The sequence below is a fragment of the Mytilus edulis genome, chromosome 12 (genome assembly GCF_963676685.1).
Source record: "Mytilus edulis chromosome 12, xbMytEdul2.2, whole genome shotgun sequence".
NCBI lineage: Eukaryota > Metazoa > Mollusca > Bivalvia > Mytilida > Mytilidae > Mytilus > Mytilus edulis.
The window spans coordinates 67,675,825-67,820,003 of NC_092355.1; the positions used below are offsets into that span (position 1 = coordinate 67,675,825).

The 144,179-nt window shown below is 31.1% G+C and overlaps 1 protein-coding gene, 1 long non-coding RNA gene and 1 pseudogene across 32 annotated transcripts; all 3 read left to right on the plus strand.

The window, feature by feature from the left end:
• Window positions 1-1,396: 1,396 nt before the first annotated feature.
• Window positions 1,397-107,464, plus strand: LOC139498970 (dual specificity tyrosine-phosphorylation-regulated kinase 4-like). 31 transcript variants are annotated; one of them, XM_071287580.1, is made up of 17 exons: window positions 1,400-1,525; window positions 5,649-5,747; window positions 21,536-21,601; window positions 23,000-23,111; window positions 83,915-84,049; window positions 84,838-85,075; window positions 85,671-85,834; window positions 88,206-88,342; window positions 90,718-90,858; window positions 92,034-92,172; window positions 93,563-93,644; window positions 94,058-94,291; window positions 95,858-95,987; window positions 96,783-96,979; window positions 97,624-97,743; window positions 98,695-98,729; window positions 104,622-107,464. In XM_071287580.1, the coding sequence occupies exons 2-16, from the start codon at window positions 5,713-5,715 to the stop codon at window positions 98,724-98,726; spliced, it is 1,962 nt and encodes a 653-aa protein (XP_071143681.1). In that variant the 5' UTR covers window positions 1,400-1,525; window positions 5,649-5,712; the 3' UTR covers window positions 98,727-98,729; window positions 104,622-107,464. The 31 variants fall into 31 exon arrangements, 30 of the variants coding, with proteins under 30 accessions (XP_071143676.1, XP_071143681.1, XP_071143684.1 ...); XM_071287583.1 differs by lacking the exon at window positions 98,695-98,729 and adding an exon at window positions 101,830-101,848 and having other exon boundaries at window positions 104,640-104,770; XM_071287579.1 differs by having other exon boundaries at window positions 104,640-104,765.
• A 9,208-nt stretch (window positions 107,465-116,672) lies between these two features.
• Window positions 116,673-127,788, plus strand: LOC139498981 (uncharacterized; annotated as a pseudogene).
• A 5,710-nt stretch (window positions 127,789-133,498) lies between these two features.
• Window positions 133,499-134,102, plus strand: LOC139497972 (uncharacterized). The gene is made up of 2 exons (XR_011657777.1): window positions 133,499-133,540; window positions 133,898-134,102. It is a non-coding gene; the product is annotated as an uncharacterized lncRNA (long non-coding RNA).
• The last annotated feature ends 10,077 nt before the right edge of the window (window positions 134,103-144,179 follow it).

Sequence of the window (144,179 nt, forward strand, 5' to 3'; positions counted from 1 at the left end):
ATTTTAATTTGTAAAGTAACCTTTTGTGAGGGACTTTGTCAAAAGCTTTGGCAAAGTCCATCAAAACGATATCAGTTTGTATGTTGTTTGATACTTCTTACATGGTAACAGAGCTTGTTAGTCTTAGCAGAGACACATATATAGATATATATATACAACTCGTCTAAACATCAACCCAACAATGTTAGATCTGTAAATTTGCTTTCGCAAATTTTTTGTTCTTCCCTCGCCGGGATTCGAACCCATGCTACTGAGATATCGTGACCGCAAATCGCCTGCACTGTAGCCGTCCCGCTAGACCATAACTTGAAATGAAGCTTTCGCCGGTGGCCGGGTGTTACCTTTCCACGTCAGTTTTAATCTAGCGTCGTACTACAGTACATGCTATATATACTGAGGCTCAGTATATAAGGCATGGAGACGGTTTTTTTTTACAGCCATCAGCTAAATTATCTATAGTAAAGGATTCTACAAATTAATGTAAGATACAGTCACAGAAAATAATTATATTTATAAGTACGTCTGAGCCAGTGACAACTCTACAACAGATTTATCCATCGGATCACCAACAGTGATGGTGATACATGACTACATGTACATTATGTATATACAACTCGTCTAAACATCAACCCAACAATGTTAGATCTGTAAATTTGCTTTCGCAAATTTTTTGTTCTTCCCTCGCCGGGATTATATATATATATATATGTCTCTGGTCTTAGTAGGGCGTTGGTCTCAGATTTTTTAAACCTCATGCATCCAATTCATCCAGCCCTCATCTTCTTCTTCGGAAGACTCAAGTCCACCCCACCCTATTTGCAGGGTCACCTCATTAAACATATTCTTTTAGAAATGTTTTAAAAATGCGTATTTATTTTAATAAAATATTGAAAATGTGTTAGGGTCACATCATTAAAAAATATACTTTTAGAAATGTTTTAAAACTGCGTATTTATTTTAATAAAATGTGTTAGGTTTAAATATGTAACTTTGTTTTAGTAAAACAAAAATAATAAGGATAAAAGGTAAAACTTGTATTTTCACTGTACAGATCCTACTGCCATAAGCTTAAACACTAATTAGATTTTAAAATTCAAAAAATGGATAAAACTTAAAATTAATAAGTTTAAAAAAAGTCAACTAGTTAAACATGTTCAAAGATAAAAATATGTAATAAAATTTATTTATGTCAGTGATGATAAAAAGTTAACATCAAACGAGGTTTTTCTTTAGATCATGTTTCATTAAAATCTAAAAAAAAATCATTAACTCATGTTGTTTAAAGATAGAACATTGAGGGTCTTACTGTTTAAAAAAACTGTAAGTTTCCAAATCGATTGAAAGATGATCATTACGTTCGTTTTCTACGTCATTTTTATATTTTAATCCATCGTTTAACCGAACCGGAAGTCTTCTCATTCAGCATCTCTCTCATGGCAACGCTCCAGCAGATCTGGACCAAACTCATTAGACTCAATACCAAACTGAAAAAACTTACATAGTGCCACATATGCAGAAACTGATAGTAAGATTGGAATAACTTCCTTATTTAATAGGAAAAAAACCACAAAAACCAAATCTTTTGAAAATTGTGTTGTTTGCTTTGTCAGTTCACAGTTGCTGTCTTGGGTGATCTCTACATGTAGTTTCACAAATTATCGTGTTATGGGCGTTTTTCAATAAAAACGTATTTTCTTGTTCCAGCCACTTAAAAAAAAATATGTTTGATCTTTGCAAGTAATTTTTTGTGCAGTCACAATGGTCAGTACATTGAATTAGATTTAACATTTTTAAGCAAAGAAACGTTTATTTTAGAGGGATTGATAAGATATTGACTCCTGAATGGTCCAAAACAACCAAAATGGCATGTCTCTAGACGCTTGTTAAACATTCATACTCTAAAATATTGTAAAAAAATGAAGAAATAAATGTTATTTTTACTTTACATAAGTTCTTTAATAATTCAAAAGTACAATGTATGTTCAGAGCCAACATATTTTAATAAACAGCTTTCAATATAGGATTTTTAATTTCAGAAGGGGTGTCCCTCACAAAATGTCCACTACGAAACGAAGTCATTAAAATTTGCCAATAAACAGTGTTATAAAATCAATGTAATTTTTGTTTTCAAGAGATATAAACATCTAAGGGTCTTACAAAAGAAGTGATATGCTTTTATAACGGCAATTAAATTGTTGGTAAGAAAAATTGAGCACATCAAATGGACCAGAGTGATACCGTATTTTTGTTAATGTCCACCACGAAACGGGTCAAATCTCCTTCAGCATGTTCAGTATCTGGTTTTAAAATGATGAAAAAAATATCAGTGTACAGCTAAATAAATGCTTTGATGAATACAATCAGTCTTGTTACTATTGCAATATAGGGATTGTGGGGAAAAAAATAAAACATGCGACAGGGGTTAAAAAATCCACTAGCCCGACCACCGGGACTAGATCATTTACGCCTCGGGCAATTAAAATGTGTAATCCGATATGCCCGACGGACTAATAACAAAAAATTCTTGACGTTTCCAAAATGGAAAGTGAAAAATCCCTTTATCACTATTCTGTGTTAGCCATTTTGATTCAATTAACTCTTCCGGGATTCCAAGAATTTGAACTGGTTTGTACAGGTCCTGTTGTACATATTTTAAAAATAGAACAAATAACTCTGGCATGTCTGGGTGGCCTGGTATCATGTGTTGATTGCAATTCTCGTACTTTAAATATCGATTTCTCATACCATGGCTTGGGGTATTGTACATTGCTTATCGTGTCGAGATTTCCAATTAACGGTATTTGGGGGTATGACGTATTGATTGGTATTGACCTGTCTTGAGCACGAAACCATGCAACAAAATATTTCTTAAAATTTAGTACGGGAACCCCAGGAACTTCGTCAGTTTCAACGAAAAACAGTAGATGAAGGGAGTAACGAGGCTGAAAATTCATCCCCCCAAAATGCTAAATACGACAGGAAAAGCCGCGGAAAAAAAATAATAGTGTCCAGGACAGCAGGGCTGTCAAGTCTTTAGCGCGAGACTCACACATGTTCATGCTTATTTGGCGGCATTTTCCTTTGATTTATTGTTTTTTTCTCTTTGATCTTTACAATTTAGCAAAAAAACCAAGCATTCACTTCCTGAAAAGTTTGCAGAACTGGGACACAATGATTCTCCTGGCAAGGTTGGCTGTTGCTGATGAAAAAAACAGACAATGCTCTGTGAATATTGCCGTTAGTTGCCCCAAGCACGCCAATAAAAAGTCTGCTTTGAATGTGGGAACAACTAAGTTAGGTTAAGCACCAAAAGAATAAATAACAGATCAACAAAAATTATCAAATATAGTGTATAATGTCTCCTTCAAAACAAAGGACACCCACTTTGTATTATGCAGCAAACTCTTGATTTTTAAGGCATACTAGGGCTAGCAGGTCAGTTTTGATGGACTAGCAGTTCTTCCAACAGGGCTAGTAAAGTCCTGCTGCCAATAAGTCCTGGGCTAGTTGGCTGTAACAAAAATTTTTAACCCCTGATGCGAATATGTCCCCTATTCCCCTACGAAACGGTCCCCTACTAAACAAGTAGGGGAGAAAAACGTTTCGTAGTGGACACAACCACTACCATGCAGTCTTTTTTTAATCTTTTTTCAATTATATTCGTTCAAAACAAATAACAAGGGTTAGTTTCATGTAATTTTTATTATGTTTTTATTAACATATAATAGAGTTGATGTCAACTACGAAACTTTTTGTCCACTATGAAACGGTTTTGTCCACTACGTAACACATCAAAATGTCCACTACGTAACATGAGTTGTACCTTCATATGTGAAGTACTGTCTAATCTTTAATGATAAAAATGGTTTTCCAATTCAGAAAAAAATGAGATTTTTCTAGTATTTAAAGTAAACAAACTGGAATGTCTATAGGAAACATTTAAAATTGCAAAAAATATGTGTGTTTAGAAGAAGTTTAGTAGGGGACTTTTGTACGAAACAGTAAATAATATCATTTTAAAGAATATTTAAGATTGCACTTTTTGTTTACAAACAGGTCTATAATAGAGGTATTCAAAATAACTCTTGAAATTAAATTTTAGACAAGTTGATTTTCCATTTTTTTTAAGGTCTGAAAGTTACGCTTTTATTGAAAAACGCCTTTATACTTTTAATCTATACAGTGATATACAATAGATTTATACTAAACACAAACCTTTAACCTAGCTTTAAAAAAAACCAGAACCCACTAAAATAAACTAGTGTATCAAGGCTTTTGATGCATGGAGTAACATCCTTTTTGAAGTTTTAATTCATAATGGCATTATTTAATTGTGGAACATAAACCTATTGGCTATAACTCAAATCATGTCTATCAGCGGATAGAATAAAAAAGAATAGAACTTTCAGAATATTGTCATTCTGCAGAATGTAATCATCCACTAATGTATAAAATTTTTACATTTATAATTACAAGGACCACATTATAATGTTATAAATTTATTATTGTGTAAACAGAAGAAGTTAATTATTGTTTCTTTGAACTTAAAACTATCTGATTTGATTTTTTAAAATTTTAACACATATATGTTTTCTGACATATTTTTTTTAATTTAAAAATATTTTTTTTCTTAATTTTTAAATTATTTAAAAAAAAATTTTCTAGTTCCAATGATACCTAAAATTTCATATAAGTATTATTATTGTATAGCAATATAATATTTCCCACAGAAAGTAACCAAAAGTTAGCGTGCAATAAATTCTAATATTGCACTAGTGCAATAAATCTTCAAAATTCATGACGTCATTAACAACAAAATCTTAGTTTAAACCAATTTTTCATTTTAAATATTATATTGCTATACAATAAAAGGGTTATTGCATGAATATTGGGGAATATTGTCCCTCGTAGAACATATATTGCACTCGCAAGCTCGTGCAATATAAAATTCTACTGGGGACAATGTTCCCCAATATTCACGCAATAACCCTATAGTATAGACAAATTGACCACTTTTAGAGTCACTAATGAATGGAGAGCCTTCAAAATATGACATCAACCATCAAAACTGTTTATTTTACCCTATATCATGTATATTAAAAGGTTTGATTGAACTTATACAGAACATTAACATTATTAAATGCAGATCTATCTATTAACAAAACGTCTATGAAATTTTTATCGCTAAATCAAATCTAATTGTCAATGATGTAAATAATCCAATTTGATTTGAATGACATTTGTTGAGGCATACAAACGATTTTACATGTTTACATATTGTCTGGACGTTAATAGTATTGATTTTAGAATTATCACCTAAATAAAAATAGTTATAAAATCAACTCATCCTCTGTGTTTATCTGACAGGTAAAAATTAACCTCCTTAAAAGTTCGGTGATTGTTAAGATCAATATTCAGATTCAAGGTAAAAAAAAGAAAATTCACCTGTTTAAAAAGTTACTGTTCATTAAGTCAGAAACTACCGTTCGGTTGTTATAATGTTTTTCTTGAGTAAGCTTAACTAAGTTAATTATCGTAGTTGAACAGTGAATGGAAATAAAATCACAGTTTAAAATGATATAATTGCCTCATGGCTTAAATGGAGTGATTACAACGCAGTGTCAATCTTTGCTTTGTTTATCTTGCAGCGGAATAAATAGAATAAAACTGACCAGTCCAAAAGATTCACGTAGCATGGCGAGGGGTTAGAGAATGAATCCGCGTGTGTCAAAACAACGTAAGAAAAGGTAGGCCATCATCATGTTTATCATATCTATATATTGATTTACCGTTAGCCACTTTAGGTGGAAAGTTTAAATTGGTTTTTGTATTGATTTTGGTTGTTTTGTTTATTCTTTAGATGACATTTTTGGTTAAAAATCAGATTAATATTATCTCTATTTCACGGTAATTAATAGATAAACTTTCGTAATAGTTTATTCTTAAATGAGTCTTTAGATTACAATTTTAGTCAAAATGCAGATAAATATCAACTGATTTTCACGGTTATTAATAGATAAACATTTTTAATAGCAGTGTCATTTTATTTGAAGATCTACATGGGGGTTTTTCATTTCTGTATTTTTTAAATTTTTAGGTTATTTTTCTGTATTCTTTTAATTTTTTGCCTATTATACTTGTAATTTTAGCCTTTAATTCTCTATTCTGTACACTCCATCCAGACCCTCTTAGTCTCATTATATGTCTTTTTGTAATTCTGAATCAACACAAATATGCTTATTAAATTTTAATAATTTCAAATACAGTTTGATTTTCATTTGAAAGAGTGACTTGAAAACTGGTGGTTCCATAAAAGCACTGTTAAGGATGTTCGCTACTCTAGTCTTTTTAAAAGACTGTTATAAATTGAAAGTATATAAATTAAGAAACTAAAAAAGCAGAAAAAAATGGAGGGTCCGTGTGCTTGTTTTCGAGATATAAGCCGTTGAAAATTTGGCGGGAAATAATTCTCTCTAGATTTTTCTTTCACTTAACACGAGCACCTTTTTTGTTTAAAAAACTATGAAAAAATAACAAGGATTTCATAAGATTTTGAAATATGGCTTTTTAAATAATATGTAATAAAAATATGAAAAGAAAAGTAGGGGTTAGTGGGCAAAATATTTTTATGTTAATACATAGATAAAACCAGAGGATTCTGAAAATCTGGCAAAAATTCAAAAAGTAGAGGAGCAAACATCCTTAAGTTATTTAGTATGAATTTTTGCACGAGTTCTTTCATATATATATATATATATATGGTGAATCTACATGTGTTTTCAGATTTAGGATTTTGGGCCATAAACTTGTTTTTTGAATTGGTCGATGTTTAGGTCCAAAGGGTTAAAAATTTAACTTGTATTGCAGTCTGCACCAAAAACTTTTTCAACTACTAGTCCGAAGACCAATATTCTGACATTTTTCTTATTGGTCCAAACAAAATTTTGCAAAAACTTACTAGTCCGAATGAAATTTTACTAGTCTGGGGCATCGGACTAGTGGCTAACCGTGCAGACTGGTATTGATTTCATAAAATTAAAAAAATAATTGTATTAAGATTTTTGGTTTTTGGTCTAATTAAATCTGTTTGATTTCCACAATAATTGAATGCACGAGGACACAGAGGATCTTTGATATCCTGAAAGGAACCATATTTTTTTTTTAGAAATACATGAACATACAAAATGTAATGAATAATAAAACAATAGTGAACAACTGATTATGTTTTTTCTAAATTTCCACAGTCCAGTGACAAACAGTTCATGCATAACAAAGTGGAAATTGGTAGATTTTTATCAAAAGTCTATTTATTTTCTAAAAATTGTTAACCAAATGGCATGCTTGTACAAAATTCAACATGTAATTTTGTCCCAAAGTATTATAACCCATAAAAGATCATTTCAATTTTACTTCAAAATTTATTACAAAAATTACTTATTAGAAAAGGAAGACAGGGTACACTTCTTTTGAATTTTTTACATGAAAGCAAGCCATTTCCAATTAGATATATTGATATAGATAAAATTTGCAAATTGAAATAAGATACATTTAAATTTATGTGTAAAGACTTGTAACAAAATCATATAGGATCTAAGTTAAAACAGAAAAGAAATAGCACTCATGATTATGCAGGAAAGTTAGAATATTATCACATAACAATATCAATATGCATATTATAATTGAAAAATTATATTAAAAAAATGCAGGAAGACGTGTCGATGCTCATCAGTAATATTTTCAAATTGATGGGTGGTTTTATATTATTCTACCACCTTGAAACTTATTTAATGACGCTGATAAATGCGATATATGTATACCACAAGGCGTTTTATACATTTAAACGGGTAAACAGTAATATCATTTACATTTAAATTAGTATATCCCATTCTTTAATTTACTATTTTACTAAAAATAGATTTATATGTTTAAAGTTTAATTAGTTGTAAGCCTTTTACCCTTTTAAAGAAGATGAAAGACTTTTTAACTGTCTTTCGTTCTATGACCAAGAAATATATTTACTGTTTTATGTATTAAGGAAAGGCTGATGGATGTTATTTATTATAGATAAGATTCATTAGTGTTTGATTGCTGCCCAGTGGCAAATATTTCAGTAATTAATATATCATATAATTTTAAAAATTTAAATGCATTTTGTTTTGCAATATCAGGCATTGAACACAAGATATGTGATTTTTTTTTAAGCCTCTACTGTGTCATAGGGTTACTCTTGTCTGTACGACCATACTTCCCAAAGTTTATTTCTGTTCTCAAACTTTAGTTTTTCTCAACCAAATGTTATGGAACTTATGCACAATGTTTTTAAATAAAACAACACATCATTAAAGTAGGAATTTTGGTTATTGTCACTTTAATCAAACTTGAGTAATGTCCCTTTATAACTTTATTAAAAGAGGGGGTATCATCACAGACACAGACTCCATTTATTTCACAAGGTTTGAATGTAAAAACTTAAACAAATAAAGAATGACAAAAATTTGATTCAAAGTCATGTTTATAGAATAAAACTTGTTGTTAGAGGAAAAATTTGGTCAAGTATGTGCACTTGAAAGTTGAAAAAACACTGAGGAGGTGTTAAACTCTTTTTTTTATGTAAATATTTTAGCTGTTACACCATACCATAAAAAGTGGGAAATAAGCATAAAAGTTAAGCTTTAATAATATGATATCGTACCACAAGATCCCGTTATCTAAGCTCTCAAAGTATTTATTTATCAATAAATGGTGATTTTTCAGATTACGTTTATTTTAACAAGTTTTTATGTCGGTCTTCAGACTAATATTGACATAACAGTGATCGAGTCGGAGAAATGGAAGGAAAAGATAGGCATTTCAATTGTACTTCAAATAGTCAAGTTTATTAAATTATCAGAAAAATGTGTCAGAATTCAAACATTTGAAGATATTTTTATCTCACAAGGTGGCTTTTGTTTGTAAGGTGAAATTAGGGGAATTTGTTAGGTAATAAAATTAACATAAACCTGGGAACAGAATGTCAATATATATGTTCCTGCATAAACATAGTCGCTAAATTAGGGGATTTGTTAGGTAATGAAATTAACATAAACCAGTAAACAGTATGTCAATATATATGTTCCTGCATAAACATAGTTGTTTAACTGTAGAAGCATTCTGGTTAGTCAAATGAAATTACCATAAATTCAGAAATTATTTTATGTTTTTAATAAATGGGGGAAACTGTGATAGTCAAGTATGATGACAGGTGCATGCATAATCCATGCATAATTTTCAGTAGCAATTTTTGAACAAAACTAAAACAAAGGATGAGTGATTTTATTGTTGTTGCATCTGAAGAGTCAGGCCACACTTCAAAATATATTGGTTTGCCCAAACCCTACCCAAAGGATGAGACAGTGGGTAGGTAGCTATGCATTTTTTTTTTTACACAGAAAGAAATTGAAGTATCGGATGCTTATTTGTCTTCATGCCTATCTGATTAAAAAAAACCTTCTCAAAATCAGGACAATAAAAGATTTTAAGTAGGCAGCTTTTTACTGGGTAGGTAGGGTTAGGGCAAACAACCCTATTCTTTTTTATGGCCTCAACCAGGCTTTCAATAAGGAGCAACAAACCCCCTGCAAATTCAAAATTCATCTTTAAATGGGGGTCTCATTGGGGGTTCTGATCCCGGATCCCGCTTACTGTTTTGTCAGATTCCTGTATCCCGCTTACACTATGTACGTAAGCAATTCTCATTTTTTTGTCATTTCCCAGGTCGCGCTAGACCTCATTTCCTGTTTTCACAACTCAATAATTTGACTTTAACGTGTCACGCTTACAAAAAATGGGCAATCCCGCGTCGCACTTAAACCCCAATGAGACCCACTAAAATTTTGAAAAGCAAAAACTCGATCAGTTTCAACTGGCTGTGTGACCACTTACATGTACTGGTTTATTGGATTTGTCTTGTATGAAATTTTTTTAATCAGAAGTACAAAAGTTCAGACAAGTTATTGATTAATTAAGCTCTTTTTAAATGAAAGGGGATGTTTGTGTGCGACACAGTGCATCTGTGAGCTGGGTAAAAAAATTGATTAAACATCAACTTAATAACAACATTTCCCTTGTGTTGCCATGTTGGAGGAGCATTTAAATTTCTTGGCCTTACATAATTTATCACAAAGATCTAAGGATATATTATCTCACACTTGCTTGTACCACATGTTTTAATTTGGTTTGTCAATGAGATCAACAAGATACATGGTCAACAAAATAGCCAAGGGACTCACTCTGAATAAACAAAATAGTCAAGGGAAATAACTCACTCTGAATAAACAAAATAGCCAAGGGAAATAACTCACTCTGAATAAACAAAGTAGCCAAGGGAAATAACTCACTCTGAATAAACAAAGTAGCCAAGGGAAATAACTCACTCTGAATAAACAAAGTAGCCAAGGGAAATTACTCACTCTGAATAAACAAAGTAGCCAAGGGAAATAACTCACTCTGAATTTACATCCTATCTAAATCTTTCTATAGATACCATACACAACTGAAGTAAGATTACATCATCTAGTTGAAAAAAAATGGAAAACAACACGTTTTATAATTTATTGCGTCCGAAGCGCTTTTCTGGATTTACCTTCATCAGGAACGCTCAAAGCCAAACATTTGAAATCCGAAGATGTATAAGTACCGAAAATCGTTGAAGAGCTTTATGTCAAAAATACCTAAAATAAATAGCCAAATTCATCTAAAGCCAACTTTGCCTGAGGGAGTTGAAACCTTAGTTTCATAATAATTTCAAAATTTATTTACAAAGATTATCTATGTAGTGTAAAGTTGTCCCTCTTTTACGTTGCTCAGAAAGTGTATATCCACTGTCACATATGAAATTTTATGTGTTTTAATCTTTAGAATGAACGTTCTAGATACAAACTTATCAATTGTGTTATTTTTCTTTCATTTCAATCCGTGGGAAAGTGAATTTTAAGAAATCTGGTAAGTCCTAGATTAAGGGTGTAAAAGATTATATATTGTATTTTATAAATTTATTTTTAATTTTATTTTGTACTCATGATGACAGTTTTCGGCATATAAAAAGTTGTTTTAAAAATATATCAATAAAAAAGGATCCATTTTAGGGCTTATTTATATTAGTGGTCTTGAAATAATTTATTATCTAGCTAAGAAAATGTATCTATATATACAATGTACAATATGATAAAATAATAAGACTGAACTGACTTGATAGCTTGGGACACTGTTAGGTATAATGAATATCCTATAACCCTAGAACACTGGTGTAAGTTGTTACAGCACAAGACTGAACTGACTTGATAGCTTGGGACACTGTTAGGTATAATGAATATCCTATAACCCTAGAACACTGGTGTAAGTTGTTACAGCTCAAGACTGAACTGACTTGATATCTTGGAACACTGTTAGGTATAATGAATATCCTATAACCCTAGAACACTGGTGTAAGTTGTTACAGCACAAGACTGAACTGACTTGATAGCTTGGGACACTGTTAGGTATAATGAATATCCTATAACCCTAGAACACTGGTGTAAGTTGTTACAGCTCAAGACTGAACTGACTTGATATCTTGGAACACTGTTAGGTATAATGAATATCCTATAACCCTAGAACACTGGTGTAAGTTGTTACAGCACAAGACTGAACTGACTTGATAGCTTGGGACACTGTTAGGTATAATGAATATCCAATAACCCTAGAACACTGGTGTAAGTTGTTACAGCTCAAGACTGAACTGACTTGATATCTTGGAACACTGTTAGGTATAATGAATATCCTATAACCCTAGAACACTGGTGTAAGTTGTTACAGCACAAGACTGAACTGACTTGATAGCTTCGGACACTGTTAGGTATAATGAATATCCTATAACCCTAGAACACTGGTGTAAGTTGTTACAGCTCAAGACTGAACTGACTTGATAGCTTGGGACACTGTTAGGTATAATGAATATCCTATAACCCTAGAACACTGGTGTAAGTTGTTACAGCACAAGACTGAACTGACTTGATAGCTTGGGACACTGTTAGGTATAATGAATATCCTATAACCCTAGAACACTGGTGTAAGTTGTTACAGCACAAGACTGAACTGACTTGATAGCTTGGAACACTGTTAGGTATAATGAATATCCTATAACCCTAGAACACTGGTGTAAGTTGTTACAGCACAAGACTGAACTGACTTGATAGCTTGGGACACTGTTAGGTATAATGAATATCCTATAACCCTAGAACACTGGTGTAAGTTGTTACAGCACAAGACTGAACTGACTTGATATCTTGGAACACTGTTAGGTATAATGAATATCCTATAACCCTAGAACACTGGTGTAAGTTGTTACAGCACAAGACTTAACTGACTTGATAGCTTGGGACACTGTTAGGTATAATGAATATCCAATAACCCTAGAACACTGGTGTAAGTTGTTACAGCACAAGACTGAACTGACTTGATATCTTGGAACACTGTTAGGTATAATGAATATCCTATAACCCTAGAACACTGGTGTAAGTTGTTACAGCACAAGACTGAACTGACTTGATATCTTGGAACACTGTTAGGTATAATGAATATCCAATAACCCTAGAACACTGGTGTAAGTTGTTACAGCTCAAGACTGAACTGACTTGATATCTTGGAACACTGTTAGGTATAATGAATATCCTATAACCCTAGAACACTGGTGTAAGTTGTTACAGCACAAGACTGAACTGACTTGATATCTTGGAACACTGTTAGGTATAATGAATATCCTATAACCCTAGAACACTGGTGTAAGTTGTTACAGCACAAGACTGAACTGACTTGATAGCTTGGGACACTGTTAGGTATAATGAATATCCAATAACCCTAGAACACTGGTGTAAGTTGTTACAGCTCAAGACTGAACTGACTTGATATCTTGGAACACTGTTAGGTATAATGAATATCCTATAACCCTAGAACACTGGTGTAAGTTGTTACAGCACAAGACTGAACTGACTTGATATCTTGGAACACTGTTAGGTATAATGAATATCCTATAACCCTAGAACACTGGTGTAAGTTGTTACAGCACAAGACTGAACTGACTTGATATCTTGGAACACTGTTAGGTATAATGAATATCCTATAACCCTAGAACACTGGTGTAAGTTGTTACAGCACAAGACTGAACTGACTTGATATCTTGGAACACTGTTAGGTATAATGAATATCCTATAACCCTAGAACACTGGTGTAAGTTGTTACAGCACAAGACTGAACTGACTTGATATCTTGGAACACTGTTAGGTATAATGAATATCCTATAACCCTAGAACACTGGTGTAAGTTGTTACAGCACAAGACTGAACTGACTTGATATCTTGGAACACTGTTAGGTATAATGAATATCCTATAACCCTAGAACACTGGTGTAAGTTGTTACAGCACAAGACTGAACTGACTTGATATCTTGGAACACTGTTAGGTATAATGAATATCCTATAACCCTAGAACACTGGTGTAAGTTGTTACAGCACAAGACTGAACTGACTTGATATCTTGGAACACTGTTAGGTATAATGAATATCCTATAACCCTAGAACACTGGTGTAAGTTGTTACAGCACAAGACTGAACTGACTTGATATCTTGGAACACTGTTAGGTATAATGAATATCCTATAACCCTAGAACACTGGTGTAAGTTGTTACAGCACAAGACTGAACTGACTTGATATCTTGGAACACTGTTAGGTATAATGAATATCCTATAACCCTAGAACACTGGTGTAAGTTGTTACAGCACAAGACTGAACTGACTTGATATCTTGGAACACTGTTAGGTATAATGAATATCCTATAACCCTAGAACACTGGTGTAAGTTGTTACAGCACAAGACTGAACTGACTTGATATCTTGGAACACTGTTAGGTATAATGAATATCCTATAACCCTAGAACACTGGTGTAAGTTGTTACAGCACAAGACTGAACTGACTTGATATCTTGGAACACTGTTAGGTATAATGAATATCCTATAACCCTAGAACACTGGTGTAAGTTGTTACAGCACAAGACTGAACTGACTTGATATCTTGGAACACTGTTAGGTATAATGAATATCCTATAACCCTAGAACACTGGTGTAAGTTGTTACAGCACAAGACTGAACTGACTTGATATCTTGGAACACTGTTAGGTATAATGAATATCCTATAACCCTAGAACACTGGTGTAAGTTGTTACAGCACAAGACTGAACTGACTTGATATCTTGGAACACTGTTAGGTATAATGAATATCCTATAACCCTAGAACACTGGTGTAAGTTGTTACAGCACAAGACTGAACTGACTTGATATCTTGGAACACTGTTAGGTATAATGAATATCCTATAACCCTAGAACACTGGTGTAAGTTGTTACAGCACAAGACTGAACTGACTTGATATCTTGGAACACTGTTAGGTATAATGAATATCCTATAACCCTAGGACACTGGTGTAAGTTGTTACAGCACAAGACTGAACTGACTTGATAGCTTGGGACACTGTTAGGTATAATGAATATCCAATAACCCTAGAACACTGGTGTAAGTTGTTACAGCACAACATAAGCTTGGGACACTGTTAAGTATAATGAATATCCAATAACCCTAAAACACTGGTGTAAGTTGTTACAGCACAACATATAAGATCAATTGAAAAGGCCTAATGTCTTCAGATTGTGATGCACGAAGCACACAAATTAGAATAAGACACCAAAAAACAACAAGGTATCTATCAGAATCTGATATACTCTCAGTTACTTAAAGCTTTTTTTCAAAATTAAGATATATATATCATAGTAATAATGTTATTTCTTGGGCACATTCCCTGTTTTCAGCTCTGGGATGGGTTTGTTTTTTCTTTGACACATTCCCTGTTTTCAGCTCTTCGATGGGGTTGTTATTTCTTTGACACATTCCCTGTTTTCAGATCTTCGATGGGGTTGTTATTTCTTTGACACATTCCCTGTTTTCAGCTCTGGGATGGGTTTGTTATTTCTTTGACACATTCCCTGTTTTCAGCTCTTCGATGGGGTTGTTTTTTTCTTTGACACATTCCCTGTTTTCAGCTCTTCTATGGGGTTGTTATTTCTTTGACACATTCCCTGTTTTCTGATCATTTTATGTAAGCAGCTGTAATGGCCTTCAATAAAGAGAAAAACACATATATTATTTAGTCAGCTTTTTTAAAAATATATGTACAAATGCATTGCAGTTTCAGATAAAGAAAACAAATTTATTCTGACCAAACATTTTAATATAAGTACTTGTAAGACATAAAAAGAAATTTGAAAATCATACATTTAGTTGAAATTAAATATATTTTTTAAAGTTTTTAAAACTTAAAACAATAAGCTTTCAAGTAAAAATAATTCGAACCCTGTATTATCCAATCAAGAGTTGCACAATATTTCATTCGGAATATTGAACTAAGTAAATAAAAGTACATCAATAAAAGTACATAGAACATGTACATCCAACTAAGTACATCAAAGTACATCAATAAAAGTACATAGAACATGTACATCCAACTAAGTACATCAAAGTACATCAATAAAAGTACATAGAACATGTACATCCAACTAAGTACATCAAAGTACATCAATAAAAGTACATAGAACATGTACATCCAACTAAGTACATCAAAGTACGTCAATAAAAGTACATAGAACATGTACATCCAACTAAGTATATCAAAGTACATCAATAAAAGTACATAGAACATGTACATCCAACTAAGTACATCAAAGCAATAACATCAATAAAAGTACATAGAACATGTACATCAAAGTACATCAATAAAAGTACATAGAACATGTACATCCAACTAAGTATATCAAAGTACATCACTAAAAGTACATAGAACATGTACATCCAACTAAGTATATCAAAGTACATCACTAAAAGTACATAGAACATGTACATCCAACTAAGTATATCAAAGTACATCAATAAAAGTACATAGAACATGTACATCCAACTAAGTACATCAAAGCAATAACATCAATAAAAGTACATAGAACATGTACATCCAACTAAGTACATCAAAGCACTTGCATCAACAAAAGTACATCAATCCAGTACAACAAGTACATAAAAAAATTACACCAAAGCAAGAACAACAAAAAAAGTACACCAAAACAGTACATCTAAAACAAGTACACCGAAACATGTACCCCAAAGCAATAACACCATAACAAGCACATTGCACATCAAAGTAATAACTAAATCAAACCAAGTACATTAAAGATATTAGTACATCTGAAACAAGAACATTGTTCATCAATGCATTTTATAGCTGACTATTTCCTCATTGTTGAAAGCAGTACAGTGACCTATAGTTAATTTCTGTGTCATATGGTCTCTTATGGAGTGTTGTCTCATTGGCATACCACATCTTCTTTTTTATATGTACATCAAGGTCAGTTTATCAAAACAAGTACTTTTAAACAAGTACATCAATACAAGTTCATAAAAAAAAGTTCATCAAAAGTAAGTACATCAAAATAAGTACACCAAAATAAATACAACAAAACAAGAAAATCAAAGCAGTCAGATTATAGCTCATTTTATTTCCGGCCTGGCATTTCAATACAATATGTTAAGGACATATGTATCTGATATTGCCTGTGTTTTTGATCACAGTGTCAATTAAAACTTTATTGTGGTGATTAGAATATGAATTACCACTCCAAATATTAATAGTACTTTTCTCCTGTAGTTTTAAGACCATTGGCTTGATATTGTGCTGGTGTTATTTAAAAAAAGTACTGAAAATGACCTGTTATAATTGGACCTGCGTGATTGGTTAACTAAATAAACTTTGAATTTACACTTTGATGTTTTCTAAGGGTCTCAGAATGCAAGTGTTTTTTTTTTATATACTTTGTAGGTTAATGTTTTATCAAAAGATTAAAGTTTAATATATATTGAAATTGAATATTTTTGTTTGACTTGATTATTTTGAAAAAAAAAGATTTTTGCACACTATTAGTTGAATTTGTTTATTAGCAGAGAGTTTTGAATGCACAATCTTAGTTAAAAACTATAATGCTATAAAAAGTACAATGTTATTCACAAAAATAAGAATTTAGATGACTTTTGACATTCAAATACCAGTGAACTGAAAATACTGAAAGGCCACATGACCTTTTGACATTCAAATACCAGTTAAGGACTGTACTTGTTGATGGGCTACATAAGGTTTTACTTACATTGTCTATTATCTGAAACCATGCTTCTAACATGAGATTTATACACTGCAGATTTTGTTATTTCCACTAGTTCATTCTAGCTTATTTTCTTTTTTTGTAGCAATATTGAACAGTCTAGTTTCTTTTTCATGCCGATTAGTTTTACTTGCTAGTCTTATATGATTGAAGCAAATGGAATACTCACTGCCATCCTACTTCATTTAAAACATAAATGCAAGGAAACATCTAGTAGTTTTCTCACTCTTATCCACTACCAAATTGGACAGGTGGAAAATACAAAATCTATTTGAGTTGTACTGTATATATACGAAGGGTTCTTTGAAAATGATCAGGTTCCTGTATGAACCTCACGTTGAAATGCCAATTTTTGATAGGTTAATACAAGGGAGACAATCTACACTATCTCATGGCTTATAAAATCTCATTACTCTTCATGAATCATTTATGCACTTTATTAGATATTAATGGCTGTTATGTACATGACATCTTTGTTTATTATTTGAAATTTGAATATTGAAGGACAATTTACTACTGAATTTAGTGTAATGAGATAAAGAAAACATATATCTGAGGCATGAGGGGTGATAGAGCAGACTGTTTTCCCCAATAAATATTTTCAACCTGGTTTGACCATGTTTTTTCTGGGTAACAATATGTGCTTTATCAACCCTTCAGCTATGCACTATTCATATAATTAAAATTGTATTTTATTCAAAACTTGAACACTTAAAACATACCAACACACGTTTTATTTAAAACTTACAAAATGTTTCAAAACACATAATTGAAATTTTAAATGCAACGATAAAACTAAACTGCAACCGGAAGAATTTTAATGCATAATTTAATCCAGAGATCAAATATCACAGCTATTTAAAATAATCAACCTAGTTTACTGGAAAAAACTGCATAAATTCATCACATTCAGTGGTAATAACGACACATTAATAATATTTATTTACAGAACTTGACATAATAGAATCTAAATTCAATCAATTTTGCCATAAAAAGAGATAAATCTAAGCTGTTTTATAGCCTCGTTCATTGATCAGGAGATTTGACGATATTCTGTACGCATTATTAAATCGGTAATATAAATGATGTCCTTTCAAAAAAATAGACCATGAAATATGCAAAGTGAAGTTCAAGAGCTTGGTTTATGAAGGAGTTATACTGAATGTAATTTAAAAATAAGAAGATATATGGTATGATTGCCAATGAGACAGCTATCCAACAGAGTCAAAAGGACATGAATGTAAGGAAGCATATAGGTGATGGTATAATGGCCTTCAAAAAGGGGAAAAACCCAATCTAATTATAAGGACAAACAACAACAATACTTGAACATTGAGCAAAAGTCATGATATAAGTCCCATAAGTCACTGTTTATAGACATAAACATACATTAACTTGTTTTGTGGAGAAAAAAAACCTGATGCTTAAAGAATTGTTTGAATCTTTATTGTTATATTTCAATTCTTATACATTTATATGAAGACTTTTGCATTGTGTTGATATATCTCGCTAATTTATAAGCTCACCTAGTAATAGGAGCTATTAATTGACTTCTACTTGGCATTTTTTGTTGTTGTTCTGATGTTTTATCATGGTATACTTCCTAAATCTTGTTCTCTTAAACCAATTGACCAATTTTAGAGCAGAAATTCCATTTCTGCCAAAATTATCATTGCTTTGTCTTTTGCTATATCAGCAGTATTAATTGGACTGTTCTTGTCAAAAGCATATTACAAACAGGATAAGTTTTACTGTGATGTTGTTTATAGAGCCCATAATTAAGTTAAGATACAATCCGTGTAAAATAAGGTTGCAAATCAATGTGTTTCGTCAGCTCAGTAGTTTTCTTTGGACTTCAGCTAATCGGTACCCATTTTAACAATTGGTTTTGTAAGTGTCTTGTACAGGTTATTCACACATCGTACCGTAATTAAGTCCACATAAAATCAGACTGTTACTGGTTCCTTTCAAGGGCAATCAAACTGGTCCTTTTCATTGAATGTTTTAAGATAAATTCTGTTTTTTAAGGAAGAGTAAACTTTGAAACTTTTTTAGTGTGGAATTAAAAGGCTTAATTAAATTAGATTTGTCACATAAATATTTATTTGTTGGTAGAAAGCAACTAAATTGCTTTGGTCCCAATTTTTCGACCTCACTGAGGATTATAGAAGACTGAACTCAAATGAAATCAATTAAAAACTATTAATGATGAAATTGGAAATGGAAATAGGGAATGTGTCAAAGTGACAACAACCCAAAGAGCAGAAGACAACCAAATATAAAAAAGAAGATGTGGTATGAATGTCAATGAGACAACTATCCACAAAAGACCAAAATGACACAGAAATTAACAACTATAGGTCACCATACGGCTTTCAACAATGAGCAAAGCCCATACCGCATAGTCAGCTATAAAAGGCCCCGAAGACTACCAATAATGAAACTATTGTTGTTGAATAAAACAATAATCTGTTCATTTAATTTAATAATTATCAATATAAATTGAGTTTTACATTTGGCGCCAGATTTATTAAAACCAAATTATTATTATGAAAATGAATAAGTTTTATTTTTTTTAAATTTCAGTTTAAAAATAGATGGATCAAAGATTTTGAATGGAAATTTGAATCTTATGATTGAGTATTTAAAAAGTAAAAAGTATGAAAAAATTAAAAATAAATTTCAATACATAATTTAATGCTAGCTTTTAAATAGGTTATTTTACAATTAGAACTGATGATGAACTGCAAAGTAAAATATTGGTTAAATCTTCATGGTGTCTTGTAACGATATAAATATTTCGTCTAAATTACAAACGTTTATTTTCGGTGTGATAAGAGGAAAATCCATATAGTTTAATTGTGTTGTGGCAGGATAAATTAAATATCATTGAAAAGATCCCGGTGCATTGATATTGTGTTGTGATAAATTATGATTTTAATGTTACTGTGTCGTCAATGTAAATTTCTCTTGCGATAAGTCAAGATCAATCGTAGATTCTCATTTTATGGATTGACATCTTAATAAATATCGAAAGGTAAATATGTATAAACTTTCATATAATCCTCGAATTTTTTCCAAATTTTATTGATGATTTATTATAAACTACCAAAATTTGTTTATACAGAATATTTGACTTAACTGACCTACTCATAAACAAATGGGATAATTGAACGAAATTGAAAACAATATATTTCTCTAAAAGTTTTATAAAAGAATACTTAAATTTCAAACAAACTGAAATTTCCCTCATACAATAGCAGAATCCACAGTGGAGAAGTAGCAAATACAAGTGAATATTAGTTTTTGTTTTAAATAATCCAACCAGGTTTTGAACTTATGACCTCTCACCTCAAGGCCACAAAGAGTTGCTCAGATATGACATTCCCATGATAAATGTCAAATGAGACTGATAACCTACAACACTTGTGGGAAAAGTAAAATTCAACCATTTTGGCATATCAAGCACAGATAATTTAAAAGTATGGAACTTTTTCAAATGATTTCTATAAAAAATATCTCAAAGTTGGTTTACGTTCTTTAACTTCAATTGCCTGAACCAAACATTATGAAACTTATTACCGAAAAACACTGTTTGGTGGCGTCACTTTAAATGTTCTTGAGTTATGCCCCTTAACAAATGGAAAAATTGCTGAATTTTTGTTTCTGTTCTATATAGTTTGTCTCAACCAAATGCTATGAAACTAATATACACGATGCTTATTGCCGCAAAATACAGATCCAGTTTGAATTTTGATGGTGTCACTTTTACTGTTCTTCAGTTATATCCCTTTATAACTTTATATGATATGCAAGCAGTCTGGACATCATCTGTGTCCCATGGACATTTCCCCATTTATATTAGAATAATATTATTTGATCTGTCCTACATTTGGTCAAGAAGCAGGGCATAAGAATATATTTCTGAATGGTGATAAATGCTAGTTCTAACATCTACAAGAATGTCAATTGAATTTATGTTTTTTTTTAAATTTTTATCCTATATATTTCTTTGATATTTAAAAATACTATGTCCAATGTTTATTTTTCATTTTCATTTTTTAGATACATATGTATGCACATAAATATTTCCAACTGAAAGTTTTGCATACTATACTATTGATATTTTCAGTAAGCTGAGTAAAATATAGAATATATAAAAATACATCTTTTACACATAGCAATTCAGTCATGGAATTGTATAGTTTAACTTGACTCCATACCTGATTGTTTTGTATTACCGGTATATATCTGTTTATTTATTCATTCATTAGGCCAGGGATAACATTCCCTGATGGCATCAGTTTCATCAGAACAACCTTGGACCGAGAAAAAACCCGGTATAGTAAATTGTTTACCTCAGTTTTGGTCAAGTTAAGAAAATATACATTTTGTCTTGAAAATTAATACATAATTGTTGAATTGTGTGTTCTTTTTGTTTTATTTCTATAACTAATTTACTAATTAATCTGTGAATCGTTTGGAATTGGTAAATACTTTTGCTTTTCTGAAAATTGCTGCAACAAGAGTTATTGAAGATTGCTCCTGATGGAGGTTAAAAGGAAGACTTCATGTTGGTATTTAATTGCTAAATATCTGCCATGAATGCAGCATTATGGATAAGATAAAAAAGTATGATTTAAATCCACTTGGTAGCTTTTTACGACCCGCTTATGGGCATTATGTTTTTCCTACTTGGTCAGTCTGTTTGTTTGTTTGTCTGTTTGCTTGTTTGTTGTGCTCTTCTGTCTGTCACACTTCAGGTTAAAGTTTTAGTCAAGGTAGTTTTTGATGAAGTTGAAGTTCAATCAACTTGAAACTTATAGTACAGATGTTCCTTATGATATGATCCTTATAGTTTTAACACCAAATTCGAGTTTTGACCCCAATGTAATGGTCCATTGAACATGATTTTCAAAGATTGCAATAATTCAATAGCTGGCCTGATAGAAGCAAAAATATAGTTTTGATTTGACCTACACTAAAAATTCAAATTGTGTCAAAACTCCACAATTTTAACTGTGGTGGAAAAAAGATTATAATAAGGTAAACATTAGAAAATGCTTGTCTACTAGTGGAGGTAAAATGCTGTTGCTAGTCAACACATCAGATGTTGATGTGGTTTAGCCTTTTAAATACAATGTGCAGTAATTTAAGGCCAATGATAAATGGCATGTTTTGCATTTAATTAATCCATGTTTTTTTTTTATAAATTTTGCTTAAATACTTTACTGAATAGGTCTGGACAGCTTTGTCATACATATAATGTCTTCCATTTAACTTTTTGGCTTTTAAAACTTTACCTCACTTTTAACTGCTGTCGTTTGACTTGTGCCCTACTAAGTTAAGGTTCATGTTCCCTTGAGTTGAGCCCATAGTTTTTATGTTATGTTATGATTTGTTTTGATTTATATTTCATACATTTTTTTCATGTTAATTTTTCTGGTATTTGTAAATTAGTGTATGATCAACATTAAAAAGATAATTTATTATAGTTTTCAGAAGAAATGATTTATTTCTACTTAATATGTTATTTTTGAAATTATTAATTAAATATTTTAGAAAATAAGAATGGAAATAAGGAATGTGTCAGAGAGACAACAGAGACCCAACAAAGAATGTAAAACAGCCCTGATTTTTGAAACATTGAACTCAACTTACTGAAGACTCCAACTCAAAGCATATTTTGTATATAATAATATTTTGTTTCATTTTCCATTTGATTTCTCTTTTTCTAGGATACGAAGAATGAAAGATCGTTCCAAGACAGAATCACAAGCCAAACCACTGAAACCACTTCATCTTCCATTCATTGTTCCACTTGGTATCACTCAAAGTATACCTGAATTCGTAAGTACACCAACAATATTGTCATCTTCCATTCATTGTTCCACTTGGTATCACTCAAAGTATTCCTCAATTCGTAAGTACACCAACAATGATTTTCACAGCAAAATTTGCCTTTTACTATATTGTGTATTTGAATACATATAGATGCACCTAACATTTGTCAATCTTGGAGGCAGACATATCTATGCCAGGCTGGTCAGAGAGGATCATCAATCCTTTAAAAAGGAAAATAGTAAGGACAAAGCTCAAATTCAAATTGAAGTGCACAAGTTTAGAGATTTATAGATTATCATTGGTTATCTTAACGAGATTGATTTTTCTCGCTTGAGCCGGTCATGGCGAAAGCGAGAAAAGCAATCAAGTTGAGATGACCAATGATAATCTGTTTATCGCTATTTTACCTATGACGATGTTGTCAATTTCATATCAATTTCATTAGCAACGCCACGTGGCTCCTTAGTTTCTAGCCATGGTTTTCCATCTCAAGCGAGTAGAATGATATGAAAATTATCACAAGAATAGATCAAAGGAAAAAAGCACAAAATAGCGATAACATTGTTTATTGCTACATGGAGAATTATATTATTTGTATTCTGATATCAAAGCACCACTGATACGTTTCTCGAAATGAATACAATACTTAACACAATAGTCCTTAAAATGGCTTTAACACACAATGTGTGTAACCATGGCAACTTATAATGCAATCCTAATGGCTTACATTTTATATGTTAAATAATAAAATTTCCAATTTACCTACAATGTAAATTCTGTTACGAGGAACAAATGTATGTGGCCAGTATAACACAAGTTTATGATGAAAAAGTATTTTTTAATGACCTTAGCTACCAAACAATGGTCTAAGACAGTTGGTATACCAATTACCAAGGTCATAAACAATTTGGAACCTCTAAACTAAAAGATAAACCTTATATATATATTACAGATCATTATTAGTTTTCATTTTCATTTCAAAATTATTGAAATTTGAACTTGAAAATTCACATGAGTAAAATATCTAAATTCGGTTTAAGGTTCAAAAAGGTTATACCATGATGCACTTTATTACCAGGGTGTATACTAGTAGTTTAATAAAAAAGAATTCAGTCATGATTTATTACACACGAAATTGATTTGCAACTTATTGAGACTATTTTTGTATTTGAATGGACGTGGATATACGTTTACCCAGCTACCTGTTTATCTATGGACTAATAATAGTATAGGATAATTAGAAGTATTTAAAATGGAATATGATCCCAAAATAATTGAAAATAATGTTAAAGATTTGCCCAGTGTCAAAGAATTGTATTATTATTACGAAGATCTGTGAAAGATTAAATTTTTTGTTAAATTTAAGTTGATATACCAGTATAATAATTATATACATGTATATATACTAAGCAACATAAGCAATGGTTAAAACCTATGATTCAGTACTAACTAATTTGATATTTAATCTAACCTATCTAAAGCTTGATTATGTTAAGCATGATTGTAGTAACTAGTTTGATGAATTTTCCATTCTGAAAGTTTCATGTAAAAGGGTAGATAACTCTGTAATTTGCTATCATTCTAACCAAAAGTTATCTAGATATTTCTGGAATTACCAGACATGCAGAAACAAAAGACTCAAGATGAGGATCATGACTTAAAATTGGGATGGTTGGGTCAGTTTTTTTCACCATGTTTTGAAATTCTTCTAAATCTTAAATTCTTTACAAAGAAAACTTATGATTAAGATTGATGGTAAGTCATAAGCAATTCAGAATACTTACGATCAATCTTAATTGGAAGTTTTTTTGTGAAGCCGCTCTTAAATGTTCCATTATTGTTAGAGTTTCTGTAAATTCTTCACTAATTGGTGCTAGGATATCTCGATCCATCTATGAAACGTTGATATCATAATATGAATAAAAAATGGTATGAAAATGTTTGACGTTTCAAAAGTCGGCTATGTTTTATTATCATGATTATTGAGTTTTAAATTTCGATTTGAACTTTGTGAAATGTTTAATATGTAATTGCTATATAACAATGGGATGATGTAATAAATCTCTAAAACCAAGAGTGGAGGATTATTTGTTCAAGTGTTGTAAAATCGTTTTAATGCACCAAATATCATCTCAAGTGCAGTGAATTGCACATTTTATAGTGCTTATATATGTACAAAACATGTTGAGAACCCTTACATAATACCACCTACAGAATGCAGGGACTAAATTAAAACAAGATTTCTGTTTATAATAATGATGACATTGACCCCTCGTGGGTATGCAAAAAAGTTTTACAACTATTAAAAGAATGAAGACATATGTTACACTGTGGTCTGCTTTTAACAATTAGATTGTCTGAGGAACTAGATCAATACTAAATTTCTGTTTATAAAAAAATTACAATGCCCCCTCATGGGACCAGAGTATGCACAAGAGTTTTAAAAACTTATATATATTTATGTGCACATTTGCTATTTAATTATATCTCTCTGTCTGTATTTGGCACAACTTTTTTGTTGGAATTTTGGGTCCTCAATTCTCTTTAACTTTGTACTTGTTTGGCTTTATAACTATTTTGATCTGAGCGTCACTGATGAGTCTTGTGTAGACGAAACATGCATCTGGCATATTAAGTTATAAACCTGGTAACTTTGATAACTATTAAGAATGCATTTAATATTTTGTATAAGCTTTCTTTGCCTTTAATAGTCCGTTATTTGATATCAAGCAATTTAAGACACAAAACTGTAGTAATGTTTTGTTGAGGGTTGAGGTCAAATTCAGACCTCTGCGACTGAGTGGTCTAAGTAGTGCAACCACTGTATCACTAGCAGGTCAACACTGAGGTTGCCCGTTCTATTCTCGCACATAACATGTGCTTTTGACACCAATCATAATTGACTAGGATTGTCAGTGTTTGTACAGAGGGTTATTCACCAACCAGGTACTCTTCAGGCACTCAAGCACCCTCCACCAATAAAAACTGACCACTCAAGAGTTCCATTTAAACATCATTCCAGCAGTCTCTTTTAAAGTCTTAGCCAACTACTATCAAGAAGTCAGTTTGCTTATCATTATTCAGGAATGTTCAAAAATTTTTATTGTTTTTTAGGATACAATATAAAAGGTACAGGAAAATCAATCCCTTGAATACAGTACATATCTAATCAGTTATAATTTGTTGACCTTCGGGGAAGTACTTCATTAACTGGGTAGTCTTGCAGCGATATTGTACATGTGCTGTTGCAGCGTTATAATTCAGATAGCCTTTTTGAGCAAATGCCCCATAAATCAATCACCAATGAAATACGTAGTAACAGATTATATTTTGTTAGTAACAGATTAGATTTTGGTAGTAATAGATTAGATTCGGGTATCATTTCAGCTATTGACAGAATTTTTGCTTGCTGATATCTTCAGTAAGTATTAGTTTCAAACCATCACTGGGTTTTGTGTGTTATCACCAAGACACTATATGTTCTAATATGGTTATTCAGGTATTGTGTTGTAACGCTGTTAGAGTGAGAGCAATGAGTTTGTGATACCATGCTATAACCTTATAGAAATTTTTTATGGCCCACCTAGGGGCATTATGTTTTTCAGACTGTTCGTCTGACTATTCGTCTGTCTGTCTCACTTAGTTTAAGTTTAAACATATTTATTTATAGTGGATTGGGAAACAAGCTTTGCAACTTATATTAATCCCTTTCCACTTTGCAAGTGCGAGTGCTGCCTTGTAGCGGCATTAGCCTGCTCTTTTTCGAAATCTACAAGGGTGTCAGACTGTCTTTAACGTGCAAGAGATATGGCTCTCTCTTAACACGAGTCAGCCATTTATCGTTCCTGTCCGACGTACTATCATCGTTTCCTCAAGACCATACTCGCAAATGGTGTCAAGGGAGAGCTGAAAATTAAGTCCATGAAATATTCATCCCAGACGGGAATCGAACCAGGAACCTTTGTGTTAGTAGTCTGATGCACTAAATATAACCACTACACCACGGCTCTCTCAAGTTAAAGGGTTTGGTCAGGGTAGTTTTTGACGAAGTTGAAGTCCTGAATCAACTTGAAACTGAGTACACATGTTCCCTTTGATATGATTTTACTAATTTTAATGCCATATTTAGAGCTTTTACCCCAATTGCACGGTCCACTGAACATAGAAAATGAAAATGTGATTATGCATCCATGTACTATGGACACATTCTTTTTATTACTATATATATTGGACTTCAATACAATGGACAAGATAATTACTAACATTATCTTTTTTATTGATGTATATATAGGGATAATTTAATACAATGAGCAAGACGACTTTAAATTTACAGATTCAAATTTAACAGCTAATTTTCTAATGCATGTAGAGCAAGACTTTGGTTAGCGTGCTTGCTTTGTTTGTATATTGTACAATTATATTGGGATAACGTCCAATTAAATTTAGATATAATATATCTATATATAGTTATATGTCTATATATATTGTTTGAAGATGTCATTCTTCAATTACAAAGCTTGATTAAACATTTATACAAACAAAGCAAGCAAGAATGTGAATCAAAGTTTTACTCTACAAGCATTAGGAAATTACAAAAATGTAGCTGTAAGGTAAAAATCTTGTTAAAAGATGTTTTTCAGTCTGCAATTAAGTCCGTTTCTTAAGATTTATTGAAGTGCCCCTGTGAGATGATAATGAATAATTCATGAATATGCATGAACATTTCATGAACTGTTCATGAACAGATTTCATGAACAGTTCATCATATCTTCATGAACATTTGATGAGCAATTCATGAACTGAAAATCGACAGTAATGTTCATGAACTTTAATGTTCATGAACAATTCATGAACAAGAAAGGTTCATGAGCATTTAAATGTTCATGAACAACAATGATCATGAACCCTTTCTTGTTCATGAATTGTTCATGAACTTTGTTCATAAATTGTTCATGAACATTGAAGTTCATGAACACTTAAATGTTCATGAACTTTCTTGTTCATGAATTGTTCCAGTAGATTCCACTGGAATTATCACTGGTAAATCCACAAACTGATTAACTAATATAAAAATTATGTGTGATATATAAACTTCTCTTCCTTTCTGTAATTCAAAACTTGCTGTCTCTGTATTTCCAACAATAATTGCTGAATAAAGGTATTAAAATGGAGTCTGCATAAAATCTGTTTCATATCATTGCTGGCAGTTCATATTTAATCCCCTAAAAGTACAAAAATATCCACAAAGAATCAATTGTTCAAGAGGTAATGATTGTATGAAGCAATACATTCAATAGAAACAGCATTATGCATCTTAAATTGCATTGGAAGTTTAAGTTAAACTCAAATTTAGTACCCCCCCCTCTTTAACCCTTGAAGATGAAACTGGCGACTTAAATTATTATTAACGTTTCACCAAGTTAATTTACGATGAATATTATTCACACAATTTAATTTCTACATATCAGATTATCATATATACCCATGTACCATTTACATGTCGGATTACGATATGTCTGTTATGAATGTGACAACAATATATCAATTTATCATTCTTCATTAATTTATTGTCTGCCTAAACTTTCTGATGTTTTGCTCAGATTAAAATCCTAAATGTTTTATATTGCCTCAACAAATTGTATTTCATAATCATTATATGTTAAATCAAATACTTATCTGAAAACATCTGCGTTTGGATTCTCCATTTTTGTTATCCAGCGTAATCATATGACGTCATATTTGCAAGTGCGTTTAAGTCAAGGTGTCAATCTCGTCCCATATAATATCGGCCCGAAGTTGATTCGTCCCTGTTATGGTATTTCAGTGAACTTCTCAAAATCGGTCGACCGTTGGACTACGGAAACAGCCGATTTGCGGGGTTTGCCGGTTTGTAAAAATTTAAAATCACAAGAGTTACTTCCCCTTAATATGGGTGTTTGAGAATGTTTTGAAAATGTATTTCACTTTCATTAAAATATACGTTTTCCTTTTAAAATTTTAGTTTTGTATATAATATCTATCTTAAAATACAGCTACAACTTCTATTTCATCTTATTTTATTTTTTTATTTTGCAGGAATAAAAAAATAAAAACACCATACATTTATGATATTTCACGAATAATTAGCTAAAATGTTCTACTCTGAAAGGTCCAAATGGTATCTTTGATACTCATTTATTCGTGTGATGTAAGTTATAACTGTTACACCTAGTGATTCATCAAAACTTCATGACCATTCATAAATACTTTTAATGAACATTTCATGAATTTTTATGAGCAGCTAGTGATTCATCAAAACTTCATGAACATTCATAAATACTTTTAATGAACATTTCATGAATTTTTATGAGCAGCTAGTGATTCATCAAAACTTCATGAACATTCATAAAATACTTTTAATGAACAGTTCATGAATTTAATTCATGAACCTTCATTTATGAATTATTTATGAATTTTCATGTACCATTCATGAACATTCACGAACCATTCATGATAGTTCATGAAGTCATGAATTTCTTCTCGCCGGGGTGCTTAATGTGCTTCTCAAAATAGAAAATAGTTATTAGTATCTTAGATAATTTGAATTTGTACCTATAAATTTCATTTTTTGCTAGTCTATGCTGACATTTACTGTCAATATTCTTATTTGTAGATAGATTTAAAATTTTCATCTTGTCATGGCCTTTAACATTCAGTTGTTGTTATCAAGGAGAGTTGCCAATGTGATTTGTAAAAGCTTTTAGGCCAGTTTTTTTTTTAAAAGTTTTATATGACAGTTGTTAACTTTGCATTTGTTTGATGTGTTTGAGTTTTTGATTTTGTCATATGCATTTTATACATGTTTATAATTAAGTGACTTTTCATTTTGTCATTAGATAAGTGACTTTTCCATTTTGAATTTTCCTTGGAGTTTTTTATTTTTACTTTTTTAGCTAGTAATTAGCTTTTCTCATCACTTGTCTTCCGTCATCCGTCGTCCGTCGTTGTTAACTTTTACAAAAATCTTCTCCTCTGAAACTACAATGTACTTGGCCAGATTTAACCAAACTTGGCCACAATCATCACTAGGGTATCTAGTTTAAAAAATGTGTTTGGTGACCTGACCAACCAACCAAGATGGCAGCCATGGCTAAAAATAGAACAAAGGGGTAAAATATAGATTTTGGCTTAAGACTCTGAAACCAAAGCATTTAGAGCAAATCTGACATTGGAAAAAATGTTTATTAGGTCAAGATCTATCTGCCTTTCAATTTTCAGACAAATCGGATAACCCGTTGTTGGGTTGCTGCCCCTGAATTAGTAATTTTAAAGAAATTTTGCAGTTTATAGTTATTATCTTGAATATTATTATAGATAGAGATAAACTGTAAACAGCAATAATGTTCAGCAAAGATCTACAAATAAGTCAACATGACCAAAATTGTCAGTTATTGCCCTTTATAATCAATTTTTATAAAACCATTTTTCTAAATTTTTAGTGATCTTTTAACTTTTACAAAATGTTTTCCTTTGAAACTAACTTCTGAGCCAAGTTCATTATAGATAGAGAAAATTGAAAACAGCAAGAATGTTCAGTAAAGTAAGATTGACAAACACATCATCATTACCAAAACACAATTTTATCATGAATTCTTCTTGTCTATAATTTGTGTCCTTTGTTTGCTTGCACATAGACCAAAGTGAGCGACAAAATTAGCTCTTTAGAGCCTCTAGTATCCCCACTTAAGATACCTGTAGGTTGCATTTCTGTAAATATTGACAATGCAATTCCCATAGGAACTCCTTTTACAGCTAAAACTGTACCACTTTTACTATGAAGTTTTGAAAAAAATCTTATCCTTTAATTGAAAGTTCATATGCACTACAATTTTTTCAAGGGTCAAAATATACGGCTGTGCGGCGTATTTTCAACGTTTGTATGCCCTGATCTTTTCAGAGTTTAAACTAACACTAATTTTCTTAACTACCCCTACCTCCAATGAAGGGTTACCAGATTTCAATGTAAACAATATTCACATGTATATTTACTGGTAACATTCCCAAAAAATTATGTACTGATAATGCATTAAGAAATTTTGACGCCTTCATGCTGATACATTATAAACAGTTTACCCTATTGTAAATTGTAAAGTTGTTAAAAATGTGAAAAGTGTAACACTCAAGTGAAGTTGATTGTAAAGTTTTATCAAAATTAAGACATTATAAACACTTCAGTTCAGGGCTTCCAAAACAGTCATATATTCCGGTCATTTGTATAATGTCCGGATGGGCAAAGCATGAAACGGTCATATACTTTTTAGTTTTCAAGGCTTTTTCAGTCATTTTTACATAATTCACGATCTTTTTGACCCAACCTTTTGCCTTAAACATCAACACATTTCTGGTCATAAATGTGACATAATGATTAATTACTATCAAAACAACACCTACTTCAATACTTTCTGATTTTAATCCAGGCTAATTAGTAGTTGGACAGCTGAAATCTACCTGTTCAGGTGACAGGTGAACTATGTTCAGTACCGGACATCGTATAAATTGATCGGTTTATTCACAATTATTTTCAGTTCTTGTTTATTATCATAACCTGTACTAAATATTACATGGGAAAATCACAGTCGCCAGTTAACACTGAGGTTGTGAGTTCAAACCCCGCTGGTGCAGGTACACTCAACTCCAATCTTTATAGACTAGGATTGTCAGTTTTACAATCAAAGTCAGTGGTTTTTTCCGGGAACTCCAGTTTACTCCATCAATAAAAACTAGCCACAAAATAGCCTAAAAATGGTGCACAAAGTGGCATTACAAAAATAAATAAATAAAATCAAATATACCAGGTGGTGTAAGTAGTTCAACTACAGTATTATAAGTTATCTACAGATATAAACGTAGATAACGAATTTATCCCCGGTTTTAGTCCGAATCGGGCGAGTTTTATTGAAATTCAGGTACAAAATGTAACGTGAAAACAACGTTTTTTTCATTATCTAAAAAGTTTTATTGAAATTTGGAAATTTTACATATTTTTTCTGGGGTGTAGGGTTCTACCTTTGGTAGAACCCTACAGGTAGTGAAATATAGGGTGTTTTTTAATACGGAGACAGAGAAACTGGATTGAGTCAAATTTGGCGCTCAATGCACAGTAAGAGTTACGTCATAGATGGTGTGATGTCAACGTTGGTCATTTGCATATAGCTAGTTCAGTAGTCCCATTCCTTGAAAATGTGGCAGAATATAAGTGATGCATTTAATGATATGAGTGTAAATGATTGGCATAATAGGACAAAATCGTTAATGATTTAAATATTTAATTACAAACATAATGGATAATCTACAGAATTCAATATTTCACAAGGTGCAATCATGGAACTAAGGAAAACTTGCGTGAAGTTCCCCGGGATAATGGTTAGCCAATTTCGGGGATATGGGTTAGCAACACTCAGGGTCTATGGGTTTTAAAACTATGTGCGTTAACCAATCAAGTTCCTAGATATATACTAAGCTGGGATAATACTCTTTCTGTGTCAATACAACCTTCAAGTTTAGGAGCGGCCTTTTATATTTGAAAATTTTGATTTTTATGACCGGGCCATAATTAATATTAGCTGAATGGAGGAAGTGTTACCCTTGACAATCCTTCTGTCTTTCTGTATTTCTGTCTGCCTGTCTGTCCTTTACATTTTTAGTTCCCTCAATTTAACTTAAGTTTTCCTCATCCATATTTAATGAAACTCATGCACATTATTCTTGCCAAAACTTGCAGACAGATGTTAAATTTTGTCAATTAGTCACATAGTCATGCTGTTCTAGAGTTATGCCCCTTTTTAAAATACTATATAATATGATGTTAACAGGATTTACCAGACACAACTGCTTTCTGGATTAGGGGTTGCAGAAAAAGTGAACTTCGTTTAAAAATGTGTATTGATTACATAATTATATGAACTATAAATTAAAGGAAAATTGTGCCAAAACACTGACATTAAGAAGCTATATTGTTTCAATAGTTATATCACAACTATTTTTATTTAAAATTGATAGTAAATTGGCCAGATAAAAAAAACCTAAAATCTTTAACCAATTTTAAGGTGTTACCAACACCTTGACTAAAATTATTTTGGCTTGTCTAATTTTTCATAATAAATTATATTTTGACAAAATATTTACTTTGATCCTTTGACAAAAATATAAAAATTAAAAAAAACTTGAACCACAAACTTTAATGGAAAATATTCACTTGATATATGTATTTATCGCTATTTTGTGCATTTTTCCTTTGATCTTTTTTTGTGATAATTTTTCATATCATGCTACTCGCTTGAGATGGAAAATTATCGCTAGAAACTTATTGAAGGAGGCACGTGGAATTTATAATGAAATTGACAAAAAATTTTACAATGTCCTTATAGGTAAAAAGTGATAAACAGATTATCATTGGTTATCTCAACTCGATTGCTTTTCTCGTTTCGCCGTCCTGGCTCAAACCAGAAAATCAATCTCGTTGAGATGATCAAAGATAATCTATAAATATATATATGTATATAGCAGTTTGACACTAATTTGGATCATTGCAGGAGAAGCTTAATATTTCCTTAAAAGTAGAAGGTGTTTAAAGTGGGTCTCATTGGGGTCTAAGCGTGACGCGGGATTGCCGATTTTTGGTAAGCGTGACACAGGAAAGTCAAATTATGGTGTCGTGAAAACGGGAAATAAGGTCTAGCGGAACCCGGGAAATGACAAAAAATGAGAATTGCTTATGTACATAGTGTAAGCGGGATATGGGAATCTGACAAAACAGTAAGCGGGATCGGGGATCGGAACCCCCCAATGAGACCCCCTTTAAAAAGTTCAGCTGTTTTCACATGCAGAGTTATCTCCCTGTAGTTTAATGTACCACCTTAACCCTGTGTGATCCTACTTCTTTTGACCCCCAGCTGTGTCTTGGCTATAAACCTTGTATTTCAACCTGTTTCTATAAGCCCTAAGGGATGAACTGACTATAAAGCCTATAATACATTCGGTTACCGATCGTAAGATTGATTAAAAATCAGTTTCAATTACAAAGTAAAAAACAAACATTCACTACCAGTCTTTTAAAGGTAAAAAAAAGACTAATTATGTCATAAAACAATGTCACGTTCTAGCCATTGATCAAGGCTGTACAATACGGTCGAAATGACTTGGAACGACTGTTTGTCAGGCGAACATAGTTAATTATTTACTGGCTAGACAATTAACCTGTATAAATGGCAGTTAAATTGGCTTGGACACTAATTGGTAGATCATAAAATGGATTGAATTGAATTTCTTTGGAATATTTTACCTGACTTTATAAGTAGATATATTGAACTGAGGAAGGTAAAACTAATACTTCCAGCAAACATCTGAGAAGTATGATACCTTATGTTAAGAAGTTTCTGTCTCATATGACAATTGTCCTTGACCTTATTGTCAAGGTTGAGCTACTGCTGTAGAACAAAATTAAAAGTTTTTTGTCAGGTGAATATTTCCTTTATTATGAGCAATATAATTACTGTAGTATATGGGTTCCTTGCACCGTCTAAATGTAGGTCAGACAGGGTTCATTCAGTCTGGCAGGTTTCATCTGACCTTGACATAATTTTTAGATTAATTGTTCAATGTTATTTTTTGTTTTGTTTTAGTGGTCTATTTTTCGAGTACCATAACCAATACATCAAATTTATTTGGTGGATAGAATGATTGTAAGATGTACATGTAGGTCTAGCCAGGATCATATGATCTTGACCTCATTTTCATGATTCATTGGTCAATGTTTAGATTTCGTGTTTCGGTTTCTTTTTCAAAAACTTGAATTCTAAGGAACTGATCAGTTTTTATTGGTAGATGGAATAATTGCAAGATGTACATGTCTGTCTGGCAGGTAGCATTTGACCTTGACTTTTATTTTCATGGATCATTGGACAATGTTAAGTTTCTGTGTTTTTAATTGGTCTGCTTTTCAATTATCATAAGTAATATTTTATAATAAGAAAATTTTGAAAGTAGAAATGTCTGTCTGACAGGATTTATCCGACCTTAACCTTAAGCTTATTATCATGGATCTTTGAAAAAATGTTAAGTTTATGAGATACTTGTAGTAATTAAAGCCTTTATCTTTATGGTTAATCATAAAATCAATGGTCAGTAATGTATTCGAAACATTTCAACATGTGCTCTCTAGTTTTTATTTCTCAAAGTTCTCATTAGTACATTAATTACATATCTGTATAAAAAGTACTTCTATATTCCACAAACCACTTAACAACAAGAAGTAGCATGATGTTGACTTTTATGCAATATACCAAACAGAAAGTCATCAAGGATTGTCCAACATATGCATCACATATTTGTCACTGGGCCTTAAGCAAAGGACAATCAATCCTGCAATATACCAAACAGAAAGTCATCAAGGATTGTCCAACATATGCATCACATATTTGCTACTGGGCCTAAAGCAAAGGGCAATCAATCCTGCAATATACCAAACAGAAAGTCATCTAGGATTGTCCAACATATGCATCAAATATTTGCCACTGGGCCTAAATTTAGCAAACAGCAATTAATCAATTTAACACATTAGGATAAGAATTTTTTATCATGTTTTTCAAAAAGAGATTAACTGGAAGTAGTTTTTTTATTGGCCAGATTGAAACTGTTCGCCAAATGAAAAATTGATGCGAAATTAACATTTATCATTTATTGATCATGTTTATAATTAAACTATCAAAGAAAAAGATTTACTGGCATCTTAAATTGTAGTTAATTCATGAGTGAGTACTCAAAGTAAGTGCAAATGCACTCAGTGAATAAATTACTTGATTTAGTATGCTCTGTTTAATGGCTAACGTTCATTGGTTCATTAACCAATACACTGAATGGCCTGGAGATAAAATGGTATTTATTGAAGAATTCTTTAGAATTATCAAAAGTTTTAAGGTCTACCACAAAAAGAGATGTTTCTTTTGTACCTTGAAATTGTTTGTTTACATGAGTCATAAAAAAAGCAATAACACCTTGAAAACTAACTTGTATATTAACATTGATGATAACTGTGACTTTTTTATGGTGTCATAAAACAGTACCAATAACATGATTAGGTACACAAAATTGATATTGACAATTAATTATCAAATAAAAATGACTTGCTCACATGCAGGAATGAAATGGTACAAAATGAGACAATTATCGCAAGGAATATTGTACTTTTTATACTTGTCATTTAATACTCATAAACTGATGTCATAGTTAAAACTGCATTGGACAGAAAGATCTTTCAATCTTCAACAACTCACCTGTCCCCATACTTTATATAACTTGACCACGGCTTGTGTGTGAAAATGTCCAGAATCTCAAATTCATGTAAGCAACGAAAACTTTGATCAATAATGCATTGAAACTATTTTATTTGGAAAATGTACTACTTTCCAGTGTGTTCATTTTTAGACCAAGCCCGATTTGATAATACAGTGAAACCTGTTTAAACCGAACCTCTTCGGGACTTAAGATTGTGTTCGGTTTTGGCCGATGTTCCGTTTTATCAGGTTCACAACACTTACACTTTGATATGACAGTGCTTAAGAACATGTTTGGTTTATACAGGTTTCGGTTTATGCAGGATTCGGTTTAGCCAGGTTTCACTGTACATCCAAATTATTTTTGCAAAGAATTCAGCTCTAAAGAACAGCAACACATTAGTGCTTTGTATTTCTATGTTTTTTTGCTGTGTTTGTACTGATTTTGTGTCATGGGTGGATTATACCCTCATATCCTTTCTATTTCTATTGAGGAATGAACAAATTGGATGCTAAAGAAGGGTTTAATCAGTTCAACATTTATAGGTTTCACATACAGGTAGTCTTGATTTAGCAGTAGGATGAGCGTTTTTACTCCATGATTATTTAAGCATCACCTTAACATTTGGATGAAGAATAGCAATACATTATAGTAGTATTAACTTTTAATGTTCTTTTTATTTTTTATTTTTTCAAGAGCTAAAAAATGTTTAATTCATGACACTTAAGTTTGCTGTTTCATACTCTTTGAAAAACATTTCAAAGAGTACACTAAAATGCTTTATTGCATAAAGTCGTGGACATTAAAGCAATACAGAGCATTATTTACCCATATATATGCCTTTAGATTTTGAATAGGCGAATTTACATACCAGGTCCTTTGTTTTCAATTATAATGTCTTCCATAATTGAATTTAAGAACTATGATCATAAAAGTGGTTAAATAATTATTAAAGTCTTAATTATTAATAAATGACCATTAATGGAACCATATGGTAACTAGCATTGTCAGCAATTCTATGCCATAATACTATATTAAAAATTAATTAGGTATTGTTGATGACGATTTTTGCAAAGTGGTTGTTCTATGCTCAAAGTAGTACGACAATAGTCAAGTTACCATAAAATATATGGGAAAGCAATAAATAAAGGAGTGGGTTTTTTTTCTGTAGGATTTGCATGAGAAAATTTATTGGAAGGTTAATGATACATTTTTGTAATATAGTCATTTTGTACTAAGGAAACTTGGTTGAACATTTTCAAAGATTTGGACTCAGTGGACTCTTAATTTCAGACACATTCAGACAATATTCAGAAAATACACTACAAAAAACCTGAACCAACTGAAAGTTTAATCTGATTAAGAGATCGTCTAGAAAATGCATGAAATGCTTGCCACTGGACATTAAGCATCCAACAATCAATCAATTTGATTTTTACTGAATTTTGAAAGAAAGTCATGACTTATATTTTATGTGACATTTATGAAATTACATGAAAGATAATATTGGATATTTACAGGAATCAATTGATTTAAAAATGGGAGAAGAAAAAAATTGTGTTTTTGACAGTGATCCCCTCTTGAAAGATTACTGATTAGATGTATGTGTTTATAATCTGTGATCTTTGTCTTTAGAAAGTTTATTGGTTAAAAATACCATTTAGAACAATCTTTCAGATTAATGTTTTTAAAATCGATAACTTTAGAATTAAAAATCACATTGAATCAGCGTTTCAGAAAACTTTAATGGAAAAAGTTTATTTAATATTGTTTGCTATATGGATTTAGCTATTTATTGTAGCACTTGTGAATAAAAATTGTGGTCAAATATTGTCTGTCTGAGTGTAGATGGCCTTGCTTTTAATGTATTTTCCGATTATTGAACTCTACAGGTCAATACATTAGTGTCTGAGTTTAGAGCTTGATGTTTAGGACAACAACATCTGGGTTGTAAAGTGTTGATTCTAAGCAGTAACAGAGATTTTATGATATATGTGATCTTCCATGAAGTATTAATTAGCTGTATATTTTAAAGAACCTGCAGTGAAGCAGCTTTTCGAAAGTGTTGATTTGGAATGGTTAACTTTAGTTTTGGAATTTTAGTATGTTTGATGTTTTGTGACAGAAATGTAATGCTTAAGACTCAAAGTTACAAAAAAAAACAGCTGGAAAAAGTACAGTAACGGAGTAATTGATAACTTTGTCGTTTGTGTTAAGAATTATATTGTTAATGAAAAAAGAGGAAAAAAGGGAAATTTAGGAACAGCAAGTTACTGGACTATAATACACCTTTATTTTGTGATGTCTAGAATTCAGTATGGGATACCAGTTTGTAATGAATGAAGAGTCACAGGTAAAGTTAATGTCAGTTGTTTAAAAATAATAAAAAAAAGGGGGAGATGTTTCATTTCAGTTTAGTTATCGTAATTATTCTGTTTCAAGACTTTATTAATCTTGTTTTTATTTTAAAAATTTTTTGAAGCCTGCATTTAAGTTTAGAATTGCATATTTTAGTCCAAATATATGTACAAATCTGTGGATGGGTTAAAAAGAATAAAAGAATTAAATGGACCAAACAAATAAGAATAGCGTGATAATAAATTGGATGCCAAAATAATGAAAAATAAAGTAACAAAAAAAAATGATGCGGTTCTAAATGAATAGAGATTTTAGGTGTATGCATGTTTATATTTATATAGTTGTAGGAAGTTGAACAAAACTATACTCAATAAATTTAGGTGAAACATTGACATTGAAAAGATAGAAAACAAAATATATTCAAGAATTTTGTATTTTGAGAAATTTGTTTGTACTTGGAAAATTGGTCGGATGTTTTAATCGATTTAACTATTGAATTTTTCCAACAAAACCTGATAACTTGGTTAATGTTTTTTCAGAACTTGGTTAATACTTGTTTTCCTGTAATTTTCTACCTTTATCAATGAAAATCAATTTTTGGAACCTTCCTGGAATGAATTATATAGGAGAGCTGGATTCTGTATAAAAAATACTGTCTGACTTTATTTTGTAATTGGTATTTATAAATAATAGAAAATGGGTGTGGGAAAAGTATGGTAGGCACTTAATGACATATCTGATCCATAATGAAAAGTAAGGAAAGCATTGCATGACATATCTGATCCATATTGAAAAGTAAGGAAAGCATTGAATGACATATCTGATCCATACTTAAAAGTAAGGAAAGCATTGAAAGACATATCTGATCCATAATGAACAGTAAGAAAAGCATGGCATGAAATATCTGATTCATGCTTAAAAGTAAGGAAAGAATAGAATGACATATCTGATCCATACAAAGAGTAAGGAAAACATTGAATGACATATCTAATCCATACTAAAAGTAAGGAAAGCATTGAATGACATATCTGATTCAAACTGAAAAGTAAGGAAAGCATTTTCTGACATATCTAATCCATACTAAAAGTAAGGAAAGCATTGAATGACATATCTGATTCATACTGAAAAGTAAGGAAAGCATTGCATGACATATCTGATCCATACTGAAAAGTAAGGAAAGCATTGAATGACATATCTGATTCATACTGAAAAGTAAGGAAAGCATTGAATGACACATCTAATCCATACTAAAAGTAAGGAAAGCATTGAATGACATATCTGATTCATACTGAAAAGTAAGGAAAGCATTGCATGACATATCTGATCCATACTGAAAAGTAAGGAAAGCATTGAATGACATAACTGATCCATACTGAAAAGTAAGAAAAGCATTTTCTGACATATCTGATCCATACTGAAAAGTAAGGAAAGCATTTTCTGACATATCTGATCCATACTTAACCCTTTCAACGCTACACAAAAAAATTCGAAAAATGGCTGCTGCTGCTGCATTTTTTTTGTGTTCATTCATTAGAACAGTATATTCCTTTTCAGACTGCTGTATCTTTTTTATTATAAGAGATACAGAGAAAGTTATTGCATGACAAATGCTCAGGAGAGTATGAACTGTAATGTTAAGCAGCTATTTCAGTAAATTTTTTATCAGGTTACCTGCATTTTCAGGTAATTAACAGGTAAAAGGTGTAATTTATTACATTTGTGTTGAATTTTGAAATAAAAACTACTTTTAATTTTTATCTATTTTATTGTTTTATCTGCCATATAGTAAAGAAGACACCAATAGCTCGATTCCGTAGCGTATTGCACCATACACAGCGTATTATGTAATCGTGGCACAAATCAGTGGCTCCGTCCTCAAAATTTTCAGTCAACCTCAGTTTTCCCCCTTTTTTCTACGTCTCGTAATGATCGATAAAAACATATTTCCCACACAAAATTAAATGTAATAATCACATTGAGATAACAAGAAACCTTTTAACTAATCCTCGTTGTCAGTTTCGCCGTAGAAATCCTGAAATATTCCCATATTTACAGCTTCGTTTCCGATTTCCCCCATTTGCATTTGTCAAAATAATGTTTTTTATTTTCCTTCTACTGCATGATTTTAAAATGAAAATTGCCGGGATTTCAAACGCAAATGAGACCTTGTATATCCTCGATTCATACAAGGAAAAATTAGAGAGGACCCAAATGAAAACCGAATGGTTTAAGAGTCCTGATGAAAAATCCTTTTCATCGCGGCACATGCCGCAAATAGCAGTGGCGGATGGCATATGTCATCGCGGCATATGCTGCGTACAGCGTTGAAAGGGTTAATAGAAAGGAAAGCATTGAATGACATATCTGATCCAAACTGAAAAGTAAGGAAAGCATTGAATGACATATCTGATCCATACTTAAAAGTAAGGAAAGCATTGAATGACATATCTGATCCATACTTAAAAGTAAGGAAAGCATTGAGAGACATATCTGATCCATAATGAACAGTAAGAAAAGCATTGCATGAAATATCTGATCCATACTTAAAAGTAAGGAAAGCATTGAATGACATATCTGATCCATACTTAAAAGTAAGGAAAGCATTGAAAAACATATCTGATCCATAATGAACAGTAAGAAAAGCATTGCATGAAATATCTGAGTCATGTTTAAAAGTAAGGAAAGAATAGAATGACATATCTGATCCATACTGAAAAGTAAGGAAAGCATGGAATGACATATCTGATCCATAATGAATTAACAGTAAGAAAAGCATTGCATGACATATCTGATCCATACTTAAAAGTAAGGAAAGCATTGAATGACATATCTGATCCATACTTAAAAGTAAGGAAAGCATTGAAAAACATATCTGATCCATAATGAACAGTAAGAAAACATTGCATGAAATATCTGAGTCATTCTTAAAAGTAAGGAAAGAATAGAATGACATACTTGATCCATACTGAAAAGTAAGGAAAGCATGGAATGACATATCTGATCCATAATGAATTAACAGTAAGAAAAGCATTGCATGACATATCTGATCCATACTTAAAAGTAAGGAAAGCATTGAATGACATATCTGATCCATACTTAAAAGTAAGGAAAGCATTGAAAAACATATCTGATCCATAATGAACAGTAAGAAAACATTGCATGAAATATCTGAGTCATTCTTAAAAGTAAGGAAAGAATAGAATGACATACTTGATCCATACTGAAAAGTAAGGAAAGCATGGAATGACATATCTGATCCATACTAAAAGTAAGGAAAGCATTGAATGACATATATATCTGATTCAAACTGAAAAGTAAGGAAAGCATGGAATGACATATCTGATCCATAATGAATTAACAGTAAGAAAAGCATTGCATGACATATCTGATCCATACTTAAAAGTAAGGAAAGCATTGAATGACATATCTGATCCATACTTAAAAGTAAGGAAAGCATTGAAAAACATATCTGATCCATAATGAACAGTAAGAAACATGACATATCTGATCCATACTTAAAAGTAAGGAAAGCATTGAATGACATATCTGATCCATACTTAAAAGTAAGGAAAGCATTGAAAAACATATCTGATCCATAATGAACAGTAAGAAAACATTGCATGAAATATCTGAGTCATTCTTAAAAGTAAGGAAAGAATAGAATGACATACTTGATCCATACTGAAAAGTAAGGAAAGCATGGAATGACATATCTGATCCATACTAAAAGTAAGGAAAGCATTGAATGACATATATATCTGATTCAAACTGAAAAGTAAGGAAAGCATGGAATGACATATCTGATCCATAATGAATTAACAGTAAGAAAAGCATTGCATGACATATCTGATCCATACTTAAAAGTAAGGAAAGCATTGAATGACATATCTGATCCATACTTAAAAGTAAGGAAAGCATTGAAAAACATATCTGATCCATAATGAACAGTAAGAAAACATTGCATGAAATATCTGAGTCATTCTTAAAAGTAAGGAAAGAATAGAATGACATACTTGATCCATACTGAAAAGTAAGGAAAGCATGGAATGACATATCTGATCCATACTAAAAGTAAGGAAAGCATTGAATGACATATATATCTGATTCAAACTGAAAAGTAAGGAAAGCATTGAATGACACATCTGACCCATAATGAAAAGTAGGAAAGCATTGAATGACATATCTGACCCATACTGAGAAGTAAGGAAAGCATGGAATAACATATCTGATTCATACTGAAAAGTAAGGAAAGCATTGAATGACATATCTGATCCATACTGAAAAGTAAGGAAAACATTGACTGACATATTTGATCCATACTGAAAAGTAAGGAAAGCATTGAATGACATATCTGATCCATACTTAAATGTAAGGAAGGCATTGAATGAAATATTGGTACTTTTTAACCGGATTTTTGTGACAAAAATGTCGGTTATTGATTTGGGGATGTACGGCGGGCGGGCGGTCGGGCGGGCGGTCGGTCGGTCGGGCGGGCGGGCGGTGATCAAATGTTGTCCGTGCATTAACTCATGAACCGTTCAACCGAAGCTTTTAAAATTTTAATATGTTGTTACTGACAACTAAATGAAGGTCAAGTTCAATAATGGCGATTTTGACTTTTACCGTTCAGGAGTTATGGTTCTTGAAAGATTGAAAAATGGAGTTTCCAGTCGTGTCCGTGCATTAACTCATGAACCGTTCAACCAAAGCTTTTAAAATTTTAATATGTTGTTACTGACAACTAAATGAAGGTCATGTTCAATAATGGCGAGTTTGACTTTTACTGTTCAGGAGTTATGGTTCTTGATAGATTGAAAAATGGAGTTTCCAGTCGTGTCCGTGCATTAACTCAGGAACCGTTCAACCAAAGCTTTTAAAATTTTAATATGTTGTTACTGACAACTAAATGAAGGTCAAGTTCAATAATGGCGATTTTGATTTTTACCGTTTAGGAGTTATGGTTCTTGAAAGATTGAAAAATGGTGTTTCCTGTCGTGTCCGTGCATTTTCTCATGAACCATTCAACCAAAGCTTTTGAAATTTTTATATGTTGTTACTGATGACAAAATAGAGGTCAAGTTCAATAATGACGATTTTGACTTTTACCGTTCAGGAGTTATGGTTCTTGAAAGATCGTAAAATGGCGTTTCCATTCACGTTGTTGCATAATTACTCATGAACCATTCAATCTAAGCTTTTCAAATTTTAATATGTTGATACTGATGACAAAATGGAGGTCAAATTTGATATTGACGATTTTCACTTTCACATTCATCAGTAATGGTTCTTGTGATATTGCCAGGACACAAAAAAATGTTAATAAATCCGGTTTGCTGTCGTTGTGACAGCCTCTTGTTATTTGGTCTTTCTAAAAAGAAAGAGAAGCATTTAATGATATATCTAGCTTATGTTGTCATTACACCCAGTCTTGCTCCTTCATTACGTTTGCTTCCCTCAGTTTTCATTGGTACTCTTGATTTGTCTTTTAAATTGCTTTTTGGTAAACTAAACTGTTACCCTAATTTTATTAAAAGACAAGCATTAAATTTTGACTTATAACAGGTCCTTTCTAAAAAGTAAAGTGAAGCATTAAATGATATTTGGTGAAGCCACTAAGAAAGTTTTGATGTGAAAAAATGCTTTACGATTTTTATCCAATTATATTAAAAAAATCCTTTCAGCTTTAAATCTCTTAAATTAGTTTTATAAAAGAAAATATAACTAAAATTTTTAAGTTTTTATCCCTGATAAGTCCCAAATAAATTAAGAATATTTTTTTATGATCTGTTCTCATTTCCATCAATACATAGAAAGGGTTAACAGAAATTATCATCATGTCCCCAGTCTCCATCTACAAAAAAAAAATCATTTACAAAATAAACATAGCAACATATGGTCCAAAAAGCTATAGTGACTTGATGCTTGTTCACACAATAGAGGGTCAAACAAGTTTTATGATTTAGGAAGTTAAATATAAAAGGTCAGAAGGTACTAATATTCATAATTTTGTTATGAGTGGATGTCCCTGGAGATATATTTATTTAACTATCGAGTTTATCTACCATTCAAACACTTATTCTATCTTAATTGATAACTTATATGTGATAGAAGAGTTGACTTAGTGTTGGAATGTACCTCACTGGTCTTTTGATGATTTACCAATTGAATAAACTCCCAAACTAGTCTTAATGAAATACAGATCTGGTGTCCTCCATGCTTTGCTTACATGAGGATCTGATGTTACATTTGGTTCTTAGTCTTTCTGTTTTAAAGACTTGATTTTGTGTGTTGATTTGTTTTACATTTGTCATTTCATTTCATGGCCTTTTATTGTAAGCTGACTATATAAGAATGATGAGCAAAAAATAAAGAAGGCTAAGAGAAAGAAAATGGCATCAAAAATTAAAGAATACACCAATGAATTCTTGACCCTTGTACACAGGTTGTTATCGGTGTCAAAATGTCTACAAAAAGTTTGTTGCTAAAGTTAAACAGGCATATATGTCCATGTGTTAACAGTTAGTTTTTTGTTCTTAGTAATATAAGGTTACTTATATACTATGTATATATACTGCTCTTTGGTCAGGTTAATGTCTCTAACTGACACATTCTCAATTTTATTAGTAGTACTTATATGAGTCATATCTGTACAGCAAAGGTACTTATTACACTTTTAACTGCATTTAAAGCTTACATCATGTTGATGGCTAAGTCAATAAGTCACTTTGTTATGAATACATACTTATGTCAAGGGGACTATTTTTATACAAAGAGTGTACATATTGGATTAACGATAACATCTAATCAAACAACAAACTTAGTTAGGATGATATGAACTTTTAGCTTTCTCTTCTAAATTTTTTCATATTTTTCATGATGATGCAACTTTTATAGCTGTTTTTAAGGATGAGTTTTCTCATTGTTGAAGATTGTACTGTTACCTATAATTGCTTTGTAATCTCCACACATTTTGAACTTTGGTGTATTATAAGTTGTCTCACTGACAATCCTACCACATCTCTTTATTTTTATACGCCCCTCAGCACGGTCCACATGTTGCACCGTAACGTGAGAATCGCCTATCCAAATTTCATGAAATTTAAAATAGTTGTTTCATATGATGGTCAAACGATATCTATATTTTTTTAGTGAAAATAGTATTTAAACTTTTTGAGTTATGGGACTTAAACTTAAATACTTAATAACTAAAACAGCTAGCTATTGGGGTGTGTTTTTTCACATGTTGCGCTGTATCTCACAAATGATTTATGATTATTGCTTAAAACTTTACAAACTTTTTAGTTATATTAATCCAAAGATCTGCTTACTTTTTGGTAATGATTCAAATTTTTGTTTTTGAGTTTTTTATTAAAAAAAAAAGGGGGGTGTTTCACATGTCATGCAGTATATCAAAAACGATTTATGATTATTGCTTAAAACTATACACATTTCTTAGTTATATTAATCTAAAGATCTGTATAATTTTGATGATGATTTAAAAAATTTATTTAGAGTTATTGAGTTTTTTGTTAAAAAAAGGGGGGTTTTCACATGTTGCATCGCATCTTAAAAACCGTTCATGATTATTGCTTAAAACTTTACACACTTCTTATTTATATAAATCATTAATCTAAAGATCTGTTTACTTTTTGGTGATGATTCAAAATTTTATTTTAGAGTTTTTTTTAAAAGTTTTTTTCACATGTTGCACTGTATCTCAGAAACTATTTATGATTATTTGAAAAACTTCACTCACAAAACAAAGGGTGTATCATGCGCTCATAGCGCAACTGTTTATTATATTTCTAATTTAGGTTGACTTAACTTTTCATCTTTTCTGCATTGGCTAGAGGTATAGGGAGAGGGTTAAGATCTCACAAACATGTTTAACCCCGCCGCATTTTTGCGCCTGTCCTAACTCAGGAGCCTCTGGCCTTTGTTAGTCTTGTATTATTTTAACTTTTAGTTTCTTGTGTACAATTTGGAGTTAAGTATGGCGTTCATTATCACTGAACTAGTATATATTTGTTATGGTGCCAGCTGAAGGACGCCTCCGGGTGCGAGAATTTCTCGTTGCATTGAAGACCTGTTGGTGACCTTCTGCTGTTGTCTGCTCTATGGTCGGGTTGTTGTCTCTTTGGCACATTCCCCATTTCCATTCTCAATTTTATATGTACAAAAGTGTTCATGTTCATGTATACATGTATATATAAGTTTTGAAATATGAATTAAAAAAAAAGATCAGAAATACTTAAATGAGTCACAGTATAACCCTTCATTCTGAACATGCATGAAATATTTGCCACTGTATGTTATTACCAAACAACAATCAGTCAATTGCAGTAACCCATGGGCCAATAAATCAAATAACCAAAAGAGAAATGAAACAGAAAGTATTATTATTTATTTAGTTGTGGATAGAAATTTTCATGATTTGTGGTGCAGCTTGTGGCTAAGATTTCTCAAACAAATGTAAATTTCAAAAAATTGTAATGAAGATATCATGGTTTATTTTTAAGCTGCTTTTTAGGGTTATTTAATAGCATTTTAGGTTGCTCATTTGTTTTTATATTTGCAAAAGTTGTCTCTCTTTTGAAACATATTGGTTTTAGTAATAATTACTATTGTGTTTCACAGTTTTCAATTAGTGATGTTTTAGAATACTTAATTACGAGTAATGATAAATTAGATAGTAAACTATTAGATTTCACAGATTTCTCAGGGCATGTAATCATACCTGCCAACTGTCACTATTTGCGGGGGATTTCCCCATGGAGGCTCCCAAATGGAAATTTTGAAACAGCAATTTTGTCCACAATTTTATACAAAACAATTAATTTTACAATGGCTAAAGGCTTGTAAAAGTATGAAGAAGCCAAAAAACAACATTAAAATATATTTGAAGGCCCCCTTGGAGGTTTTATGGGACTGTGGCAGCCATTTTGTACGTAAAACCCCATGGGCATTTTGAAAAGTTGGCAGGTATGCAGTCGGAGTAATGGGTTATTGTCTAACCTGGAATACGAGATGCTGTTGATCAGCAAGCAAATAATTTGTAATCCCCATTCAATATAACATACATAATTTGATGACTGTATAATATGTAAGTAATATTTAAGGTTAATAAAACGACTGGTGCCACATGTGGAGCAGCATCTGCTTACCCTTGTGAGCAGCAGAAATCACCCCTGTTTTTTTGTAGGGTTCGTGTTGCTTATAGTCTTTAGTTTTCTATGTTGTGTCTTCTGTACTAATATTTGTCTGTCTTTTTATTTTTAGCCATGGCGTTGTCAGTTTATGTTCTATCTATGAGTTTGACTATCCCTCTGGTATCTTTCGTCCCTCTTTTGAAACACATTCTTTAAGTTTTGGCTACTCATATACTGTGAGTAAATTGCATTGCTAGTCTTCTATTCCTGTGAACCACAACCCTTGGCAGGAAAACTGGCAATCTAAATCAATTGGAATCAAAGGCACTTTCCATGTACAGAATAGTTAACAATTACTTTTTAAAAAGAAAGGTCTTTTCACTTTAAATTTACTCATGCAAATATAAATATGTTAAATATTGAATTTCATTTCAATCTAATTTAATAACTTTTTTTTTTTTTTTAGATATATGATAATTTAGAATCTAAAAACAGAATTTGAGTTAAGGAATAAAAAGTATGAAAAATGGGACACTTGTCAAAAGACTTTAGATATTCAACACTTTGACTGTCTATAAATATTCCGCTAATTGATTTTGCTGTAATACGATCGTCTCCAATTGTGTTTTGTTTCTTACTAAACAAAATATTAAAGACTATAGCCATAGGGAATTTTTGGACAAATGCAGTGAAATTTGTTTATTAATTTTCATAATATGTTTATTCCTATTTGGATTTTGTACACAAGATATTAATTTTCACTTGAGAGAATACATTGTTCGAGAAATCATGATGTGAAATTTATTATTGGGAATTATGACTTTATTAACAATACAAATATTAATTTTAAATTTGCGATAAATTATTGTGTTTATTCAGTGAAACTAAAATCAGTTGGTCATAATACATTATTATTGAATGTATTTAAATGACTTAAGAAAAAAACAACGGGGAACTTAATGTTGACATTTCTTTTGGAAATAAACAATAAATATTTCAAATGGATGAAAACTTAACAAAATTAAATACCGTTAGAGAGTAGAGGTAAATTAGCACCATGAAAATTTGACTGTTATTTAACGAATTCAATGATTTTTTAGCGTGCTAAATAAGAAATATGGTGTTTGGATAGTTTTATATTAAATCACACATTGCTACTATAGAGTTTGGTAGCTTCGGTTCTAGTGAGGATTTATTGAGATATACATATGATAACATGTATAAGACCTCCTTATAGCTTGAAAAGTTCAAGTGATTGAGAAGAATTGTTTATTGGAGAGGCAAATATTGAAAAAAACTCTCTTAAATCTATTGCCACGATACTGTAAAAACGAGGACTGTTCACCTTAAAATGTGCTAGTATTGGAGTTAAAAAGAATTGGTGCTGAATTGAGGAATAAAATGATTTAATTGTATTCATTCTTTTGACTCAGATGCTGGATATTTACATCCCTTTGAATATTACTGCTTTGAAGTTAAAGTTTATTTTTTGTTTTGCAAAAAATCGGGACAGGAAGAGCCTTCATCTGTTTGAAGAAATACTGTTTACTATATAACCTCCAAACTGACATGTAGAGGGACTCGGTCACTTCAGTGAATCTAATTAATGGAAAGAAATTCAGGCTATTTTATGGTTTGATATATGTAAGCTGAATATCTGTAGGTTGATTATTTATTGAGAAATTAATAACAATTTGACAATTGTCATTTGAATTGTAAACAATAACCATTAATTTTAAAAGTGCGTGGATTTGACTTTCAAATACGGAAAGGTCAATCTTGATTTTGATTGATTGCTATCAATGAAGTGTACAGAGTACAAATGTATCATTTTGTCTTGCATATATATTCGGACTCTTAGATAACTGCATGCCACTATTTTAAGCACTAAAAGACAATAGGGCTATAGGTATTTACCAGTTAATGGATTTTACAAGCAGAGAACTTTAAGACGTTTTTAGCAAACAATTGGAATTCATAGATTTTGAGTCAAACAGAAAGCCTCTAAGAAAAGCAGGGTGCGTCTGACTTTTTTCAAGCAAGGAGCTTAGAGAGTAACTCATCCATTGAATTGGAATAAGATTAAGTTTGTGCAGTTATAATCAGTCAAACAGAAAGTCTCTAAGAAAAGCACTGGTCTGTCTGATTTTTTTAAGCAGGCAAGTTTTGACCAAACTAAGATTTGAATGGTCAAATGGTCAGAAAGATTTAAGGACTAAAAACTTGTCAGATTAGTTGTTGCAGACTTTACAAGCAAGCTAGACATTTTTTGTGATATTTAGGGTTGGAAAGGGTGCAGACTATTCACAAATGAGGATAATACACGACCAATAACGGCACCTTAAAAAGAGATTTTCACTACTGGTACCTATTACTCTATTGCGTGTTTGGTAGCAGAGCTTTTTTGTCTTGTTACATCTTATAAAGTCTTATTATTCTAAATATTGCTGTTCGATGTGAGCCATGCAAGGCTATGTCTATTAGACCATACTTTGACCTATAATGATTTACTTTTACAAATTGTGACTTGGATGGAGAGATGTCTCATTGGCACTCATACCACATCTTCTTAATTATATCTATGGAATTCATGGAACAGCTGTCTCTGATTATATAAATGTTCAAGAAAGAACAAAAAGAACCAGACATGCAAATTGCGATTAGGTGATAATCTTATAGTGTTGTTAAAATAGCGGTAACCTTTTCAAACAATCTGAAGCCATAGATTATTAATTTCTTTACTAGGAGTTTCGGAGAGAAAAAATATTAATTTTATTGTTTGACTTTTGTTGAACTTTTGACTTGTATAAATAAAAGGCTTGCAATCTAAATTATGAACTTGAGCTGTGAAATCTGAGAAACAAGCATCTTAAGACGAACATGCAGTGTTGTCAAATTTTCGTTAAATTGTATTCATTATTTATTAAGAACTTGAAACTTTTGTTGACACTTATTTAAATGTAGGAATTGTTTAAACTTGTCTGTTATAATCAATTTTATAATAAATAAAAGATATAGAAGATTCCATAAAATTTGAATATATTTGTACTCAAGAAACTTTGAATTGTTTAACCTGTTAAATAAGGAAACTAGTCTAGAATCGACAAGAATTCACAGCATGACGTGACTGTCACATATAGATTTTAATTTTACAGTTTGCTTTTATAAACAACTAAAATTATCAGAGAAACAAAAATGAGTGCAATCAATTGCAGCCAACACGCTCATCCTTTCTCGGTTGAACTCTGTAAATTTGGACCACAGTTGAATTGCAGACAGAAACTTTGACAAAATGCTAAGAAGCGTGGCACAGATTTTGATCCCAAATGTTTTGCGACAATTTGATGATAATAATTTAAATATGAAAACACATTCATGTAATTAAACATTTGGATGAGGGAATTAAAATGTGCTGACATGCATCCATTTTGGATAAGACATATGACACTGTTTTATATGAAGATGTACTTTGTTGTTCATGCTATTGTGAATTAAATTAACTTGGATATCTATTGGAAAATACTTTTCAGACATAATATAGTGAAAAAAAAACTATTTGACAAAAGACTTTGCGATGTGGTCCTCAGTATGTTAAAAATATGGAATATTCAAGAGCATCAACTCAATGATTATATTCCGGGAGTGAAAACTTTTCATGAATGAAAATGCATACTTTTATTTTGCTGATAAGATAAAAGTTAATTACTACAAGTGTTAATTTAGAATTGATTGTCTCTGAGTCATCAATAATGGGAGCTTATGTCCAGTATTAAATTTTTGACTCTTCCCACTACTATGGGAAATGCTGCAGGAAACCAGACTCAATCATCAACCCAGGTTCTTCAAGTCCAGCATGTACATGTATGGTTGAATGTAAGTGAAAGATTTTTACTAAATTACAATTTGTAGCCTTTAATAAATTTATGTTTCTTCTAGAAGCATAGGCAGATGCAGTGCCCCCCCTTTTTGGGGTAAAAATTTGGTTGATTATATAGGGAATCACTGAAGCAGGACTGGAGCTGCTCCCCCTGTAGGTCAGTCAGCGGTGCCCTCCTTATGAAAACTTCTGGTTCTGCCACTGACACACAGTGCACTGACAAGTAACTGAGATGTAAGTAGTTGACTAATTCATACAAATGCTAATCTAATCTTGTATGACAATGGCTGTCAAAGACAAAATATTTGATTCTGTCACATATGTTTTCAATTACCTATTACCTTTGCTGTATGAAAGCAACGCAAGATGATGGAACTTTGTGGTTGAAATCTTAGGGTGCAATCAACAGTTTTTTTCTATGACCTCATATATTTTGAGGAACCATGCATAAGTGACCCTTAGTGGTGGACTGATTAATAAAGATACTTGTATAAAACTAGATATCACTGGAATCAGAATGTTCTCTAGTTTATAATGAAATAAAAATAAAGTGTACATTTAATAGTATAAAAAAATAAATTTCAGAGAAAATGGGAAAAACATTGCCTAATCAATCTATTAGCTTAAAAAACCTGAAATCAGGTCATGTGCACACCCACTAAGACATGATGATACATGCACATTTTTCATAATCAAAACAATGAATTTCATTAATTTTTACCTATATGGTCTTTCAAAAAATGCATGCTTCAGGGTATGTTTGCCTGCTCTGAAAAGAGCTATAATTTGGCTGCAAATAAGTTTTCAATTTTCACTGCCAAAAAAAACCAGGATGTTTACAGTGTTGTCTCCCCTCAAAACATATATATTTAATATAATTTTCTAAATTATTTTAATCATTCAACTTGTTTTAATTGAAGTTAAAATTAACATATTTTTACAACCGATTATATTAATACAAACAATTACAGTGACTTGACTGTTAGTGTTGCTATCCACCAATTACAACTCATTCAAAATTTTGACCAAATTGCAATTTGTTTTATAAAATCAAATTGTTCAACTGGTCAGAATATTGAACAAATTGTTCAGTCAAAATGTGAAAGTGCAAGGTGATAAAATAAAATATACTTACAATCCTATAAGACTTTAACTCCACTTTAATGATGTTATTACTAAATTTGTCTATCAATCTGTATAGTTATATTATAGCCATTACCATACTAAAGGTAAAATGTTTTATTTTGAATTGCTATAAAAATGTCCAAACTAAGCTTTTATATAGTTTTTCTTTCCAAAAGGATTTTATATTTATAAGAATCATATATCATTTAAAATAATACATCATATATTCAGTAAAAAACGTGCGAAATAACAATATGCTATTGATAAGTTTCCTTGGGGAGATAACCTAAAATACTATTCTTTTGAATAAAGACTTTTTGAAACCAAAAAAGATTATCTCCCCTTCCTACAAACATATTGCAATTTCACAAATATTTTACTGAATATGAAATGTTTTTATTCACATAATGTGTGATTCTTATGAATATAGAATACTTTTCGAAAGAAAAACTATATAAAAGCTTAGTTTGGACATTTTTATAGCAATTAAAAATAAAACAGTTCACTTTTAGTATGGTAATGGCTATAATATAACTATACAGATTGATAGACTGATTTAGTAATACCATCATTAAAGTGGAGTTAAAGTCTTATAGGATTGTAAGTATGTTTTATTTTATCACCTTGCACTTTCACGACTTGACTGTGGTTTTCCACAGCAGTTGGTTCAAATTTCTGACCAGTTGAACAATTTGGTTTAATAAAACAAATTGCAATTTGGTTAAAATTTTGAATGAATTGCAATTGATGGATAGCAACACTTACAGTCAAGTCACTGTAACATGATACTTTTTCACTAATTATGTTGATAAAAGGGACTTCCCTCCATGTCTATTTTTAGTCGGGGAATATTACTGCTAGTTTTTTTATACAAACTGTTCATAGCACCCTTAAGTTGACTTGAATATTTGAGTTTAATTGCCCTTTAAGGCGAAGTGTACGTAATTAAACTACACAATGGATTTTTTAAAAATTTTACATGTAGATTCTGCTTGGAAAAATAAATCGGAAAATAAAATAAAAAAAGGGGGTAACCGTTTTCGTTTTTGAGATACGAGCTGTTGAAGTTAACAGCATCATACACCAAAATTACCAAGGATATATAGGGAAAATCGTGAAATTCGGCAGGAATTGTTACATTTCCAAGATTTTCTATTATATTAGACAATCGATTTTTTTTTTAATTTATGAGACGATTCTAAAATGTCTGAGGAATCGATTGGTGCAAAGAAAGTCCTTAGCAACCGTGCTACTTTTCAAGCTATACCCTGTTAAAGTTGAATCTTGAGTGTAAAAAAACAAAAAACAACAACGTTATTGACGTCGCTGTAATAGTTACGACGCTTCATATAGTTCTATACTTGTATGAAATATATACCGTTTTGTTGGAGTTCGTGTTGCTCGGTCTTTAGTTCTTTATGTTACGTTTTGTGTACTATTGTATTGTATTTGTCTTTTATATTCGGGTGCGTGCGGAGATCGCCAAGCTAGAAAACGGTTGACATTTTCTTTATTATGAACTAGAACTATTTTCGACCTTGGTGCCTTATTTTTGTTAAAATCTAAACACTGCGGCGTGTTTTAATAATAATAATAATAATAATAATAATAATAATAAATTCTTTATTTAAAGAGGGTAACTCAATTAGAAATAGTCTAATTTTCATTGAGGCCCTCAAACAAAATACATGCATCGGCATACAGTTAACATTCATACATTCATACATTAATTTACAATATATATTACTAGTATATACACAATTCAATCATTGAAATATACAAAGGGTAATAAATGACAATATTTGATATAGTTTTGTTAGAGGAAAACAAATTAGTTGACTTGCATATAATTTTCAAGAAAATGATTATAACTATGTTTCTTGAATAATTCCACATTAGGACATTTCTTTATTTCGAGTGGTAAATTATTCCATACTTTGGTTGCAGAATAATGAAAAGATTTTTTATAAAAATTTGTATTTGGTCTTGGAACAAAAAGATCATTATTAGAGACAGATCGTAAGTTGTGGCGTTGCACATCATCAATATTTAGTATTGCTAAGTAATCAGGTGTTAGCCCATTTACAATTTTATACATTAGAATTGATTGTTGGTATTTTATTCTTTTGGTAAAAGATAGCCATTTTAAAGAAGAAAACATGAAATTAGATGGAATAGAAATATCGCATTCCAGTATAATTCTTGCTACTCTTTTTTGAAGTTTTATGATTCTATCTGAATCTTTTTGTAATAAATTTCCCCAAACTGAACTACAATAGTCTATATATGGTAGAATATATGCATTATAAAATAGTTGCCTTGTGTGTATTGGCAAATATACTTTAATTTTATATAAAAGTGATACTTTAGATGAGATAATTTTACATATACGATCAACATGATCTTCCCAGCTTAAATTTTCATCAATGTCTATTCCAAGTAATTTGAAAGAATGGACATTCTCAATACATGTTTCGTTGACGGTAATACATAATTCTGATAGTTGTTTAAGTTTTTGTTTTGAACCCATTTCATACACTTAGTTTTTTGTGCATTGATTTTCATACTGTTATTGTTACACCAAGATTGTATAGCATTTAAATCATTTTGCAATATGCTGTTTATTTTTTCAATGTTTTTTATCATGAAAATGCAATGTTGAATCATCAGCATATAAATCCATATTGGATTGTTTAACATGAAGTGGTAAATCATTTATATATATTAAAAATAACAGCGGACCTAAAATAGAACCTTGAGGCACTCCATACTTTACAAACGATTTATCAGATTTAATGTTAGCGTATTGGACTTCTTGTTGTCTGTCAGACAAATATGATTTTATCCAATCTATTATATGTTTTCCGATATGATAAAATTTTAACTTTTCTAGAAGTATGGCATGGTTAATAAGGTCAAAAGCCTTACTGAAATCTAAAAACACTGTACCAACTATTTCTCCATTATCTAAATATTTTAATCATTCGTCAATTAGTTTAGTTAGCGCTGTTTGGCAGGAATGACCTTGTCTGAAACCTGACTGGGCGATATGTAACAATTTTTTATTGTTAAGGAATTCATATAACTGTGTACATACATGTCTTTCGAAAATTTTAGATATGGTATTCAAAATAGAAATTGGACGATAATTTGAGGGAATATCTCTTGGTCCTCCTTTATGTATAGCAGTAATACTCTTGCAAGTTTTAATTTTTGCGGAAAACGATTTGAAGTTATACTTTTGTTTATTAAAAAAGTTAATGATGGGGATATTATTTCTGCACTTAACTTTAAAAATTTGGGACCTTTTCCATCTAAACCTGCGGATTTATTAATATTAAGATGTTTTAGTTGAGAACACACCTCTCCAATGGAAATGAGTTTTAAATGAAAATTTTCAGTTTTCTTTAATTTTTCACTAGTAAAATTTTTCAAAATCTTTGTTCCCATAAAACTCATTTCATCAAGGTCTCTTCTCAGAATATCAGCCATCTGTCTGGCACAGGATAACAAATCAATATTTAAGTAAATTTAAGTTGTGTGGTAATTCTTAGTACATTTGGGTAAATTAATCTTATCTTTGTGCCGCATAAGCATCTCTATAATTCAACACATCCCTGAGCCACGACATTATATATTTTATGCATTGCATGCGCTTCTTTTTATCACAATCCAGACTGGCTAGTAACCGTTGTATAACTTTTACACGTTTGAAGACGAATATTTGCGTGAAACATTTTTGTATGATTTTTATTTCTAGAAATCAATCTGAAATCTACAACAGTCCTTTCCCGAAAGTCGGGCTAGACCTTTACTTTTATGTGCATTCGGGATTTACACAAATTGTAACCCTAATAATTCAGTCGTATTATTCAGCTAATGTACGAATGCTACATTTCTCGTGTGGGAGAAAATCGAACATGGAAAGGGCTTGAATTATTCGAGTTACTCAAATTGAAACTCGGGAATATATTTCTAGCTGTTCGGAATTCGCGGAAACAAATGGTTGTTTTTCGGCATTACGGCATTGAATCAATAGAAATACCAATTTTTTCTTTTAACAAATTCGAATACCAGTCAGTTCATTGGACTTTAGTTTGAAATAGGGGCGGTAATCCATTCATTTTATCCAATCAATTTGGGGAAGGGGGGGGGAGTCAACATTGATAGCCAAAATCCTTGAAATATTCGATAAAAAACCGTTGAATGTAAATTATATGAACTCCAAAGTCTCATATTATGAGACTAGTAAACCACAGGCTTCTCAATTCTTGTATGATCATGAACTAGGTGAAAACCTAGAGCTGATCGAGTGCGAACCTCATGGATAATCATCGAGGTCGTTAAACACCCCTTGCAGTAAACTTGGGTTAAATTTTAAAAAAATCCAAATGTAAAAGTCTGAACACATTTCACCTCTCATTCCACTTAATATTAAATTGCAGTTACAAGTATCACAAACCTTCCCTGACCTCTTTTCTTTAACCATAATAGAGGGAGGAGGGATGGAGGGATCCAGATCCCGAAATCCCGGGCTTAAAAACACGACATCCCGAGGTCCTGAATTTAAAAATAATTAAATCCCGACTACCCGAAATTCGGAAATAGAATTCCCAGATCCCGAAAGGGTCAATCCCGAAATCCCGAGCTTAAAAACACCCGATCCCGGAGTTCCGATAAAGGTCCTACCCCCCCCCCCCCTCCCCCCGTAATTCTATATTCTATTCATTCATAATCTTCAATTGAGACTTGATACTTCAAAATTACATTCTCTAATTTTGAATGATACACACAGGCACAATAAAAGAAAACAGATTTCGCTATATTTCTCTTCGAAATTGGAATTTGTGAAAGAAGAAATGACATGTTATATTTTATCTTACATGTGCACTTTCAATTTCAATATGGTTCTAAATTTAGATTTAGTTTTCCCATAAATTGCGGACGGAATAGAAGACACCTGTGTTTATTTTCTGCACATGTAGAAAAAGTTGAAAACTGGGAGTTGAATGACATATTTTTTACTTATTTTAAGATAAATGTTAGAGTGAGACAACTTTCAACCTACTGAATAATTTTTGGGGCCTAGTTTGTTTATTTTTTGTATGTTTTCCGTCTTTGTTCTTCCGACCTGTAAGTGTTGCACTACTAGTGGTCAAATTATTCTCTTGTATCGTCTGATTTCCGAATGAATATAAATCATGTCCTTAAATTTTCAATTGCACAAAATACGAACATTTCAACGTATTTTTAATTAGACAATTAAATTCACACGTCTTTCATTAATTATTTGTTACCTATTATAAAACTTTACGTTGAGTACTGTGTTTTTCGTTCAAGACTACGGCTTTTTAAAACGATATTGTTGGGTCAATTCAGGTTTCATTTTAATTAATTTGATATCAATAGAAGAAAAATTGTTACATGTTCATTTGTTTATTTGTTTATAATTTTGTTGTGAGGCGTTTTTTCTTTCTGTTGATATCATAAACACGAAATGCCTTCTCCTACGCGTCTAAAACAAAAAAAAAAACCAAGTGTTTTTAAGCCATGCAGCACACAGAACAACGTACAGAATGCTGTGATTTCTAATTGGAGTTCAGTATTTAGATAATTTCTATAAGGTTTAAGACAGCATAGGAGTGCTTGTTGGATTCATTATAGACCGCAGAAAGTAGTTTCTCTTTCGTGTGTCCTTTCTTGGAGTAAGGGAGATAACTTGCGTAACTAACGACGAACGTTTTTAATCCCGTATTCCGCTAGAGGCGTGCAATTACGTACACTTCGCCTTAATGATAATTTTTACCATTTTTAGCTCACTTGGCCCTCTTAGTATTTCGCATCACTTGGCGTCCGTTTTCAGCTGTCGTCGTTTTACAAAAATCTCCTCCTCTGAAACTACAAGAAAATGAAGGTGGAATTTTTTATAAAGTCATTCAAAAGAATTTCACTCCAAATTGAAAGTATTCTCAGGCCCTTATTATAATCCCAATCTATTCCACAATGACCTGATCTCTCGTTATAACTTCTTTACAAGTAAATTAAACTCTCGATATGTGAGATAAGTAAACACAATCTTTATAATGTATATTGTATGTCATGAGCATTATAAGTCAATATGAAGTTGGGGGATGGTCAGGCTCTCTTTAGAGCCTCTAGTTTTAAATTTTGATGTAAATTGTCCAAAAAGCAGTACACTACATGTATTACACTGTTAATAATCTTATTGAGAAAAAAGTACACAGGAATTTTTTAAATAGTCATTCAAAAGAATTTCACACGAAATTAAAAATATTCTCAGGCCTGAATAATACTCCCATGCAATGATTAGAGCCTCTAGTTTTAAAATTTGGATGTCAATTGTCCAAAAAGCAGTACACTACATGTACTACACTGTAAAAATTCTTATTGAGAAAACATACAAAGGATTTTTTTTAAAAGTCATTCAAAAGAATTTCATTCCAAATTAAAGGTATTCTCAGGCCTTAATTAATAGTCCCAATCTATTCCACAATGACCTGATCTCTCGTTATAACTTCTTTACAAGTAAATTAAACTCTCGATATGTGAGATAAGTAAACACAATCTTTATAATGTATATTGTATGTCATGAGCATTATAAGTCAATATGAAGTTGGGGGATGGTCAGGCTCTCTTTAGAGCCTCTAGTTTTAAATTTTGATGTAAATTGTCCAAAAAGCAGTACACTACATGTATTACACTGTTAATAATCTTATTGAGAAAAAAGTACACAGGAATTTTTTAAATAGTCATTCAAAAGAATTTCACACGAAATTAAAAATATTCTCAGGCCTGAATAATACTCCCATGCAATGATTAGAGCCTCTAGTTTTAAAATTTGGATGTCAATTGTCCAAAAAGCAGTACACTACATGTACTACACTGTAAAAATTCTTATTGAGAAAACATACAAAGGATTTTTTTTAAAAGTCATTCAAAAGAATTTCATTCCAAATTAAAGGTATTCTCAGGCCTTAATTAATAGTCCCAATCTATTCCACAATGACCTGATCTCTCATTATAACTTCTTTACAAGTAAATTAAACTCTCGATATGTGAGATAAGTATAAAACACAATCTTTATAATGTATATTGTATGTCATGAGCATTATAAGTCAATATGAAGTTGGGGGATGGTCTGGCTCTTTAGAGCCTCTAGTTTTAAATTTTGATGTAAATTGTCCAAAAAGCAGTTCACTACATATACTACACTGTTAATAATCTTATTGAGAAAAAAGTACACAGGAATTTTTTTAAATAGTCATTCAAAAGGATTTCACTCCAAATTAAAAATATTCTCAGGCCTGAATAATACTCCCATGCAATGATTAGAGCCTCTAGTTTTAAAATTTGGATGTCAATTGTCCAAAAAGCAGTACACTACATGTACTACACTGTAAAAATTCTTATTGAGAAAACATACAAAGGATTTTTTTTAAAAGTCATTCAAAAGAATTTCATTCCAAATTAAAGGTATTCTCAGGCCTTAATTAATAGTCCCAATCTATTCCACAATGACCTGATCTCTCGTTATAACTTCTTTACAAGTAAATTAAACTCTCGATATGTGTGATAAGTAAACACAATCTTTATAATGTATATTGTATGTCATGAGCATTATAAGTCAATATGAAGTTGGGGGATGGTCAGGCTCTTTAGAGCCTCTAGTTTTAAATTTTGATGTAAATTGTCCAAAAAGCAGTTCACTACATATACTACACTGTTAATAATCTTATTGAGAAAAAAGTACACAGGAATTTTTTAAATAGTCATTCAAAAGGATTTCACTCCAAATTAAAAATATTCTCAGGCCTGAATAATACTCCCATGCAATGATTAGAGCCTCTAGTTTTAAAATTTGGATGTCAATTGTCCAAAAAGCAGTACACTACATGTACTACACTGTAAAAATTCTTACTGAGAAAACATACAAAGGATTTTTTTTAAAAGTCATTCAAAAGAATTTCATTCCAAATTAAAGGTATTCTCAGGCCTTAATTAATAGTCCCAATCTATTCCACAATGACCTGATCTCTCGTTATAACTTCTTTACAAGTAAATTAAACTCTCGATATGTGTGATAAGTAAACACAATCTTTATAATGTATATTGTATGTCATGAGCATTATAAGTCAATATGAAGTTGGGGGATGGTCAGGCTCTTTAGAGCCTCTAGTTTTAAATTTTGATGTAAATTGTCCAAAAAGCAGTTCACTACATATACTACACTGTTAATAATCTTATTGAGAAAAAAGTACACAGGAATTTTTTAAATAGTCATTCAAAAGGATTTCACTCCAAATTAAAAATATTCTCAGGCCTGAATAATACTCCCATGCAATGATTAGAGCCTCTAGTTTTAAAATTTGGATGTCAATTGTCCAAAAAGCAGTACACTACATGTACTACACTGTAAAAATTCTTACTGAGAAAACATACAAAGGATTTTTTTTAAAAGTCATTCAAAAGAATTTCATTCCAAATTAAAGGTATTCTCAGGCCTTAATTAATAGTCCCAATCTATTCCACAATGACCTGATCTCTCGTTATAACTTCTTTACAAGTAAATTAAACTCTCGATATGTGTGATAAGTAAACACAATCTTTATAATGTATATTGTATGTCATGAGCATTATAAGTCAATATGAAGTTGGGGGATGGTCAGGCTCTTTAGAGCCTCTAGTTTTAAATTTTGATGTAAATTGTCCAAAAAGCAGTTCACTACATATACTACACTGTTAATAATCTTATTGAGAAAAAAGTACACAGGAATTTTTTAAATAGTCATTCAAAAGGATTTCACTCCAAATTAAAAATATTCTCAGGCCTGAATAATACTCCCATGCAATGATTAGAGCCTCTAGTTTTAAAATTTGGATGTCAATTGTCCAAAAAGCAGTACACTACATGTACTACACTGTAAAAATTCTTACTGAGAAAACGTACACAGGATTTTTTTAAAAAGTCATTCAAAAGAAATTCACTCCAAATTAAAGGTATTCTCAGGCCTTAATAATAGTCCCAATCTATTCCACAATGACCTGATCTCTCGTTATAACTTCTTTACAAGTAAATTAAACTCTAAAAATTTGTGACAAGTAAATAGATCTTTATAATGCATATTGTATGACATGTGCATTAAGTCAATATGAAGGTCAGCAATGGTCAGGCTCTTTAAAGCCTCTAGTTATAAAATGATGTAAATTGTCCGAAAAGCACTAGTACACTATACATACTACACTGTAAAAAAAACTTATTGAGAAACGAAGGTGGAATTTTTTAAATAGTCATTCAAAAGAATTTCACTCTAAATTAAAGATATTCTGAGGCCTTAATAATAGTCCCAATCTATTCCACAATGACCTGATCTCTCGTTATAACTTCTTTACAAGTAAATTAAACTCTCGATATGTGAGATAAGTAAACACAATCTTTATAATGTATATTGTATAACAGTGTGCATTAAGTCAATATTGTTATTGAACAAAAGTAACTGTTTCTCAATGTTGAAAATTTCGGTTTTATCGAAGTAGATTTCTTTGTATTTTGACAAATTAATTTAAGGGGTGTAAATGGGCCTGGGAACAACTGGAAGATCATCTCATTCAGATAATTATTAAACATAGTTTGAATGTACTGTCAAATTTGTATTGCTGTCTTTAAAGACAGGGGCAGATCCACCCTGCCATTTTCAAAAGTGGGGTTCCCCCATGCCCTTCCACCTGGGATCTTCAACTGAGAGATTAGCATACAGCCTTAGTTGCGATCATGATGATAGACCCATTTGACTTTACATGCAATATGTCAAAATTTAATTATTACCGTACTCCAAAGAAATGGTATTCTTACCGATATCTAAGTTTGAAGATGATCAGACATTCTTCACCAGTGAGGGGCCTAATGATGGCCGAGTGTGGTCTTAATAGTCGAATTTACCCTTAATTGTTTCATTAATACCAGTTGCAAACACTGAGGTTGTGAATTTGAATCCTGCAAGTAGACGGACGCTTATTTTAATTGACTATGATTGTCAGTTTTCCTACTGAAGGTTGTTTGGTTCTCTACAGGCATTCTGGCTTCCTCCACAAAAAACCATACCGCCACAAAGTAGCACAATAGTACTATTAGTGGCATTTAACACCAATCAATCAATCAGTCTACTCTAAATTTTTCAAATGGCAAAAAATTATACAATGGAGTTGTAGCAATAAGAGGAATCAAGAATATATATGCAGGTTTTTTTTTTTTTTTAAATTTCACTATTTAACTCATTTAGGACTGTATTGTCTGTAATGTTGCTAATAAAGCTAGTCAATGTAAAGTCAGTAAGCTACAAACACAACCCTAAAATTACTAGGTAATTGGTTGAGATAATTTAAGCACTCTGGTTTTGTCCTAGTGATTTGATCAAACTTTCAAACATTTTGAATTTAGACATTTTATTGACTTATATCTAATTGTCAGAACAGAAAATTGACTATTGGGTATAGGTTTTAATCATTGTTGAAGGCCTAATACAGTGTATAGGTTTTAATCATTGTTGAAAGCCTTAAAGTAACCTATAGTTGTTAATTTCTGTGTCATTTGGTCTCATATGGAGAGTTGTCTCCCTGGTAATCATACCACATCTTGGTTTTTTTTCAGTTTCTTTTTAAACATGTGCAGGAAACACTAATTACTTAAAAAAAAAAAAGAAAATGTGGTATGATTGCCAATAAGACAACTCTGCACAAGAGACCAAATGGCACTGAAATACTAGACCATTTCATTTTATATGCTCACTTTAAACTATGTGTATGTGTATTGTAGTTACATTATATTGTATCTATTAAATAGAAGGTATGGGAGGGATGTGGGTGGTTTGATATAACGAGGACTAGACTATGAAGTTTAAATTGTTATTTTGATGTATCAAGGTCTCCAATACAAAGGAATTGAAACATGTTAGATTTAAATCGTAGTTTTAGTTGTGTTTTATATTTTTCAAACACAATACTTATAATTTTTCAAATTTTATGTCTGAAAAAGACATCATTTAAAGTAATAAAAATGTCCCAATCTTTTCAGTCTAGGTATTGATCTTTGTGAATATGATTCTTTTTTTTTTTTCTTTTTTTTTATAGATTTAATTCAATTTTTTTTTGTTTGTTTTTTTTGTTTTTTTTGATAGATTTCAATTTGGCAAAGTGCAGAACATCTAGCTATACATTAATTTGTTTTACATTTTTTTTCATTTTGGACCTTTTATAACAATGCTTTGCAGTATATGGGTTTTGCTCATTGTTGAAGGCCATAAGGTGATCTAATTAGTTGTTAACTTTGTCATTGTTTGGTCTTGGGACTGGTCAATTTTGTCTTTTTGGCATTCATACTACATCTTTGTACTTAGATTTTTTTGTGAATATGTATTTGAAAGATAAAAAAAAAATTTGGATATAAATCCTACCTTAAAAAATCTGTCCAGAATTCTGATTCTTGACTCCTCCAGTCTGGTTTTTTTTCTAGATCTTAAACTGTCATATGCAAAATGTATTTACATTTACTATTATTAAATATATATATTGATTAAATTGATTTATAATTTTGAAAGAATGATTAATCAATCAAGTTTGACAGATGTATTAATCACTACTTACAATTTATTACACATTTGTTGTTTTTGACAGGTTATTGATAATCTTTAAAGGATTAATGAGATTAACATCTAATCAGGCTTCAAATGAATAATGAAAATAATTTATTATTTAAGTAAAAAAACATCACCCCCAGTAGATTGAAAGTTATTTTAATTCTGAAAAAAAACAAGCAATTTTATCCGTTTAAAAAATAAAAGTTAATTTAGTAAATTTATGATTGATGAAGGTTAATTTAGGGACGACATCAAAAGATCGATGTAGGATAAAAAAACTTAAATCGAATTGGTTTGGGGATGGGGGGTCAACATTGCTACAAGTTTTGTTAATCTAAAATCGATTTTACATATATCCATATAGGTAAATCAATTTTTCCCAAATTAAGTTAAGATGGGAACTTGGGGGGGTAGGGGGTCAGCGAAAAAACTATGTGAATTAATTTTTTTTTATCCTACATTGAACTTTTGATGTCGTCCCTAAGTATTAACTGCACCTTCGTTTTTTTTAAAAGAATTATTTATTTAATTACTGGTTTTCCACCCACGGTAACAGTCCAGACTGGTACTGTTTTCATTACCTGAGTATTTTATGATTGATGAATCGTCTCAAACAAAAAGAATTACCCAATGAGAATGATTGGCAGGTTTTGATTCTACAAAGTTATAATGTAATTGTGTTTTACCAACATAAAGGAGATAATTAAAACACAAGTTTGAACATTCAAAGTTTATTTTTTTCTAATTGATCACTAAAAGTTTGGAAGAGGATAGCCTACCTAAACATCACTTTAATTAATGCTCCTGAGATCAAAGGAACTCATGTTAAAAAAATAATCTTGAATTTGAGTTTTCAAATGGTTAGAGGAGCGGTGCCTTAAGATTGAAAATATATAAATGGTTATCCTTCAAAGGGTTTATACTGCATATTTGGTAAAAAAAAATATAAAGTATTCAAAGTGCTGTATTGACAATAATTTAACAGCCTGTTGTCTGTTACTGAAGTGTAGTAATTTGTTTCTTAAATTTTGTAGCCAGTCACTGTTTTTACTGCTAGAGGGAAATTTAACTTGCAATATATATATATATATATCCTTGGACATGACTGGCATAAGTACAATTAATGCATTAACAAATTGGATTTTCAATTATATGACCTTTAAAAGCTCAAATTCATGCTGCTGCTGGAAATTTTTACCTTAAAAAAAATGATTAAAAAGATTAATGGTAAATGCTATTATGATTTCAATTTTAAGCTAAATCAAGGTGTGCACAATATTTGTGATATATTCCATTATTGGTGAAATGGTGTTTAATATTAGTTGTGTTTTTCATATCAAAGAATAGTGACATATTATTATCTTAAGAGTTCAAGAACAGCTGTGTTTTTCATGACTTTTCATTACTATAGAGTTCAAGATAATAGCAATGTTTTTTACAACTTTGGGATCTATCTAGCTCATGATATGTCATTATTATAACTGATACAATAGAATGTGTGCCTAACTATTAAATGTTTGATGTATTGAAACATGAAAAATGGCAGAAATTAAAAGCAATTTGAAACTTTAATGTGTTTAAAAGTTTGACAATTTAATTTTGAAATAATATAATTTGACAATAAATTATATTTTTAACCAGCGTTGGAACATAAATTTTGCATTAAAGTGCATTACTGGGACATACATTTTAGTTGGTAATTTAAAATTTTACACAAGTTGGTTTTGTTTGCATTATAATGAAAAGAAAAATGAAATTATTAAACATAATTTCAAACAGAGTGCATTTAAGTACACTTAAATTTCAAATCACGCTTTAACTAAACACTTCAAAATATTATATATGATGAATTGCGATTTCAATAATTGAAGTGCAACTGTAGAATAAGTTATGACATATATTGTCATGCTTTTGGATAATTGGATGGATTTTAGTGAGATTAGGTATGAAGAGGCTTTAATAAAGTGTCAGTGATAAATAGACGAATTAGAAAATAAAGAAAATACGCCAAATCTTTTCATGTCACTGTAATATAGTGCGATAATAGAGAAAAGGACAAGACAACTTTTAAATGATCAGAAAATTGTTCAATTTTTGAAGAGATAATTTTTCTTGGCCGATTGAAATTGAGGATTTTACATGTATACAAGATGGTGAAAACAGAATTTCCAGATTTAACTGTAAACTTTCGGAGTATAGACCTAGAGGTGAGTGGCAAGCAAAATCATTTTAATCAAATGAGTTGTTTTTCAACTCAATAAGAGTTTTCGTTAAATTTTTCAGCAGAATTATTTTTTATCAATTACTATAAGTCCATCCAAGTAGGCGTCGTAGGACAAGTGGTGAGGGGGATGCCTTAACAGGTATCAATGTTAATGAAAAAGTTAACATGGTATACTTTGTTGTCAATAACATAAATCTAGTTGTTAATCTGAATCTGAAAATAAGATGTGGCCGTGTCAGTGAAATGACAAAATACTAAATCTGAAAACTTGGACAATGGACATTATGGACAGAAAACTCTACAAGGACAACTGCTGACCTTTTTTGCTTAATTATCAGTGGCAAATATTATATGCAATTGTTTGGGACAACTGGGGCTTACAGTCAAAATACTTTATAGTATCATTAATATTATCATACTCAGACAATTCCCCATACCCCTCAGACTTTTTGATCAGCAAAAAAGATTAGATATATCAAGTTTATTATGACTTATGTGACTGAAGCACAGAAATTATTCTCAAATCTCATAATTAGTTTTATGGAATTTTGCCCCCCCCCTTTTTTTTTCCAAAATCCTGGATGCATCCTTATTTATTCACGTGCTGTTTGAAATGTACATAAATTTTCCACTTTACAATTATGACGACAAGGTCAGAGTAATCGTAAATAGAGATTTGAAGAATTATTTATATCCTAATTAATTCCATTTAATTCTCATTATCTAACTTTCCACTTTAAAGAATAGAAATACTTGTATAGTTTTTTAAAAAGTACAAGTATGGGGTACCCGAGGGAATTTTCCACATTTTACTCTTATGCAATTTTTCATTTTATTCTAGAATTCAAAATTAAACACCAAAAATATTTGATAACTGCAAAGAATAATAAAAATAATTTACTATAAGTTGCAAAATATCCATGTAAATGGGATGAATTTAAATTACAACCACTAAAGATGTAAAAAGTTCAATGGCAATTTGAATTGATATGTGGCCCAATCTCCCATTTAAGAATTTTGATAACATTTTTAAATTAAAATTTGTCTTTTTTTCTAAGGTCCATTTGTCTAAGCCACTTTACAATAAGGCCTATAATTTTTTTTAGATAAAAAGTAATATATATAACTTTACAGAGATTATTGATATTTCCAGGTAAATTACATAAATTACTTTCTATAAATAATTAAATTATCCTGTCATGGGCCCTCTTGAGAATAATACTAATCTTGTGTAAAATATAATCCTCTAAATCTGTATTATTGGTTATTAAATATTTATATTTTCAAAAAAACTTGGAGAAAAACTGTTAAAAAATTGTGATGACATGATGACCTGACAATATAAATATGCACGAGACTATTTATAGAAAGAAGGTAAGACACGTACTTCATTGGTGTTTGTTTGTTTGTGAAATCGGCAGAATCAGTATTTTTTTTTCATGTGTCCAATCCAATGGTTGTTAAGGGATTTACCCATTGTGGTTGTTCAACTCAATGCTTTTTTTTCAAACAGATTTCTAACAAAATTTGTGTATAATAATTGTTATATCATTTGAATATATAAAGGTAAAGATATAAAACAGTTTTTTTTTAATTTATATATATTTCATGAATTTTAGTTTACTTGCAGCTCTAAAATTTTTAAATCAGTGACAGTTCAGATAATTTGTAGGGGTAGGAGTAAAACATTGTAAATCATATGGACTTCACTGTTGAAAGGTGATCCCCCCTTATCCTCTTTTTAATCAAAGAGGACTCATGCTAGCTGCATCAAATATTCCAAAAAGGAATCTTGTGTTTTTTTAAACTTCATCGATACTTTGATTTTTATTTGTTTTATGATATTTTTGATTTCGCTTCAAGTTTTTCTAATTAAAGCTTTTAAAAATAACAATATACTTTATAATTGCTCATGGAAATATGTACAAGTAAAAGATAACCTTTATGAACTGAGGTGAGGATTTTTGGAAGATATGAGACACTCAGGTCACCATTAATATTTTTTTTTCTAAATTACTGTGGATTCATATTATTTGTTGGACACCAAATCTACTGTAAATGAGACTTATACTTATTCAGTAGTTTGTTTTTCTGAGGTTGCATGAGTTCAAACCCTTTTGTGGTAGACCTGTGTGTAACAATTGACTTGAATCTTAGAAGACTAGGATTGTTGAGCTCTCCTGCAGTACGTCCATAATTCTCTGCCAATTAAAATTGACCACCACAATACAGCTAATAATGCTGAAATGGTAATAAACACCAATTAAACCAATCAATCGGTCACATTGTTAAGAATTGATTTTTTTTTGGTAATGATTATAAATACTTCAATCAAGTGTATCTTTAAGTTTTGTAAGAATCTCCTGGCAATTAAGAAAAATTTCAAATCATGCATAGCCCAAAAAACCCCATCATTATAAGTTAGCACCTACCTTACCATCATATTTTGAGGTTAAAGTCACATCCTGAGTTAGAAATGGTTGGTCTTTTGATTTCACATGTTTGATCCAGGTAATTTAAAAAAATTTATATTAACATGTGATTTAAGAATGATAGCAAATTACAGAGTTAGCTCCCCTCAATTGTAAATTTCTTGTGCTTTTCAAACAAATTAAGAAATCAATTTTATATTCATGCACCATATTATTGATTATGAACATAAACTAATGTCAACTAGAGTGGGTTTTTGTTTCTCATGCTCTTGCAACTGCCAAATTCTATAGGCTACTAATATTGGCACTTTAAAATGATTTATGAATTCAAGTTTGTAGCAGTTCGTAAAACGATTGAAAGATATTGAGTGTGTATTTATTTTGGCTAACCCTTTTAATGCCAAAAAAAGATCCTTAAAGGGGAACAAGAGGATACACCAGTAAACTGTATAATTATATGCTGTAATTGTCAACTTCTGCATGTAAATTCAGAAATTTTGTGATGTTTTTTATTCTTGGAAAATTGGGATGGAATACGATTTATTTGTATGCAACATTTTTACTGAATTTGCAAGATTTCAGATTTTTTTGCCATATAAAAAAAAATCACCTAATATCAATTATATTCAATTCCAATTCAAATATTTATTGTCATATAACTCACACCACATCTTCCTATATATCTATAAACTCTGAACAATAAGTTTGTGACAAATAATATAACATACACAAAATACATTTAACTTAAACAATTAAAACCATAAAAACAAAAAAAGTAAAAAAGCAAAACAATTATCTATCTATATGATATTATAAATATATTTTATAAATAAATCAAGAGTCCCCAGTCCTCAATTCTAATGCTAATTATAAGAACACAATAATTTTTAATTCTGACTTTACAGTACTAACAATATAGGCATTTCTGTTTAATTATAAAGATTACAAAAGAAAAAAATATCATAATTGGCAAATATTGTGAGAACCTTTTATAATTTATTGATTTATCTGACCCTAATTTAGAATAGAAGGAAGTTCTCCTAACTATGTGACCTTGGTGACCTTTACCATGACTTTTCATGCACCTGTTTTTATAGTGAGATGTTGATCAGAATAGTAGAACTGTTGGAGATAGACCTTTTGTCATTTCTTAGTTTTGTTAAAATGATATATTATGTCAGATAATTATCAACTGTGGTGCTTAAGATCAGGGACTTTCTATGCTAAGTGTAGAAAGTCTCTGTTAAGATTGATCTTTTAAGACATAATGTAAATAATTTGAGAAGTTTCTTTCAACGTAAACAATTAAAATGAAATTGAAACACCATAAGGGTAACAACTAGGTAGTATATAAGGGGTATGAAGAATATAAATAAAGGTGAAAGAACGCTATTTATAGAAGAGGGATTTCCGGACGGTTGAGTAGACTATTTCAGATTTTTCTGAAGTTTTGATCACTTTTTTTCGACAATGGTTCTAAAATCAGTAAATAAAATATAATATTTGATTTATCATTATTTAACAGTCTATCATAACATATTTTTCATAAAATCCGTTTAAATGGATTCTACGAGCAATTTAAGGTTATCAGATTTAATTCCAACTATAATGCATTCTGTTGACTTTAATGATTATTACGGGCGCTTGAATCTAATCTGATGGAATAATAGAGATTTACAAAATCGGTGATCAATTTAGTATTCAAGATCAACATGGCAGCCGCCAAACTGATACAACAGCATTGTTAAATTCTATAGTATCTGTCTCTATCATCATATGATATGTATATATATATTTTTCATAAAACTATGCCCAATGTTTTGAATATATCTCTTCCATTGTATAATTATATAGCGTGAAAAAAATCAAATTGAATAGCCATAATGATCATCATTGTTATGGTCCAATTATATGTTAGATAGACTAACAATTCCTTCTAGTTAAATATTTATATTTTAGTCGTTGAGCTTACAACTCCTTTGAATCGACAGTATTGCATAAATTAGTCTTTGTTTTCATTGCAATATGATACCTCAGTAAATGGTTTAAATGCTGATTTTGGATGTATCATTTCCGAATAGTTAAAACGTACTATGGATAATAATTTAAAGTCGTTTAAAAGTCACTTAAAATTTTCGATGAAATATTAATTAAAGTGGCTGGTTTGTTCTTATGGACTTCTATTATTTAGTGCTTGGATATGTTTTTTGTTACGGAAAGAAGAAATAAAAATGACTTTGGGAATATGATATATCGTTACCCGTAAAAGGAAGGAATATATAATTAATTGAATTCAGAATCACGATGGCAGGTCCAGGTTTTTCAGTTCCATTTGATTCTCCTCTTATGAGGCTGCCTATGGTGAATAAAAATCGGAAAAAAATTGCTCTCTCTTCGGACGCAGTGATTAAGGATAAGATCATAGCAGCGCCACCTAAGGACAAAATAACAATAGAGAAAGTTCATGCCGGAGAAAAAATTGTACCGGCAGAGAAAGTTTTTATGCCACCTGGTGTAAGTTTTAATTAGATCTATTTTAATAAATCAAAATAAATTGACAGGGACATTGGTCTTGTTGTAGGAAGTTGGTTTTGAAAAATAGTAAAAATCATGCAAAATTCAAATATTGTGATAAAATTGAGAATGGAAATGGGAAATATGTCAAAGAGACAACAACCCAACCAAAGAGCAGACAACAGTTGAAGGCCATCAATGGGTCTTCAATGCATCGAGAAAATCTTTCACCAGAAAGTGATCCTCATCCGACCCCTAAATACTACATGTATGGCTTCAAATGTTCATTTCTGTCAACCAGTTGCAAGATGTGTGTAGTCATGAAAGGAATGAGTTATAAATTATTTTCCGTTGACTGTTTTAAATTAACAGGACAGATAATTGACATCCATTTTACAGTAGATTTTGTAGGATATTATTTGAGTTATCTCCCTTAAAAAATGAGTTTTATAATGCATTCTATAGAATTTTTAATTAATCTGGTAAGGGTTCTGAAAGTCCAGACATTGTTTGCACACTTATTAAAGTCTTTTGGTGAGGAGATTTACTCACTTAATCTATGTATAGGATTAGAAAAAAAAGAACAGAAAGAGGGAAATATATTTATCTTACCTCCTATACATTTCCAGGAATATGATTGGTTAAAAGCGTCCTCGTGCAAACCGTGAATAATTGATATTAGGTTAGTAGGGAGGCGGGGCTTATCTCATACACGGTTAGTAGTGGAGTTACATCCCTTTATATTCCTTATAAGGTAAGAAGGGGGCAGGGCTTATTTCATACACGGTTAGTAATGGTGTTATGGCCCTTTGTAAAACACAAAACGGTACTGAGAAAATATCTTAAAAGTTCCAACAGACAAAAATATTGATGATTAAGATTGAAACAAATTCATAAAACACATTTAAACCTTACAAGTCGTTATTGTTGGCGTCTGTTTTTGTAGGATCAATGGAAGTATTTTCTTAGCGCTAACAGTATTGAAGACTTGCTCGTTTTGAGAATCACTAGTCTTAATTTCACGCGTTAAGATAGTCGGTAAGATAAATTCGTTGCATAGTGTGCTAGTGACGTAATATGGAATTTACTGACCCCATATATACCGTATTAGGTCACTAGCCCACTATGTAACTAATAGTATTTGTGTCTGCCTCTGTCAATGGGTAAAATAAACCATAGAAACTAAGATAGCTGCCTTATTTAATCATAAAGTGTCCTTTATTGGTCAATAAACCTTCAAAGTATATTGTATCCGATTATCTTACTTGGAAAAACAACAAAGCAAGAAAAACATTTTTTTCTGCATTATATAAACTAATTAACATTATAAACGAAGATAGAAAAATCTAAAAAACTTTAACTTAAATGATTAGTACATGTAACACATTTGGATATTTTCTATTCTATATAAATTTGTAAAATATTTGGAAATACAATAAGTAAATGAACTAAGTCTTACTTAAATATACTCATAGTTTAAAAGATTTAATCGGAGAAAGCTATCAATAAAATTTAAGTAAGCTTAAAACCTACTATGTAAAATCGTCAAATGAACCATGCACTTATACAAGTAAGCTGTATGCATAATTGAAATTAAACATTTCTCAGACCTTTTTATGTGGTATCGATTTATAAATATTTATGGGAGGTCAATTGTATAACACAAAAAAATATTTTGTTCTATTTATTTCTTTGAAGTTGTGAAATTATGTCAGAATTTTATTTTTCAGCTCAATTGTTGGGTTATTATTTATACTTTTAAAAGATAGATTTTATTTTCTTCTTTTTTTTTTAATCAATATGGTTTTGGTATTTTGAATTAACTTAATTAAGATGTTTTAAAATGATTAATCAATTGTCCAGCTTTGAAAACTTTGCACAATCAAGAAGAAACTTGGCCCCAAAACATCTGACCACTTACAATTTTGGACTTGCTTATGCCATGGATTGTTGGGGCTGTCTTCGTTGGGACCTGAGCACAAACTTGAAATTGCTCACTTCAGTGTCTGCCTGACATGAAAAATATGAAACATTTCAATCCAGAAAACTATCAGCCTGATTTATAACAAAATATTTTTTCAAAAAAGAAAATTTGACAGACAAGGACCAATTAAAATTAATCCTATTTCCTGCCCTTTGATATAAGTAAAACATCTTCAATGAAATTAATAGACAACAAGTGTGAACCCAAAATCATTTGTCTGACTAGTATAAGTAATGTTATGTTTTTCTTTATTTGCCTTTCCTATTATCCTGTTTTACGATTACAAATTTATTATACAATTACATGTTTAACTACTTTAATGGACCCATTAAATAACAACAAAATTTAAAAATCAAAATATTTTGACATGGAATTGAGAATTGGTGTTAAATTTATAAAACACTTTATTGTCCAAATACATCATGGCACATAGTCATTTATGTTACTTAATTGTTATGGAGGAAAATAAATAAAAGGGATTGTGGGGTCCGTAAGGGATATAAAATGGAAACCATGCATTTTGCTCACCTGGGTCACTGGACCTTCAGCATGGGGAGCTGTTACTGCTCACTTGGTTTGCAGGACCTTCATCATTGAGCTGTTTTTAATTGCTTAAAGTGTGAAATGTATTATTGAATGTTTTGGACAGTATCAGGATTGGAAATAATAAAAGGGGGATCTGAAAATGAGAAAGATGAAAAACTTTCTTCTTTTTTATACTGACCTGCTGCAGGGGGTAAGTCCAAAATAAGTTTTAATTCTGTAACTTTAGTTTTGCCCCAAATGTTATAAAACTCTTATAATATGCAATGCTTTTTGCCAGAAAACACAGATCCATATGAATTTGGGTTTAGTCACTTTTACTGTTGAGTGACGTCCCTTTATAACATTATATGTAAATGGGCTCTTTATTATTATACATTGGATTTTTTTTAAATGATTTTCAGTTAAGTAGTGTTAAGAATGTTTGGACATGTTTAAGATATAGTTGCTTTTAAAAAGTAAAAAAATACACAAATACATATAAATTGATTTATATTGAGAAAAAAAACCACACAACATTTTCATAGCACCAGTTGGTTTTTCACTGTTTTCTGGTATACAAAATATTTTTTAAATTTCTTTATGCATTGAATCTATATAATTAGCAGTGAATTGACTAATTGTATCTATCAAATCATTCAAATTCATTTAACATATCGCAAAATGAAATGAAAAAGAACTCAAATAAACTACAATTAATTGAAATATACGTTGAACTAGCTAGAACTGTCAAGACATGTTTTTACTTTTAATAATTGCTCTTATCCTACCTTTTAACAATAAAACATTAATGAATTACACATTTTAAATTTTACAAAGACCTTGGTTTCAGTGACACATCAATAATACTGATTTAAGATAAAATTTCTTTTAAATTGTGGTATTCAGTTTACTAAATAAAAGCCCTTTGATTAATATCTGAACATAATTACTAAGCTTTCTAATCTAAACTCTTTAAGTGACAATTGATGAATTCGGTCAATACACATTTTAGATACTGATGACCGTGTTATTTTGACTGCAGGTTTAAAGATTTCAAGTGAGCCTTTAATTACTCGCCTAAATTTGATGTGTATCAATTTAAATATTCCTTTTTTGTAGAAAAAAATACCAATTTCAACAATAAGGATATTATATATTGTCACATAATTGTGGTATATTATAGATATAAAGAAAAATATACAGAATTTAAAATGAATGAAATATTTGATTGATATAAAAAGTGACGGTTATTAAAAATTTAAAAGATTTTAATCTACAATGATCTAGAGGTAACTGACCTTTTACAAATTTATTAGATTTTTTTTTTTTAGAGCTTTACATATTTTTCAGACTGCTCACTCATGTGATAGTCTATGGTTGAAGACTGATCTTTAACAATTCTTACGTGCTGTCTAAAAATCAGGCAGTGGTGAAAACATAAAACACTAAACTTGACATTAATTTAAGTTCAGAATGTAAAATGAGGAATGAATTCTACCATTTGTTTCATTTTCCTGTTCTGGTAATTCAAGATATAATTTGATTGAAAATTAACATTTGAGGGGAGATAACTCTGTAATTTGCCATCATGCTAAGCAAAAGTTAGCTAGATATTTCTCAAACTACCAGACATGCATGGCAGAAACAAAAGACTCAGCTACCATTTCTAACTGAGAATGACTCAGGGTCCTTCAAAGTAGGATGGTAAGGTTGGCATCATTTTTATTTCGACCAAAAAATACACTAAACTATATATATCTTTCACTTTGCATTCTGAAGTTGTTGTGATGGCGCTATAGTTATCAAACTTTGTTGTTTTATAAATGTCAGTGGATTGAAATAGTTAGATTTTATTAAACTATAAAGGACATCAAGTGAATCTTTTTTTTCTAAATAATTTTTCACAAAATTTCTGGAGATGAAACATGAAATAACAGAAATATTAAGAATCTATAGAGGTAAATTTTAGATGCTTTTGATTGGATATTAACTGGTTTAAGAATTTTCTTGATTCCATTAGACATTGTTTGAAATAATAACATTATTCAATACAAATCACAGTGTATTTAAATCAACATAATATGATTTATATAGTATAAATTAACATTTAATTTTAATCAATTAAAATCTTCCAAACTTAAAATTGTCAAGGGAAAAAATGTCCACTGGTCAAAATGCTATTAAATTTAATCAAGAAAACAAATAAAAAATCCTACTTAGTGCCTCAAATATTTATAAAAATCCTTAAGCAAAACATTGAAATCTTTGAATAAATTTGACAATTTGAATATTAACGTGGACACATAGATCTACAGATCCGTCAATTAAGTTCCGTCAAGTGGATAATTCGTCAATTGTTTCTGTGTTAAATTTGGAAGCGTTGGGCATCTTGATGTTAATTAATGTGTATAATTAATACATTGTGATCAGCGATAGATTTTAAACTTGAAGTGGTGTAAGGGATCGTGGGAAAAAATTAAATAACGGACCACTGATGTAAATATGGCAAGATAAAATCATGTGTTTTGTTCTTAATTCCTTGTTTACAAAAACGGAATAAAGGAATATTTGAAAAATAAAACTTTTGTATATGGAAGCTGAATATAACTACAGATCAATATTTTAAAGTTTTCTGGCTTTAAAGTTTAAAAAAATTCTTGAATGATGACTGCTTGTGCATTTTGTAGTAGTTTTGCACATGATTGAATTTACATATGAGGAGTTCAATAGTGCTTAATAATTAAATTTTGTCTTCATTTTCTACAACAATTTGCCAGTGAAAATTTTAAGGAGTTTATAACATCTTGTTGACAGTAAAGTTGGGAACAATAATTGAAATGATATTCTTACTAAGAAAAATGATAGTTTAACAATAACAAGAAAAAAATTTAATTGGAGAAAGTTTACAGTTTAGTGCTTACATCAACTGTTGAAAACATCCAATGTGGATTTTACAAAATTAGTTGAAATCGTGAGACTAAGGATAGATTATCAACATGCAGATGGACTTTGCTACACTGTTAGAATTAAGGGATCTTCACTCAGCCCTTAAAAGACACAATGCAATCAATGGAGGCTTCATGTTTCAGAAAGTTAAGGTAATATTGGTCATTTTAAGTTATAGTATTTGAATATAACTGTCGTAATATATTTCAAAATTAATTTCTCCTATTTTGTCTCCTCTTAGACTATTCAGGAGGTTTTGTGACAGGAATGTAAATAGCTTTATAGCTTGCTGATCAGTGTGAGCCAAGCTTTTAAGCTTTATGATATATCTTGCTGTTCAGTGTGAGCCAAGCTTTTAAGCTTTATAATATATAGCTTGCTGTTCAGTGTGAGCCAAGCTTTTAAGCTTTATAATATAGCTTGCTGTTCAGTGTGAGCTATTTGTTCCCATGTTTAAGTTTGTAGGGCTTAAGTTGAGGAGACTGGGGTTAATTGGTGGTTGCAGGTATGGCCCATAGTGTAAAAGTTTGTCCAAAAAGACTAATATTGATGGTAGTACTTCTTGCTGTTTTATTTATGGTCTTTTGACTTCTATGGGTAAATGATATTTTGTTAAGTCTCATGGTTGTTCATAGAATTATTAATCACCTAAAGAGTCTTAATCTTACTCTATCAGACTTTTTGTGGGTAAATGATATTTTATTAACTCCCAAGGTTGTTCATAGGATTACAAATCATTTATGGAGTCTACTTTCGATCAGACTTTATACAAATTAACCTCACAAAATTGAATTTATCCATATTAGTGTCATGTTTAAATAAATATTGATATTTTCCAATGAAATGAGACAAAGTATGGTATAATCCCTTGTTGTGGGGTTTATAGTAAATATATAAAATAAATTAATAACAGAATAAGATATATAAATTGTGACACTTTTAACATTTAAAGCTGTGATTTTGAAACATTTAAGATTTGTCATTTTAACCCTGTATTGTGTATTGACTGGTTGCTCGAGGGCTGTTAACTTTCATTTTGTTTTGTGGGAAGCACTTGATGAAGTCTTTATAATTTGTTGTCTTCTTTTAAGGTGGTACCTAACACTACAGGAAGATAACTCTGTAAAATCAGCTGAATGTTTTAACTACGTTCTGTTGTTAAGAGAATATTAAGCTTCTCAATGATCAAAATTAGTGTTTGTCAAACTGCTATACAACCAGTGTAATTTTTCTGATAAAATGGTTGGTTCAAATGTTTTGAAATTTTTATTTTTTTGTCAAAGGGCCAATTTGAAAGTAAATACTTTGTCAAAATTTTATGAAACTTAAACTAGCCAAATTGATTTTAGTGAAAGTGTTAGGTACCACCTTAACAAGTTCTATTTGCTTGTTTTGCCACCGCTAATAATTATAACTCCATCTCCTGTGGAAACATTACATAATATACAGATATAACAGATATAACAGCTGCTAGGTGAAGGGGGCATTAACTGTTTCCCCTTCTGTCAAGTATGTCCCATAACCTTTTTATGCCTCCACCGTAGCATAGGGGTCATTAAGTTTTACCCTTGTCTGTCTGTATGTACACTCATCCGTATGTCCATACATTGGTTTCTGTTCTCTAACTTGAGTTTGCCTCAACTAAATGTTATGAAACTTATACACAATGCTTATTAGTGCAAAACACAGATTTATGCCCCTTTAATTTTATAAATAGAAAAATTGCTGAATTCTTAGTTTCCGTTCTCTAACTTTAGAAGTTTGCCTAAAACAAAATGTTTTGAAACTAATTATACAAGCTTAATTCTTTAAGGACTCTGGGATACATGATATATTTACTGTGATCACCAATTCAAAAACAAATATTTTAAAAAGATTTACTACCAAATCTCTTCTTTCCTTACTGTACATTCTAAGCCAGCCTTTATTTTGTCTATTCATTGAAAACTCTAATCTCTTTCCTAAAAGTAAATGCACCAGTAAGAGCTGCATCCATTTATAAAGCCTTTTCAACTTACAAATAAAAAATGTTTTATTTCACCACTCAAAAGTACATGTACATGTAGAAAGCTTAAAAATCGGTCAGATCTTATCTACAAATTTCATAATAAGAAGTCGATCATTAATTTCACGGAACATAATTATAGACTTTATAAGTCACATGGTCTGGCTAAAGGTACTTCATGATTGTTTAGATTTTTTGTCGGAAAACAATAGTTTAAAATACACAAGTTTGTTATTTAGCTGATAGTACTCTTAGCCATATTATTTTACATTTTGTATTAAATTTGGCCTCTATACATAGATTAACGAAATTTTTGTTTTCAAACTTTGCATTAAAGGTTAGCTGAAATTCAAGCTAATTATTAAAAGTCGGTATCAACAATTAAAATGCTGTTATCCTTTCTTTAACAATTAATTTATGGTTCTTTGGGTAAAATATGAAATTATAGGAACCTCCTTTGAACATTCTATAGAACAGCCAATTTTATCTTTCAGTTGCTGTCATTTAGTTTTTACAATTAATGAATTTCCTATTAAAAATGGACATAGGTAATAAAAAAAAAGTAAGAGCTCCAATATCTTGTGACTTTAAAAACTTTCTTTATCAGGAGAATTGTCATGTTTTCCAAGTGAATGAATTTTTTCAAAGAATAAACGGCCATTTTAATTGATTCTATTTAGAATGACCAAGAGGTAGTTAGTTACATTTTACCTATTATACCTTTTTTTAATGACTAACGGAAGTTCAGATACATTTTACCTATTATACTACAAACATTAAATACTTTTTACGAGATACTTTGATATATGTAAGTCTTTAATGTATGTGGTTCTGAGCTGATAAATGTTTTTTTATATTGCTTGTTATGAGCTGTTTTGTGTAGGTTAATGTAAAAAGTCACTAGAGTAAGTTTTATATTTAATTTAAGGTATTTAAAAAAAGATTTTATGAGGGGGTTAGTGCATCTGAATTTTTTATGTAATTTTAGTTTTTTTTTAGTTAAGGTGAATTTCCCACTGAATGACCCTTATAAAAAAGAAATGAGTGTGCTATATCTTTCTGCACTCTTTGAACTCCTCTTACAGTAGATATTTTTTTTGTAGAACAGTTGTACATAAGATAAATGAGAGATTCGCATATGGAAATAACTTGATTTTTCTTATCAATTTCTCAAAATAAGTGCCAGCTAGTGGTTATACATGGACTCCTCATAAAGTATTCAACCTTTGTATTTTGCCAAACAATTAGCAATTTCAGAATCTCATGCATTCTGGGTAACATTTATCAAAACATTTCTATAGCAGAGTGGGATTCAGAAACAGAGGAGGGTCCCTGGGGGAAAATTTGATCAATTATATAGAGAAGCACTCAGATGCATGACCTGAGCAGGCCCCCTCTTAAACAGTCAGTAGGCCCCCAATTTCTGAATCCACCACTGCATTATCCTTCAGATGTGTGAAGATGTCGTCAAAGGAAAATTTCTAGTTTTAAATAAAAAAAAATCTTTTTAACAATTTTGAAAGGGGTTAAATTTATTATATCTAGACTTTTTCAACCTGTCAAAATTAAATTTATATTAAAATAATTTTAAAAAAGGTCTGTATATAGGAGATTAATTAGTATTTTAGCAATCATATAGTAACAGGTACAACAAATCATGTAAGATTTTGTGATACATTTGTTACAAGTGCAGTCAGCTGTTAGTTGAATTTAGACAATGTTAATGATCTGTGGACCTCATGGTATTTTGGAGTGGGTCTTTTTTTAAAGGTGACAATTGTTTGAAGTTAGGGCTGTTTGATTTTCAATTTCATTCAGTATTTAATGTTAAATTTAACAGTATAATGATTTGACAATCTTTTGATAGATTGAAACAAGTTGGTATTTTAAGTCGGTAATTGTTAAAGATTGAAGCTGTTTGAACGTTAATTTTACAAGTATTTGTTAAGTAGAAAGTTAGGGTTGATACAAGATTTTATTAAATGATGAAAAAAGGAGCTTTTGAAGAACGAATTAAAAAATTTGAATTTTTGACACTGGGCATGTTTGACAATTAAAAGTTTTACAGTGGTCATTTGGTTGTATTGCATTTTGAAATTGACTACGAAATGATATGGCCTTTATTTGAAGAGAAATTAATTATATTTGAATGTTAATTTCACAGGTGGTTGATAATACTTGAAGAATGATGATGCAATTAACTTTATTGAAAAATGCTTAAAAATTAACTCAGAGCTACAGGGGGAGAATTCTATATCAATTAAAAGTATATAGAATTGAAAAATTGAAAAAAAAAATAAGAAATTTGTTAATTATTAATATTTGACCATAAATATTTGTAGTCAATTTTTACATTGCAAACTTCTACTTAATATATAAATAATGAAGAGAAAGGGACTAATGTTGTCTTTGAAGTTGGAGATATGACCCCGCTCCTTCACAAGGCAGGACTTCAAAGAAAGATTTCCAAAAGGAATAAATATAAGAAGTTTCCACCCATATTTGATGAGTTAATTAACACCTTTGAAACTGTGTTGTTAAAAATTGCTAAGAAAAAATCGAAGTTTATATCTTGGGTTTAATTCAATACAAAGAAACATGCTTCTTGAAAGATAACTATATTAAATCCATTCTAAAGTAAAACTAGTGTAACTTTTTTTTTCTGAGCACAACATCTTGCTATAAACAATATAAAAAAAATCTCACAAAAATCATTAATAACAATTAAGACTGCAAAAGATTATTGAATTTAATATCCAATTATAGTGCCATAATATTTGTTCTTGCAGACCTCAGACAGACGTCCATAATTAAGTCTTAACATCTTTTATGCTAGGTTAATGTACCTTAAAATTTTAATTCTGACCAGTTCACCAAGTAAATTCTTCGCTACGATGTTTCATTTAATCTTATAAACTGAACACATGCATATAGGCAGAAAGTACTTGGTCTTAATTTAACTTTAATCCAATGGGTTTTGATTTAATACTATATTGGCTTTGTTGAACACATAAACGTTGCTAATTATTATATTTTAAGCCGTAATCAATTTATTTTGGTGCGATAAACTGTGTCGTGATTTTGGGAACCTAGTGCCCATTTTGTGTGTATCAATATTTTTGACCAAGGAAAAAGTGTTTTTTTTTAAAGGAAAACAGTTATGTGGGATCATCTGTGATCAGGGTTTTCTTTAATTGATGTGAATGTGTATTGCTGTATAGAAAATAGGACCTTTTGTGTGACAACAATTTGAACGGGGAATATTTTATTATTTTCTTTTTGGTGATTTTTTTAAGACAATTAAAGTTCTTACGGGATATATTGTAGATTCATCAAGCAAGTGTAGTGAATGTTTGAGAAACAAAAAAATGGTCAATTTACAATTTAATGTGTTTTAATTCTGAAAATTAAGAAGCAAGTGAAAAGAAAGCAGAAGAATTGATCTGGAAGTTTTGAATAATGTATTATTCAGAAAATTCTACGAAAAATTGATATGAGAATGAATGCTTTTATTTCTTGATGTGATAAAGAAATACGCTTTAAATATAGGGATATACCATAATTATATTGGACTTAATGAAAAAAAAACATTTGTTATATCACAATCTTTAATAAGACAGTTCAAATTCTGTTATTAAAAGGAGATTGTTTTGCTGTCAAAGGGAGATAACTCATTTATAAATAAAGGGTTGTTAGTGAAGAAATACCTTACATATTAGCTTCAGCAAATCTACTGGAGTATGACGGTAATTTATATTTAAATTAGAAAATTTGAAATGATGAAAAGTAAAAAAAAAGTAGAAATATAAGACAGATGAGTTAGAGGCTTATATTTCTAAAAGGAGTAAAAGGTGTGCATATTGCACTTTGTGAAAATACTCACAGTACAGAGATGTTTGAAATCTTGTGAATCATTGACTTTTACAAGTATTTAGAAATGGAATAACAATTTCAACCTCAGGAAATGCATGAATCTGCGTTAATTGGTTTATTCAATGGCTTCTCTGGAGTGGCATAATTTATGTATGATGTACCATAGTTTACAACTTTACATGTATATATGAACAAAAATATTTCATAAACATTTATAATTTATACTTACTGTCACGGAGTGGGATGTACATTATATACAATAACCTTAAAATTTCAAAGTAAATAGAATCTAGATACCACAATATCATGTCCATAATGATATTTATCCTCTGGGGATACTAAAATTTCAATTTTTAATATATGAAACTTGCCATGCACTTTAGATAATTCAATTTTCAAGAGTGAATGGTATTAAAAATTAATAATTAGCAAGTGATAGAACATGTTTCATTAATGATTGAATGCAAAATTTAAGGATAACAATGCAGAATAGGTTTGGTATGTTTGGTTAGTTGAACTGACTGGTCTGAATGAGAGAGGATAAGAACAATGTCTATGCTGTAAATCTCAATATTTACTGTCCACTCTAAGCTAAGACAACTTGGAAAAACAGTAAGTAAAAAAAAATGTATGGATGTATATCAGTTAAACTTTTTGGAATTTTGAGTCTTCAATGCTCTTCAACTTTGTACTTGTTTGGCTTTATAACTATTTTGAACTGAGCGTCACTGATGAGTCTTGTAGTAGACGAAACGCGTGTCTGGCATACTAAATTATACAACTTATTATATATAGACTTTATTGTATTTCAAATAATTTTTCTTTATATTTGCAGAGCCCCAGTCAAGGCCATAAAACACATCGATCACTTGGTGAGGGGCGATATCAATCACAGATAACAGTCAACAAACAGCAACCAGTGTCTCATACACATAATAAACAACACAAAAATACAGTCCATACAACAGAGGTAAGGGGAGATAACTCTTATTGTAGAATCGTTTACTAAGATTGGCCTTATTTCAACGAAGAATTATATATGCTGATTAATAATTTTGTGTCAGCTTGTTTGTCTGTCTGTCTGTCTGTCTGTAGCACATATCTTTCACATTTTGACCATTTTCATTTTTTAACATTTATTCAATCTTATATGATCAGGTGGAAGATGTTTTTGTTGCTGCACTGAATGCACATGAATTCTCTTGCTCTTTGAAACATTTGGGTGAAGTTTTATGTGTTTTTATTCAAGGGGACTTCAAATATACTCAAGTTAATTGAAATTTAAAATTAGCCAGATACAATTAGTCATCAGATTTAGAAATGCATTAAACAAACAGGAATTTTACTGGGAGTGTCAAATACCTCAATTTATCCAGGTGTTTAATACAAGAGTTTGACACAACTTTAGGTTCAACTGTATATATATATATATATATATATATCTTCAATATATCTTATAATAAAGGGTTATTGTATGATCGATATTGGGGAATAATGTCCAGAGTAGAATTTTATATTGCATGAGCTTGCGAGTGCAATATATATTTTACTAGGGACAATATTACCAAATATTCATGCAATAATCCTTTTATTATATAGCAGTATAATATTTGAAAGTAAAAATTTGTTTAAACTAAGATTTTGTCATTGATGATGTCATGAATTTTGAAGATTTATTGCACGCTAACTTTTGGTTACTTTCTTTGGGAAATATTTTATTGCTATGCAATAATATTCTTTTCTATCTCTTTATTTCAGAGTGGCAAATTAGTTGCTACTGTTGCCCCAACAACGACCTTACCTCACCTTGGTCAGTCACATGACCAGAAACACTCCCACCATCGCCAGCATCATGAAGACAACACACTACCTCAACTCAATAAACAACAAACTTCAGACTCAAACATCACAAGACAGAACTCATTTTCCACAACTGGTACCCCTGACAGAGCGAAACGGGACCAGTATGGGAACAAGTTGCCAATGACCCCTCAAGGTCAGTTTGATAGAGATTAGAGTACAGACTATATTCAGAAATTGGTGAAATATTTGAACATTTTTTATGGATAAATTCAAATAATTGTTTATTAATTACTCTTGAGACTTATTTTGATAGTCTTTCAAGGAAAATTTTGTATAGATATTTTTACCATTTTTTTACAGAGAACATTGAGTTGATATACTTTACTGATGATGATTTCCCCATCATTGGTAACCTGCTAAGTAAAAAACCTAATGTAAATGTAAAGCAGGTCCAATTTGAGTCCCAATTGCTTGTTATTTTTTGTTGTTTTAGAAGACACCTACTATGCCGGAATCATTTATTTTTCGTGGGTACCAATTTTCGTGCATTAATGAAAACTTGCATATTTGTGGATATGTAAATTTGTAATTTGGGCAAATTTTACATACATTCCTTTAGAAAATCTGTATTTCGTTGAACATTTAAATTTGTGGTTCCCCTGTCCCCATGAAATCCATGAAAATTGGTATCCAACGAATATTAATGAACCCACAGTATGCTAGTAAATTAGTTGATACATGTATGGTTTATGATGTAAATGATTTATCATTATTTTTCTAATTGACAGAGGCCTTAAAGCTATACAGGGGTAAATTGTCTGCATTTGAACAAACAGAAATTTTAGATTATCCAGAGATATGGTTCCTTGGATTAGAAGCCAAGAAGATAGAGGGTGTTCCGGGTGGTGCTCAAAATAATGGCTATGATGACGAGAGTGGGTCATATATCAAGGTGGGTGACATTTGGTGTTGGAACATTCTCACCTTGTGGCTTCAAAATTTAATAGATTATAGTACTAAGGCTCAGAAATCAACCAATCAAAATACTGGATTTTGGTGTTTCCAGTTCAAGTTTTGCACTCCAAAGTACTGAGTTAAATTTTATGTTACTTTCTATTCAAGTTGTAAGTTATGAAAACATTGATCATTTGGGAAAAATGGCAGACTTTGTACTGACACATAAAAATAATATACTCTGGATCCACTTATTATACCCCGGCTTTGTAAACCCCCGCTTTGAAAAAGGGGGTATACTGTTTTACTTCGGTCTGTCCATCCACCCATCCATCTGTCAGTCCGTCCGTCCCTGAATATTTTCGTCACATTTTTCTCAGAAACTACTTGACAAGGAATTCTGAAATTTGGTTTCAGGGTTATATAAGTCAGTTAAACTGTGTGATGCGTTTTCAGATTTATCACTCAACAACTTCCTGTTTACGGAATACTTGTATCACTTTACACATAATAGCTAAGTTGAAAATTTTCGTCACATTTTTCTCAGGAACTACTTGACAAGGAATTCTGAAATTTGTATCAGGGTTATATAAGTCAGTTATACTGTGTGATGCCTTTTCAGATTCATCACTCGACAACTTCCTGTTTACGGAACACTTGTATCATTTAAAACATAATAGCTAAGTTGAAAATTTTCGTCACATTTTTCTCAGGAACTTCTACACAAGGAATTCTGAAATTTAGTTTGAGGGTTTATATAAGTCAGTTATACTGTCTGATGCCTTTTCAGATTCATTTCACAGGGTATTGCACAGTTTGATTTAAGAAAAGAAAAAAAATCACCAAAAATTTAATGCTACAACTATAAAATGTTTTATGCTATGAAAACGATAGTCTGTGTCATAGAGATACTTATATTTCACAGTACTGTTAGAACATTTTGTTGACTACCATACTTTACATTAAGTGTATGTAACATGCATGAAACTAGAAATATATATTGCCATGCTTAAGATTGAATGTATGATAAAAAAACAAGGGTGTTTATAGTAATCGATATGATTATTTGAAACAGATCCTTGGTGACCATATAGGATATAGATATGAACTAGTCGAAGTTATAGGTAAAGGGTCATTTGGTCAGGTGGTTCGAGCAATTGACCATAAACGACGTATGGATGTTGCAATAAAAATCATTAGAAATAAAAAGAGGTACATTTTTGAAATTTTGCTTGGCTGAGTAGATAGATAGTTAGATGCATCTTGGAATGACAAATTTAAGAAAAACAAATGCCTCATAGGAAACAAATTTTGAATACCGGGATTGGTATTTTTGAGTAAAACTTACACCCAAAAAAAAAAACTTTTGATGAATTAATATGAAAAGATATCACTTGCAAGAAGATTTAGTTTACACTTCAAGTTGTTCAAGACATGTGGGTAATTTCAGTGTGACTAAGGATTTTTTTGAAAGAGCCTCTAATCTTAAAATGAAAAAAATTCTTAAATTTGTCTAAGACTCTGTACTCAGCTTGCCAAGCACATGTAGCATCAGTTTTGCTTTGAAATTCATCACTATTTTACCAGACCATCATAGCTTTAAAAGATTATTCTACCTTGAATTGTCAAGTTATCTCCCTTGTTTTTAGTAGAGTTATCTACCTTGAATCACATGGTCTGATGAAGTTATTTATTTTGCACATGTTTGAATTTGAACTGTTTAGATCCTATATAGTGTGTGTATCTGTAGGTAGTAAACCTAGCCTTGCATGGTTGTAAATTTGTAAGAAGTAGATTTTAGGATTTTTTTCTTTAAATTGTTGTTGAAATTAATTTTTCAAAAGCCTATTTAAATTTCATTTTAAGCAAATGGCTTTAAATGCATATTTGACAAAGATTAAATTCTTCATCGAAAAAGTTAAGTTAGAAGGAATTTTTTTGTTATGTTTGTTATTTATGCCACATAGTGGCTCAAAACATTATCAGAATTAATATAAAAAAAAGGAGGCGGGGGGTATTTAAGTCTAGATACATTTAGAAGCAAAATTGGTTAAATTAGATTTGACTTAATTTTTTTAAGCTAGTTTTAGGGCCAGACAATTTCAATTTTTCAGAAGTAAAGAGTAAATTGACAGAATAGACAAACAAAAATGATTTTAACTTTCCCATGAATAGGAAAAACTTTTAACTTTGTGCATGATTTTTTTTTCAATCCAAAATTTTTATTTTTTTTTATTTAAGAATTAAAATATGAAAGCTAGGTGTCATTCTTACCAATCCATACATGTATATATTGTATAACTGCTTTAGTACAACCATAACTAGGCTAGCCATACTAACAACGCTTTCTCTATATCTATGCACTATAGGTTATGCATGATCACATGGTTTACCGGTATGAGATTTTAGAAGTGCTTGGGAAAGGGTCGTTTGGTCAAGTAGTCAAGTGTTACGACCATAAAACTGACCAGATGGTAGCTGTTAAAATTATACGGAACAAAAAGAGGTAATATACACTTGTGGAATATAGGATGTAATTTGAGTTTCGTTTATCTCCCTTGGTGACCATTTTGGAAGTCAAACTAGTTTACTTTTCTTCATCTGGTTCAAATTTTTTGAAACTTTTATATTTTAGTCAAAGGGTCAAAGTTAAAGTTTTGTCAAAATTTTATGAAAATTAAACAAGCCAAATTAATTTTAATCAAGGTGTTAGGTACCACTGTCACGGAATACAAGTAAGTTCCTTCATAATATAAGTTCCAAAAGGATGAAATATTCTGGAATATTATTTCCACAGGAACAAATATTACAGTATATGTTCCTAACGGAATAAATGGTATAGAATATTTGTTCCAAATGGAATAGGTATTATGAAAATGTTTATAACAAAGTTTCCAGTGGAACAAAAGGAGCTTGTTCAGGAGCATTTATTCTACAATCTAGATTTCAGTAACACAAGATGAGTTCACTTCAAATTATGAAGGAATTTCTGCATACAGACCTCCAAAATGATGACCCAAGGGAAAATAATCCAATCAAATTATGTAAATTGAAATCTATCTTTTAATCTTTGCCAACTTCATCACAGTTGTTAAGTATATAGTTGTGAGTTATCTGTCAGTTTTAATTTATAAATTCAGAATATAACAAGTTAGACCGTTAGAAAGTGCAATTTGCAGTTTCAGACTCTTAAAATATATATATTGGACCATTTGAAAGGTCAAATGTGGTGATTTTGTCTTAATGAAAAATTTATTTTTGAAATGTTTTATTTTGAAGAAGAAAAAATGTTAATTCCTGTTGATATCATAGTTAGGCTGTTAGTTCTGATCTAGAAATATACATTTTTTAAGGAAGGCATGTTATATTCCACCCTGCATGCATAAACATGTTATTCCTATAGTTATATATCAGGTTATCTTTCATAGATAATGTCCAACTGTTTTTTTTTTTTTTTTTTTTTTTTCATTTAGTACTTTTTATTTTTAAAGAGAAAGAAAAAGAATAAAAACAATATACATTTTCATCATACTTTTAGGAAGAAATCTTTTATCAAGGTTTCAATACAGTACTTACCTGAGTACTAGATTTTTGGTCTTAAAAATGGATTAATCCAAATTATATTACTTATCATGCTTATATATATGGACAGTAAAAATTACTTGCATTTCCTTAACTTAAGTTACTACTGTAAAAATTCTCAAATGTTTTGGTGTATTTGTTATTGCAATATTTAAAAAAATTGACAAGCATACAAGATAAATTATGGTACATGTAATTAAAACTAATTTATTAAAAGAAAATTCTTAAAATTGATAATGCTACAGGTATTTAATTAAAAACGAGGGACATTAATTTTTAGGGAGCAACCTTGCTCATTTTGGGAGAAATCCGTTTGCGCCAAAAATGCGTCCTTTTGCGCCACAACTTTTTTTCTCCAATGCTACGTTTGCGCCACCTGCTTTAAAATTACATGGTATCATTTGCGCCAAAAATAAAACATACGATTGCGCCAATTACAAGAAAAATGAATTCCCTCCACCTTTATTCTGACTTAGAACCGGCAGTTTACACGGCAAATGTTTCCTTTTCTGAAACATATCTTCTTCTTACTGTTGCTGCTTGGGTATATTTCCCAAATTATTGTATGTAGTAAGTAGCTTGTAACTTCACTTTATTGTCCAAAAAATACAAAAATAGAAGGATGAAATGCATTAAACAGTTCAATGTAATTCTTGTGGAATGCTTCTGCTCCATTACTGATATGTCTTGCGGTAGATACATGTAGTTTCAGCCCATATGCATGGTGTCATCAACATATGTGACTAAAACATAATCAGCAAATGCTTCTATGTTCTTCTCTTTTGGCATATCTTGTATTCAATATTCAGCAAAGCAATAAGTTTTCTTCTCCCTCTATATATGGACTGTCTAATGCATTTTAAGTCATTTTTCTCCAGATGCTCATCTACATGGTGAAATATCTCCGATCATATGATACTTTTTAAGCCAAAAATAAGAATAAATATATATTTATGATAGATATGTGCATGATGTGTACAGGTAAATTGGCGCAAATGAACTCCGAATATTGGCGCAATTGATACATTTGGAAAACAAAATTTGGCGCAAATGATATCCCTGAAAAACAGTAATTGGCGCAAAGGGACTGCTGCCCTCATTTTTGCATTAATTAATGATTAATATTCAGAATTTATAATCATTTATTTTGATAATCATACAGAAAAGTTTCTTTTACAGTTCAAGATATGGGACTAATAAGGAATTCAATAAAAGAAAAAATTTGTTCTACCTTTATATTGCTTCATATAGTAAAAAAGAAATTTAAGAAATTACTTTTCATTGCTATTGTTATTGTAGATTTCATCATCAAGCCTTAGTAGAAGTTAAAATATTAGATGCTCTGCGTAGGAAAGACAAAGACTCTCAATATAACATCATACATATGGGAGAATATTTCTACTTTAGAAATCATTTGTGTATCACCTTTGAACTTATGGGGTAAGTATATGAAAAGAAGTCGATATGAAATGATGGCCAATAAGACTACGATCCATAGAATTCAAAGAACAAAAATATAGGATCTTCAACAATGAAAACACTATGGCATTCAACAATGAAAACGGGCAATTATTCTAAGTTCCAATACTACAATACGTTTCAGCAAATTAAAAGTATACGTTTCTGCACTTTATATTTACCTGGTAAATTATAATTGAAATATTAAAATGCTCCATCTGACGATAAATGCATAAAGTTTGCCGATTATATATTGCAATTTGATATAGATGGCAATTTGTTTTTCGATAGACATCACGTGTTGGCTACAACTATTCTTCCACAACTGATTTATGAGCACACATCAAGATATATTAGATTAGAACTGACTTTTGAACATACGTTTTCATACATATTAATGATGAAATTCACTTGCATGATATGATGACCTTTAACTTAATAAATATTTATTTTTTATTGTGGCTTTGCTTTCGACAGGTATTCCTTAATTATTTGCGGAAAGTAATAATTTGTTTTTTCCGGAATAGTTACTTTTTTTCCGGAAACGTCATCTTTTTAATACGGAAAAGTAGTGCCAATTTGCGGAAACGTAAAACGCCGATAAAAACACTATGACCTTCAACAATTAGAGAAACCTATACCATTAAGTAAGCTATAATACATAGGATGGGTATGATAAAATGTGAATCAACTCAAGAGAAGAATTATGGACAATCATGATGGTTTGTTCCCATGCCTGTTTTATAACCATCAAACAAATCAAGAGTACTTTAGGTCATGCCTATTTCACTGATTTTTTGTTATATAATATCCCTTTATTAATTGCTGAATTTGCTGTATATTTTCAAATGGTGGGCATCTGTGTCCAGTGGACACATTCTTCTTTTATTTTGGAAAGTTTGGAAAATATTTAGCGTTGAAATAACAAATATTGAGCAGGTTGGTTGTTATCACTAAGATAAAGAAAGAGAGAATAAAAATTAAAAAAAAACATCAGGAAAACTAACAATGAAATTGCTATATTAAAAAAAGACAAAAAGAGACGAACAAAAGTCCAAAGAAAATATAAGATTAATCATCCAAAACTCAACACAAAATTGGTAGTGAACTTATTGTTAAGAATATAATTGATTAAAATCATTTTATTTTTATTTCAGTATGAATTTATATGAATTGATAAAGAAGAACAACTTCCAAGGATTTAGTATAGCTTTAATACGTAGATTTGCCTTCTCTTTACTACAATGTCTTAAGTTGTTACAACGAGACAAAATAATCCACTGTGATTTAAAACCAGTAAGTATCACATCAGTAAAACCATGGACCACTGGGGTCAAATCAGTTAAACTATGAACCACTGGGGTCAAATCAGTAAAACCATGGACCACTGGGGTCAAGTCAGTAAAACCATGGACCACTGGGGTCAAATCAGTAAAACCATGGACCACTGTGGTCAAATCACTAAAACCATGGGCCACTGGGGTCAAATCAGTAAAACCATGGACCACTGGGAATCATGGACCACTGTGGTCAAGTCAGTAAAACCATGGACCACTGGGATCAAATCAGTAAAACCATGGACCACTGGCATCAAATCAGTAAAACCATGGACCACTGGGGTCAAGTCAGTAAAACCATGGACCACTGTGGTCAAATCAGTAAAACCATGGACCACTGGGGTCAAATCAGTAAAACCATGGACCACTGGGGTCAAATCAGTAAAACCATGGACCACTGTGGTCAAATCACTAAAACCATGGGCCACTGGGGTCAAATCAGTAAAACCATGGACCACTGGGAATCATGGTCCACTGTGGTCAAGTCAGTAAAACCATGGACCACTGGGATCAAATCAGTAATACCATGGACCACTGGCGTCAAATCAGAAAAACCATGGGCCACTGGGTTCAAATCAGTAAAACCATGGACCACGGGGGTCAAATCAGTAAAACCATGGACCACTGGGGTCAAATCAGTAAAACCATGGGCCACTGGGGTCAAATCAGTAAAACCATGGACCACTAGGGTCAAATCAGTTAAACCATGGGCCAATGTGGTCAAGTCAGTAAAACCATGGGCCACTGTGGTCAAGTCAGTAAAACCATGGACCACTGGGGTCAACTTATTTGATTGTCATTTTTCCAAACGAATGTCAAGGTTCTCTCTGAGCACCCTGGTTTCCTGTACCAATAACCTTAATGAGGGTCACCATACATTAGACTAGTCACTTCATTACTGTAAATTAACTATATGCAAATATCTGTTTATGATTGTATTGGAATTTGTGTGTGAGGGCCTCAGGGAAGATTAGTTTATTGTAACTAACTGAGTTTACCCTCTTAAAATAAAGAATTTATTAATTATTATTATTATTAGATAGCTAATAAAGTTGAATGTGGCTTCAAACACCATTACTCAATCAATCAGTAAAACGAAGTTAAGACAAAACAATTGATGTAGGAATGTATTTCTTTATGTATAAAATAGTTTGGTGAGATAAAAAAATTGTTTGGTTTGACAAATTCAATAACTTTTGTTAGGGTTTTAGTCCAACATGTAGGTTTTTTTTCTGTGAAATTTTGGAATAAAGATTTTATAAAGTCATTGGATCTCATGGTTTTCTATTATGAATGTTCCATGAAAAAGTGTAAGATTTTCTATTAAAAATATTTTCTTTATTTTTCAGGAAAATATATTATTACGACAAAGAGGTCAAAGTTCAATCAAAGTGATAGATTTCGGCTCTAGTTGCTATGAGCATCAACGTGGTAAGTACATTAACTTGGACCAGTTTTATATCTTGTGGTTAATTAAGAATTGAATGGTCCTTTTTGTAACTTTGTATTGATGTAAAAGAGTTGATAGAGGCACATTTTGTATGAAGCACAGAGGCTATCAAATTTTGCATGTTTTAAAATTGTTACTGATAGCATGGGCAGTCATAGATGTTGCAATTTAATCAGAAATGAAATATAACTTTTGGAATGCCTCCGCCAATCAAAAATCAGAATTCTTATGAAAAAGAAATGTGGAATGAACCTCAATAAGACAGCAACCCAGTAATAGAATAAATAAAAAAATGCATTTGTAAAACTCACAAGTTATCTCCCTTAAAACAGATTTTCTACAAGAACCTAAAAGAATGCTCTTAGTAATTTTGATTACATGTATTATTTTTCAGTATATACTTATATCCAGAGTCGATTCTACCGATCGCCAGAAGTGATCTTAGGTCTGCCTTACTCCATGCCTATAGATATGTGGAGTTTTGGTTGTATTTTAGCTGAGTTATACACAGGGTATCCTTTATTTCCTGGGGAAAATGAGGTTGAGCAGCTAGCTTGCATCATGGAAGTTATGGGACTACCTCCAAATAATGTATTAGAACAGGCAACCAGAAGGAGATTATTTTTTGGTAAGACTTACTTTTTAGCTCACTTGGCATCCGGCATCCGTCGTCCGTCGTCGTCCTGCGTTAACTTTTACTAAAATCTTCTCCTCTGAAACTACTGGGCCAAATTTAACCAAACTTGGCCACAATCATCATTGGGGTATCTAGTTTAAAAAATGTGTCCAGTGACCCAGCCAACCAACCAAGATGGCCGCCATGGCTAAAAATAGAACATAGGGGTAAAATGCAGTTTTTGGCTTATAACTCAAAAACCAAAGCATTTAGAGCAAATCTGACATGGGAGTTATATTGTTCATCAGGTCAAGATCTATCTGCCCTGAAATTTTCAGATGAATCGGACATTTCGTTGTTGGGTTGCTGCCCCTGAAGTGGTAATTTTAAGGAAATTTTGCTGTTTTTGGTTATTATCTTGAATATTATTATAGATAGAGATAAACTGTAAACAGCAATAATGTTCAGCAAAGTAAGATCTACAAATAAGTCAACATGACCAAAATGGTCAGTTGACCACTTTAGGAGTTATTGCCCTTTATAGTCAATTTTTAACCATTTTTCGTAAATCTTAGTAATCTTTTAGACAAATCTTCTCCTCTGAAACTACTGGGCCAAATTTAACCAAACTTAGCCATAATCATCATTGGGGTATCTAGTTAAAAAAATGTGTCTGGTAACTTGGCCAACAAACCAAGATGGCCACCATGGCTAAAAATAGAACCTGGGGGTAAAATGCAGTTTTTGGCTTATAACTCAAAAACCAAAACATTAAGAGCAAGTCTGACAGGAAGTAAAATTGTTGATTAGGTCACGACCTATCTGCCCTGGAATTTTCAGATGAATATGATAATCGGTTGTTAGGTTGCTGCCCCTGAATTGGTAATTTTAAGCAAATTTTGCTGTTTTTTTGTTATTATCTTGAATATTAATATAGATAGAGATAAACTGTAAACAGCAATAATATACAGCAAAGTAAGAACTAAAAATAAGTCAGTATGACCAAAATAGTCAATTGACCCCGTAAGGAGTTAATGAAGCCTTCATAGTCAATTTTTAACAATTTTCTTAAAATTTGAAAATTTTCAATAACATCTTCCACAGAAAGTACTGTTATAGATAGAGATAATTGTAAGCAGCAAGAATGTTTAGTAAAGTAAGATCTACAAACACATCACCATCACCAAAGCACAATTTTGTCATGAATCCATCTGTGTCCATTGTTTAATATTCACATAGACCAAGGTGAGCGACACAGGCTCTTTAGAGCCTCTAGTTTTTGATAAAAACGAAAGAGTAACTAGTGACTATTTTCATGAAAAATCTTTGATTAGAAGTTAGAATAGGTTATTCTGAAATATGTGTGACTTGTGAGTATTTTGACTATAATTTTACTTTGTGAAAAGAGCCAAAGGAGATTATTTTTAATAAAAAAGATTTTCTTCCGTAGGTTTATCTCCCTTTAATTGTCAGAAAATTCACTTTAGATATTTTTACTCTTAATTTTGAATTGCACGACTTACAAGCAAATGCAGTAAATAACCTTTAATTTGCTCAACATGTTTTTTTCTGTAACAGATTCTAAGGGTAATCCTAGAAGTATTACAAACAGTAAAGGGAAGAAAAGACGAGTGGGATCTAAAGACTTACAGCAGGCTGTTAAAACTAGTGATGCTAACTTCTTAGATTTTATACGGAGATGCTTAGAGTAAGTTACTATATATATATATTAGTCAGACTTACAGCAGGCTGTTAAAACTAGTGATGCTAACTTCTTAGATTTTATACGTAGATGCTTAGAGTAAGTTACTACATATGTGAAACAAACAAAATATACATCAAGTTTTCTGTTGTATTAGGACAAAAATTGGTATCTGAAGTCTTCTCGATAAATAAAGGCAACAGAAGGTTACTGAAGTTCACTAGTCATAAGTTGATTAAGTGAATAGCAAATCCATTGTTACCAACTAAAACTAAGGAACACTTAAGCTATCAGAGGAAAACAACAAAACAAAAGATACACTGAACTGCAACAAAAAACAAACTACAACATACATAGAAACAATCTATTTGATAACAACTGTCATATTCCTGACTTGGTTCAGGACATTTAAAAAAAAATGGAAGGTTAAACCTATAGTATGGCTAACCAAACCTCCCTCTTATATGGCAACATGTATAGCCACAGACCAGAAGCTATAATAAGTGTTATGAAAATATTGTGTAGATTCTATTGGCCTGTAGTACAGATTGATTTTTGTTTCTTTGTTTCTTAGTTTGTTTTATTTAATTTTGAGTTCATTTTTCTGTAAATATCTATAATTCAGCTTTATTTGAAAAATATTGATGATCCTTATTCCAATTACAAAAATGAAAAATGCATGCAAAAATATAAATAAATATATATAGAGATTCAGTACACATATTGAAAGTAAGCAGACTGATGTTCATGAGATTATATTCCACAGAAGTTTAAGTATAGACATGTCTTTATACCTTGTAGATGGGACCCTAGTATTAGAATGACACCAGAAGAGGCCTTACAACATGAGTGGATAAAGGAAGGTTTGGTCCATCGACGTCCACGTGGCGAGTCCAATAGGGACAAAACTAAACCTAGTCATAGGCCATCTCCTGCTCAATCAGAATCTTCTGGACAACCAGATCCTTATAAAGTGCCAGCACAACCTCCGGTTAAAGGTCAGAATTATGGTCTTTTGACATTCTGTTTAAATCGCCAATTTTCTCAGTCCATAAAAAAGTTTTAGTTTTGAATTTATTGATAGATTTACTAATAATAGTAATTCAAGAATTGAAATATAGAAAATAGTCAACAGGTGACTGGACAACACATTAATTGGTGTACTTCATGATTGTTTATTATGTTAAATCTATGATTCAAATTTGGATCCAATTTCACCAAAACAGTGTCCTTACGGGGGCATTTTTTATAAAATTTTAGTAATTGAACATTTGTTGATCCAAACAATTCAAAATGGCAGGTCACTCCTTAGTTATGACAAAGTTTCTCCAAGTAAAAAGAAGATAATATGGCATTATACCGTATAGTGGGATAGTTTCACAGGATGTAAATTTTAACTTATTTTCAGGGATAGAGAAAAATCGCCAAAATAAATTCTGCCAATTTAAAAGTGCTCATGAAAACGTTTTGATAAAAGTTTTGAATCCGCCAAGATAAAAACCGCCAAAATATTTTGTATACCTTGTTAAATGAAAATCGCAAAATTTTTCGACGGCGAAAAATAACCAGCTATACGGTTATATATTTTGAAGTCATGGAACTCTCATGCAAATTTATAAAAATTTGTTACCATACATTATAGATACCCAAAAGTCAGAAGAGTGGAGGGTAACGTTAAAGGATAGAAAGAGTGCCAAACGAGTGCCCCCGATTGGTGCCTCAGCTGATACACAAAAACATGAAGAACAACTCAGTGCCAGAGGTATGTACACATTGTACCTAGACAGAACCTAGAAATTTAAACAAATATTTTAAAGTGCTTTAAAAAATTACATACTTTATACATAATGTAAACTCCTAGGTATAGGACTCTTTCTTTCACCAAAACTCCCCTTAGAAAGTACCTAGACAGAACATAGAAATTTCTTACAAATATTTTGAAAGTGAATTGAAAACTTGCATACTTGAAACACAATATAAACTTCTGGATATAGAACTCTTTTTTTTTCACCAATATTCCACTTTCTTGTCCTTCATGAAAGATGACTGTATTCTTGGGTCATGTACTGGTGTTGTTGAGATATTTCTAAATTGAAGAAATAAAATTTTAAGATCATTTTGTTTTTAACCAATCAAAGTTTTACAGGTTCAACTAATACAAGGACTATATAGAAGTCTTGCAAGGGAAAGATCAAACTGAATTTTATTAAGAGATATTTCAACGTAACAAGACTTCAATATAAAATGACTTTTGCTAATAGACTTTTTCTGTGTTTTACTAGAGTAAATTTCTTTGAAATAGATCAAATATTTTATTTTGCACTGGTCTTTATATTCATAATGTTTAAATTCAATTGACCATGTACAAGAAAAATTGAAAAAAATTGTATGGTTTCTTTTGAAAACTTATGCTTAAAGTAAATTCCTTCAACAAATACCATGGAACTGAAGATTTTTTTACAGATTGCAACAATATTTTTTTTTCTGCCCACCATCAGGCTATCAGTAGTCCACAGCTTACATTCAAACTGAACTTTAATGTGAAAGATAGTGAAAATTTAGTATTATTCAGTTTACCAAGGTCCTCAATGTTCATTCCTTTAAACTATATAAAGATAGAACAAAAATATTATTATATCTTCAATTTTCATAAGCTATTTTTTTGTACACATAATTTTAAGTTTTGTTTTTTAAAGCCAAGTTTGCATTGTAGCATTAAAAAATATATCCATTGTCAACATGTGAAAAGTGAGTTAGCTCAGTTCTGTTTATGTGACATAATTTGTCATAGAAATTTGGACAGTTTTGTTTTTACAATTGTGTTTGATGATACCATTGAAAGTCAATTTTTGGATTAAAGATCAACTGCATTGTTCTCTTTCTCAATGAGCCTCATTTTAAAATTGAACAATTTTCTGTTAATGTTAAAAACATCTTTGGTCGTAATTTGTTTTCATTTATTACATATTGCAAAATTGTTGAAAAGCAAATATTTTAATCATTTCACAAGAAATAAATGTGAGGTGTTCTCCTTTCATAGAATATTTCCAAATAAGGCAGCTGCTGGGCCCAATTTTGTTTTAGTGCATAGTCTTGGAATTAGCCAGTTTGTACAGATTTTAGTTAGAGGTTTAACATGTCAGAAGAAACTATAAATAAAATAAAATTGATGAAAGTATGTCAACCAAATAGAAAAAAATAGGAATTCATTCAATCTTACTAATAGAGAGAGCAGTGAAAAGTACATTCAGATATCTATGATTAGATTTTGAACTTCCATTAGTATTTTTAAACACAGTGTAATTCCATTCATGTGTTTCTGAATAATTTATTTTTTCTGATATTGGAATAAAATGTGTTAAAATGCAAATATTTTCAATGACCAAGTTTTTTCCTTAAAACATATGAATGGAAAAGATAAAATGTCCATATTTCACGCTGGTTTTAGACTGAGTGTATATGATACTGCGATTTAAGGTGTGGAGAAATTTTATGGCTAAGAATGAGCTGAGTGTACTTTTGTATTTTTTAGCTGATTATGTGTGAAAAAAGTTGGGCGTTTTTAAATATGAATAATGATGTTTATTTGTGGAATTGAAGATGATCAACACTTCATTTGCTCATGCCAAACGTTGTTCTGCAATTTCATTTTTCATTGACTTTTTTTTAAGAGTTGTAAGTGATTTCATTTGTTGAGTAAAATTAAAGCTATATTGTCTTTTGGTGATTGATAGAGTAAGAATAATCCATCAAAAATGCAAAAAAACACACAAAAAAGCACTTTCAGTGCTGTGATCTTGATTAAGATAATTTACCAGAAAAATGAAAGATTCCAGAATGCATATTTTTTTTCTTCTATAAATTCCTGAAGTGAAAATAGGGCAATATTACCAAGCCCCATTAAACTGGCTTGTGTGGAAAAAATTATATTCTGGTTATCGTAAGTACACAGGTAACAAAATTTTATAAACATATAGATTTTCCTTATTTAAAAAAAAGAAGTTAAAACCGCATGATTTTTTTTTATCATCTACTATTTTAGGAAGCGTTTTTGCTGATTTTGTTTTCAAAAACTCATTTGTTCACAGTTTTCACACTAATATGGGAACAGCACTCAGCTTGCTTCCAAAATTGTGGGAAAATGATTTTGTCAGTTTTCAGTTGTTCAATATAAGGAATACATATTTTAATGGCATATTTTAACTTTTGGTAGATAATTATAAAGGAAAAATTCTAAACAGGGAAACTCTTGTGAAGAATTAATCTTTGAAATATCACAGTTAAGATTAAATAATGGAAAGTTCTCTTTTGCAAATTTTATGCCTTAAGAAAATATGAACATGGGACAATTGTAAATTGCAACATAGGGTTTGGTCAAGGAAATTTGAAGTTCATGAAAATAAATGACTTTACAAAAGTTAATTAGGTAGACAGAATGACAGGTTTTTTTCATCAAAAGCGATGTCGATCAATCATTTCAGTATTTCAGGCATTATGGGTAATATTTTCAAACTTTACTTTATTTTCATGCATCCCAAAAAAAAAAAAAAAAGAATACTGATCCACCATTGGCATCAATGAATATGATTGGTAAGAAAAATTGATAGTTAGCCAATGGCAGAACAGAATTGTTTGGTTTATTTTTGGTGCATCCAATTGAAAATTACCTAAAATGCTTTCGATACTGCCATTTGATGATAGTTTGGATGTTTGAAAACAAGTATTCTTTTGTAAATGTTTGTTTAATTTTTGATAGGTTGAATTATATGTCCTGACTATGAACACAAACATAAGATAGGTAGTTATCATAACTGAATTGCCTATAATTAAAAAAAAAAATCCTTGTTGGATAAAAAGAAATTTATGTAAAGTAGGATATTTCTACCTAATTGATAGGTAGATTCTTTAATGGATTTCACACAGGTTGATAAACAATAAGATTCAAGTTTAGGATTTCTTAAGTATCACAGATAGTATCTTATACAATGTTATGTTAGAAAGTTTGAAGAGTATTTTTACTTTAATAGTAGTTAAAGACCACAAGCCTAAAGTACCGCTGAATTTGGGATTGTACTTTCAACAACATAAATCCTGATATGTAAGACATTTGTGTGGTGCCCTAGTGAGTTAGCACTGTAGACCAGAAACTAGTAATTCCTTGTTTTAGCTACTTCAGAACTACTGATACAGATACTTCTATTTCTCAAACGGAAGTATTTTGATGGCTGCTATAAGCATTTGGCTATTATATTTTAAATATTTACAAATATATGTTTTGTAGTTATTCGATTAAAGATTATCACAAACGATGGCAATTAATTGAAATATTGAAATATAAATATTATAGGATTTTAAAAACATATTTTTCTAGAAAGCACTCATTTTAATTATTCAGTTTGGAAAAAGCACAAGAATTATAGTTATATATTTTTTTTTGGCATATGATATATTGATTTTTTTAAATTAGTTTTCCTATTATGACAATGATAAAATTTTGAGTTTTTTTAAGCAGGTGTGTAAAGTTTTTTAAACAGTTTTAACTACCTGAAAATTTGCTGAAGAAAAAAAAAAATTTTGCTTTTGTCATTATATATTTTTTTTTTTTTTTTTTTTTTTTTTTTTTTAAATAGATCTAAGGGCAATAACTCTATTTGAATTATCTTTTCTATGTAAAGTGATTGCTATGTAGTTCTGAAGTTTCTAAAAGTAACTAAATGAGTCACATTAATCCTATATGTTGAAAACCAGTGTAGTTTAGACAGGCTAAAATTACTGATAGAAATTGTTTCGATAAAATAGATTATAGTAAACTAAAATTATAGACTAAAATTACTGATTTAAATTCCAGGAAACTGGTAGAATAACAGGTAGTCAATTTGATCAGAAGATTGGTTTTGGGGCACTCAAAATTCACTAATGGATTTGATTGATTTACACTAAGTTGCATTGTGGGAGCTTATTTTAGTTTTGGTCATACTCATTTTATACACTAAAAATATCTCTTCATTGAATCAAATTTGTACTGCTTTTAAATAATACACTAAATGAGATGAGGACAAAATTCACCCTGGACAGGAGAAGTTGTAACTATGTTTTCATGATGCATTAAATAGTCTGGTTTAAAAATGTTGTAACTCATTTAGACAGGATTTTTATTTGTCTCTTGACATATTCAGGAGTGGTACAGGCATTTAATGCAAGTTCTGACTGTCTAAATGGAAAATGGATGGATTTACTTTGTAAACAAGCATCACCTCAAAAAGGTGTGTTCTATTTCTTCTTGATAAATGTGATAGCTATGATGTTTAGGGAAGAGAAAAGCTTAAGATTTGTTAACTGTCTTTAATCCTGACTACAGATTACTCATATAAGCTAGTATATGTCACTGGAGCACACATTTTGTTTTGGTCGATGGTCAATTTTTGAGTTGTCTGATTATTTGTATACCCTAATGAATAGTAGTGGTGCATTATGTTTTCCAGTCTGTGAGACTGTCTGTATATGATTAAAGATTTTGAAGAAGGTAAATTGTCATAAACTTGTGGCCACATCCTCTTGGAACAAAGTCAATGTGTTCATTATGTTGTGAACTTTTAAAAATGTTTGCAAAATTATGGTTCACATGGAAATGTGAAATGAGCGTGTCAATGTTTTGGGAATAATAATTATTAAAGTTTTCTAAATTTATGTTTTAGTTCCAGTTGTTCAGTTCCGTCTGTCTTCAAATAATCCAGACACTAATGAAACTAAAACTATTGGTAATTTTTTTTTTATTGTTTTCTGCCTTTTTTCCTTCCTTTAAACCCTCATCATGTTTATTGTCTGCTTTTAATAAACCTGACATTAATTGGAATCCTTCTACATTATTTTCTCTTTAATAAATACTTTTTAACTTTCTTTTTATCATTATTTTAAGTTTGTCAATATTCTAATTTATAATTTATAGGATTCTAAATGATTAAAAGTAAGTTCTATAAAAAACATGTTCTCTTAGAAGATAAATATCTAATATGATAGTAGGATATATGAGTAGCTTAGTGCTGGGCCATGTTATGCTGCACTAATGATAAAAAAAATAATGATTGTGTGTTTGTTGTGTAATTGTCTGTCTGTTTGTGGTTTTATGTCACACTAATACAATTTAACACAATTCTGACATAATAATATTTTGAGGTAACATTTGATTTTGTTGACATGTATTAAATTTAAGAAAAATATGAGGTTTGAATTTTAGTACATATTTTTTCTTTATTAGATTTGCAGTTTTAAATGACAATAATTTATTGATGATTTATAGAATGCCTTTTTTTTTTGCTTATTTATAGCAAATTTCTGTTTATTTACATTTGTCCATTAGTTTAAACATATTTATTTATAGTGGATTGGGAAACAAGTTTTGCAACTATACATTTGGCCATTAGGATATCGGTATAATACAAAGTAATTGACTACTGGTACAATTCCGTTTGTTTTTTAATAAGCAAATTCATTTCGCAAATTAATTAGAACTATTTGAAGATATGAGGTGAACTCAATATCTATATGGTATAAAAGTCACAGATACTGATTTGAAAAAGATCATTTGTATTTGTGGCTTTGTGAACCAAAACTTTGAAAGCCTGAATAAAACACACAATTTCAGAAAGAAAGTAAAGAACATTATTATATGCAAGAAAATACCATGATTTCAAATTTAAGAATGTTAACCCTATACTCCATAATGATACCTTTTGACGCCACCGCCTTTACTCCATAATGACGCCTTTTGACGCCTGCGTAGTCCCTCAGTTAAAACGTCTCACTGATGAAAAAAACTTCATCAGACTTAATAAAAGTTGTATCCTGAATATAAAAAGGATATTCATGAGAATCTATGACTGGAATTTTATTAATGACATATTGGTTTTTGGCAATGTATTAATAATTTAATAATTTAAACCTGCTGATTTTTTTTATTAAAAAAATCCTATGCAAATCAAGTATCCATGGAGGAAAGGGTTAAAAATATATTGTAATTTTACTTCTCTGACGCTCTTATTACAATATGTGTGGGAAAAAACACTACACAAATAGAACAGTATTGCTGTAATTATGTCAAACTGGATCCTCTCTTTCATGGATACACAAACTAAAAAAAAAAACAAGAATTTGCTGCGGAGATTGGTAAAATGAGAAATGCATTTAGATTATTTTTATCTGCAAAAAGAAGTTTATTTACAGAAAATTATCTTGAATTTTGTCCATCCCAGTCATGAATGCAACCAGGAATTTTTGAATTTACTGTTTTGCAATTTTCCTTCAAAAAGAATGACAAAAAGTACAAACCACAAACTTTGAAATAACACTCCATGGTATATTTTTAAACATGGTGTTACACCATGTATAGAAATATAATTACTGTAAAAATGTAAAAATAATAAAAAAGCAGTGTAAGGGCCTTAATCACACAAATCAGTTTATTATTTGTAAATAGATTTAGATATATATGTATATGTATTGACATTAGGGTAGAACAAAGCTTTACCAAACTAATCATGGTAAGCGTCTTAATCACACATCTTTATATTATTGGTTAATAGATAGAGATATATATGTAACAACATTAGCATAGAACAAAGCTTTACCAAACTAATCATGCAGGTCCTCATTATTTTACAGCTCCAAGTGCAAAAACCTCCATCAAAAGTGGAAGGAAGGAAGAAAGTAATTTATCGGAGGACAAATTACATAAGCAGGAGACCAGTATTGAAGAAGGAAAATTCTTGCCACCAATCGGAAACAAATAATCACGATTGTGATTGGAACATAAATATGATAACTGTGCTTACTGTGTATATGATTATGATTGAGAGCTGTATTAACTTGATAACTGTGATGACTTGTGATATGGTTGTGATTGAAAAGGAACAAATATGATATTTATGATTTTTATGATTGTTATGATTGAAAAGAACAAAACTGATATTTATGATTTTTATGATTGTTATGATTATTATTTATGATAATTGTTATTACTTTAATTGTTATGGTTGAATTGTTATAGAACAGCAGGAATATGTTCAGAATTATAATTGATGGTAAAAGATATAAGTCTTAGTTTTAAAAGTATCTTTTTTTTTTCCATTTGTGAATGTTTAAAGAGTTTTAATCAAATTGACAGTCCTCAGCTTCAAGAGAATTAAAAAATATCTATAAAAGAATAATGAACCATGAAAAAAAAAGAACAAGAAAAGATCAAAATAGATTACATTCATGACATAACTTCAGTCAATAAAAGTCACTCAAAAAATTGGCTGATATAGCAGTGCAGACATTTTTTTTTAGTTCAGAAAATTTATGTGACAATTTATTAATAAGCAAATTTGATGTAAATCAGAGCACATTATTTTTAACTTCTTATTTATTCCAATCTTGCATAAAATAAAAGATGATTCAGAATTGTTTACATTTTTAACACAGATTTTTTCGGTTATCATTGATAGATGCTGGTTAATGATTTTTTTTAAATATCTGATAATTGTAACTGCTATAAAGTTAAATTTCTAGTCAAATTTAAGTTTCTCCATTTAATTATCAGGATTTCGTTTGATTTTGATATCTTTGAAACAAGTTAAAATCCAACTTTCTCACCAAACTTCCATTGAATTCAGAGGACATTACAAAATTCTTGAATTCTTTTATCATCACTTATAAGAGTATGAATGTGTGAATGATAAATTGTTATTGTTATTTCGTCTCTCATATTTATTTTTTGATTTTTACAAAGTATATTTTAACAGTCATGTCGAATCCGTCCAGTTGAATTTTTTTCTATAGAAAAGGACAGTATTTTTTTTTTATATATCTAATCCATTTTTAAAGGATATATTTTAACAGTCATGTTGAATCTGACCAGCTGAATTATCCTATAGAATTTCTTTTTGATTTTAACTCTAGTGATTTTTTTGGGCTGTAGATCAATCCACAAGGAGAGTTAATTTTATAGAGGTTATCGTCTATTTTGAAATTCAAATTCAACGATTCATATAGTGAGTAAATCTAATATTATTTGGTACTTTTTGTTTTGATTTACTTCCAGAATGAAAATTCATTTCGATTAACTTTTGCATCAAGATTGTTGAAAACTCTGGTTTTTGTTAAGTTTTCAATGAATTTAGATTCATCCACGAAATTCCAATTTTAGTTGAAGGATGTCAAGCATAACACCCAACTACAGTGTATATCTAGCTGTAAATTTTTATCCCAACCAAAATGGTGCCTGGTGGACATACCGGTAGTTTATCCATTAAAAACTTGATAAACAAGACAAACGTGCCTATTAGAATATTAAAGTTTGTTGGATGAGATAAGTCATGGTAATGTATTTTTCTTTAAAGTTTCGATAAGTTACGCTTATTATTATTTTCGGGTTCTCAGTAACTTTGTGCATATAGTATTTAAAGTTTCATACTGAACTTTAAATGATCAAATTTATGAAAAAGAAAGGCCATTTTTGAAGAAAAATAGGCAAGCCAAGTTTAGAAAAGAAAAATATACTATCAATATTTAAGGCTGACATTTTTTTTATTGTTATCCTTTTATTTTTTTATTTTTTTGCATGCTTGCTTGCTTTTATCGTTTTATTTGATAAGGGATTTTAGAATAAATAAACCATAACCAATAATCTTGATGACTTTCTGAAGTATTTGAAAAGTAATATTTAATGTATTATACTCACATGTTATCCTAGGTCATATGAAACTTGATCATTTGTGATTTCTTAAGAACAAAAAAAATCTGTACAAATACATCACACAGATAAAAGATGACCTCAATTTATCAGGATTTTAATTTTCACAGGCAAATATGGTTCTAAAAGGCAAAAAAAAATGAACCAAGTGAAGGTTATTCTTTCATTCTTTCATTCTTTTATTTATTATTTTAAATTGCTTTTGTTTTTATATCTCAATATTTATATTTTATTTGTTTTAATGTGTTATGTTTCATGTGTACTGAACTAGTCACTTTGATTAATTAAACAGACAATCAAATGTTACTAAATTGTCTCCCCTTAATAATCAAATTTATTGTCTCCCTTTAATAATCAAAATTATTGTCTGCCTTTAATAATCAAAATTATTGTCTTCCTTTGAAAATCAAAATTATTGTCTCCCTTTAATAATCAAATTTACTTTCTCTTTTGTTAAACTTAGATATCTGTTCTTCATTTATTTAGTTGCATATATGGTACAATCTCTTCATCAGTAACAGAACAGTTGTGTACTAACAGGTAGATTTTTTATCTCAGCAGGCATAAATGAGAAAGATTCATTAAAAATTTTATAAATTTTTATTTTCAGGTTGTATGGCACCTATATACAATCTTGCAATCGTATAAAAAAAAATGTCAAAATGAACTTTTTTTTTATAAAATACAAGAGAATAATTCCTTTATAACTAAGCAGGAACATTTTGCTGTAAATTTAGAAAATACACTGAAAATTTTAAGATATACAGACCATATTCTCTATACTAAAAGAAACAAAACCATACTTTGACAGTTTTTACTGAATTTTTTATTGTATATTAAATCATTTAGATCATATCATTTCAGAGTTTTTTTTTCATCTTAAAAGTGGTAAAATTTGTGTAGCTTAAATCGAAATTTCTGCAAAACTTAGTTTCTTGAAACTAATATTGAACAATTTCATACTAACCACATTTATATTGGAAGTTTATGAATTATAAGTTAATTTATCTAAATTTACCGATACTCATGATATTAACATTTTCAAAAGAAAATCAGTGTCATGCTCAGTAAAATTTTGACTTTTGAGTAAAAAATAGTTTTAACTGAATGAAATCATCACAGAAACAAGAACTCATTTAAGATTCCAAATTTATCACAACAAATTGCCAGCAGGTTTTCTATTTTTGTGTATTGCTGTCAATTATAACATTTTTACACTCAAGTGTGGTTTATAGCACATTAATAACATAATTTCATTCAGCAGTTTGTCCAGATATGCTACATTGTAGAAAATTCATGCTTAATTTAATACCCATCATACCCTGTTGCAGTTAATTTCCTGTCATGCTCTATTGAATGAAAAATTCCCATCATGCTCTATTGTAGTATATTTCCCATCATGCTCCATTGTAGTACAATTCCCATCATGCTCTATTATAGCAGATTTCCCCTCATGCTCCATTGTAGCAGATTACCCATAATGCTCTTTTTTAGCAGATTTCCCATTATGCTCCATTGTAGCACATTTCCCATCATGCTCTACAGAGCTGATTAATCTTACCATTATCAGTATTTTAAATGTAAATAGGCTGAATGCATAATATTATAACTATGGCCATGATATAACTACTTATTTTATCAATATTATGTGATTGTTTTGGGCATTTATTTTGCTTTTATTGCAAGTCTGTATATGAAATGAATTTTAGAAATGGGAAGAATAGAAACAGAATATGTAACTTTTGATAAATCTGATTGTCCTGTTAAAAGTTATTTACCAAATTTATAAAATACAATTTAGAAGTAAGCAAAATTATTTACAAAGGTGCATACCGTATAGCGGGTTATTTTCTCAGGTGTAAAATTTCGATTTCATTAAATGAGGTATACGAAATATTTTGGCGGATTCAAAACTTTTATCAATACCTTTGAATGAACAGTTTTAATTTGGCAGAATTTATTTTGACGATTTTATTCTATCTGCGGAAAAAGCAAAAATTTACTTCCTGCTAAAATGACCCCCTATACGGTATATGTATTATATTGATTTATTTTAAAATGCCTACAGAATAATTGTACTTGAATTGAGAATGTCTTCCCAGGGTAGTTGAAATTTAACTTCACCAATTTACCAATATTCCTGTAGTAGTAATTAAGATTTAAATGGGCTGTTGTATTAAGTATTTAAGATACTGTTATGTATTGAAGTCAAACTTTCTGAGTAGTGTGTTATGCCAACAACAATCTTAAAAGTTTATTTCCCAAAATACACTGAAACCTATGTATGAAAACTGTTGGGACATTTAAAACTATCATCTGATTGACCCAGTTGCAGCAGTTTGTTATATCCTGGTTGAAATGTCCATTTTAGGGTTTTATTTAAGACGGGTCTCGTTGTAGTATCGGTATTTCAAGAAATTTTGCAATGGAAGAATTTTAATTGTTTCTTAAAAAAAAAGCAGCATTTATTTGTAAATGGCAATAAATATACAATGCAATATATGCAATAAATGTATAGATAAGTACAGCCAGTTATTTTACCAAAATAAATTTTTTTTAAAGAGAAATTTTCTGAAAAAGGTTCCCTTGCAGTGGAAATTTAATTTTTTTCCATACATTTTATTATTTAAAAACTATGTATATTTCTTTCAAAAATAGAAAATACTCTTCAAATACTATAGATATATATACAGTAGCTTAGGAAATAATTGAAAAATATATTAAAATTTTCTTCATAATAATTTGCAGTTGAAATTCTTCTTTTAAATATTTACTGAATAATTTAACCTAATGTGACAATTTCCAAAAAGAAGTGTTTTGAAATTTGAATAGAAAAAATTGTCTCCTTTTTAACTAAGATATTTTGGTAAAATGACTGATTCAATAGATTAGGATAGAACAAGTTAGTTGTATAAGTAGGATAATCCCAACAGGCAAAGCCTGCATAGTTTTTAAAATATAGTTACACTGCATTTGAAAATGCCATTTAAATTTCATTATGTGATAATGGACCAGGAAGTTCAATTGTACTCTTAAGAGTTGATGAACTGGAAACAGAATAAATTTTCTCTGATCTTTATTTCATGAAGTGGTATCAGAGATTCAAATTGGTATTTTTTCCATTTTTAAATATTGCAATTAAAAAACTATTATAATGGTTTAAAAAAAGATTGCAGCCTTTATCAAAAATGACAATAAATAAAATGCATTATCTATTATTAGACCCAAGTGTTACAAGTATGTGGAATTTTATTCAGAAATCTTTGAATTTTCAATAGTGTTTTTAAATCTAGTGTATTTAGCCTTATTAGTCTTTTTAATTTGAGAATTTGTTAAACAATGCAAAAACTGTTTCTAGTGCCTACCTCTCTCTATATATATATATACTGCAATTAAAATTGATTTTGACAGAATGAATTCATGGAAAATTTTAGTTTAGTTTAGGTTGTTGTTTTTTTAAGAAGAAAAAAAAAGTATTCTGAGAATGGCCTCTCACTTAGATAAAATAAAATATATTAAATATTTGCAAAATGCCATTCTGTTCGCTTCAGTTACTAATCTAAATATTTAAGATTTAGAAAAACAATGTTTTGAACTATTTTGAATCATTTTATTTCTAACCAGTGGGGTTTTTTTTTGAAAAAAAAATGATTAAATGCATGAAATTTAAGTCCTAATAAAACAAGTCAATATAAGGCAAACCATTATATGCTATGTTTTCTTTTGTTTATTAAAATCGCAATAGACAAAAAAAGTTTAATACAATTTTACTCCATACACATGGCTGCAGTTTGGTATAAAATACCCTGGATGAAGATTTTGATATTTTTTAGGTGGCTTTATTTCTGAGCAATTAGAAATTTTAGGTTGATATAGAACTCAAAAAGGGTACATAATCCCATTTGAGAAAGATTGAATTTTGAATCAATTCATTTCATTGTTTCACAAGATAAAACTGTATAATTATATTGTTGTCTATTGTTTATTATATTTTATGAAGCCGTCCATTTTTTTCATCAGAAATGCTATATTTTAAAGAAAAAATATGTAAAAAATAAAACAATGAATCAAAATGTGTGCTTCCTTGTTTATAGATGTGACAAAACTATTTCTGTGTCATATGGCAGGATGAGTGTCCAGGAAACAACATACCTACCACCTATTACACAGAATTTGATGAGACTGTCCTAAAAGTGAGAGGTTTAGCGCTATAAAACCAGGTTCAATCCACCATTTTCTATATTTGAATATACCTGTACCAAGTCAGGATTGTGACAGTTGTTGTCCATTCGTTTGATGTGTTTTGTCATATGATTTTGCCATGTGATAAGGGACTTTCTGATTGAATTTTCCTCGGAGTTCAGTATTTTGTGATTTTACTTTTTACATGTTACCTATTCTGACATCATACGCAGGCTTCTTTAACACGAGTTGTACTGTGTATTGCTGTGTTTTTGTTTGTTCTACATTGACAAGAGATAAATCCACAATTCGCGCTGGTCTCAAATCATGAACCTCTGACTTTTTTTTAGCCATGTATGATTTTTAATTTTAGTTTCTTGTGTATAATTCAGAGTTTAGTATGACGTCCATTATCACTAAACTAGTATAGATATTTGTTTAGAGGCCAGCTGATTGACACCTCCGGGTGCGGGAGTTTCTCCCTGCATTGAAGACCTATTTGTGACCTTCTGCTGTTGTCTGTTCTATGGTCGGGTTGTTGTCTCGTTGACACATTCCCCATTTCCATTCTCAATTTTATGTTACTTAAATTTTGGTTCGTATATGTTTTGGAGTTATGTGTGACAGCCATATTTTCTGAACTAATACACATTTGTGTATTTGGTGGAAGCCTGCTTCTGGGTGCAGAATTTTCTTGCTGTTTTTAGACCCATTGGTGGCGTTATACCATCTCAAAAACTGTATTGTTATTCTTCATTTATTTGATAGCTAGATGGCAGAGTTATTTAAGCACTTTTTCTACAGCATCACTAGCCTGTCAACACTAAGGTTGTCTATTTGACCCCCCACTCGTGGGCTGACTGGTCTTAATTAACAAGGCTTGACAGTTTTCCTGCTCAAGACTAGTGGTTCTCTCCAGGTACATCCATAACCAGACTGGTTGCCATGATACAGCCAAGAGTGTTAAAAGTCGTGTTAAACACCAAAAATCAATCTGTTAAAATGAGAGGGGAAATATGCTAATGAAGAAATCATAGGTAGTCGAACTTAATTAGAAAGAAAATTAAACACTAGAAAATTGTGGTAATCACCATATGCATCAAAAACACAATAATTATAAAAAAAAACCCAAGATGTGGTATGATTGTCAATGAGACAACTCTCCACAAGAGACCAAACTGACACAGAAATTAACAACTATAGGTCACCGTAATGACTGTATAAACAGTTTATTCTCTTCCATAATTCGGAAGGTTGATATCAGAAAGGTATCCAAAAAATATGCGGCTGATGATAATAAATTTTATCATACGAAACTGTCAAAATAGAAAGAGCACACACTGTAAAAAATCCCTGGTAATTGCCTCAACATATACCTATTGGTTCCAATTGACCTGATATTGAAAATGTCCAATCATTACATATTTGATAGGTAAGGGCTTGACATATTGAATAGGTAAGGGCTTGACATATTGGATAGGTAAGGGCTTGACATATTGAATGGGTAAGGGCTTGACATATTGGATAGGTAAGGACTTGACATATTGAATATAATTGAGCTTGACATATTGAATAGGTTAGAACTTTGTGTATTGACCAGATTAGAGGGTGATATTGAACAGGTAAGAGCTTGACCTTGAACAGGATAAAGCTTTACATTGAAAAGAATATAGTTTGACATTGAACAGGATAGAGGTTGACATTGAATAGAATAGAGTTTGACATTGAACAGGATAGAGGTTGGTTATGAATAGAATAGAGTTTTACATTGGACAGGATAGAGGTTGACGCTGAAAAAGTTTGATCTTGACATTGAACAGGATGGAATTTGGCTTTGAACAGGACAGAGCTTGAAATTGAAAAATTAGAGCTTGACTTTGAACAGGATTTATAAATATAACCATATCATTGATAATTCATGTCAGCACAATAGTGCTGACTACTAGGCTGGTGATACCCTCGAGGGATTAAAACTCCCCCAGCAGTGGCATCGACCTAGTGGTTTAAAAACAACTCCTCATAGATGTCGGGATTAAATTTTGTATTTACTAAAAACTCTTCAGTGACGCTTTAATCCAAAAAAGTTGAAAAGGCCAAAATACGAAGTTGAAGAACATTGAGGAACAAAATTCCTAAAAGGTTTGCAAAATACAGCTGAGGTAATCTATTCCTGAGGTAGAAACACCTTAGTATTTCAAAAATTCTAAAGTTTTTTAAACAGTTAATTTATAAATATGACCATATCAATGATAATTCATGTCAGCGCAGAAGTGCTGACTGCTGGGTTGGTGATACCCTCGATGAATTAAAACTCCACCAACAGTGGCATCGACCCAGTGGTTTAAAACAAACTCATCATAGATACCAGGATTACATTTTGTATTTACGCCAAACGCGATAGATAGACATAATATATGTATCTAAGAATTACATCTCGAATTGGTTTGCGTTTGATATACATCGTAAAAGGTGTAAGATACATTTACTGCATAGGTTATAGATTGAATATTGAATGTGTGCAAGCTTTACACATTTGATAGGTAAGGGCTTGTGCAATGAATTATATACTTTATCAAACAATAGTCACAGCATACGAGTTTAAGCACAATAATGTTATGACTTAATTTAAAAATGCATCAACCTTACTGGTAACTTAGAATTGTCTGGTGTCGTATAGTCCGGAGCATAAAAAGTAATGTTTTATAAATTTCCGGTTACAAAACTTTAAATGTTTCGAAAAACTAAGTATTTTCTTATCCCAGAAATCGATTACCTTAGCTGTATTTGGCACATTGTTTTTGGAATTTTAGGTCCTCAATACTCTTCAACTTTGTACTTGTTTGGCTTTATAACTATTTTGATTTGAGCGTCACTTACGAGTCTTATGTAGACGAAGCTCGCGTCTGGCGTATTAAATTATAAACCTGATACCTTTGATAACTGTTTATACTAGTGGTTCTGTAAAAGAGGGACGAAAGATAACAAAAGGACATTCAAATGCATAAGTCGAAAATAAACTGACAACGCCATGGCTAAAAAAGAAAACGATCAACAGACAAAGAATAGTACACAAAACAAAACATAGAAAAATAAAGACTGAGCAACACGAACCCCTCCCCCCAAAAAAATCAACTGGGGGTGATCGCAGGTGTTCAGGAAGGATAAGCAGATCCTGCACCACATGTGCAACCGTCGTGAGGGTCTAACATATATATCATCAGTTGATTGAATATCAATAAGTGATCAGGGTACTGAGGTATAAATCTTTAGGACATTCCTGATTTCTTATTCCATATTATAATAAAGGACACTTGGTTTGTGTATCAACAAGGCTAGGTGAGTGGTTATCTGGCATATTGGGTTGTTATATATATTCAACTTTGCTACACTTGTTATATATATTCAACTTTGCTACACTTGATTTACAAAATAGATGTAATCTCAATATATTGAATAGGTTAGAGTTTCACTTATTTTATAGATTTAGGTTTGACTTATTGAATAAGTTAGAGCTTAATATATTGAACATATAAGGGTTTGACATATTGAATAGATTAGGGTTTGACATATTGAATAGAGTAGTGTTTGACATATTGAATAGAGTAGTGTTTGACATATTGAATAGATTATGGTTTGACATATTGAATATATTATGGTTTGACATATTTAATAGATTGTTGTTTGATATATTCAATAGAGTAGTATTTGACATAAATATGGAATGGTTATGCTTGACATATTAACACTTGTCTCTAAAAGGGCTTATTATAATGCTGATTTAAGTTTTATGAAGTCTTGATTTTGTTCATAAAAAATGAGAATAATAGTGATCACACGTTGTAATTTTACCTTCATCAGGAACTCTCAAAGTCAAAATTGTGTAAGTAAAGGATGTAAAACGACGTTAATAGTCGAAGAGCTATATGATAAAAAAGGGACATATGAATAATAAAATCCATATACGGTCAACTTTGCCTGAGGGAGTTTCTTTTTAATTTCAAAACTTTTAACGAATAATTTAGAATGATTTGTTATAAATCATGTCAGTACCGAAGTGTACCCGCGTAAACTGATAGTCCACCAACAGAGGTATCGACCAAGTGCTGTAAAAAAAGAAAAACAACACGTTATCATTTCCATGCGTCCGAAGCGGATTTTTTTTATTTACCTTTACACGGAACGCTTAAAGCCAAATACATCGAAAGCCAAGGACGACTGACGTGTCATTGATGCATGCGGCAAAACTCTTTGTATTCATACCAAAATGTCCATTTAATAAAGGCAACAGTATTCCGCTGTTCGAAATTCATAAATCGATAGAGAAAAACCATCCGGGTCACAAACTAAAACTGAGGGAAACGCATCAAATATAAGAGAACTACGACACAACAGAAACACAACATTAAAATGTAACACACACAGAAACGATCTATAATATGAGCCAGTCCATGCGAAAAGGTACAAAAAGTCCTTTTGGTAAACTTTACAGGACACGTTCATGACGTTATCAAAGTTTGTTATAGTATTTTTGAAAATTTTATCCGAAAAAAAATTACATTAATGTAACATTCATAAGATTGTCAATTCTATCCCGAATTTGTAAACTAAAACCGAAAAAGACGTAGAAATATCTGAATGTTTGGTATTTGAGCAAGTGTAAAATCATTTGTTCCCCGGACTAATGCTATACCGACCAGAAACTACAAAAAATTATGACACTACAGAGACAAAAGTCAATAATTTCCGTCAGTTCTACAGGTTTAAAGAAAGAAAGACAACATTAAAACATGAGGGAAAATGCAAAAACTATGACATCTTGTGTTTTAGAAATTGAAATTTAAGTTAAGTTAAGTTAAGTTATTTAATTATTTAATATTATATAAATCAACCTTTAAGTTAAGTTAAGTTATTTAGTTATTTAATATTATATAAATCAACCTTTAAGTTAAGTTATTTAATATTATATAAATCAACCTTAGTTGCACGGGATTCGAACCGTTGCCCGGTTTGATTGCATTGATATCCGCATCGTAAGCGAGAGCCTTATCCCCACTGCTACCAGGTTTAACGTTATCAATTGGCAAATCAAGCCATTTAAACTGTACTTTGAAAATGATTGAAATATATGAAATAATTCACTAAAAATCTTGATAAAACTAGGGGGGGGGGGTCTCAACACTCGCAAGTGCGTGTAGCTCACAGCTTGATGATATGAGGGAAAGTAAATGTGTTTTATAAATCACAAGTCTACTACCAATAATTATGCACACTTTTTAGAATTTCGTAAATTTTTCGTTTTTGTACCTTTTCGCATGGACTGGCTCATATACTAGTAACAATAGCCATTTTCCTGACTTGGTACAGGGCATTTTAAGGAAAATATGATGGATTGAACCTAATTTTGTGGCATGCCAAACCTCCCGCTTTAACGGCAATGTTTATTATAACATTCAAATGACAACATTACATGACAGGACTACAATACAAATAGATGGGAGAAAATATACGACAGAGAAACAAACGAATAGTAAACCATTAAAACACTTTCACCATACCCAAATAAACTTTAAAATAAGACACTCAAGACAAGAGGGTGATGTTCTTAAAGTCAGTGTCCAGAAATGCGCTTTAAAAATATTCTATAAACTAAATCGTGCTAGAAATTTACCTATGTCCAAAAACAAAGATAAAAATCCTTGGTAGTTATTTGTGATAGTATATATTTCGAAAGAATAGTAACGTCACATTTTGTGATCAGGTATAAATATATCTGTTGTTATGCAAGATTGATTAAAGATTACTTACCTTCATATAATTCAACAGTGAAGTACTTGGTACAGTGTACTCTATCAAGATGTGTTTCATGTAAGTAAAAATAAGATCGATGCTTTAAAAAAAATATTGCAACAGTTTAAACCTTGAAATTCAAAAAGGCAAAAACAATTATAAAATAATGAACATAATATGGGCGTTATTCTTGATGGAAAGTATTAGTATATACGTTGTGGTTTTCTCAAATCAAATTTTAAAATAATTTTTTGTTTTGTTTTTCGATCTCTTTATATCCGTGGGGAAGGTGAACTGATTGATAATATGCAACCAATCTATATAAGGTAATTATTATAACCAGCCTTACTTTCTCATTGTCATGTCATGTAAAGGAAGTTCGCTTCTCAGTTTCAAAATAAGTAATTAACTTTTCAAAACACTAGTATATATTGATAGGGGATTAATAATGGAATCAAAAGAGCAAAAAAAAATATATAGGTCCGTGTGCTTGTTTTCGAAATACTAGTCTTTTAAATTTTGGAGGGAAATGTTCCCTCTTGATTTTTCATAGCTTTATCAAATTCTCAAAAACTATTAAAAAATAACACAGATTTTATAAGACTTTTACAGATGGCTTAAAATTAAATATGAAAAAGATATATAAAAAGAAAAATTGGGGTTAATGAGTAAATTTTTTAAGCATTCAAATAGTTAAAACCAGAGGATTCCGAAAATCAGACAGAAACTTGAAAACAAGACAAGCGAACATTCTTAAGGGCCATAACTGTTTTCTTCATCATCTACCAATTTGATTATTGTTGAAATATATATAAAGTCGAATCGGATAAATGGATACCATTTTCAAGGTTTAATCTTATATTTGGAAATCAATCAAACTCGGATTTTAACAATTATATAAAATACAATAATAGCATATTTTTTTTTATAAATTTTAGATTTCACTTCAATATATATACATGATATAACATGCCATTAAATGATTAGTTAAGATTTAAAAAAAAAAAAAAATACTATTATCAACCATCATTGATTTAAACATATTTATTGATAGTTATTGCAACTTATTATTAAATCCTTTCAACTTTGCAACTGTGATTGCTGCCTTGTAGCGCCATTAATTGGCCTGCTCTTTTTCGAAATCTACATTTTTGTACAATGGTGTTTTTTCACGATCCATCATTAAAGGGGCACTAGCTCTCAAATTCATGTTCACCGATTTCAATCAAATTATCATATTTGATTTGTAACAATATAAAAAGTAAAATCACAAAAATACTGAACTCAGAGGAAAATCAATTCGGAAAGTCCATAATCGCATGGAAAAATCAAATAACAAAACTTATCAAAAACGATTGGGCAAGAACTGTCATATTCCTGACTTGGTATATGCATTTTCAAATGTAGAAAATGGTGGATTAAACCTGGTTCTATAGTGCTAACCTTCTCACTTTAATGACAGTCTAATCAAATTCCGTTATATTTACATTGATGCGTTAAGTAAACAATAAAATAGTCAAACTATGGGTACATCAGTCATCATCGTATACATTTATCCAAACTATTAAAAGTCTAGAATAAACCATAAGCAGGACACAGACATGAAAATTCGTAGCTTCGTTTTGTGTGTATTTTAGTCTAGACGCGGTTAGATTTTTCTAGGTCTATTTAATTTTATATCATAGATAGAAAATTAATGTTTATCAATGTTTTTACCTGATAAAAAATATTTTCTGTGGATCGAATCAGTCAATCAAATGATTAACCTTTCTTTCACTTTCAATGTTGACATTCTTTTCCTTTAAATAACTTTACACATACAATTCACGTGTTATCCTTCTTAAGCTAAGGGGTTAAATTGAAGTTCACATGAAAACGGATTCAATGAGGTCGACTTGTTCACTTGCAAGTGATTAATTCATAATCAATGCGTTTTAATTTATTTCGACAAAATTGAACAATACTGGTTGCTAAAAGCGAACTATTATTTCACTATTTGTATTTCATTGATGACTGAGTAAAAGTATCTGGTGCCCCTTTAAAGAACATAAATATTTTTTTCATATTCGTCAGCCTCCATGTCGTCTGTACATACATGTATTGTGTACAGGTGAATATATCTAACTCATTCATACTTTTCAAATTACATAACAATTACATAATCAGCTTTTAGTGCCTCATTTATGAGCACTATGTTTTCTCGTCCGTCTGTCTGTCCCGCTTCAGGTTAAAGGTTTTGGTCGAGGTAGTTATTGATAAAGTTGAAGCCCAATCAACTTGAGAGTTAGTAAACCTATGATCTTTCTAATTTTAATGCCAAATTAGAGATTTTACCCCATTTTCACGGTCCATTAAACACAGAAAACGATAGTGCGGATGGGGCATCCGTGTACTATGGACACATTCTTAGTAAACATTGTTTTGATTTCGATAATACATGTAATCATGGAAGTAATATTTATATTACTTCCATGATGTAATCAATCAGGTGTAAACAAATCATCATTTTAATAGGGATATTTGTTATACTAATCAACATGTTAAATAAGTTCCTAATATCAGTGAAACAAATATAATACAGATGGAACAAGAATGTGTCCCTAGTTCACGTATGCCCCATCTGCACTATCATTTTTATGTTCAGTTGCATTACAAGTAGAAGGATAAATGCTACATGATGAAGTTGAAGTCCAATCAACTTGAGACTTAGTAAACATGTTCCCTATGATATAATCTTTCTAATTTAAAGCCAAATTAAAGTTTTGACCCCAATGTCATGGTCCACTGAACATATAAAATGATAGTGCAAAGTTCAGGTTAAAGTTTTGGATAAAGATTTTGGTCAAGATAGTTTTTGATGAAGTTGAAGTCCAATCAACTTGATGCTTAGTAAACATGTTCCCTATATGACCTTTCTAATACCAAATTAGACATTTTGTGCCATTTTCACGGTCCACTGAACATAGAAAATGAAAGTGTGGACGGCGCATCCGTGTACTTGGGACACATTGTTGTTTTATTCTATTTCAAGATTTGAGCGTTCTATTTGTATCTGTGTCAGGATTTGAGCGTCAAATTTGTATCTATTTCAGGATTTTGAGTGTTCTTGTGGTGGTATTTGGATGCGGAAATGGATTTTTACTGGTACCAGATGGATTCCAAAAACAACCAATCAAAACAAGCCAAGCATGAAGAACGGGTAACAGTTCATTTTGCTACCCCGGAATGAACTGCTGGCCAAGCCAGTCAGAAATTGCCAAATTCAGTGACACTTTTAAAAAAGGGGATCTGCTCCTACCTTCTCATAGTTTGTACAGGAATCTAACGGTGATGAAAAACTTGAGAGTAACAAAATATCCTGCTATGATTGCCGTTGTCAAAGATGCCGCCGAGATTCAAGAATGTTTGTATTGGGCACGTTCTAAATCAATGCATATTGTCGTCCAGTCTTCGGGTCACGATTTCCAAGGAAGGTCAACTGCAGATGGCGCTTTTATGATATACCTTGGAAATATGACAGAAATCAGTATCAAACTTAATTCTACAAGGAAAGATTGTCCCTACGGAGAGATTGTTTTAGGATCCGGAAACCAGTGGCAAACTGTTTACAAGGAGGTATACAATTTTTTATTAATCCTTTATTTTTCTTTAAAAAGTTTAAATCAAATAGAAAATACGCTAAAGCTAACGATAACATTTTCCACTGTTTTTCTTGGTTAATTTGGTTTTAAAAAAATTGGCAAAACCTGACACATATCAACATGTATCTACCTATTCCATATCGGGAACACGACCAGTGAGTGTTTTGCCTATTTTTTTGCAATGTTTTCATATTCTTTTATGAATTTTGTGTTATCGCAAGTCTCTTATAGTTCTCATAACTTTATCTAATACAAAACATTTTAATTATGGATCAGCTGTTTACAAAACTTTGAAATTCTCGAAAAACTAGAATCTTATACCAAAGAAAAAGAATATCTTAGCTGTTTTTGGCAAAACCTTTCGTATTTTTGGTCCTCAATGTTCTTCAACCTTTATTGTTTATTCGAGCGTTACTGAAGAGACTAGTGTAGACGAAACAGTGTCTAGCGTAAAAAATGTTAACCCTGGAATTCCTGTTGACATTTTTTAAACCCTTTGGTCGATGTCTTGATATCCCCCTTAGGTCAATGCCAATGATAGTGAAGTTTTCCTTCCCGAGGATTTCGCCAGCCTAGAGTAGTCAGCCCATCTGTCTTGATATCCCCCTTAGGTCGATGCCAATGATAGTGAAGTTTTCCTTCCCGAGGATTTCGCCAGCCTATAGTAGTCAGCCCATCTGTCTTGATATCCCCCTTAGGTCGATGCCAATGATAGTGAAGTTTTCCTTCCCGAGGATTTCGCCAGCCTATAGTAGTCAGCCCATCTGTCTTGATATCCCCCTTAGGTCGATGACAATGATAGTGAAGTTTTCCTTCCCGAGGATTTCGCCAGCCATGATAGTGAAGTTTTCCTTCCCGAGGATTTCGCCAGCCTATAGTAGTCAGCCCATCTGTCTTGATATCCCCCTTAGGTCGATGCCAATGATAGTGAAGTTTTCCTTCCCGAGGATTTCGCCAGCCTATAGTAGTCAGCCCATCTGTCTTGATATCCCCCTTAGGTCGATGACAATGATAGTGAAGTTTTCCTTCCCGAGGATTTCGCCAGCCATGATAGTGAAGTTTTCCTTCCCGAGGATTTCGCCAGCCTATAGTAGTCAGCCCATCTGTCTTGATATCCCCCTTAGGTCGATGACAATGATAGTGAAGTTTTCCTTCCCGAGGATTTCGCCAGCCTAGAGTAGTCAGCCCATCTGTCTTGATATCCCCCTTAGGTCGATGCCAATGATAGTGAAGTTTTCCTTCCCGAGGATTTCGCCAGCCTAGAGTAGTCAGCCCATCTGTCTTGATATCCCCCTTAGGTCGATGCCAATGATAGTGAAGTTTTCCTTCCCGAGGATTTCGCCAGCCTAGAGTAGTCAGCCCATCTGTCTTGATATCCCCCTTAGGTCGATGCCAATGATAGTGAAGTTTTCCTTCCCGAGGATTTCGCCAGCCTATAGTAGTCAGCCCATCTGTCTTGATATCCCCCTTAGGTCGATGCCAATGATAGTGAAGTTTTCCTTCCCGAGGATTTCGTCAGCCTATAGTAGTCAGCCCATCTGTCTTGATATCCCCCTTAGGTCGATGCGAATGATAGTGAAGTTTACCTTCCCGAGGATTTCGCCAGCCTATAGTAGTCAGCCCATCTGTCTTGATATCCCCCTTAGGTCGATGCCAATGATAGTGAAGTTTTCCTTCCCGAGGATTTCGCCAGCCTATAGTAGTCAGCCCATCTGTCTTGACATCGATTATCATTGATAAGATCATACTTAAAAATTAACTGTTTGCAAAACTGATTTTTTTTTCAAATACAAAAAAGAAAACATTGAGAAAACTGAATGTCTAATTTATGAATTAAAGACAATTTACAAAAATAAACCCCTAAAACATGATATACTTGAACCCATGACAACCATTGAACTTCATGCTGGCACATAAATATGTAGCGAGGATACACATGTTTGAAGGTAGGGGCCCTCCTCTAACCTGTGTCAGTCGAATTACAGTACAATACGAGAACAAACTATACAAATTAAGTTTATCGTAACATTTATTGAAATTTTCCAGCTTGACAAAGTTGATCGTGTAATGATAGGAGGTAGTGCTCACACAGTGGCAATTGGTGGCTACACACTCGGTGGTGGACACAGTCCAATATCCCGGATGTATGGTTTGGCTGTTGACAATCTCCTGGAAGTTGAAATGATTACAGCAGATAGTAGACTCGTTGTTGCCAATGACAACGGGACTACTTCGACGGATATAAATGGCCGACACAACACATTCGTCAAACACTGACCTTATATGGGCATCACGTGGTGGCGGCGGAGGGACATTTGGTGTTGCTACTAAATTTACTTTTCGTCTTCATGAAGCACCTAAAAAGATGGTCCGATTTTCTTGCAATTTCCCTATGTATCTAGCTGCCCAGAAGATGAACATATACGATCTTGTTGTTGAGAAATTCTTTTCAATTTTACCAGATATGCCAAAACAATGGGGCGGGTAAGATAAGTTGATGATGTTATTTAGTACTAGTATTTTGGTCAAACTTAATAAACTTGAATATATCTAGATTTTACCACGGGTTGTCCCTTTATGTCGATATTTTACCCCTCGCTATCGCTCAGGGTAAAATATTTGTCATAAAGGGTCAACCCGTGGTAAAATTACGATATATATTCAAACTCCATGAATTATTTCTTAAATCTATGACTGCTAATTAAAGTCTTCTATGTTATAGAAGTCAAAGAATTCATAAACTCCTTCTGATTAGTCAACATATTATTCAAGTAAACTAAAACCACAACTAAATAAAAACTTTATACATATGTAGGCAATGTACCAATTTAAAAAAAAAAAAAACAGACAGAAGATACGCAGATCACATTAATACTCACGATTCAAACAAAAACTGACGACGCACATGCATTACACGACCATGATTTTGAACCGAAACAGTTCTATACTTTTATAAACGGGTCGTCATCTTTGGCATACATCTGAGGTAACCAGATTAATGATTTTTTAATCAGATTATATGTGTCCCTTATATCTTAAGTGTCCTTATTTGACATATAGTATATGATGTTGTATTCAGAGTACCTTATGTCGGCCATCTTTGATTTGGCTGCCATAATGATTTTTTTTCGTGGCTGCATTTTTAATCTCAAAAATATATCTATATACCCCTTAATCTTTTTAAAAATTCATACTTTTACCATAAAATTATTTTTATATCCGATGGACTATTATATTGACAGTCACATATCAGAGTTATGTATTATACTATGGTAATTATCATAAAACTAACACATACTCTAGTCCATGAAAGTCAAAGGCATGCTGACATAACAGTTGTACAAAATATTTGGCCAAAGGCTGTATGCTGAATACAACGATTTATAGACTCAATTTTAAAATGATACCGGTGTTAGACAGTAGCTTTATCAACAGTATTTTCAGATATATAACAGAAAAGCTTTGTATTTCAGTTTAAGATGAAAATGTCTTCAAAATTTTATTTCAGATGGTAGAAAACAAGTATAATTGCTTAGAACGGATCTTGATCTACTATTACTAATACTAATACTAATTTTATATATTTTCAGATATTTCTTCTTGAGCATTTACCCATTCCAATCCGTGAACCAGATAGGGAGTGTATCGTTTTATTTTAATCATTTTGGAGACTGGGATAGTCCATCCCGTGCATATATGGACCATTTATTGAACTTTAGACCGGATTTACAACGAAGCTGTAGCTATGAAAATCTGACCTCGTTTTGGGACTACGAAAAAGATGCAAATGATGCCTTGTACACCAGGTAAATTCAACAATGTTTCGGAAAATAGAATAAATAATGGGTGTAGTCAATATCTCACAAAAGCTCGTCCGTGTGAGTTAGACGGGACTAGAATATCTTCGTCTATGGCAAACTTATATATATATATATATATATATATATATAGCTAAATTAATCTCCTATTTAGAATAATTAAAACTTTTGAATTGTAATGAGATGAGATGAACGCAAAAGAGGTAGCTTATGAACAATTAAAAGTCTTCAAACGAAAAATAAGAAAGTAAAACGTTAGACAAACAAACAATTGTTTTACACTGTCTTTTTGGGGCCTATTATAGCTGACTATGCGGTAACGGCTTTGCCTATGTTGAAGGCCGTACGGTGACCAATAGTTAATGATGTCTGTGTCATGTTGGTCTTTGTGGACAGTTGTCTCATTGGCAAGCATACCACATCTTCTTTTTATATAATGGCTTACAACACTAGATACAATTAAGGAAAACTCGACTATGAAACACGTAATCTGCTAAATATTGGAAATGGAGTAAAAAATGGTCTAAGAAGTTTCGACAGGAAAGACAGATCCTATCCTACTAATTATCCGGAAAGCCGTCTGTTGTTTCGTGAAAATTGCGAAATCGTTAATAATTCGCATTTAATCAAAGGATTGTAATAATGACAATAAGAAAAAAAAATATGCACGTTATAAGATACTAATGTATATGCGTCCAGAAAGGCTTTTTTGAACTTTCCTTCATCAGGATCAAAGTATTAATAAGCCGAGGATGGATAAAAAACCGAAACAGTTGAAAAGCTAAATGCAAAAAAAATAATTGAATAAAACAAATTCTTGTTAGGTTAACTCAAGGGATTTGAAACCTTAAAACACATCCACAAATATCTGAGAAACAGATATTCCATAACATTAACCAAAGCAAGATGGCGTCAATATTATCTGTGAACCAGAACATGATGGCGTCCGTCATCATTTATGATCAACGATTAACCAAAGCAAGAGGGTGTCCGTATCATCTTTGCAATATAAACGGATAACCAAATTATGAAGGTCATTGTATTGTTATGTAAAGCAAAGCAATCAGTGTCAATACTTATCAATGGCACTATGATTATAATGTAATATGCCAGACGCGCTTTTCGTCTACATAACACTCATCAGTAACGCTCAGGTCAAAACAGTTATAAACCAAGTACAAAGTTGAAGAGCATTGTGGAACAAAAATTCCTAAAAGTTCTGCCAAACACGGTTAAGGTAATCTATTCCTTTGAAGAAAATCCTATTTTTTTTCGAAAAAATAAAGTTTTGTCAACGGGAAATTTTTTCAAATGACCATATAATTGATATTCATGTCAACACCGAAGTGTTGACCACTGGACTGGTGATACCCTTGGGGGAGGAACGTCCACCAGCAGTGGATAAAATTGTAATTTTACAATATATCATTTGATCCTATGATTTAGTTGAGAGTAATTCAAATTATGAAAACGAAATTCATTATTAAAACGTAAAGTGTAACTAAAGTCGTTTTTCTATTTTACAGGAACGATGTTATTGGAACTCTTGTGCAAAAAGAAAGTCTTAATTCATCTGACTTGATTGAGTTTTTGAGAAAACACATAACTTCTCCAAAAACTGGTTCATTGACTGGAATGACAGCGATTTTACTTGGAGGTATTTTTTAGTGATATATAGTTTTACACTTTAATAGGCACACAAAGGGTACACACCACCGTTAGTCTCGTAGGAGTGGGTGCGTGCAACAATTTCAGAAAGTCTTTCGTCGATCTCTGCTAACTTAAAACGTGGTTCATTGTTGTCTCCTCTTAGCTTAATTACTTACATCTTTATTTGATTTAACGCCATTTTGTCCCAGTTTTATATATATATTTTTTTACATTGTTTTACATATTATATTTATCTTGTTTCATAATTCAAATCTTTTCGTTCAGTGTATGTTTACTTGTTTTGTTAATATTTCTTTAAGATCGAGATGAACCATTTCAATTGATATTTTAGAGTGCGTCTTTCTATGTTGTAATCTTAGACTACTGTTTCAGGTTAGGACGAAGGGTTGGCACCTGTTGAATTATTTAAACCAGCTGCATTTGTTTGCATCTGTTCTATGGCAGAAACATATTGTTTAGAAGTTGTCATTTGTTGATGTAGTTCATAAAAGTTAATCGTTTTCTATAAAGATAAGACAGTTCTGACTTGAATGAAGAGTTGTTTCATTGGCAGTCTAAACACATCTTCTTATTTCTAATCAATGGCTTTCATGGTTTACTTGCAGTTTCATTGACTTCTCCTTTTCGTTGCAGTTTCAATGTCTTACATTAATCACTTGACCACCATGTTTTCCCTAGAAGAAAAGAGACGAAGGACACAACAGGGACAGTCAAACTCATAGATTGAAAACAAACTAACAACGTCATGGCCAAAAATAACAAGTCAAACAGACAAACAATAGTACAGACGAAACACATAGAAAACTTAAGAATAAGCAACACGAACCCAACCAAAAACTGAGGATGATATCAGGTGCTTCGGAAGGGTAAGCAGGTCCTGCTCCACATGCAGCACTCGTCGTGATGCCCATGTAAAGGGCATTGTAGTTACGACGTAAGGAAAATATCCGATATCATCGATCTGTGCAACAGTTATTCTATAACCTTCAACTAACTCGTGATGGCGTCCGTAAAATTTACGAAGGGATTAATTAAAATTCACTATTTCTATTTTTCATTGCAGTTCCAATGTCTTCCATTAATCTCTTGGCCGCCATGTTTACCTTAATTTTCACTGTCTTCTATTGTTGCTCGCTGTTTCATGTGCATCGTTTGTAACTAACAGTTTTGTTTGCCCCATTGGTTTACTTGTTATTTCAATATCTTCCATTGTTACTAGCAGTTTCATTGGCTCCCATAGTTTACTTGTAATTTTATTGGCATCCATTTTTTGCTTACAGTTGCATTGGCTTCCATTGTTACTCTTTATTTGGTTTCCATTGTATTCTTTCAATTCGCTGTTTTTTGTTGTTTTTTCAACTTTTGTTCAATAATTACATCCGTTGAATATCAGTTTCCTTCGCTGTTTGTCAGTTTGTCTTCTTTTAATTAATTTGATATTCAAAAAGTGTTGCACAGACTTAAGCAATGCCACAGGAAACAAGAAAAGTTAGTACGGAACTAAACCCTTTCTCTGCAATATCACAAGTGTAGATATTTATATTGGTTGGTTTTGAATTTATAGCTATCAATTTTTTTCAGGTAAAATGATGGAAGTTGGACCACAGGACACATCCGTCCATCCTGGTTTCCGAAAGGCTTTGATGACACTCGGAATTGGTGCTTCATGGGGCGGAAATGGAGATCGTGATGAAGAGTTTTCACAATATATGCAAGGTCTTAACACAGAGTTTGAGAAGTTTGGGAACGGAAGTTATCCCAATGAGTCTACTGGAAAAAGTCCTACATGGAAACAGGATTTTTGGGGTAGTAACTACGCTCGGTTGGAACAAATTAAAAAGACATGGGATCCAGAAAACGTATTTATGTGTCAGCAATGTGTAGGATGGGACCGGTGGTAAAACATATCTGCCACTTAGAAATTAACCATTCGATAAAGACAAATTTCTTCGAATAAAGAAAAACAGTTTACACATAAATGTCTGTAATCTTCTTCATTTTACGCTCACACATGTTCAGTTTTTCTGTTTGAATGGACACTTCGGGGCCTTTTGTTGCTTATCACGTGGTATGGATTTAACTCATTATTGAAGCCATACGCTGATCTATAGTGGTTAATTTCTATTTCATTCAGTAAGGAGTTCTAAATATTGGAATTTTCCGAAATCATCCCAGATTTTATCCTTTGCATAATTATATAAAAAAATAAAGCTATTACTGGAATTGATCTTTTAAGAGTAATAATGTGCCAATAATAAATAAGGTTCCGAATGAAATAATGTTCGATAGATGTGTAGATATTGAAAATATTCAAAATTGGTTCGAAAGAATACTCTTTGTTAGATTTAAAAAAAATATCTGTAATAGGTTTACATAGAATATTTTACGATAGATTCAAGCAGACACGGGTTTTGCTCATTGTTGAAGGCCGTACAGTTTCCTACAGTTGTTAATGTCTGTGTCATTTTGGACTCTTTGGACAATGGTCTCATTGGCGATTATACCACATCTTCTTTTTTATATATACCCAAAATAGTACAAAAGGAATATTGTTTGCTAGATTTAGGCAGATATTGCAAAATAGGTCTGAATGGAATAGCGTTACCTAGATTAAAGCAGATCAGTCGGAAACCAGGTTCAAATAGAACAAAAGAATCGAAGCTCTTTGATAGAGAAGGCAATAAATGCTTACTGTAATGTTCACTATAGAGACAAAACAATTAAAAATCAATAGAAACAAGCAAAATTACAATTTTCGTCTCAATTACGAAGTGTATTATTTTAAAAACACCATTTGCAAAAGTTTTCAATTTATCTAGTACATTGTTAAGTAGAACAATTAGATATCAAGTCGACGACATGGGTATCTTTCAAGTTGGATGTAGAAAAAATGCATAACCTCCGATTTTTTTTTTTTTACCACAGACGGAAAACGCGGGTAATGTTAATGCTGTATTTTCGAAAAAATGAAAAAGTGTGACTTAAATTTCAACTTTTAATAAAAAGACTTTTTGACTCATTTGTAGTGTAATTTGTTATATTTTTTTGTCTTGCTAGTATATTGACAATATAAATTTTCGTTTTCACAAATTACATTCTCAAATTATCACGTGGTTATCACGTGACACTCAAAATCTATTTATAAACGTGAAAACAGTAAACTCAAAAGTGCTAGCGTGTAGACACTCTTGTTTTTCTAAATATTGTTATCTGTGGATAGCTTATATACTAAAGTATTAGAAAAGTGCTACTCGCCTCTTTGAATAAAAAGATTTATTAAATAAACGGAGATTTTCGACTGAATTGCGCCAAAAATACTATGACCTTCAGATATTACAACGTCTTACACTTAAACGGTATAAACAACATGAACCGAGTAGCAGTTTTCGTTAAATATTAATATTCAGCTTTCTGTACGTTAACTTGAATCGAAAATTCATCGTTTCTACACGCTAGCACTTTTGAGTCAAAAGTAACGTGTTTCACAAGTTTTCAGGTCCGTCATTGTTTACAAACGCACAAGTGACTTTCAAAGGGAAGTAATTCTGTAATACGAAATAAAATTCAGTCATCGGGAAATTGTTGAGCGCTGATCTTTATTTAAATGTAATTTTGTTGCATCTTCTCCATAACCAACTTATTTAAAAGAAACAAACTATTCAAATATATATTTTACTCGGTTTATTAATGATTATAATTACACATCGGCTTCAGCCTTGGGGTACTGTATGATGAAGCCCCTTGTCTTTCTGTTTGGTATTTTTTTGGCAAAAAAATTATGTATTGATTTTTTCTACGGACACTAGCTTTATCTACCAATAATGACCTCCGTGTATTCGTACAACAGTGTGGGAAGTGTTGTTAAACACCATTCAATCAATCAGATAGTTCTTTGAATTGTGTTTTGTTCTATTTTATCAGATGAAGTGCCTCTCATGTTTGGGTTTGCCTCTTGTAACAGTGTAAACTGTCAGAGTGTACAATAAAATCTTGAATCTTGCTCATTCTTCATAAATCATACAGACCCATACACTACATCATTCAATAGTTGGTCACAGTGGCAATCACACCATATGTATAATGGCAGCTTGGAATATATATTGCTATATTCAATGTCCTGCTTATTTTTTTCTCTCATTGAATAAATTTAATTACCACATACTGATAGAAAACATAGTATAAAGATAGATGTTGATTTCATAAAAAAAAATAAACATGATGGTCATTAATATGGGACTATTAAATCAATTTATACCAAATATGATAGTCCAAGAGCTAAAGGAAATTTAATCATTTTCAAATCATGCAACATTTTGTTCACTCATACCCTTACACCATGTACACATTCAATGAACATTCTGTGTCTCATTCAAGCATACTTAAAACTCCAGAATATGTATTTATTCTACATTGTTCTATGTATGTTTATATGTACCATTATCTCTGTAACTTAAATTTGTATTTAGTTTATGAGAATAAAATATTCTAAAACTGCAGAATATTTTCTTTTACAGCTAATTTCCTACAGCTTGCAGAGTAAAACTTTGGTTGGCTTGCTTGTTTTGTTTGTATAAACATTTACCCAAGCTTAAAGCACTTAAGATTGTCATATATTCAAACAATAAATATAGGCAGACTTAAACCTGTAAATATTATAGTAAAATTCAATTGGATGTTATTTAAATTATTATTGTACTATATACAAACAAAGCAAGCAAGGTAACCAAAGTCTTGCTCTACATGCAGTAGGAAATTAGCTGTAATCTGTGCCTTTTTACTTTGTAAGGTACAGGAAACATAAATATAGGTATATCTTTATAGGGTGTAAAGTTTTTGAAAGAATATATAATAATAATTTTGCAGGGTAAAGAAAAGATGATATTTGAATAAAAATAATAGATAAAAATTATCTTTACAACTAATTGAACCCCCCCCCCCCCCCCCCCAAGTACAGACCCCCAAATTTATGTATATGTGGCATACATTTGTATATTAAAATTAAAAAATCATGAACTTGAACAACTGTTTTAATTATCTATTTTTTATTTATATCAATATAATATCATCTATTATAATTGCAATGCTAACCACCAATGAGGTCTTTATTTTTTAAGGATAAACAGCATAAAACTAGCAGACATCAGTTGAAAAGTTAAAGTTATAATATTTATCATCTTTTTAAGCTTCATGTTATTAGATAATTGAGTTAATATTGATAATTGCTCTTCAATTTAAAGCATTATTTGGTACTTTCTGAAAAGGGGGAGTGAATGTTTTTGTAGGGGAATATATGATTAGTGTCTGACAGAAAACACTACAGGGCAATCTCAAAGTTGTTTCATTTAAGCCAAGTAATTTAAAAATATACATTCACTGATTGATTGATTTTAAATTGTGTTTTAAATGTGCCATTGAACATGGCTTATTTTACTTCATATGGTATGTTTTCCAATGTGTCACAACTTACCATCATAACCAAATAACATAGAATTTTTTGTTTTTGTTATTAAACATGTTTCACAATCATTGAAATTAGGGAATGGGTGATCCTTTTGATGAATCTATTTGCTAATTTGTATGTGAAAACATTTCATCATTCCAAACACTTTTGCTTTTGTTTCACATTATTATTAATAAACAATATTAATAATTTTGATTTTAATATTCCATGGAGCACAGCTAAATATATACTTTATCTGCTGAATGAAATCACAATTTGTACACAGTGACACATTTATGAAGTAAAAGTTCTATGAAACATCCTCTCCTCAGTGATCATAATTAGGACACATACTATATATTCCACTTTCTTATAAATTTTTCCTTTGTTTGATCATGAACTAACACATGTTCCAGAATCATTGCAGTTAGTTATTCATTCTTTCAACATATTTCCTCAAAATTTTCCTGTTGTTGAACCTGCTTTTTCATACAGTAATTTTTTTTCTCACTTTTTTTCAAGACAGACAATTAACTTCTAATTTGTATTCCTTTTAGCACAGTTAAAACACTCTTGATAGCATTCATTTTGTCACACATATGTATCAGTAAAGAGTTGTCTTTTCAGGAAAATTTAGTTAATCTCATGTACAGCCTTCTAATATAAAACAATATCCTTGTTTGGGTTTCATTTGTTGAAATTCCTCAGAATGACAAGTGCAGTCCTTGTGGTTTATTCAATTGAACAAATGTGCTATTGTATTTGAAATAGCCATTGTTTCTCATTCTTCTTAAAATCCTGCAAAAAAATGATATTATTATACACAATATAATTAATTTATAAGTCCCATTGCTATAAATATATAATGCATAATATCTATTACTTCAATCATTGTACTTGATTTATATGCTCTTAATGTGCCCTGTTATTAATATTTTGAACATAAAAATTATCTTATTTTTATTATGATACAAAAAGAGAACTTCAATATAATCAAATTTTAGTAAGCTTTATAGCCTAATTTAAGCCCTGAGTATAAGCAGTGGTTGGTAAAACCAATAGTAAACTAACATGTTTGTAATAAAATAATTGCCATGTTTGTTTACTTTCTTAACACATAAAGATAATAGACAGATTAATCTAAACTCATAAGCAATTAATCTTAAATAGCTTTCATATCACTTCATGTGACTATAAAATAAGTGTCAGTAACAATATTATAATATTTAAATGCTTACATGATAATGCAGACTTCCTACATGTCAAGTCACTTGGAAGCAGTAAAAAAACCATTGAATACATATTCTGCAAAAGATAAATATAAAATTGCATAATCAAAATTTTAAAAGCAAAAGTTTTTTTTAAAAACATGTAGGAAATAGGCAATAAAGGAGATATTTAAAATAAACAAAACTGTTAGGTTTTTAATCTGCATGATATTGAAATATTTACATCAATGTAGATTGACAACTTTTAAAGTCACTTATTTGGATTAAAACATTTTAATAGTTATCAAGCAAATCCTACAAGTAATCAATAGTCTTTAGACTATGTCAATTGAATGAAAGTGGTGATCAATTAAACATTTTCATATCTATTACTAAAAATTAAATTGGATAATATATTAACTGAGATGAGCAAATTCTCTCATTTTGTAAAATCTCAGTAGCCTGTTAACTGAAATATGACTTAATAGTACATTTTATTTGTTTGTACATGCATTTATAAATTCTTTGTCTTTGTGTGACTGGTATTTTCTCATAAACTTAGAAATGACAATGGATACATAAATACTTTTTGTGAAACAAATCCAAGTTTTATATTTATAAAATTCATGCTTAAATCACAATGAAAAAAAAAAATGATTCTGAATTGAAACAATGTCATTCTCTGTTTTTAAAGCATTTAAAAAACAGCAACACTGTTCATTTGTGTGGATGGTGTATAAAAGAATAAAAAATGACTTAAGCCTAAGGAGAGGTAGACTGGGTATATATATATATATATATGATAATTTAGGGGGTGCACCCATACATGTCAAGTGACATGATATTCGCGTGTAATACACGCTTTTTCAACGGTTTACACGCGAGGATTTTGTCACATGGCGTGTACACGCTTTTCGACACGTTACACGCAATTACACGCATTTTCGTTCTTTTCACTTTGTGGTTGTTAGTGATATCGCTTTTCTCAGGTTTTTTCCTTATTCGGCGATAAATACCGAAAATTTCGAAGTAATTAGTTGGCTGACATATTGTTTATTTTTCTATATGAACCAACAGTAAAAGGTAAGTAGTTTGTGATTAGTTTTAACGATTTTGTTACTTTCTTTCAAATTCACTCTATAGGGAAAATGTGCACAAAAAGAGGTCGCTTTCAGGCCTGTACCGTTGTATAAAGCGCCGATTGTTAGGTAATTCAAAACGATGTGTACGTACTAAGATTCAATGTTTATAATTATAAATTATATTTTGGAGTTCAGTTTTAATAATCGAGTGACAAGTAACATATTGTGCATTCTTTGTTGCAATGATCAAAAACAATAATGTGAGAGGAGAAATATAATGTAGCTATTCGAATAACCATTTAACATGTTTATTTAATCGAAATCAAATTTATAAAACATTTTTTCTTTTTAATTTCAGTTTCAAATATAGCTAACAGATTCTACAGATGAAAATATCACAGAACTGTTGGATCAGCTCTCATAGTTCCAGCTATCTTCTATTGAACTACCCAGTTTTGACCAGGCAATAGCAATGGGAGCAATGACAGAGATAATGGATGACATTTTACAATGCCAAAAAAACAACATAATGACATTCTGTCAAATATCAATTCCTACTGTGGGAGAGCATTTTCAATTATAAAGAAATATTGACACTGAATTCTGATCAGAACTTGACTATGTTACATTTATATTGTACATTGTTGTATGCTGTTATCAAATAAATGTAACTAAACATGAAACTGGCAGTTGTTTTGAATATGTGCCTAGTGGTGGTGCTTTAAAAACAACATAACAGACCACTGTTTAATACAATAAAAGTTCACAGTAGTAAATATATTGTTTTTTGTATATTAACAAATTTGTATGTGAAATTATGAACATTACCACATTCTTATAAAAAAGGCCGCATCTATGTCACGCGTTTTTACACGCTTTTTGACATGTCATGTCATGTCATGACATGATTTTCCATTGTCAGAGGTTGACATGTATGGGTGCACCCCTTAATTACTGCCAAAGTTAAGGAGCTATGTATACATAAATGAATAGTTTTAATTCATTGCATACACTAAACCAAGGGTGAATAAAAAAAAAGGGGGGGGGGGGTAATTATCATGTAACAGTTAGGTTGGAAAAATTAAGTCTAATATAACTAATATTAAAACAATCTTTCTCCGAGCATCGAATTTTTTTCATTTAGCTAACGTTATTAATTCATTGATTGATTCATAGGTCATCGGTTTTTGTCGTCGGTTATCGATAATAAATGACGAATTATGAATGTTTTGATTCATTTCAACAAATTCAATAAGAATAAATGGGTACCGGTGATAAAGAGTTACAATTTATAACGTATTTACCTCAAAATGTATGCAAAATCCACTTTTCCATTGTGATTTCCATGTGCCGACTTCTATGACAAGTTGCTCAACAGCTGATGATAATGAGTGTGACGTGACAAGCTAAACATTGACGTTGATGGATCTTAGTTTTTGGCGTTTTTCTTACTTAAAACTGTAAGTGTTCAAGGGAACAATGGTCATGTATAAAGATATTGTTAAGGGAGCTACCATTTGATTTTTATGGGGGGGCTAGGATGAAAAATTTTGTCCTGCTTTTTTTTTTAGTTGTAATCTCTGTCCTGCCTTTTTATTTTTTACTCTATTCGGTCCTGCCTTTTTTTTTACTAGTTTATCCTGACTTTTTTTACACAAATTGTCATCCTGGCTTTTTTTTTAACCAAATTGCTCATCCTGCCTTTTTTTTAACTCAAAACTCCTGTCCTGCCTATTTTTTTCAAATTTCATCCTAGCCCCCCCATAAAAATCAAATGGTAGCTCCCTAATGTCGCAAAGCTCTTGTCGAAAATCAACAAGTTGATAAATCTTTGACTTCGGTGTAGCCAAAAAATCACCACTCCATAGCAAATTCTCCCAACGTCCGATTTAGCCAATCAAAATTCGTATAGTTTCGAAAATGACGTAATAGATGAGATTTCGATGCAATCACCAAAAATCGTCAAAAATGATTTGAAACCGCATTAACCTACCCGCGAACGTATCAATCTATTAGTTCGGCAATTTTCGCGTCTGCCCTTCCATTATGTGACTTTAGAAAAAAATCCAAAAAAGGGTAACAATTAAATCGAAAAGAAAAAATCGAGTGCACCTTTTTATGTTTGGGCGTGTTTGAGTTGAATATTTTGTCTTGATATCGTACAAAGCAAGACTATCTCATACATCGTCTCGCTTCAGATTCTATCATTTTTATATATCAAAGCTACAGATTGACTTTATTACATAAAAAAAATCACAGTACTTAAAGTAGCACAATACAAAGATTTTTTTTACTTCCAATCACTAACCTTTGAAATGCTGTAACTTTCTTATGAATGCATAGAAAATAATAAAAGAGGTATATATAGATAAATAAAAGAATAATCTTTTAAATGAATGCAATATTTTTATTATGCAATCATTATGTAATCAATTATTATGTAATTAGCGGCAAAATCAGGGTAAGTTCACTTAAATGAATTTAGCTCTATCATCTCTTCAACTAAACAGAAAATTTTAACGAAATCTTAATCAACACATCATGGGCTTCAAACGGGTGTCTCAGATTGTCTCTATTGTGTTCCATTCTCTCATAAATCTCTAATTAGTGTAAACATCCTAACCACATAAAAGAAGACAATGTTTAATTAGGTGTAAAATTTGTTCTATACATTCTATCTGAAATCTGAGACACTCTTTTGTAGATAATGGCCAAAGGAACAACATATAATAAAATCAACCCTCTACGGATACCTATGCAGAAGCTAATTTCATTTGAAAGTGGAAATTTGGTGAAAAATATTTTAGACACAGTTAACATAATGATTATAATTGGTTACATAATTGTTGCATAATACTAACATTGCATTAATTTGAAAGAGTAATCTGTTAGCTATCCAAAACTACCACTTTTTATAAATTTTCAAGCATTATTAAGAAAGTTACAGCATTTTAAAACTTGGGAGTTGGAGTTATAAAATCTTTGTATTGTGCTACCTTAAAGGTGAAATATATGGGTCAAGTGCAATACCTATCTAATGAATCACAAAAACAGAGTAGGTGTGTTCGAATGGCTATTTTTTACTGAAAGTTCTTGACGACAGTCTTTCATGTTGGATGATGAAAATGCATATCTTTGAAAAATTATGATATTTTGTGTGTGATAACTAGGGTTTATTGTCTTCAACCACAAAAAGAAATCTAGTGTGCCCCTCCACGAAATATTTGATTAGAATTTTTTTAATTTTTTATGAATTTTCAAAAATTTCACCGGACAACCGATCAGACAATATTTATAAGTTGAATCAATGCAGACAAGATCATTAACTGATGTTCATTAGCTAGTTGATACATTTGTTTTTTAAAATACATCTGACAGACAAGGATCGTAATAGTGCAATGTGGATAAATTTGTCGGTTTCTAAGAGCGAAATTGGCCCTCGCGTCATCCCTACAATGGCTTCCATTTCTACGATTGTAAAAATGAACTGGCGTAATGGGGAGATAATTTTGACGAAGTAGGATCCTAACTGAGATATATGAAAATAGGTTCGAATGGAAAATTGTTCGGGAGATTTAGACAGATATTTCAAAATAGGTCTGAATGGCGTTCGATAGATTGAAACAGATGGTAGAGATAATTTCGAGTACAGATTGTTATTTCCAAGTACTTATGATCAGGTAAAACAGTTTACTGGCGAATAAGAATATGAGCTTGCTTTTAATTTGTTTATAACGATTGTTGATGATGATATGTTCTTCTAGAAAAAAAGGCCTTTATTATGGAGCACATCCCCGACATATACCGATTACTTTTACCCAAGAATATTTCTCTTGCTTACCCAACTGCCAAACCACAGAACAAACTACTAAGGAACTAGTTATTGTGACACCTTACAATTCAGACATTGGAGGTGACAAGGGATGTCAAACATATAGTTTAGCTCTAAGCTCATTATAGGGGATGCCATATCTGCTGCATAAAAATTGAAGTGTATGTTATGACTTGCAGAATTACAATAAGGTGTGTTTGAAGATATCAAGGATAAATTTAAAGAATTTCAATTACTCGACCCTGCCATAGCGCTCTTATGAGCTCTATCCTTGGATGCTTCCACGGAAAAGATGTCCGCATGTATGGCTATTACAAAACCAATCGTTTCTGTAGTAAAATCAACATTCGCCTCATTACATTTGGGATTGGCTTTTCAGTTATGTAATGAAAATAGGAAAGTGGGTATAATTTTTGTCCTAAAATGGCTTCTTGTTTCCTATGCAGAGCTAAGATTATACCTGACAAGCATTGCCATGCATGATTTTGACCGAATCAAGACAGTATTGAATATTTTTTCATTAAAAGAGTTAATGCCCATCCTTATAAATTCTGAAAAAAAAAGTCCATGCCCATCTAAAAAAATCTTTTAAAAAAGTCCTTGCCCCTCTTAAACTTAAGGACAATCAAAAATGATTTAGGTTCTTTTTCTATTTGAAGTTTTTAAATTTTTATGTCTTAAAATCAAAGATTAGACTTTTGTGTTAATACAAAATTTAAAAATGTGCTAGTTAATTTCTATATATGCCTATATTTATGTGTGTATCAGAACCATACATGTTCTTGTTTTTAAAAACCAGTATGAATATACATGTACAGATTTCATTTTATATGTGCAGCCTCAAATACAATATTGATTTAAAATAAAGGAAATAATATAAATTAAGGGCCAATAATTCTTGGACTAGTAAACTTATTATATGCTGAATTACAAATTGTTGTCCTAATAACAGAGCATGTTTATAGTTCAAATATCAATGTCCCTTACTCTATTATACTTTTCAAAAAGAAAAGAAATGATCTGTTTAAGCAAATACAGGCAGACATGTTTTTGACTATGATGCAGCCTTTTTCGCCTAATTTAATTAATTCCCTTGATTTGACAGCTAAACATCAAACAATCAAAAAACTATCAAACATCCTGGTATTCTGTAAGGTCAATATATAAAGGAGATAGCTGTACAGTTACATAAAAATCTAAGTTAATTTGAAAAAGTTATAAAAGTTTTTAAAGGTGACCATATGAATTTAGTCTAAATTTAAAATTTTAGCTTTTTTTTAACCTATTAACTAAATTCATAAAAATGACAACAAAAACCCAAAGTCCTAAACAACCTGCCATTCAGTAAGATCAATATAAAAATGATTTATTAAAATTTTATGAAAATGCAAGTTGATTTGAAAAAGTTGTGAAAAAATTTAAAAATGACTTTCTTGAATTAGCCAAAACTAAAAATTTGAGTTTTTTTTTTAAACCTTTTTATTAAATCCATAAGAATGACAGCAATACACCAAACTACCAAACAACTTGACATTCTATAAGATCAATATATATAAATGAAATATCTGTAAAGTTTTATGAAAATCCATGTTGATTTGAAAAAGTTATAAAATTTTTTAAAGATGACTATCTGGATTTAGCCTTATAACTGAAAATTTTAGCTTTTTTTTTATCATTTTCTTTAATCTGTAAGAATGACAGCAATACACCAAACTACCAATCAACTTGGCATTCTGTAAGATCAATATGTATAAGAAATAGCTGTAGAGTTTTATGAAAATCCATGTTGATTTAAAAAAGTTATGAAAAAATTTAAAGATGACTATCTAGATTCAGCCTAAACTTAAAATTTTTGCTTTTTTTTACCTATTTATAAAATTCATAAAAATGACAGTAATACACCAAAGTACCAAACAAACTGGCTTTCTGTAAGATCAATTTGTAATTGAAACAGCTGTTGACTTTTATGAAAAGCCAAGTTGATTTGAAAAAAAATTAAAAAAAGATTAAAGGTGACTATCTGAATTTAGCCTAAAATGAAAATTTGAGCCTTTTTTATTCTTACCTTACCTATTAATCAAATTCATAAATTTAACAGCAATACATCAAACTATTAAACAACTTGGTATTCTATATATTTTCCTTTAAAAATGCCCTGTACCAAGTCAGGAATATGGTCATTGTTATATTATAGTTCGTTTCTGTGTGTATTACATTATAACGTTGTGTCGTTTGTTTTCTCTTATTTTTGAGTGTAAATTCACATTGCGATAAGACGTGTCACGGTACTTGTCTATCCCAAATTCATGTATTTGGTTTTGATGTTATATATATTATTCTCGTGGGATTTTGTCTATGTGTGTTACATTTTAGTGTTATGTCGTTGTTCTCCTCTTATATTTAATGCGTTTCCCTCGGTTTTAATTTGTTATCCCGATTTTGTTTTTTGTCCATGGATTTATGAGTTTTGAACAGCGGTATACTACTGTTGCCTTATCTATAAGGTCAAAATAATTTCAAAATATTCTAGCTTTTTTATTCCTTAATTAAATACTTAAAATAAACAGAAATTAACCAAGCTACCAGTTTGTTGAGACATGTTTTTAGTGCCCGCAAAAGAAATTTCCTACACACCGATAAAATTGATAGCAAAATTTTTCCTATAAAATATGTTCTGGCCAATCCACTAAATATTTTTAAAAATGTTTTCGCCCATCCAAATATTTCTAAAAGAAAAGAGCTTGCCCCACCCCATTTTGCACCGGCCCATCCATCTGATAAATATTGAACGGTCCCTAAAAGTTGTCGACAATATAGTCATCAAAACGGAGGCAATTGATAGTAAGGAACGTTTCATTCCACGACACGAGCAGACTTTCAAGTTTGTCATTCCACAATTGATTCCAGTTTGCGTCAGATGAAAGTAATGGGAGGTTAAGATAACACTTTTCAAATGACTGCCTGTGCATCATCGTTGGCGACTGGTTCATTATACCAAAGGTAAGAGAGGTCCTGTTCGGTTCCGAATGCTTTCAAAAACATTCAAAATAATCAGACATTCCTTTGGTAATTTTGCAGTCCATGTCAAAATATGTATCGGTAATTTTCCAATTTGGTTATCGATCCATTCTAGACATAAATGGACAAACCTATCATTTTTCATGGGACCAATGTCATCAGATTACTTACAGGATTATCTTTGTACTTGGAAAGGAAAATAATCTGTGTTTGCTTTGAAGAAACTACATGTATGTCCTGCACCGAACTTGTTTATATCAAGAAAAGACAGTCTGTTGTAATGCTAATACGCATACCGAATCAGCATACGATGACGAATAGATTGATTCATATCCCTATTTTATGAAGATTTAAAGCTTTTGCGTGTAGCTTTAAAAAGACAAGTTAAATAAGGGTCTGAACAGATTTTAAATTACAACAGAAGCATCGAAAGGTAAAACAGATCATATCCTACCAATGGAAAACCGTCTGTTTTTCGTGAAAAGTTCAAAATCTTTAATAATTCGCATTCAATCAACGGATTTTGAAAAGGACAATAGGAAAAAAGAAAATATGCACGTTTATTAGATACTACAGTATATGCGTCTGGAAAGGCTTCTCTGGATTTATCTTCATCAGAAACACTAAAAGCCAAGTATTAAACATGATGGCGTCTATCATCATTTATAATTCAGATATTTCATTACGGTTAACCAAAGCAAGGGGTTGTCCGTATCATCTATGTGTCACAAATAGAAACTGGGTGTATCTTGTGACTGGACAATGAGTTGGCCTGGAAGCACACACACCAAATAAACAATACGACAAGTCTGCAGGGACCCTAACTCTGGGACTAGCTCTGGTAACAAAAGACGACTCTGGTAAACGCGATGTATAATTTGATAAGTTCAGCATGGAATACAATTGTACAGAGTTAGAACTGCTTAGTGTAATATTAAATCCAATCTGTCACATCAAAATAATAACACAGTTTATATAACAAACCAAAAATTTCTAGCATAGACTTCTCATTGCAATATAAAGATATATATACGCTGTGTAAGTTTAGAACAACAAATCATAGACTCTCTATAGAAACAGGACGGTGGAATGGTATAGAAAGGGAAAATAGAAAATGTTTGAAATCGAATAATAACTGTATTGGTGATGAATATCATTATATTGTGCAATGTAAATTATTTGAAACTGACAGAAAAAAACCTAATTGATATAAATTTGTGGCAAAGGCAAAATATTTTGAAATTCAAAGAAATAATGAGTTGTACAAACAAGTTTAAATTAGAAAAACTATGTAGATTTATACGCAAAACAAGTAAATCATTTGTTCTCTAGGCAATAACATATCCCGTATTTTGTATATTTAGTACATACTGAAATATTTGTATGTGGTTATCTAACGATAGTTGGTGTATGCCTGTGTGTATGTATGTTTGTGTGTAAGATGTTATTATAAATAAGTTTGTTTTCATTGCTATATGTATGTATATCTCTGTACCGTTGTATCTCATGGTTTATGAGAATAAAAATTATTAAAATATTAAAGACAAATATTTCTCTAAATGAGTGAGAAAATCCAATTAAGGAATTACAGAAAAATGAGTACATAGATAATAATTAACAATAGAACATACAGACTTATTTAGGAAATTAAAGTATTGGCTTGTTATAAACGAATAATAGATCATTTGAAGTAAAATGTCGCTAATTGAAATTAAAACATGAAATTAGATTAGCTTAATATTCTAGACTTGACTTAAACCTTTCACAATGAAAATATCAAAATCCCTTAGTGAAATATTGCAAATATAACAAAAACTTTTACAAAATGTCCGAAAAGTCTCATAATCAGTTTTTGTCCATTTTTCCACTGTGACATATGCAACATAAACGGATAACCAAATGATGATGGGGTTCGTAATAATCTTTTCCATAATATGCAACCAAAGCATGATGGCGTCCTAAATTCATCTGTCAAGCAGATATTGCAAAACAGTCAACCCAAGCATGCTGGCGTCCTTCAAGCTTTCAAATGGGAGATTAACGACGTATGCAGTATGATTCATTTCTAATTTTACTTTGTTACCCAGCTAATGGTTTAATTATAAAATAAAAAGGTCATTGTATTGTTATGTAAAACAATGCAATCAGTGTCAATAAAATTGCAACTTTACAATATATTACACAACGTATATCCTATGATTTAGTTGAGAGAAATTCAAAGTATGCCAACGAAAATTATTATTAAAACTGAAGCGTAACTATGGTTGATTTTCTATTTCACAGGAACGATCTAGTTGGTACTCTTGTGCAAAAAGAAGGTCTTAATTCGTCTGACTTGATTGAGTTCTTGAGAAAACACATAACTTCTCCAAAAACTGGTTCATTGACTGGAATGACAGCGATTTTACTTGGAGGTATTTTTTTTATGATAAATTAATTTACACTTTAATAGGTATGCAAAGGGTACGCACCGCCGTTAGTCTCGTGGGAGTGGGTGCGTGCAACAATTTCAGAAAGTCTTTCGTCGATCTTCGGCTAACTTAAACGATCAACTTTAAAACATGTTTCATTGTTTTCTCCTCTTAGCTTAAGCAATTACATCGTTATTTTATTTAACGCCATTTCGTCCCAGTTATATTTTGTTTTTTGACATTGTTTTACAAATTGTATTTATATTGTTTCATAGTTCAAATCTTTTCGTTCAGTGTATTTTTACTTGTTTTATTAATATTTCTTTTAGATCGAGATGAACCATTTCAATTGGTACTTTATAGTGTGTCTTTCTATGTTGTAATCTTAGACTACTGTTTCAGGTTGGGACGAAGGGTTGGCCCTGTTAAAACATTTAAACCAGCTGCATTTGTTTGCATCTGTCCTATGCCAGAAACCTGTTGTTTAGTAGTTGTCGTTTGTTGAGGTAGTTCATAAAAGTTTATCGTTTTCTATATAGATTAGACAGTTGTGACTTGAATGGAGAGTTGTTTCATTGGCAGTCATACCACATCTTCTTATTTCTAATCAATGGCTTTCGTGGTTTACCTGAAGTTTCATTGACTTCTATTTTTTATTTTAGTTACAATGTCTACTATTAATCACTTAGCCAACGTGTTTTACCTGAAATTTCACTGTCTTCTATTGTTGCTTGCTGTTTCATGGGCCTCGATTGTTACTAACAGTTTCGTTGGCCTCCGTGGTTAACTTGTTATTATTTCAATGTCTTCCATTGTTACTTACAGTTTCATTGGCTCCCATAGTTTACTTGTAATTTCATTGGCATCCATGTTTTGCTTGCAGTTGCATTGGCTTCCATTGTTACTCTTTTATTGGTTTCCATTGTATACTTTCAATTCGCTGTTTTTTGTGGTTTTTTCAACTTTCGTTCCATACTTACATCCGTTGTATGTCATTTTCCTTCGCTGTTTGTCAGTTTGTCTTCTTTTAATTAATTTGATATTCAAAAAGTGTTGCACAGACTTAAGCAATGACACAAGAAACAAGAAAAGTTAGTACGAAACTAAACCCTTTCTCTGTAATATCACAAGTGTAGACATTTATATTGGTTTGTTTCGAATTCAACGTTTTCATTTTTTTCAGGTAAAATGATGGAAGTTGGACCACAGGGCACATTCGTTCATCTTGGTTTCCGAAAGTCTTTACTTACAGTCGCAGTGGGTGCCTCATGGGGCGGAAATGGAGATTGTGATGATGAGTTTTCACAATATGTGCAAGGTCTTAACGCAGAGTTTAAGAAGTTTGGAAATGGAAGTTATCCAAACGAGTCTACTGGAAA

Excerpts from the sequence above, each read along its gene's own strand:
- LOC139498970 (XM_071287563.1), top strand. The coding sequence starts at position 5,713 with ATGAATCCGCGTGTGTCAAAACAACGTAAGAAAAG. Across the intron at positions 88,343-90,717 it reads ATTATACGGAACAAAAAGAG|ATTTCATCATCAAGCCTTAG; the intron begins GTAATATACACT and ends TTGTTATTGTAG. Across the intron at positions 95,988-96,782 it reads TTTATACGGAGATGCTTAGA|ATGGGACCCTAGTATTAGAA; the intron begins GTAAGTTACTAT and ends TATACCTTGTAG.